Here is a 121,896-nt window from a genome sequence, read left to right on the forward strand (position 1 = left end):
TATTACCCCTCTTGTTGTTGTTATTATAGCTATTTTGCTGCAAAAGTCAAATGTGCTTCTGTTTAGTGTCGGGACCGAGTATGGACCTGAGCGATGGAGAAGATTCCCCCATTTACTCTCCTGTGAGTGCTGATGTAGAGCCCTTCTCAAATGACACGGATGAGAATTATGACTATGATGACTATGATGATGTTATTAACTACTCACAGTCACCATTGATGTGAGCTGGACCTACTGATGTAATGGCCTTGTCAAAAAAAAAAAAAAATAATAATTCTGAATTAGCTAGTTAATTAAAAATACCTGAGAATCCTATTTTCCTGTACATTCTACAACTATGTTTTACTTGTTGATGACTTTATGATGAGTGTCTTGAAAATTTAAAGACAGAGATCATGTATTTAGGGTGCTGGTCTAGAATTAGTTGTCTGTCTCTCTCTCTCTCTCTCTCTCTCTCTGTGCGTGTGTGTGTGTGTGTGTGTGTGTGTGTGTGTGTGTGTGTGTGTGTTATATTTGCACTGAAACCCCCCCCCCCCCCCCCCCCCCAGCACTTTCACCCTGAGCAGGTTTATATGTATATGAACGGGAGCTATTATGGTAAGAAAAATAACGGATTCTTGTTCTGTCCAAGACTCTAAAAAAATAAATGTTTAAACTGACGATGATTAAACTCAGAGAGCGGCTGAAACCTGACAAAGAAAGGAACCTCTTACTTTAAAAGAACATTTTATCTATAAATGTAAAAAGGTGGAAAAGGATTAATGTCTAAAATGCATTTTGTATTGTTACATTTAGCATGTTACTGTAAATACAATTGTTTTCATACTATTTGTAAATAATTATGAAATGCAGTTTTTTAAATTGACCACACTGTGTCGCCATATACATTTAAGAACGGTAAGTGTTTGTTCTGGGCTTTACTTTCAGCGTTTGGTTGATTTATACGTTTATATCAGTGATACTGTAAAAAAAATGACCATGATAGTTGGAATTCTTGTAAAAACAATAATTATAATTATTAGGGGTCCAAACACCAAGGTAATGGATCCTTATACTGACTTTGTGTTCTTCTTTTTGGTCCACATACTACATTCATTTAGTACGAGTTCACATTTTAAACCATGTAGCACCACCAGCTGAATAAATACCCTTATTACTCTTTACAGTTTCCTATTTTTCCTCACATTTCCTCCTCACTTTGGTCACCCGCCAATTCCCAACCACCAGCCAGCTCTTTCCTATCATCTGAGACACTTCAAACCAGCCAAACAAATCGTTGTCAACTGCTGCTCACACGGAAGCATAACACACTCAGAGGAAAGCGCTATTTACCCTCTTCTGCAGACATCAACTCACAGGTGACCATGATTTTGGCACAAAGTTTCTGGCAAAAAAAAAAAAAAAAAAAAAAAAAAAGAATAAAAAACAGAATGAAAATTTATCTTCACTGGAACTAAGTGGCCAAACATATTCTAGCATGACAATGCCCCTGTGCACAAAGTGAGTTCCACGAAGACATGGTTTGATAAGGTTGGAATGGAAGAACTGAGGCCTGAACCTGATCTCAACTCCACTGAACACATTTGGAATGATATTGCAACTGCAGCTGACTTATATGTTCTTTGATCACTGCAACTAGAAACAGGAAATGAAGTCATTGAAGTGCATTAGCATTATTTATTATGCATGAAGCCTCCATGCATAGTAAAATGCATGAAAATATCTTCCTCACAAGAGGAAAATGTTAAGCACACAATTTCCACAATGGAACCAACCAAAAATATAAATAAATCATTAAAATAAATAAGTAAGTAAAGTCTTTATTTCCATATTGTCACCATCCAGTGCCTAAAGACTGGACCCCTTAATTGCTGTTTGGACCTATATTTAATATTATTAATGTGTATTACTGAAATTCAGCAGCTGAAATTCAGAAATGATGTTTTTTTTTATTTTTTATTTTTTTTATAAGTATTTTTATTTAAAAAAAAATGTTTTATAGGCAGTCTTAGTTAATATTCTTCAGTGCACAGTCATCAATATGTCAGTTCTTGGCCTTCAGAATGTCTGGGTATTTATGCTTGAAATTACGACTGCCTGTAATGTGTTCTTAATTGACATGATCTAATGGTTGACATTCCTTCTCATGCTGGAAAATGCCCTTGTCCACCTGGAAGGCTGATTTATTCCACCAATGTTTATTCCATGTCACATGGATATATTAAAGTTCTGTGCAAATTTAAATCATTAGAAACTGTATATTAAACATTATTTTGTATTCATATATTGATCATCACTGACCATCTGTACACACAGCAGTTCCCCTTAGTCACAGCAGTGAGGATGTTTGTATTTGAGTCACTTGGGGTCAGCAATATTTACGTTAGACATTTTTGTGTAATATTTGGCAACATTTCCTTCACATTTCAGCTGCTGTGAATAAAATTTCTACTCAGATGAAAAACTTGACCATGAGTTCATGTAAACAGAGGATTAGTAAATGGTATGGACCACTAACATTTAAGGTGTCTCTATATGCCTGTCAATCATCCATCCATCTATACATCCATCCATTTTCAGTACTGCTTATCCTTACTGGCTCACAGTGAACCTGGAGCCTATCCCAGGGGTATGGGGCACAAGGTGGGGGACACCCCGGACAGGATGCCAATTCATCGCAGCCCACAATGTGCACAAACACATATATTCACACACCCGTTCATTCACTATGGACACATCTTTTGGACATGCCAGTCAGCCTACAATGCATGTCTTTGGACTGGGGGAGGAAACCGAAGTACCCGGAGGAAACCCCTGAAGCACATGGAGAACATACAAATTGTGTGCATACTAAGCCATCATGCCCCTGCCAGACAATCATGTTGCATGTAAATTTAAAAAAGCCTTGGCTGCACACATGTATTTGGGTTTGGGGCGTGGCTTTGGAAAACTGAGGGGAGGGGCTTCAAAACAGAATGCTCAGAGATTTCTGCCAAAATAGCTTACAATTCCTTTATTGCAAAGCTTTTGTTAGAGGTGCTTTAGATGGAGAATTGGCACAAGTCATAGAGAAGCACCATAAATCAAGAAAAATGCTTGTCATTCCACATGCACAACCAGAGTGTCCAAGAACCTGGTGTTTTTTCCCTTAAGAAACAGATGAAATGTTTAAAATAACACACATATTTAATCATTCACAATCAAGAGATAAGTCTTCTGCTTTATCTAACACTGTTTGACTAACCGGGTTATTATCTTATTCTTCAGGAATGTTCGGTGAGGTGATCACACAGGATTTTTCAATTAGCTTGGACAAATGTTTGAAGAAAAAATTCCATTTGCTCACGAGATCTTTGTACAGTGTCATTTGTCTTGATAATGTGCCTTGGTATGCTACTGGATATACTATGAGTGTGAAGTTAAGTGGGTTTTATTGTCATCCCTCCAACTTGAAGTACAGAATGAAGTACAGACATACAGGACTACATAAAGTGCAGATACATGGTGGTGTGAGATGAGTGCAAAATATACAATAAGTACATGGAACAATAAATACACAAGATAGTGCATACTAAATAGATAGGAAAACAGAACATTACTGGATGAATTTGTAGTAGTAAGAAATGTCCCATATCAGCATAATAACATTTTCTCTGAGGAATAATACAGTCCATGAAATATTGCTCAAATTTCAAAGTGCAGGCATGTAGTGATGGTTGTAGTAGGTAGTTGTAGGGAAGGGATTTGCTTAGTCCAGATAGGTTTTGGGGCTCTGTGATGAGAGGTCTGACTGCCTTAGGGAAGAATCTATTATGGTGACTGGTGGAGGTGGCACAATGTTCTGGTACCTGAGGTTATAAATGCAATTTGGAGTAATTCACTGCACCATGGCACCAGAAAGCATTAACCCATAGCCACTATAGCTAAATGCTATATGCTACAAATGCTATAAAAGTATTTCTATTTTTGTTTGAGTAATTGCTTTGAAAATCCCAATAAGCTTTAATGGATATATATATTGTATGGAATATTACATTAGCAAGGCAATGAGTTAACTTTTTAGAAACATTTCTATCTAAAGGACAAGCAGATGTGGGTTGTGTAAGCATTCTTGCGTTACTAATCTATTACAAAGTTTATAAATGCATTTGAAGTTGGACCAATGAACAAAATGAGGAAAGAATGTCTGTTTAGTAAATGTGGAGCAGGAATATGCTCATATAATCATTATAACAATCATTAAACAATGAAAAGAGCAAGCTCAAGAAATCAGCGATTTCTGCTTTATTTATATATATGATCAAATAGATTTTTTCTTAAGTTTTGTCCTTTATTCTTATTTGTCCTTTTTTGTTCCTGTGCTGGTGTTATGGCTGCTCAACAACCAACAAACCTCTAAAGTTTGTACTGACGTAATGCCGCAGGTTTCAAAGAGGCTTTGCCAGCCAGCTCTGAGGCTGCCTGTTGTTCTTCATATGCTCATTCCAGCTTCTCTCTTTACACCACCCAGGCTGAGACACTACTGAAATAATGCCACCAGGTTTCTGGAGACTCTGTGCATTGAGAGGTGTTATCTGTGATAGCAGGGCACCTTTCCTAGCGAAACTCAATCTTGGGATTTCATGCCTGATGAAAAGCCATGCCCATGATGCCTGTTGTCATCAGCTCCTGTGTGCCACTTTGATGTGCTCTCAGGTTCAGGCCCGAGCAGGCTGAATAACACAATAGTGCATTATTACCCAAGAGCAGGTTAAGCACACAATAAAAGAACAGTTCACATCAGTTGTCTGTTCTGGAGCCGCACTGGCCCAGGAGGAGGGGAATCTGTGAAAAACAAAAGAGCAAGCCTCTGTCAATCGCTGATAAATGCAAGTAATATATAATGAGTTTAAAAAGTATGGCCACAGTTGATCCTTTTTATTGGTTGTATATCAGTTTGTCCATTCAAATGAAGATTTTTATGTATAAATGTTTTGCTTTAGTTGCATTTCTGAGAGTGGTTGCATGCTGGTGTAATAGCTCTGCTGCCTCACAGCTCCAGGGTTTGATCATAAGCTCAGGTTACTGTCTGTGGAGTTTCACATGTTCTACCCATGTCTGTGTGGATTTCCTCCCACCTCCCATAAATATGCCAGTAGGTGGATTGGCTACTCTAAATTGCCCCTAGGTGTGAATGAGTGTGTGAATCTATGTGTGTGCATGGCGCCCTGCGAAGCACTGGCATCCCATCCCAGTGTGTTTCCACCTTATGTCCAGTTTTCACAGCAACCCTGATCAGGATAAACTGAAGCTGAATGAATGAATGAATAATTTTCATAATAAAAGTCAGATGCCAGTTTGTAACTTCAGTTTTAATCCCATTCAACTTCTCATATTTGGGTAAATCTTCTATGGTACACTGTCAGAAAAAACCCCCAAAACATTTCTTAACATTATGTGATTAGACCTTAAGGACCACTGCTGTACTTTAACTTTTCAAACTCCCAAGACCTACCTGGGTCCAGAATTGAATTGCTCTCTTGTAAAAGACATACCTTGACATACATGCTAAGTTATTGAATAATAGGCTTTATGAATAATATGCTTCCCAGATGAAAGATAGTTATGAGAGTGTCAGAAGGGTGTACCCTTCCTTGTACCACTCCATTGACAAATATGGAACATTATAATAAGCATAAGGCTGTCTACAAGTTGTTTATTCTTACTGTGTTGAATTTTTGACCCCTTTGTGCTGTTCTTATGCATCGCTCTGAGAGATGTATCTGCTTGAAGAACTGATAGCTCTAAGATGGTGGTTATGTTTTTTTTCAGTTTCTCTGCTTACTCCATTAATACTGGAAACTATTTTTGTAGTCTGCCTTGTTGTTTCACAGGAAATTATCTGAAGCTCTATTTTATATAAGCATTAGAAAAGCTGGTAGAGAATTTTAGCAGATGTTATATTTTGATAGAATTCACTCCTGCACTGTTTCAGCTGGATGTCTGGGACGTTCATGCCTTTGAACAGTCATATACACTCTAAGAGTAATGCTTTCATGAGAATGTCTACATTTTCGGCTACTCACACCCTTTTTACCCCTCAGTGCCCGGTTCAGTGTAGAGACAAGGACCGGGGCTTGTTAGTGTAAAGATCGTATATCGACATTTTCAGTGTCTGACAGATTAGGTGCCACGACTTGACCTGAGACACACCGGCGCATAGCCTATCCCTGCTATGATATTCGCAGAGTGAGGGCTCGGCTGGGAACAGATCTCAGTTATTTCCCATTCACAGTCCATTTGTAATTCTAGGTATATAAACATTTAACACGTGAGTTATTAGACCTGGATACTGGCAAGAGTCAGCTCTTGGTTGTGCAGCCTCATTTAAAATGACATACTGAAGCTGTCCAGTTCTTGTGCCTGACGTGCCTCATTGGGAACAGTACGTGATATTTGCCGTATAGGAGCTGAGCTGACACCTCATCCTCAAAATAGTCTGTAAAGGCTCATACTATAATAATTTAAACATGCTGCTTGGAGTCCATTGTGTTTTGATGTTAAGAGACTTGAAAGCATAATCCTGCATGGACCTTATGGCTATGTTATTTCCTAAATGAAAAACAACAAAGTATGTTATGGTTGCAAAAACCAGAGCACAGGCTTATGATTGTGTATTTGCACTGACCATGTTTTATCTGAATAATTCTCCACTGAAGGCCAAGAGGGTCTGGTTTGATACTAAATGCTTTCCTCTGCTTGTTAATTCCCCAAGGAAGTTCAAGGGGTAAAAATGAAATCAGCATGTCCAGCTAAAGTAAATAATCAGTCCCCTCTCAATGGATGTCCAAGGGTGGATTGATGTCATTTATTCCTAAGAGCTAATTGTGCCCAATCAGGCCTCGATGCCAATGGAGTGGATCGAGTGATTGACAGGTTTTGCTGAGTGTTGATTTTGGACTCAGGGTAGGGGTTACATCATTCAGTTTGCTCTTAGAAGAAATAACTTGTTGGCAATGATATCAGACCAGGTAAGCTCTAGGAGACCAGCTTGCAGATGATAATCATAGAATATCCAATAAATGTGTTTTGAATACACAATAGCAGAAGTTTGTGTAACAAATTATACTGTAGATATCTTGTATATTTGGATATGGATATCAACTAAAATATTTAACAGAAATACACGACAGTGTAAATAATTAAATAATGAATCAGCTCACAGTGCAAATGTTAATGCGGATTTTCCATCCCAATCTAGTGAATGGTGTAGGAAGTACTGCACTTTTTACATGTGATCTCCCCTTATTTTTTTAGGGAACAAAAGTAATTGGACAAAGTAACATAATCATAAATTAAATTGTCATTTTTTAAATAAATGGTTGTAAATCAACTTTAATTCAGGACTCTTTCAAGAATTCACAAAAGGTTTTCCATGCTAAGTGGTTTTCAGCTCTTTCAAAGTCTCCCCTTCTCATTGTTAACTTTGTACACAGCCATGACTTTTTGTAAACACAGCCATGACTAAATATCATTCAGTAAATAAATTTTGCAGGTGTAGTCAGAAAAAAAAGGCTCTTGAATTTTAACTAATTGTGTTAACACAGTCTGCTGCCACTGTCAGGTGAAAGGAGAAAGGAGAAATTGCAGCTATCATACTGTACATTCTAATAGAGAAGCTACGAGCAACTTAACATCTGTCCGCAGGCCGCATTTGGCCCTGGGGCCGAACCTTTGACACCCCTGGCTTAGGAAGATGTATTAATTAAAAATAGGCTATTTAATTAAAACATTGTATTCATAATTTATAAAGTAAACTAGTTCCTGCTAAGATATTAGGCCAATGATCATCCAATTTTTTGTAGATTTAGAGTTGAGATCATTTCAGATCTATGAGTCTATTAAGGTTTTCATGGTCTATATGAGAAATTATTCTCAGATTTTTAAAGACGCTATGTGAAGATTATTCCTCCTTTTCTGATGAAATTGCAGCAATCATGGGCAGCAAATCAATCAAACAATGCCAATGTGATTGTGACTGGCTGGAGTAGAGTAGTTCATGCTGAAAACACTGCTGCTACAACTGGACCTCTGTTCTTTGCCAATCTCAGGCATTTACAATGTAATCTCATTAACAGAATGGAGTTGTGACATTAATTTGTTGCTGGCCTTCAGGAAAAATATTCCCTGTTTTTATGCATATCAATCACAAACAATGATTAATATCCTTCACAGTTAATACTTAACGTCGTATCATATCATATCATCTCAGGGAGTTTTCCTTGCCACCGTCACCTCTGGCTTGCTCATTAGTGACAACATGTATCAATTTAAAAATTATATATTTCTGTAAAGCTGCTTTGTGATAATGCCAAATGTGAAAAGCGCTATACAAATAAAACTGAACTGAATACTTAAGGTTTTTATTACTCTAGAATTAATAAATTTACAGTTTACAAGTTTCTCTTTAAATTCTGATTACAATGACAGTAATCAAAACCTGGACCACTTTATGATATGTGCAATGTTGGATGCAGTGTTTATTTCTTCTTTCTCTTATTCTTCCTCTGCTTATTGTTGTTCTTATTGTAGAACATCTTCAGTGTTTCCCAACAGAGTAATGTAGAGTGGTTTTGGACGTACAGAGCATGTGTGTGTGTGTGTGTGTGTGTGTGTGTGTGTGTGTGTGTGTGTGTGTGTGTGTGTATGTGTGTGTTCTGTGTTTTGTTCCTGCTATTGTCCCTTTGTCCTGCTACACTTCACTCACAGATGCCATAGATGTAGAAGGCGCTCATCTGTATCTTAAGCTTGAGTTGGAGCTGGAAACTCATCCACAACTGGAACAGTATCTGCAGCTCGAACAGTGTCTGCAGCTGGGACACTTTCTACTGATGGATATTTAACTACAACTAGTACTGACTTTGCTAGTGGAACAGCATCTGCAGATGTTGTTGTGGTCATGTTTGTACACTCTTCACTTCTTCACTTCTTTGCACATGTGCAGGTTGAACCACATTGGGCAATTTCTCAACATTTGCATACAGAAAAAAAAGCAACAGGCTGCACACTTTATGTATGCTAGCATTCAGTTTGGGTTGTAGCCACACAGGCAGGGTTCATTCAGAGTGACTTCCTCAGAAGACAAAAAGTGCACGAAGCCAGTTCATACAGTATCTCGCGGAGTTTTTTGTGATTTTTTTTGTTGCGGCCAAAAATACTTGATTCTACTGATATTTTTTTTTCTAAATTTGTGATGCCACTTTTGGAGTTTTTTGTGCTTTTTTTGTTGCAAAAAACTACTTGAATTGATGTTTTGAATTGCAATTGCATGATATTGTTTTGCAGGGTTTTTCGCAGTGATTTTTGTTGGTAAATGAGACCTTTTAGCTGTACTCATTTTCGATGTACGTGAATCAAAGGGGTCTTTGGCTGAACGTACGTTGTGATGATGTCACATGGCGCATTGTGATGACATCACATGACATATCTTGGCCCAAATCTGCAGAAAATTCTGCAGTAATGTTGAAAAATTGCAAGCTTCTGTGAAAATTGTGGAATTTCCTTGATTTTGCGTTAATATCTGCACTGCACAAAGCCAAAACTCCCTGGAGCTAGATACACACTCTATTGGGAAAGGAATAAAATGTTGGGATTATTAGTTACCTCTGCACTGGCGATGGTTCCAAATTCTGAGAACTTGCGCATACTTATTTACACTGTCATCAAAGTTCTTCATGTAGAGGTAAAGACCCTATAGCAGAGAGGACAGAGTCAGTATCCTTGAGGGATCCTTGCTTGCGGAGCCGTGGGACAGTTAACATCTGTTCACTGACCACATTTGGCACTGGGGCCAGACTTTAGACATCCCTGCTATAGTAACTGCTCATTCACAAGGGCTTGTATTCCAGGTACTCCACATAATCTAAGGCAAATCTTATTTAAAATTAGATTTAAAAAGTGTTCTTGTTTAACAAAGAAAACCATATAATTATTGATATGGTGAAGCTTTCTGTAAGGAGACGCTTATGTACTGTAACATTTATGGAAGGTGTCTCCACTGTCAGTGCTTTGTAACAGTCAGTAAGTTTCCTGACACGGGAGATTCTTCAGGACAGGGCAGTTTGTAGCTTAAGTTCATGTAACTTATTCAGAGGACTTGATGAATGAACTGAAAACCATGTGTTGTTTCTACAGTTGTATTACCCCTTTAGAAATGTTGAAATGATGGAAATAATTTGAGGTAAAGTTACTAAGTGTCAGTTTTATTGTCTCACACATAGCCCTTGACCCATGCCGTTAAAAAGTGGTGCATAGTTTATCATAATAATAGCTGTCCAGGGAAATCTTATCAACTAGTTATCTAATGTTTGCTTAACCCTTGTCATAAGTGGTAAAATAAATGTTTCTACAGCTTTCTCTTTCTCACAAAGTCAAAATCCTTATAGCCACAGTAATGATTATGTGATGAAAAGGTTTTTCACTAATGGTGACTGACACTAAGAGATGACACAGTCTACAACTTTAAGAACCCCACGACGGTGTCTACAACCTCACAGCACCACTTTAACCCTGAGAATTCCTCAGATTCCTTTGAACGTGGGTCGCGAGCCCCACTGTGTGCATGATTAAGATGACTGATGATATTTACTACCATTAGACACTACAAGGCAATTGACCTTCTGACTCCTACAAGTGACCTGTTAGAGAGGCTTTTAGATGCATGTTTAAATCTCCATGTGAATGTGCTCACAAATCCAGGATCAGATCCCAGCGCAATCAACACCTAGAGGTTAGAAAGGTTAGCTGAAAGGTTGCATGCTAAATACCTTCTGTCTGTGTGCAGGTGGTGTGTGTAATCAATGTAATCTACAATTACATGATGAGTTTCGCCTTTTGGGGGAATAGTTTCATATATACGGTGTTATTAATCCGAATAGAATCTATTACAGAGACTAGCATTTTAAATTAGGATAAGGATAATGTGCAACTGTACTGGACAGAATATGGAGCTTTCAAGCTGGCAAAAGGTTTTGAATATGAATTTTGTATTTTTTAAACAAAATTCTTTCTTTGTATTGTGTATTTAATAAATGGATGTTTTTTTTCTTTGTTTTTAACCTGCTAGGGGTAATATTGACATGAATTTTTTTTTAATCAAAATGTCAGATTACAGTTTTGAGATTTAAAAAAATCAGAACTTTAAGTACAAATCTAAAAAAAAATCACTGGGTATCCTGAATCTTCTGCTTTGGTCTAATTTACATAAAACCTATATTTGGATTTCTATTTAAATTTTTTAAAATTGTGTATTTAGGGTTCTTTTTTTTTAAAGTCTTAAAACAATAACCCATAATTTAGAATTATGTGGTTTCTTTTTAAAATCCAATCATACCCAAGTTAAAAAAAATAATTAAACAATGTAAAATAGTTATTAAATACACCAGAAGAAAGAAAATATTAAATGTGACACATATGTAATTCAAACATACAAATTTCATCTTCCAATACATTTATCAGGTTCCAAGCTCCAAAATAGGAAGAGATATTTGGAAATTTTAAAGAACTGAAATAAAATAAATGTGAGATGTTAAATTGCAATAAAGAAGGTTTATAAATTTGTTGCATGTATCACTAATCAATATGTAACAATAGTTCATGGTGTATTAGTTTTCAAGTCAACTTTGCTAACACTCAAGCAAAAAAGTTACATCAAATTCATTAAAATGAGACAACATGGTGTTTTTTTTATTAACAATAATACACAACAGCAAAACTAGAAAATCTATGTTTGCTTATTTTCCATCTAAACACTACTTCACGCAAAATGCTCACATTTTCTATAATTAATGTAAGTGTTTTGCCTGAAACTATCTTGAGCTGATATGAAGATTTTGTCTTATTAAACCTTACATTTAATAAACATTTATCAACTTTTTGGATCCAAAAAAAAGAGAAGATTTGTGGACCTTTAGAATAACATATCATAAATTCATAATTACATATTTTTTCAATTGTATCAGGTTGAGCAATATCATGCTTAGGGTTATGAAAATATATACGTATATATGTATTTTAAACACGGTGGAAACTTATCCATGAATCCATGAATTTAATGGGGCCTTTTGAAAATGGGGGAGGTGGGAACTGATATTGCCTGCAGTAAATATGACTCCAATAATTATATTCCCAACCTCCCATCTCATCTTTAACTTAGCTGGAGAAACTTCCTTTTCCAGCCTGTTAGTGTCAAAGCACATTTCCGTCTTTCGCATGTGGGATTCAAATGAGGCCTGTCTCTCAAGAGCAAAACAGGTTTTGGATTTCCCTCAGAAGACCAGGGGCTTCACAATCAATAAACACTTTGCTGATTTTTATTGACCATAAAGCCCTATTTCACCTCTGCCACAGGTTATATATATATTACACCTAAAAAAGAGTTTTAACAATGAGCAGAGCATGCTGCAGGGAGGTAGTGTTCGTGAGCACATTTGGGACTGATCTTAAAAGCATAGTACTGTTAAGACGCAAAGAACCATGCAACCTTGGGAAATAGTTGGAACATGAATTTTTAATGGTCCTTGAAAAGGGTTCAATGACTGTATTTATTTGATTGCATATAATTCATACTTTGGGTTTTCAGATGTGGTCTTTTCAAAAGCCGACCCATTAAGATCATGATATGTTGGCAGAATAATGGTGTGTTAGTAAAATGTTCTCAGCCATTTTAATGCTTAAAATCTGTTTTTGGACTTTCCATCCTAATAATAAATATTAGAAATACTATAGGGCTGATAGTATGCTCTTGCTGCTTCATGAGGAATTTGTAATGTAAAGATTATCACAGAATTGTGCAAATATTAAATTAAACACTGTTTATAATATTAAAGGAACACACTGGTCAATAAAGTAGTCTCCAGAGTGGGAAAGTATCTTTTGAAGGACTATAACCGATACTGATGTACTGATGTACTTTTTATGATATACATCAAGAACTAGCAGCTTGCATTAGTCATTACCAGTGGTTGTGTGACATATTTACACAGGCTTTCCCAGCTAACTTTATAAAATTTGCAAAAATATTTTCAAGAGCAGCACGGTGGTGCACAAAATTAGCATTACCACCTCATAGCTCCTGGTTCAGTCATTATCTTGGGTTACAGTCTGTGTGGAGTTTCTCATATTCTCCCACATAGGTTTACTCTAGGTTGTCTGGTTTCCTACTGACCAAAAAACACTGGATTGGCTACAGTAAATTGTCTTACTGAACTGTGAATGAGTATGTGTGTGTCTGGTGCCGTGTATTCCTGCGTCACAGCCAGTGTTCTTGAGGCTCTGGACCAACCCTGACTAGGATGAAACGGTAACTGAAGATGAATGAATGAATGAATGCTTTCTGAATATAATAGTTCCTTCAAATTGTCTGGGTGTTCTGCGAACATTCCCATATAGTTTGTAAATGTTGCTGCTACATTTTTATTTGGAATGGTACCTAACCTTTCCATAATGTTAGTTCTTGTGTAAGTGGATATGTTGTAAAAGCAAACGATTGTTATCCATTCATTCATTCATTCATTCATTCATTCATTCATTCATTCATTAATCTTTAGTCACTGCTTTATCCTTGTCATGGTGGATCTGTATCTTTGGTGGATTGTACATGAATCTATCACATGGCACAAACCATTATCTTTAATGCTATTAAAAAATTAAAAACTTCCTTAGAACCTGTTGAATACTTACTGAATGTTCTAATGACATTATCTGTGAGCTGGGTTGATGGACCAAATGCCAACAACAATATAAAATGGTGAATTCTGTCAACATGTTGAAAATGAGAGATACAATGCTGTGCTACAGAATGTCACTCCCATGACAAAAACCATATTGCAGGAATGCCTTTTCATGGTGATTTTATCCCATTTCTTGGGGAAACAAACATGCTCCAAATACTTGGGCTTAGTTTTTCTGGGTTAAAACATATGGACAGTGAATGCTTGGCCAAGATTTTGCCTTTTTAAAGGTGCATGAACTTGTTTGACATTTACAGAGTAGTGGATCCTGATAGAATGCTGGCTGTGTGTATGTGTTTGTGTGTTTGTGAGGATTGGCTAACCTGCAAGCAGACGAGCAACCTGTATGTCGCTAATACTAAATCAAAATCTGTGATCTGTGAAAAAAATTGGCTACTGAGTTATCTACTAACATTGCCTTTTGATGTACAAATACCCTATCGAAAGTGATGTAACCTATCAAAAGGTTCTTTCCATGCACTTATAATTACAGAAAAAGAACATACTCAAGCTAGACCCTCCCCATATGTTTCACATTTCCACCGCCAACTGACTATAAAGCAAGACTGTGGCTGCTGTCATCCAAACTTCACCTCTAATGTACAAAAGAAGTCCAGAACTCTTATTATCATTCAGTCAAAACTCATGCAAAGAGGTCAGCCCTGTCTCACAGCAGCTTTCAGTCCTCTACTAAGGAACCTAACCTACAGTTAGTTAAACCCAGAACAAGCAGAGCTGCTCATGCCACAACCGAAGCCATATGTTCCGAAGCGCTAACTATCACAAACATCTGCGTACCACCACATCGCTTTATCCCTTGACAGACAGTGCAAAGCTTCTGGAATGGCTGTGACCTGAACAGCTTTGCATCAGAGCACCTTCTCTGTCTCTTTGATTCGAGATTTTGAAGATTGAAGATTAAGATCAGCAAGCAACCAGGTCTTTGGTTCTCTGAATGAGCAGCAACAGTTCAGATGTGTTCTATGCAGCATGGTACAGAGATTCAGTAAGATCTACAAGAATCTTTTTTCCTTGATAAGTAAAGCATCGTTAAAAAAGATTAAAATTCAGGTGTTGGGATTTTTAAAAAAAAATCCATTGTTTTGTTTATAACAATTCTTCTAAATTTACAGTGGTTTCTTTGAAAAATAACAGTGAAATCAAATCAAACTCCAAAAAGCTTATTTTTCTCATATGTATGTTTCCCATTCTGGTTCCTCTTCTTGAAGACACAGGAGTCACTATTCTTAATATTGATGTACACAATGCAGTGAGCTTGTTATACACTATCTTGAATGTTTGCTCCTGTACACTAGAGAACAGTGCTAGAGTATAATAGATTTTACAATTCTTCTATCATTTTAAATCAATTCAAGTCACAGTAGGTTCATTCAGCTACTGTCGCACAAATTGCAGAAAATGTTAATGATAGAAAGGTGTCAGAACACCTAGTGCATGGGAGCTTGCTGTGTATAGTGATGCTGACCCCTGTCCACTTCCGAAAGCACTTACAATGGGCACATGAGCAACGGAACTGAACCATGGCGCAATGGAAGAAGGTAGCCTAGTCTGATGAATCATGTTTTCTTTTACATCATGTGGAAGGCTGGGTGCGTGCACGTTGCTTACCTGGAGAAGAGATGGCACCAGGATGCACTATGAAGAAGAAGGCAAGCTGGTGGAGGGAGTGTGGTGCTCTGGGCAATGCTCTGTGGGTTAACCTTGGGTTCTGGCATTCATGTGGAAGTTACATTGACAAACATCACCTACCTAAACATTTGTTGCAGACCAAGTACACCCCTTCATGGCAACGGTTTTCCCTAATGGCAGTGGCCTCTTTCAGCAGGATAATGTGTCCAGCCACACTGCAAAAATTGTTCAGGAATGGTTTGAAGAACATGACAGAGTTCAAGGTGTTGGCTTGACCTCCAAATTCCCCAAATGTCAATCCAATCGAGCTTCTGTGGGATGTGCTGGACAAACAAATCTGATGCATGGAGGCTGCACCTCGCTACTTACAGGACTTAAAGGATCTGCTGCTAATGCCTTGGTGCCAGATACCACAGCACACCTTCAGAGGTCTTGTGGAGTCCATGCTTTGATGGATCAGAGCTGTTTCGATGGCACAATACCTACACAATATTAGGCATGTGGTTTTAATGTTATGGCTGATTGGTGTAAATCAACAGGTGTAGAAGAGTAAAGGTAAAGAGTACTAAAAAGGATGTTCAGTATAAGCATTCATACACACATTCACAGCAGGGAAAATTTAGCACAGAAAGTCAACCTCCTGGTATGTTTTTTTGTGAGATGGAAAAAAAAACAGAGAACCCAGAGGAAACCCATGCAAACAAAGGGAGAACATGTGAAAATCCACACAGAGAGTAACCCAAGCTCAAAATCGAACCAGTGACCCTTTTTGAACAGTAATTACATTGTATTATAGGTATACAGTATATACACTGTTTGAAAGTGTTCATACATGCAGCATACATGCGCAAAAGCCACAATGTAATTTCGCAGGTTTAAATGCAGGTTCTGTATTTAATTGAAAAGAGTAGTCATGGAGAGTATATACCAGTTATTACTGCATGCGTACAGTACAACTGCCACAAAGTTGGAGCAGACTATCAAGGATATTCTGTATAGTAGAGACAAAATGAAAACCAGGCACTAGCAGGTTCATTAGCTATTTCAAGTCCAATGTACAATTAACGACTATATAAAAAAACTGACTGAGACAGAACAATTTCATTTCCATGTCTGAAGGCAATAGTAGAGTCATTCGCTTTGTTGTTAATGTAGCCCCTGCCAGCTGGCACAGGATCAATTCGGTATCATTTATAACAGTTTCATTTATACAGTGCACTTGCAGCTGGACTTCAATCAGTATTTAGTGTGCAGGAGTTAAGTGGGGCAGATTAACCTGCTGCCCTCTGTTCTACTGTGGGCTACAGCTATCTAAACACACCAGTGCACTTTCCTCTCATGAGTTGACTCTGCAAACCTCCTTTCACCCCTCTATTTTATCAGTTGTTTTCTGGGTTACTAATGTTTGACTCTCTGACTAAAAAAAGACATCTTCGGGGCAGCAAACAAAAGAGGTGAAATCAGAGCAAACAGCTCATTCAGACTGTTCAGACTGTTGCCTTTTTTCTGTCACTGTCATTTAGGAAACATATGAATCCAGGAGATTAAAATTAAAAGTATTCAAAGTTATATTCTTGAAATATCTTTTGTCATGTCTGCTGATGATGTGGCTAACACTATTTAGTAACCATTTTGAACTAGGAAATGGAATTTTTCAATTCAATTCCATTTTATTTGTATTGCACTTTTAACAATGAACATTGTCACAAAGCAGCTTTACAGAATTATACAAACACAAACAACTGGAGTGATACCTAAATGAGAGTGACAGAAAAAAGGTTTAAGTGAAACGACCCAGTGCAGTTATAGGATATATAAGCACTCTTGGAACACCACTTGACGAATCAAATTAGTGGACTGGAACTAACTGTTGTATAATCTGACACAGAAAACACATTATCATGCAGTCTGTTCTACAATTCAGCTAATATTTTATTGGGATGATCTCATAAAATATGACAAGTAATCTTAAAAGAATGCTGCTATAATTGAACATTATACAATAAACATTTTCTAACAATAGACCTGCAATTAAAAAAATTATTAAATTCAGTACTACGTCACCAATCAGCACGATTTGGGCTCTTTCATGAGGTCACATAAAGAGAAACATTCTTCAAAGTGAGCTTGAGGTAATAAAGATATTTCTATTGTTCATTAGCATGCTTCATTGACTTTTTGCAATTTCCATTACCATATTTGTAGCTGTCCCATGACCTTTGCATAATCCTATCAGTGACTTTCCGACGCTTGTTATAGCAGTGGTTACACTCTGAAAATGTAAGAATTCTTTTACAATGTACATGTACAGCTTTAGAGAAAGTGATGCTAACTTGACCATTTAATGCTGATTTGGGAAAGCCCAGGTTAGTTACTTAATGTCAAGTCCAGTCAGTTCTGTGATTAGAATCTTTTTTCCATTATTATTTTTACCAAAATTCAAACTATGTCCAGATATCCCATAGAGCCAAACTCCTATCTATTGTTGTGAATCACCTTTTTGCACAGTTGCTCGTATTTGCGCCTTCTTTCTTATCTTCTTATGTAGTCCATGGAGTGACAGTGTGTCAGAAAGACAGAGGGCCAATCCAGTAATGCTGCACACATTCCTTTCCCTTGTTCTCTGACTGTGTTGATTGCTTCCTCTTTCTTTACTGCATGTGTACCTTTGAAATCCTCACAGAGGCCATAGACAAAGGGACACTCGACCTCTGACCCTAGGAAAATGGCAAGCCTAATCTGAAAGTAGCATCGTTGCCTTGCTTTGTCTTATCAAAGACAGAGAATGAATGAAACGTTGGGCACTGGGGGTCAACTTCTGTGCATCTGTCCGCTCTTTGCCAATCTGTGCAAAACACACACACACATAGAAAGAGAGAGAGAGAGAGAGATAGAGAGAGAGAGAGAGGGAGAGAGAGAGAGAGAGAGAGAGAGAGAGAATCTACACACCCTTGGCCATTCACACACCCAGGCCACCCAAGGAACATGGCACTAAGTATCTGTTGACCCCTCTTTCACCTCTGCTAAACACTGAAACTTGCCTTTCAACTTACATGCATAAAAGTACATAAATGACCAGGGTACCCTTTTATCCTAGTACAACAAGAAGTTAACTGACTTTCTGCTTAAAATTGACAGTTTCCTCATCCTTCATCCAACTAGCCAGTTGACCTAGATGTTATTTCATTAGTAATGAGCTGTATATCTAAGTATTGATCTTAAGACAGTGGAGCACCACTTAGGCATGTAATCAACGAATCAACTCATCTTTAGGAACAGTCAGACTACAGCATCAGATATTAGTCATTGATTGTGGAATAGATAGACAAAAATAGCTTCTCAGGAGTTCTTTGGATGGTCATTGGTTCTAGCTGTAGAAAAACGAAAGAGGGAGCAAGATGGAACCATTAGTTCTAAGAGTGTAATCTACTGTTCTCACCACCAATAACACTGTTTACACCACAGCAATGTTGAATTCTCAAATTCTGATTGGTCAGAAGTTCATTCATTCATGTTAAGTTGATTAACAGCAGCTCTGGCAATTGTGCAGGCTATTATTCAAGTCACAGGTTTATATTAATGTGTTTATTATGGTTTTTATTGGAACGACTCATTCACAGGGACTTGTATGGTTGACAGTCTACATAACCTTAGGATGAAAATAAACTGAAAATAAATTGTGCTGTTTAACACGGAAAAAAACCATGCAATTGTAGTTGTGGTAAAGTTTTCTGCAAGGACACTTTTATTTAACATTTGTAGAAGGAGTCTCCAGTGTCAGCACTTTGGACTAAAGACTTTGCGCTTTCCAATTTCTTGGTAACATAACAAGCTGCATTTCCCCCCATCTTATTAACTTCAAGGGAAATAAAAAAGAAATCAGCTTCTTTTTATTTTATTTTTATTTTATAGCTGATATAACGTAAGTGATAACAGGAATAAACTTATATTGTCAAGCGTTCTACAACATTATAGGTAACTATAAACAGATAAATATCATGACATGTTCATTAATAAATTAAATATTGTAATTGTTCGCAGATTGCTGTTTTATAAGAGGAACAAAACACTTTGAGATGTGTAGTTATAGACAAATATACCACTTCAGCATGGTAACGCATCACACCTCTCTGTCCTGTTATATAACAGCACAATCAATTGTGTTGTATCATTATCATTATGTTAGTTTACTTGTCAGTTCTTCTATTTAACACCACTTCCTATTAAAAAAAGCTGGCTGAATTATTAACACATTTATTTTTAAATAGCATTTTATTATGAGAATAAAGCTTCCACATTTGGCTACAGTATTTACAGGGATGTTGAAATAAATCTTCCTCACATTCATATATCTAGGAACATTTAAAAAGCTGTTCAATGAGGTAGATACACAACTCCAATCTATAAAATACAGGTTTTACAAACAAAGTTATACCAATATAAATGGTTAAAATAATTTAATAGAATACAGTATAAATTAAAATGAAAAATTGTAAATTGACCATGAAATCAATAACTGTACAAGTTATTTACAAAATGATGGATACTATATTTGAGGCATTTTAATTAATATCTTATAGCGTGAGACTAAATGTATGAGGAAGTGGAATTACCTTGAAAATGATCTCTCTTTATCCATATTTGTCTTTTGTAAAGACTAATATTCAACCCAAAATATGATACAATAATGGCTTCAGATTGAATCAAACAGTTTCATTATTGAATCCCATAGCTACTGATGACTGGTCTACAAAATCTTTCTCTTGCTCTAATGTTTAACTCTCCACTCATTTATCTTAGAGGCATGACTAAGTATTTGGACTCTTAATTTTGAGGAACACCATCAGTCACCTGCATCCACATGACTCCACCACCATGTCCTCATACTGTTTGTATACTACATTATTCCCAGCATCAATGTACAAGATGCTGATTGGGCTAAGTTTGGAAGGCACACAGCAGCTGGGTGGCATGTTGCTGGGGTTCATAGAGTTCATCAAAGTCTGTATGATGGCATGATTAGTGGGCTCCAAATGAGACCTAAGTGGAAAGTCACAGATCCCCTCACAATGGTATGCCTCATAATCCAAAGGAGCGATAATCCAGTCATCCCAGCCCAGTTCTTTGAAATTGACATGCAGTGGCTTCTTGCTGCATCTAGACTTGGACTTTCTGCCCTGCCGTTTGCCGTGACGGTTGGTTAATGCTGTCCGACGCTTCCGCTGAGGTTTTACGCGAGGGACTTTCTCCTTTCCAGCCTGGTCAGGGTCCAATTTAATTGTCCCTTTTTTCTCATAGTACAAGCTCTGCCTCTTCTTTGACTTGGTGTACACCACTAATATGGCTTTCTTCCGTTGTGGGCGCCCGTATCTGTGAAATCCAAGATACCGTAAGTCGATTTCCCTCTCAGGCTTGTCGAGGGAAACCTTGAGCTCCAGACAGAAGAAGTTCCTTTGTGTGTGCAAATGCCGTTCTGCAAAGATTTCCCACACATCTAGGACTTCCCATCTTGCTGTGTGAGAGTCGTGCAAGTCTAAGATTTTGGAATCCAGAAGTTTGTGAGTCTGGCAGGAAAGAAGCTGAATCTCCATGGGACCTGCCTCAGATGTTGGGAAGTGTCCAGAGACTTTTGTGTAGACTCTTAGTTCGGCACCCAGCAGCTCGACTTTATCAGAAAGTGTTGAGATATCAAAAAGATACTTCTGTGTCCATAGTGCAGAGTTTGGAGAGTCATCTATAAGAGAAAGCAGAGATACATAACTCTATTCAATTCCATTTAATTTCATTTTAACAGTAGACCTGGTCACTAAACAGGTTTACAGAAATCCAGGTCTACAGTTTTAGAAAAAAATTCCTTCTTCACATTTCTTCCACAGGTTCTGTCCATATTAGAGAGTTTTTAGCTTCTTACAAAGGTTTAGATTGGAAAGCATTTGATAGAAAAACACTTTATTTATAGGATTTATATGGTTCCAAAGAAGATTTTTTTTTTTTCTAAGAGTGTTCATATACATTCATTATGAGATGCGACACTGGTGAGGAAAAAAAACCCCACTGATATGGAATAAGGGAAAAAAAATCCTTGAGAGAACCTTGATTTTAGACATAGTGCTTTCACAATTATGCACTGATGGAAATGATTTAAATATATATATATATATATATATATATATATATATATATATATATATATATATATATATATATATATATATATATATACACAGTGGTGCTTGAAAGTTTTTGAACCCTTTAGAATTTTCTATATGTCTATATTGCAGCACAAGGGGGTCGCAACAGATACTGAAAGCAAAGGTTCACATACTTTTGCCATTCACAGATATGTAATATTGGATCATTTCCCTCAGTAAATAAATGACTAAGTACAATATGTTTGTCTCATTTTTTAACAGGCTTCTCTTTGTCTACACTGAGGACTTTTGTGAAAATCAAATGATGCTTTAGTTCATATTTATGCAGATATATAGAAAATTCCAAGCACCACTGTTGTATAAGAGACCAACAAATAAACAAACCAACACCTTACTGTATTATAAACGATTATAGATGTTATTATATTATATTATATTATAATGTTATTATAAATGTATTGAAATTGACGTTTCCATCTTACACTGATGTGCACCTGTACACTCTTAGGTTTATTCTAGATTGCCAAGGGGTTCTCTGGCTTGTTCCTATGTGAGAACCCTTAAAGATCTCTAGTTATAGAATATATATCCAAAGAACCCTTGAGGAACCATTTCCCCTCTAAGAATGTATAGATAGGCTATGCGTCTGATCCCTGATAAAACCAGATACTATCTTGCTATTTTTAAAAAGATGATCAAAGATAAAACGTTTCAGCCAGACAGACTTACCTTGTCCGTTATCCACAAAACTTGTGATGATGTTTGCGGCTTTAGATGAACGGAAAAGGCTCGCGTTCAGTCCAAGTTTCTCAGCAGCCGAAAAAGTCTTATAGATGGAAAGCATGTACTCGTGAGGCTCTACGGAGTCCTTGCTTGCTCTTGGGAAGCGCTTGGTGCTGGATGAGGCGAAGGTGTGTGATAGCGAGGCCGGTGATGTGGGATGACTGGCACCGGGGCGCAACTCCACAGCCTCCGTGTGAACACACGCACAGTACTGCACGAGGACAAGCAGGGCCGAGAATAAACCCGCTGAAGTGCGCGCGTGCATGGTGGAAACGCAGACTAGTTAGATCAAAAAAATGGCTAACTTTTATAAGAGCGACTGGAGGAAGTGTGCACAACTGAGAGAGAGAGAGAGAGAGAGAGAGAGAGAGAGAGAGAATAGCGGCTCCGTCCCATTACGCACCAAAGCCTGCATGCAACAGACACACAGCCTCATTAATGCCCTAAGTTTCCACTTTTTTTTTTTTTTTTTTTTTTTTAAATATGTTCGAGTGCCTGATACATTTAATGTGATAATATCTATCTATCTATCTATCTATCTATCTATCTATCTATCTATCTATCTATCTATCTATCTATCTATCTGTCACAAATATTTTAGTTTCTACATACACATGCCAAGACAACAACAATAATAATTAGCCATTGGCCATTCACGAAAAAGTAGCCTAATAAATATAACCAACAATGGCAATTAAACAATAACCAATTATCAAACTGGTTCGATTATTTTGTAACTTTTTATAGTTATAGTCCAAATCATAGCAAACTAATTCAGACGATGTCAAAGTAGATATGTAACGCTATATGAAGATAATCTATTATGAATAAATACAGTCTGTTGCTAAAAATATAACTTTCTACCGAACAATTTCAAGTTGTTAATAGAAGGCATAAGATAACCAATGCACAACATATTTTATATTTAGATTTTAACCACAATACTATAATTAAAAAAAAAAAAAAAAAAAAAAAAAGGATGTCAGGGCACCAGCATCCAACCAGGACAATGTTGGACAATGTTCTCACTATGTCAGTGTGGGTTGCCTCCGGGTTTACCAGTTTCTTCTCACGTTTCAAAACAGGCTGATTTAAATTGCCCCTAAGTGTGAATAAGGCTCCAAATGAGTGTGTATCATGTCCTGCAGTGAACTGGAATATCATCTCAGGTATATTCCTGCATCATGCCCAGGACAAAGTGATCATTCATTCAGCTTCAGTAACCACTTTATCCTGCTCAGAATTGCTGTGGATCCACAGCCTGTGCCAGGAAAACTAGGTGCGTGGTGGGAATACACCCAGGATAGGATCTATACAAATCATGCTAAACCTAAAGCTACCCCAGGGCCTCAGGACTGAGGTTCTGAGGACCTCTAGTGGTCAACTGGTGTAAATTCAGCAAGCCCATTAGAACTGTTCAAGGTTAAAGGGGTTCAGATATTTCCTTGTGGATATTTCCAATATTTCCACATTGTTTAGACTCTAGATTTACTCTTATGCAGGCTCTTATTCTGTTACAGGCACAAATTCAGACTGAATATCTCTTCATGATTTTAAGCTATGCAATTTTATTGGTAGTGCTAATTCTAAATGAAGTTCCCTAATACAATGAATAAGAAAAGAAAAAAACAGGAATATACATGTGTAGTAATTATAATATAAGATAATTATATGCAATCAAATGTTTAATACATAGGAAAACCAACAGAATATCCCTATTTATGTTTAATAAAAATGTCATAAAATGTCACAAAATGTGTATATATATATATATATATATATATATATATATATATATATATATATATATATATATATACATACATACATACACACACATACACACACACACACACACACACACACACACACACACACACACACACACACACACACACTGTGACAGAGTTCTATGGAAATTAAATGATACATTAATGAGTTAAGTGTAGTGTAGCCACAGGACTTGATCATGGTTATCTATGAATGTTTTATGGCAACATATGAATGAAATTTCAGTGTATGTAGCAATGCATGAAAAGGATGAAAAGGAAATAAATGCCTTGAATTTTGTTAAAGAATAGTTGTCATCAAGACATTTATCACAGAGGTAACTATTTGTATCATTTGTTCTCTTAAACCACTAAGTAGATTAGATGCAGAACACTCAGTAGCATTATTATATACACTGTGTGTGTTGTGAAGGCATGACTGGAGTCAAAGATGCTGTTATGGTTCTGAGCGGTGGCCATCACTGTGGTGGATTTTGTGGTGAAATCCGCCACCACTGTGGTGGATTTTGTGGTGAAATCTGTGGCTGGTGGAGAATTAGTAGACACATTAAATGATGTGACAGTACATGCACTTGAAGTTAGAGCAGATGATTATATAGCAATATATGATAAGAACATTTGCAGCATTTGTAGAAAAATGAGCAATGTCAGCATTAAGGAAAACAAATGTACCTAGAGAGTTGACAGTGAAGGATCTTGACTGTGTTTTCCATTCATTCAGAGTGAAAAACAGTGTCATGTTCATCCCTGTGGAAAAAAAGAGAAAAACTTTCAGAACAGATTTGCATGTGGTAGCTGAAACCGTATTTCTTGAAGGAGTACTCCAGTGTTCTGAGAGATAGTCTTGCCAAAGCTGTTCTTCTGTAAGTTTATTTATCTTTCGAAGATGGAAAGATGGCAAAAACCAAAACAAAAGAACAAGCAAGAAAACCCCATAAACAATAATGTATAATTTACCTTAATATTTTATGAGGTGTTATGATTATGATGTATTTTGACTTGTAGTATACTTTGGGTATTTTAGTTAGTATTTTCTCAGTAGAGGGAAATGTCACATTAATGTCACATTAGTTTCTGTGGTAAAAATGCTACAAACATTAAGTTGAAACACACTGAAATATTACTATAAGATGATATTAAAGAAATTACAATTCATGAGTGAAATCATATTAATCAATTGTGAGCAATGAATAGCAAACACAAAGATTTGAAAAAAATCTACATTTATCCTGAAAAGCTTGTATTTGAACAATAAAGGCAAATTTTAAGCTCCCCCACCGGTGGAATTGATGGCCAGGTCAGTGTAGTTTGCCCAGCAGCTTTGAAAGGGGATGGTTGTGTTTCCATACAAACCACCTGCTGGGTTTCCCTGAGCATCTTTAAGCATGGCTGAAATCGTTAGAGATGTCACCCCAACTGATACACAATCACCCTGGAGACAAAGACGATACCAGAGATGATGCAGTCTATAGACTTTTAATGTTGGCATAATCAGAGCAGTCATATAGCTAATTATAAAGTGCTTCATGAGTTAAATCAAGTGTCCATGCTGTCAAAATGATATGCAAACTTAAAATGCTTGAATAACCCTATAAGCAGTAAAGTGACTGAATGTTTATCGTCCATATACAATACACATGTGCACATGTATACAAATATAACATGTTACATTCATAGCTGTAGCTTATAATATTTAAAATGAAAAATAATCAAACCTAGAACTATCACGCATTTACGAAGACCTTAGAAAAACGATGACTAGCAACATAGCTAAACAATATATTTGACTAATTTCAATCAGGAATGCAGACTTGCTATGTTGCGTTTTAGCCACCAGAGGTCCCCATTGTTCCCCATGTTGTTTCCCCGCCGTCTGTTAATTGTTTTATCACTGCCACTTGGGTCGCATTTCCCAGTATCTAATTAAGTTGCCCTGTTGCTTAGCTTCCTTGCATGAGGTTCAATGTTGCCAGACCAGGCCTTGGTGCTACATAAAAGTTTTTCTTGTTTTCTTGCCTGTGGTACTAGTTAAACCTTTTGTGATTTTTGTTGTTTTCTCTTGTGATATTTCATTTCATTTAAGAATACTCCTTTGAGGAGATATTTTGCATTGCTTTTAACTTTGGTTTTCTTTGGAGCATCCTACTGAACATGGTGGATAACCTTTTTTTGTTTCTCTTTTTTTGTTGTTGCCTTTTTCCTATGTTTGCATTTTTTTGGACTTTATTAAAATCTCTGAATACTTTGATAGGTTCATTGATAGACCATTTGACTCTCACAGTGCTGACTTGAGTTCGTGTCCCAGCCCTGACGGATTTTCTATTTCTTTTCTATTTTATTTTCTATTAAGTTTTTCTGGCTAGGCAATGAGCTCTTCCAAGTCAGAACACATTTTGTTTCAGCAGAAGAACTGGAGTCAGTTGCAATTTGCCTTGCAGGCATCAGAAAGCACTTAAAAATTACTGCCCCCTCTAAGTAAATATCTTAGATATGTCCCTTTATCTGATATACCTTGAAGTAAACAAATGCATTCTTCTTCTTGCTGTTAGTATGTTTCTCACCTGCTGGTCCAGGGCCATGATTACAGGCTGTACACTGAGGGCTCCAGGGTAAAGCCCTGCCACTGGCTCCACCACCACCTTCAAAGTAGACACACTGCTCACGCTCTGCACTGATGGATCCTCACGTGTCACCTCCTGATTCGCCACCTGTCCACGGAGAGAATATCTCTGGTTTCTGTGTTATTCGACTGATTGACTGGCTGTAAACACTTAGTAGTGCTGTGATTGGTTATGATATTAAATAAGACTGCTAAAATCTAATATTTATAAATAGCTTGACAATGCATCATCATATCAGTTCATAATAAAAATTTCTATTACAAACTAAAATGTTCATTATACTCGAGACTGTATTTGTTTTTCAGATGTGACAACAAAGTGGGCAGAGAAATATCAGCCCAAACAGAGATTAAAATCAAGGGAATGTTTCATTCGACAATGTAATCACTTGAGAAGACTCTCACAGATGCGTGAATCTACAGTCTGGGCTAGTCTGAGCTGCAGTAGCCCTGGGCCCAAGACATTTAACTGTGGCTCTGCTGGCAAAAACAAACCCTTATACTGACCCTTATACTACTATTTTTGAAAAACAGAGGAGGGTGGGTGCAGTTCATGCCTCTGATCTTTCTTAAAACAACCCTTGCCTGATTTTCGGATGGTGAGCTAAAATTGCTCGTCACCAAGATCTGCAGGAAACATGCAATATCATTTAATACTGAATGCCAGAAAGTTATGCTTGTGGAAGAGATACTATTTAAAAACAAAACTGTGCTGCGTCGCTGTTTCCCCCAAAATGGCATTATATAATTTTACATGGATTTCATGCTGAATTAGGCCAATAGTTTGCTTCAGCAGTCATATGAACTGTAGATTAAAAAAAAAAACATTCATATTTAATCGTAATAAAAATAAAAGAAATCACAATAAAATAAATGATTGATATAGCTTGTTCCTATCTTACCTGGCTCCAGGATGGGTCACTAGCTGGTGGAGATGGAAGAACGATACCCACTGAGCTCACGTTGAAGCCGATGGACTGGCTCAGATTGCCAGATATAGCAGCCTGACCCAGAGTGTCAGCAGCCGTCTTCAACACCGTGAACAAATCTGAGTCTGCAGGAGATATATACCACAATATGGTCAGTCTTGAGCACAGAGCAAAAAGCTCTGTTTTTGTCTAACGGTCTAAAATACAAGGCATTGTCGATGACTAATTTTGCAATACCATGATTTATTAAGGTTGAAAGTAACTTCAGGAACAGTGACTGTGTGCAAAACCAATTTTTTTATCCTCCCCTACTGGTAGTTGTTGAGGTGGCTGCTCACCACTTGTGCTATTGGCAGACATCTGGTTGGTGGGAGGTTGTTTGATCTCCACCTCCACTGTTAACCCAGTGGCGCTTCTCCGCCTTCGTGCCCCACCACCCTCCCGCACAATTTTGGTGATGCGGATCATGCTGGGAGGAACCTTCAAGAACAAAGCCAGGTTGTTGACTAGTTGGTCCCCAAAGAACTCTTTCTCTGTCATGGCTGGGAGGTTGAAGGAGATGAACAGCACTGAAGCCGTGTTGATCTGGACAGGGGTAGAGCCTCGCAGGAGGACGTGCAGCATTTTGTAATCAGGGTCGAAGAAATTGGAGCCGTGTGTACCGTTAAGTGTGGGGATGTATTGTTCTGAAGAATGAAAAGTGGAGTAGTAGAGGATGGCATTAGAATACTGGAAGGAACTGCAGAAAGTAGCTACCTTCTTCATTCACTGGGCATGATTTATGAATCTTTTTTTTTGTAACATTGTATGTAAACCAAACTAAATACTCCCATCATATTTATGCAAATATTTGATTTATTGTTGATTTTCTTTGTGCTAAAATACTACAGTACAGATGATTTATATTTAGTGTCCAAAAAACTAGTAGAGCTGAAATCAAGAAGACTAAACAGAAAAAGAGCATCCATTAAGCATAGCATATACTAAACCTTCCAATAATGCAGATAAGCCATTGCAGAGCATTGGTTACCATTCACAAAGACATAAACTTTTCCTCCAGCGGCATTTCTTTTCTTATAATTGAATTGTAAATCTTATTTGTCATAAATTATTGGTTTGTTCTGGGTCACATTCATTGAAATGAAATGACATTGTTTCAAAGAATTTTCATAAATCTCAACCTAACTGGATTTTCATGAATACCACATTTCTTGTCTGCTTCCGCCAGTGATTTGTGAATAACTTTGTTTATATAGAGCTTGTTAAATGAAATGAAATGTTAGCAATATTAACATTTTTGGCTTTTGGATATTACAATACCAGGATAGGCAGGTTTAAGCAAGGTGTAGTCGTTTTTGTTTGTATTCCACTGAGCGTTGTTTGGAGCAACCAGTTGAGCATTCACATAGACATCCAAACGCTGAGGTTTTGAGTAAAATACAGCCACTTTTACGGTCTGCAAAAAGAGAAAAAAGACCCTAAGTTCCAAACTTGCTAGCTTGCTATTGACCAGTAAACTGTATCACAATCAGATATTTGCAACACCTAAAAAACAGTGCTTGTGTGCTTGTACCTCAGTGGGTGCAGCATTGAGCATCATGAGCCTTAGTTTTTGGGGGGACACACCAGTGAAAAATATGTCAAAGGATTTGTTTGTGGCTACAATGCTGTGGAAGAGAGACACTCTCTTTTGACATGTATAGCCAGCACACCAGCCATGGTCCTGTGGGCCTGTTAAAAAAGACAGGATGACACATACTGTTAAAAATGTTTAATGATAAGCAACAAGTATTAGACTATCTACATAGTATTAACATTTTTCTTCTAAATGACTAACAAATACTGTAAAAATACAATAAGTGTAACAATGGAAGATAATTTACACAAAGTGAAAATACACAACATGGGGATCTATCTGGAGTAGTAGCACAGATTAAGGATCTAATGCTATGGAATTATCTCTATCTGTATCTGTTTACATTTACAGCATTTAGTGGACACCCTTATCCAGTGCAGTGTTGGTTTAGTGGCCAAGACTCTGTGTTACTGGTCAGAATGCACTATATCATGGCTGACCCTCCATAACAAGCTGGGATATGCGAAAAATTTCACAGTTAGTGCTTTTTAAATGAAATATGACTAATACATCATTCCCCTGGAAACACTGGAAAAAATTTACAGGTAGAAATACGACCTCTGTCAACATGATCCTCAACCTCGTCTACATCATGTAAGCTCATATTTGATCTCAACTAGAGATGTGTGGGAATGTTTTTTTAAATCCTGGACAAAGGGTTTTTTTTTTTTGGTTTACATCTAACCATAATATTTTCTAACAAATTTAGTTAATTCTATTTCCCCAAAATATAACATATCTAGTAGCATACTTTAACCTAAGGATGAATGAATGAATGAGTTCATTATAATACATTTGTATTTGGTTACATCCCTAGCACTCATGTATTTACCATTCAACAGGTCTACATAGCCATCTCCCAGAACAGCTACAGGGGACAGACGTCTGGTTTCAGTGTCTGAATCCAGACTCTCGATCACCAGCATCCTGTAGTTCATTCCAAAGCACTTGTAGGCCTGCCAGGTGCTCATAAATGTGCAGGTCGAGTCCCGAATCACACCTGTATGCATAACATTATGCATTATTTCAGTCTACACCTAGCTCTACAGCTTCTAAGAAGTGTACTATATAAAAACCCGATGAATCACCCTCTTTCAGACTCACCTTTGTATGGGGCTATGTTACGCACAGGGATACGGCTGCCATTGAGGTAAGTGAGCATGACTTTGGGGATGCGATAGTCTCCCAACCCATGTCGGGGATCCCCATTCCACTCATACTCAGACAAAGGAATCACCGAGCCCACTGCTCCCAGGAAACTACCATCCAGGTCCTTCAGCATGCTCTTCTTCTTGGCATCACAGTCCATATCCACACAGTCAGATGGGTTAACTTTGCTGCAATGAATTCAAGAGAATCACAGATTGGAAAAACAACAGAACAACAGCAAAAACATATGCACTGTGAAACGGCTGTTATCGTAGTAGTAGTTCAAAAAATGTGGATCAAAAAGTGGGAAAAGGATTTTAAGCTAATAGTGCAGGCTATGTGTAGCAGTCTGGGAAAACATGTCTGTTATAGCAAAGTAGTAATCTGTTCACATCCAGCTTGATAAATTCGGCTTATTATTAGTATTTTGTGTGGGTGTGGGAGGTGAAGGCCACTTTAGTGTCTGAAAGCACATTTCATCCACAAAAAATAAACAACTGCCATCTGACTTATTATTTATGCTATTTAAATTATTTTGCACCATAAAACATAAAAATTAAATCAAATATTAAATATTAGCACATGTATAGCAGCAACGCAACTCACCCCAGATTTGGATGATGAATGAACAATAGAGCCCCCTCTGTGCTGTTACTCTTAGTGATACTCTGAACATTGATAGGGTGTTGCAAGTCCTCATTGTTTGGAATTGTGATAAACATGTAATTCGTTTCACTTGAGCATACATTCCTAAACCCAACAAATGTAGTATCTGAAAGAAATGAACGTAGGTTCAAACCCTGCATGCAGGACTGCATGCAACACTTAACTACATTTACATACAACTTGGACATGATAAATGTTTAAATGTATCTTGTTACTTGTGACAGTCATTAGTCCACTAATCGCGTTGTAGCTCATGAGTCCATCATGGGGTTTCATTGGAGCACTATTGTGACCAGATTCAAATGTTGGCCAAGATATTCCAGTCCTGCCACCTGCCAGGTACATAATACAATGCCAGGTTATCATTCGGCTTGTACTAAATGTAGTCTAGTTTTATATTGATCAAGTCAACATACAGATTCTCTCAGATATGATAGTCAATCTTCCTAACATTAAGGCATGAACATAATGTTCACAGTAGGCCAAAGAGCAAGAAAATAAAGAAAACTTTATTCTCAGATATACAATGTACAAGTACAGTGAAATTCTTTTCTTCACAAGTCTCAGCTTGCACTGCAAAAATAACATCTGGGCAAATGAAAATATTAGTATGAGTATTGCAAGATGAGTATTTCCTATTAAAAGCTTACAATAATCCAAATATAAGATAATTTTTCAAATTAATTTCAAGCATTATATTAATTTCAATGTTACATTTCAAGCTTGAAATGAATAAAATGTCTAAAAGAAATAGGTTTAATAATCTAATATTTGGCTTATTGTAATCATTAAAAAAAATGGTGGTTGACCAGGTGGTTAGTATGGACCACTGCATGTTCCGGTTAATAAATGTGCATGTTCATGTTAATTTCATGAATGAAACCTCACACTCGAAGAACATTTCTGTTACATCCCACGGGATTCAGTTCCTGATTTACGCTAGTCTGAAATAGATGCAACTTCTGGCAAGCTTTCTTAAAATAAAAAAACAAAACAAACAAACAAAACAAAGAATCCCAGAATAGTGAATCTCATAGTCATATCAAACCTAATAATGATTTTTTTTTTTTTTGGTTATATCCCATGGAGCAGATAGAATGAAGAGCCTTGTTCAGGGGCACAATCTTGGCAGCTTAGTGGTGCTATTGTGCAGACCCACAACCTTCTGATCAGTAGCTCAGTGCCTTAACCACTGAGGCACCAAATATGGAATATGGAATGTAGAATATGAAAATGCAGCATAATATTAAGACTGAGATTATAATTGAAAAAGTGGGAATGTACCATTAAGAGGCCGGGGTGCCCTGTGTCCTGCACTGAGAGCGATGTTGCGATCCTTTCTAGACAGAGTGTCAGTGCAGTTGAAGTTGGGGCTACTGCCAACAATTAAGGAATTCTAAAAAAAATAACATTAAGATTATGAGATACACCTACAATTGCAATGGTATACATTGGAAATCCATTTTAACATGATATTAAATATGTCCATAAAATATGTTCAGCTTCTTACCTTAATTAGGACAGTTTTATTTGAGTATTCATGACTGACTGACGGAGGCTCATAGATTAATGGCATGATGCCCATACCATTGTCAACAAGGGTCACATTCGAAACAATGACACTCATGTACACCTTAACAAAAGCAGACAAGAGAGCTGGATAAGGCAAACTAAAACTACTGCACACATGTGAGCTGCAATAGCTGTATGTACACAGAGCCCCACTCATGACAACCCTGCTTAATAAAAATAACGAGTGGCCACAATTTAACGCTTGAGAATGAGATCTTAATGTGTGGCCATGACAGAAAAACATAAGAATGATATTATTAAGTTGTGGGAACCAGATCATTAATTCATATCCACAGCTTAATGTGTGATCATTGTGTTGTGCCCATTGACTGGTGCTTATACATAGGGTTTTAGGAAAACCACACACTCTTGGGAAAAAAGCCACTCTTCTGTTTTGGTTAAGATGTAGACACTAGAAAAGTTGTTTTTTTTTATTAGGTAGTGTATATAAAATATTTTTGCTAGAATAAAATGTTCATTTTGCACAAGTTTGATCAATTACAACAATCTAATTTTATATAAATAAAACAAACCCAGTTCTATGATTTCCCATAGCTAGATCAAATAGATGATGTAGTAATGGTCTCTACTCTTTTGCTCTTTAATACTTTTAATCATATTGAAATAATATTGTAATATACTGTAGCTTTTTTTCACCTCAAAATGAAAGACAGATCTTTACTGAAGACTGTATTTTTCCTCACAGAATCTTCAGTTTTTTCATATTATAATTGATTTCATATTGAATAACAAAAAGTAAAAATATTCCCATTAACACATCACCCATTTTATCTAATTATTGTAAATTGTAGAAATGAGATGCAGTAGTACATAATAGTACAGGTAAACATTTCTGCTGTCTACATTTGAACTTAAACAGACCACTTTCCCCAAAGTGTCTGGTGGTTACTGTAAAACCATAAATATATTCCCATATTCCTGTATGTGGGCACAACACAATGATCACATCTTATTAATTACCTAATTATCTCTTCCCCACGTGTTACCTGCACATTGCCATGGTTTTATGTCTTGTTAAGTCATGGCCATAAATTATTTTTATAGTAGGGATGCCATTGTTGAGGCTCTGTATGTAGTATGCAATATTTACTGTAGTAAATGAAGAAAGAAAAATAAAACAAGCAAAACATTTACTCAGATCCTTATTGCCATTTATTATACTAACCAAGTGGTTGGTTTGAACCTATTATAGAACAGTATCATGAAGCAAAGGTTGGAAGAAGCTGAAGATTGCAGTGTCATTAATTATACCTGGAAGTAAATGCCATAATCGAAACTTTTCCAAACGGCAAATCCCTGGATTTGAGAACAGCCAGCGAGTCCATCTTTATTCATATAGACTCCAAAGAGACCGCCGTGAGCCTCGTTCTGCTGCCATTGAGCCACTAGATTCAAAGATCCTATTGACATATGAAATCACTTCATTCAGCTGGACAGCAGACTACAGTACGTATGAGACAAGATATTCAGTTTTGTAACACTTTGTCCTAAATATTATCACATTCATCGATGATTACATATACTGTATTTTGAATAAAATAAAGGTTGTCTAATATTTCACATTATATGATTATTATATAAGGAATATAAGCCATTAAGGCTATTTCTAAACATAACTCCAATTTTAAATCGGTCTTATTTTATTGGCATATAATTTTGCTTCTTTCTATAAAGAAATGCTTGAAATAAGCAAAATTATTAAAATTATCTGCCAACATAGAAAGGCAATTTCGAGGTAGAAATGAATAAAAATATCAACAAATCTAGATATCTAGAGAAAAACCCTTATGAATGCATACTTTTTAAAAAATAAATAACCTAATACAGAGACATATTGCATTTGCCTATATTCAAAATATTTTTACTTGCCTAGATATGATTTTTAGAGTTGATATGAAGTACTTAGCATTCTAAGGGCTCTTTACAGCAATTATGAGAATGTTTCTCAGTTTTTACCTGGACATGGTTCTCCATTGATTCGAAATCCCACTCTTTCATAACCAGCAACAATGTTCCCCTGAAGAACTACATTAGTGCCAGTGTTTGCCTTGAAATAGAAATATGAACTGTTAAACACTTGATATAGAGCATCTATAGTATTTTTGTTTAAGAAGGATGTTTTGGAAACGTTCCATGTGGCATTGTACAACGCACCTCAATAGCTGCAGGCCAGTTTATATTCATGGTCTCTTGTCTTCCATTGTATGCTCCTGGCCAGAGTGTCAGTGTAACCAGATTCCTCCTAACTGTGATGTTATTGCCCCACACCCTGATTCCTATAAGAACAAAGATGTTTAAAGTACATTTTACAGTGTAATTACAGCCTCATTTGGTTTTAGAGAAGCCCTGGTCAGACTGGTTTTGGATAATAACTCTTTCTTCTACATAGAATTACTCTTCTAAGCCTAAGTCTGCAATTCAGATATAAACATGCAAGCTTGAAGCTCAAACTGAGGCTCTGAGCGAAAAGATGTAAAAAAAAAAAAAAAGTGTAACTTGAACTTGAAATTTTAGGAAACTCTTTCTTTTTCATTTTTCATGACTAATCTTAGCAAGTCTGTTACCCTACACATGTAAGACTCTATATGCTTTTCTTAAGGCTGTAATGGTGACTGAAGTGTGATACCTTCTCCTACAGTGTGATGAATGACATTGTCATCAACAGTCAGTCCATCTGTTCCAAAGATGCCGATAGCAGGAGAAAAGCCGTGGTGAAATGCACATCCTTTAATGTAAGAATCATTCTGACTCACCTGTGAAAATATGATATGTAAGAAATAAAACAACAATGACAACAATAATGTGCCATGTTGTTTTGTAAAAATAATCAATGACCAAGTGGAGGCAAAATTATTGCTCTTATATCACAGTGTCAGTGATTATGACAAATCATACCTTTAATCCATTTATGGTTACCTTTATGTTGTGGCACATTGGCAAAACAAATTCACTTAGATGTGTAAGTTATCACTTAGATTATATCAGCTATAAACAGTCATCACCTGCCTCTATTTTTTCTTAACAAAAAAACAAACAAACAAACAAACATACAAATCACTGCTTGTCATGAAAGTGAGAATGTCCTCTGTCCTGAAGACTCTCCTGTGGCAGAAAACTTACTAACTGTTCCAAAGGGCTGACATTGGAGACTCCTCCCATAAATGTCAAACAAACATCTCCTTACAGAAAGCTTCACCATATCAACGATGAGACGTTTTTTTTTCTAACTCCAAAGGGATCACATACTTTTTCTTGCAACTGTATCTCCAAATTCTAAATCTCTCTCACTTTTCTTTATATATGACCTGTGAGAAGTAGAATTTTATGGTTCTCACCACTCCCAGGTTGAGAAAAGCCACAGAGTAGCGAGGATCGGTGTTGTCTGTCCATCCTTCCTGACCTGTGTGGTAAAACTCCACATCCCTAATCTGGGCCTTTCCTATAAGAATCATACAGTCACAGAAATAAAAGGTCCTAAAATTAGTGTTAATATGTGTATAAAAACAGTTTTTTTGTACATGTCCTGAAATCAATAGACTAACAAAAGTCCAGTTTCGTTCACTGGCTGTATACCTGTGTAGTCGATTCCTCCGACGGAGAAGGATCCCACTAACACACTGGCGCCAAATGACTCAGTGTAAAGGTCTGGGTAATCTCCCCCAATGATCTTAATGTTCCTGCTCAGCAGACCCACGTCACCAGCCAGTCTGTAGGTCTGGGATGTTCCTGGCACCGTGTAGTTCTCCGCTGCAGCAGTTGAACAAATAATTAGGTTGCTTTGAATGTACATCTTCGTAATATTTTGCATTTTCTGGCAAGTTATTTTTTTTATATATATATAATATGCTGTACTGTACACTGTATTGGACTAACCAATGTGTGTGTACGTGAGTGGCTGATCCACGGTCAATGTAAGGCCATTGTTGGAGACTGCTGATATAGTGCGAGTCTCTGTCTGCCATGGATCATAACTGGTGGTGGACAGCACGATTTCATCCCCTACCTGGTTAAAAAGGTGAGTAACAAACATAGCATTTTATATCAGAATATCAGTGAAACATTTTAGTAATGCCACAAGAGCTGCTGTTTATGTATTTAAGAACACTGGAGATGTACAGATGATTGTAAATTTTGCAATGAAGAAGACTAAGACATATTTTAAACAAGATGAGTTTTTTTTAAATGAGAGTTTGTTTCATACATTTTCTTTTATCATCCCAAAGGATGATCCACTATTTTGTGTTAAAATATTAATATTGGCAAAAATGAAATTATATAAACTGAAAGGTTTTCATTTTTTTTTCTGAATAGGATAGGACTATTCTCTAATATACCTCAGCATTGTTGAATATTATGATTGGTCAGAAGGTGTTGATTAATTTTCTATAACAGCAGCTGTGCTGGCTGCACTTAAAATCACAGGTTTATATTAATCGTTCTAATATATTATTGTTTCTATAGTAACCACTTACATGGTGACCTTTGCATTTGTCTGAGACTAAAAATAAATAGATTAACCAAAATGTGCTCTAAGATGTATAATCACTGATATGGTGACATTTTATGTAAGGAGACATTTATTTATTTATAAATACAAAATCTAAAGTATTGGCAATTTGTTGTGGTATAAAAGGAATAAAACACTTTGGGATGTGTTGTTATTGGAAAATACTCAGTGTGGGGGTATAACAGTAACAGTTACTCCACATCGCATCAGAGTGCATCACAGCACTGCATTGTTAATTATTTTATTATAACATTTGGATTTTGAATTGTTGTGTTGTTGCAGGATACACTCCAAGTTAAAGATTTTTTAACTTCTTAGAATAAATTATATATAAAAAAAATAAATAAAAAACTAGGGGTGCAAACTTTTTTGCACTGTATGTATTTGAAAATAAACTATAATACACTTATTTATTTTTTCATGTTGTAATGTACTCACTTGCCAGTCTACAGGCTCCTGAAGTGATAGAGAGTTGGATCCAGCCATAGCAGTGCTGCCAAGTTTAGTGTGATAAACTCTGTGTGGCATTCCATAGAGGTCAAGAGCACCAAACACACCTGAACAACAGTATCAGAATTGTGTTTAATACCATTGCTTACAAAGAGGTTTCATCACAAAAGCTATGTGATAGGAGAGCATATATGTGCTAATACCAAAATTGTACTCAAACACATCACATAAAAGCCAACTCTCAATTCACACCATTAAATAAGCGCCAAGGGCTGGGTGAAATGTCACCTTAAACCCTCCCTCCATCCATAGCAGCTTCACAGTAGATGCATTTCTGCACAAGCTGAGTAGGCGAATTTACATTCCAGCTTTTTTTGTTTTCCGAGCAATATTAACTATTTAAAGTGCAACAATTATTGTAATAATCATAGTTTGAGAACTACCAGAATTCCCTCACAAAAACCACACCCCCTCTCAACTACACTACTAAAACTCCCCTGTTTAATAATTACACTCAGCTGTTGCTCTTAACCTTCTTATTTGTCACTGTAAATGTCAGTTCATAACTCACTGTCACACCTGCCAGAACAGTTCAAAACTGTACCACCAGAGAGCACTTTCCCCTAAATTTTAGCAACTACTCATTGGTCAAACAAACATTTCTGTTCCATATAGAAAGCATACTGTATGTTCACAGTCGCACAATGCAAAGCCTTGCCAAATCTTTGCCTGTCATATGAGTTCTAAACCATTGTTTGTATTTGGTTTTCTGTATGACCCTTGCCTGTTTATCTGTTCTCCCAATTAGGATATTGTCCAATGTCTTGGATTATCACTAATAGTAAAACCCATCGAGCCTTCTTCCATAGAGCTGATCCTACACAGGGTTGTGGGGAAGACTGGAGCCTATCCCAGGGAATTCTAGGCACAAGGTGGGGGACACCCTGGATGGGGTGCCAACCCATCACGAAACACAATCACACACACATTCACACACCATGGACAATTTAGAAATGCCAATCAGGCTACAACACATGTCTTTGGACTGTGTGATTATTCCTTTACCCAGAACTTTAGCTCCTTGGGTTTGTCCATCAGGCAGACGCAATTCAGGCGTGTGATGGTTTCCCCTCAGAATGATTTGCAGTTGTCCACTGAAGGGCTTGTCAGGCCCTCCAGCAATCAAACAGCCTCCCTGTGTGAGAACACAAATAATAATGCATTTTAAACATTACCCAGATGCAATACAGTGACCTCCTTGAGGCTTTAATTTATTTATCTTACACTCTCAGAAATAAAAGTATCAAACTGAGGTGTTACCAACAAGTGTGCTTATTTTGTACCTTTAGTATGTATATTTCACCTGGGGAGTTGCATATGGTATAATTTAATTAGCATTTTCAGCAAAGATTTAAAGGTAGTGGTCTGGCTGAATAATAATTGTAGAATATATTCAGGTTTCCAGGTAAAATATATATTCTAAAGACATAAAAAGCCTTGATGGTACCATGCCAACGATAAGGAAAAGCACAGTTTGGTACCTTTAATTCTCAGTATTTGCTTTTAACAGAAGATTTTAGAGCTAGTATTAGTAATAGGTTTTGGTGTAATGGTGTAATTGGTTAAATATAATAATAATTGAAACCCCTAAATCTGGTGGAGCTGATGATTTATGGAAACACTGACCAGGATGGAGATGTAAGTAGCATTAATGACAATGCTGCTATTCTGTGGAAGACTGCTGCTAGTGCGGTTGGACATGATGGTTATGTTGTCTGGAATTTCCAGGACTCCCATCACCGTGAGCTTATTTAAGGGTGGAATAGGGATGTCTAAAACAACCCAACTGTCTGTGGATTCAGAATAGAGCAGTCTATGATCAACCTTTGTATTGCTGGTGTTTGATAAACATGGTAATTGCATAGTATATTATCCTAACAGCTATAAGTTTTGGAAATGTATTAAAAATGCTTGAGAAGTTATTTTGTAATTGAAATACAATACGATTTCTTTCAGCAGTTTAGGAAATGAATATAATACCTGAGGGGATGACTACATTGGCACCTTCTTGTGGTACGATGAAGTTGTTCTCTGCAGATGACCGCCAAAATGACTGATTGGACCAAGCACTGCAAATCATAAGACTCATATACTGTAGCATATTCTTTACATACATAACATTTACAAATATTCTTTTCATGAAAGGGCCAGTATAAAACATTCTAGTGGTTGAATTGTTTAAAAAACAAAACAAAACACATATAAGCTTAATTACTGTGACATACAATAATACAATTTTATAACAAAACTGGTTAAAGTTTAATAAAATCCAGAAATCTTTCACTGGCTATCTTATTATCATACCTGCTTTTATTTTATTTTTTATTTTATTTTATTTTTTTTAAATGTAAATGATCACAATTAAAATTAATTCAATATGCTTGAGGGCCAAACTGCCTCTTTAACTTTAGACATTCAGTGCAATGTGTAAATCTAAAACCTTAAACTTGATTAGGTAAAAACAGATGGAAATTGTTGATTTGCAGCTGGTCATCTCACCATAATATTTAATAGAAAATGTCAATAACATACTAAAAAGACATGGTGGATTAATAGAAAACCATATTTTGCACTGACACTCCATTTCATGACAACTTTGAAATACTGGAGCTATAAATTGCCATTAGGTAAAGTCACAGGTAAAATTTACTGCCACGCGGTAATGTTTCCATGCCTTGCTCTGGTTTTCATGTTTCACGCCTCGGTTCTAGTTCTATGAGTAAATGTTTACATGAGATGAATGTCTAATTGTGCTTAACGGTTTCCCGTTTTCTTTGACATTGATTTTAGTTGGAAATAAAAGCTTTGTCCTGCACTTACTTCTTGTTCCAGGCTCGTTTCATAACACACCCCGAAAACCTGAAAGTGAAAAAAAAATCCAACTTTGAAGTTGTCCAAGGTAAAGTTATCAATAACTACTGTTTGTTTAACCCAAATAAATCTGTCCCACAATCTGACTATGATGAAACGCTTTTTCAATAATGGTGATTAATACTAAAGCGTCCAGAGCCCTATGTTGGCATCTGCCACCTCAACACTTTTTTTTTTTTTTTTTTTAAATAAACTCCACAGTTATATAGTTTAATAGTTACAATAATAGTTACAGTATAATAGTCACATTGTCCTTTTGAATGTTGAACCACAGCACAGTTCTCCACTGCTTTAAATGAATTTTTTTCTTAAGCAGCTACATTTGAGCTTTGTGCTGATCCTAACTGTATTTGGTTTGAATGAAGAATTTACATAAAATTACTTGGTGTGGATATCTAAGGAATAGATATTAGTGGCAGTGTTACAAGCTGGGGATAGGGCTTCAGACCACAGCTTCAACTTAGAGTAGTATCGAGACTGTCTGTGGAACTGTAATTAGAATGGAGAACTCTGAAAATTTATATTGGATTGGAGCTTTTCAGTGAGTTCTCCTGATTATATGCTAGAAGTTTACAGTACATTTACATTTATACTGAATGTATGTATCATACGTGAAGTTGGTAGGTTGGCCGCTGCCGCTGGGCAGTGGCATGATGGTGACTGGCGGTGGTGGGGTACAGTTAGGGAAGAAGCATTTATAAACTCTGAATGCCACTGAAATGTCTTTGGTTGATCTGTCCACGCTGTTCCTCCGCTTTCTGTTAGCAGCAGTTGTTTTGCTAGACACTGAAGGAACAACAACATGGTTGAGATCAGAGTAGAATCCAGGAAAGCAGAGCTATTTCTTTCTTTCCAGGTTAAACATCTAAAATAATATGCATCTCATGAGGATATGCACAACAGCAGTTTTACCAATGTAGTAGATGTTGTTGGATGATTTGTTCATGTACCAGTCTCCATTTATATTCACACTAGGATTCAGGGGATTAGCTGAACCGTTTCTACTGTCCACCACAGACACCTGGTCAGGATTCTGAGTCAGATTGTGATTTATAATCACATAATCCTGAGACTATTTAGAGAGAAAGAAGAGAAAACACAGCACACAATTAAATGAATCGATTTACTGTATGTACTAGTACAATGTAATGGAATGTTTCATTAATTAATTAACTTAAAAAAGTAAAATGTATATCTGGATTTCTGGAAAGCTGCTTTGTGACAATGACCATTGTTAAAAGCACTATATGAATAAAATTGAATTGAATTCATTATTAAGCACATTGGGTGACCATAATCATGACTTTACCTTGAAGCCATAGAACACTGCACTATACGAGATGTTGCTCAACTGTAGAGCATTGCGAAAGTAACAGTTGTAGGTTTTGTCAGTTGGAAGCAGAGCCATCCAACCAGACTGATGGGTAATCAGTTTATCAGCAAAGGGAACAACGCTTGACCCTAGAATAATATGATGGTGTTATAGAATATAAATCATGTTGCATGTTCTGTAAAAAATATACATGAAACATACATGATTCATGCAGTAATGGTTAATTGTATAAGTTGACACTGAAACTTTCTAATATTTCTAAATGCAGTCATGTGTACTGTATATGATAAGGAGAAGCTAAACTCACAATAGCACACTGTCTTGCCACCATGTAACACAATTCTTGTGAATGCAAGCTAATTCTTTTCCATACCATAATTATTGGTGAGTATGAGATCCTTAAACCAGAGCGAGGAGGGTAATGAGGAATAAATGCCCAGTCGGTGGAAGCTTATGGTGTTGTCACACACTGTACCAGGGAAGCCGAAGCTCCATGAAGCATTGTCAGAACAGTGGACTGGATCCAGCAAGTTACTCTTTGGCACTACCTTGTAGTCAGGATTACCTTTTGACATGAAGAGGAAGGGAAGAAAACAAGCTCAGGGAAAAAGGCTAACCAGCTTAAGTGTCAAGAATTTTTTTAATGTCATTAAATTGCTCTGGATATTCACGAAACATATTTTTCAAGAAGAAGGCAAGTCATTCCCTGGCAAGCCTTATAAATGTAGCAGAACACAGAAAAACACATTATCTTGCTAGTCAGCTAGCTAACAAATTCAGGTCAACAAATTTTCACTATGCCAATTTAAAGCTTATTGATATTACAAAATAACATTAACTTACAGAGGACGGAAATGGGTGTGGTAGTTTGACAGGGCAAATGATCTTTTGTTAAAAAAGTTGCTTGTACATTTATAGTAGATGCAGAGTTAGCATCAGCAGCACTCAGCTGGATAACGTTTTGCCACTTTGAACTGTTTTTCTTTTTTCCATCTAAGTATCTTTTACAATGCACTCTATGAAAGTGTGTTAAATGTAGGTCTATAAAGCATTCTTTGGGTTGTTCCTCTGGAAGAACCCTATGTAGACTCATAGAAGAAGAAGCCTTTATTTGTCACATATGCATTACAACACAGTGACATTCTTTTTTCGCATATCCCAGCTTGTCAGGAAGTTGGGGTCAGAACGCAGGGTCAGCCATGAAACAGCGCCCCTGGAGCAGAGAGGGTTAAGGGCCTTGCTCAAGGGACCAACAGTGGCAGCTTGGTAGTACTGGGGCTTGAACCCCTGACCTTCCAATCAGTAACCCAGAGTGACCACTGCCCCATAAGCTCATATGTCCCGCCCTGACTTCCTGTTTCAGTGGAAATTACGTCAACACATCGAATAACGCTGCGCATTTCAAAGCATTTCAAGAACCTTTCTGCCTGAAACATGCAAATGCATTGAACTACATGATACATTGCAAGAACAATACCATTTACTGTGTGCATAAAAATTATGTTTTGTTTGTATACATATTCTATTTCTTGTAGGTTGTTTCCTCCCACTGCCCAAAAACATGCAGGAAGGCAGATTTGCTGCACTAAACTGCCCCAAGGTGTGAGTGAATGTTTGGTGCTCTGCAATTGTCTGACATGTATTCCAGCTTGGCAGCACTGGGGCTTGAACCCCTGACCTTCTGATCAGTAACCCCAAGCCTTAACCATTGAGCCACCACTACCCACACAACAGAGTATTTCTGTATCAGTGAGGTCTACTTTAGGAAACAAAAAACTATCCAAAGAAACCTTGAGGAACCCTAATAACTGCCTTTGTCAGAATGCTCAACAGAGAAAATAAATATTATATCTTGCCATGGTTCATATAATGTTTTGTACTGTCTAGAGATATACTATAATGAATACCTGTCAGTGATCCATCAACATCCACCAGAACAATTTCATGTTCCCATCTAAAGCTAGCCTTGTTGGGTGACTGATAATATTTGATTCCACTGAATTTGACAGTAAAGCCCCCAGAGAAGGTGCCACTGGTTCCTTGTATAGTGGTCACACCAACTGCAGCACATCTTGGCCGGTCAAAGTTAATAAATTTGGTGTTAAGGACACTCATGCCATCATCCAGGGGCAAGACAATCCCACGAGTGGTACAGTAGTCTTCACCCAGGCCAAGCTCGTCTGCATGACCTACTAACGTGCTGTTGACCAGTCCAGCACCGCTGGCTAGCCCCCATCCGCTCACGTGTTGCTGGAAGATGCGCTTGGTCTCCACTCCTGCCACCTCATTGTTCACCATGAGAAAGTCGTTGAATTGCACAGCTCCTACGTTCACCCACTCTGCTCCTTTCTCGTTGTTCCAGGATGTGAGTTTGCGGAACACGGCTGGCTCAGGTATAGTAGAGCTGCACTTTCCTCCCTTCTTGGGAAAGAACTCCTGGAATATCCACAGGCCAAACCAGCCTTGTGAGTGGGCTGTATTGTTATAAAACTCACCCAGAGGCACCATCTTCTGGCAGATGTTACTGTCGTAGGATGCGCCATCTGGATGGTCATGCATTCGGTACCAGAAGCCGAAGTGCGTTCCTCCAGCGGCTGCGTTGTGCCTGATGATATTGTTAGGGTTGGTGACCCAGTAGCCAGCTGGTGTCACGTCATCATTCAATAAGCTGGTGCTCTGACGAACAAACACGGCCAGGTTGTACTGCAAGATATTGCCAGTCTCAATGCCATCCTCAATGAAGAAGGCTCCTCCCATGATGTTGTAGATGACATTATGTTCCACCAGCAGCCTGTGCGTGTTGTGGATGGTGACTGCACGGTTGTAGGTCTGGTGGATGCCACAGCCACGAACGTAAGACTTGAAGTTAATGTCTCCCATCAGGTGCCAGTGGATGGGGTAGCGACCCAGTCGATAGGCCTGGCCAGCATTGAATATCTGCCAAAGGACACAAAATGATAACACAGTCAAAAAATACAGGGCTTTAAGAGGTTATAATTCCAATAGTCCCAGATGTGTGTTAGATCTATTTATATTTATAAACACATTATTAATGCAGCCTGGTACCTCGACATATTCAATTCTTCCTATAGCCAGGTTTTCACCAGGCCGAGGTGCATGGAACATAATGCAGCCACCAAACTCATCACTTCCAGTTTCTTCCCCAAATTTCCCTTGGAAACAAGTCTGGGTGGCAAACTCCCCTAAAATAAAATATTTTCACTTAACACAAAAAAAATGGCATCTAAATGCACTCTCTCAATAAAGATACCAAACTGTACTTATTATATACGTACAGTTTTGTACCTTTTTATTCTGACAGTGTACTGTAAAGTTAGTATGAACCACAATAATCATAAATTTCATGGTAAGTTTGCAATGTATGACCTCATATAACATGTGCATTTTTGCATTTATTAACATTCTGTCTGTGAGAATATTAAGAATAATAAATCTATAATGAAATACCCACCTGTATTAAACCCATCTGGACAGGCTGGGATAGTATCGCTCCATTCTGCATTAATGGATCCACGAACAACAATGTTCCTGGTGAGCACGCCAATCTCAGCCCTTGCCTCGAATACAGTGCCATCAGGTAATGTGATGGCTAGCCCAAGGTGGGTGTAATTCAGAGGACTGTTCAGTGTTAAGGTTCGACCATCAGGTGACACTAATGCAATTTTCCTCACTTCATTCTGCTTCTGGCTGTGCCTGCAAACATACCCACAGTCCACATTTAGAGTGTGGTGGAACGCTATTTATGTAGTCAGCTGAAGATTTAAATATTCTCTAATATTACATATAGTGTATATTATTATATAAGCAGAGCATCAGCAAGAAGTTGCCTGATGCTCTGATGACAATGAAGGCAAAAATAAATGCCTATACCTGCCACCTGTTGAGGCAATGACAACTTCGTCTCCTTCTTTCCAGGTAACTGCGTCCATCAAAGTGAGAGTAATGGAACCATTGTTAGCAGTTTGGGCAAGGCGAGTCCAGGTGATAGGGATAGGGATACCTGAAGAAATGGATTTGAAATTGATTCTATAGACCAGGGGTATTTAAATAAAATTTGTAAAGCTCAAGTTACATAAAATTGCATGCTTACAAAGGTTCGGATTAGCAACTAACATGACTAACTGGTGACACCTGTCTACTTTTTAATGCTGAACTATTAGTGATTAATTCATGCCTATAAATAAGACAATTCAGAGTGGTTATGTTTTGTTTCTTAGTGCTGGTTCACGTTACCATTTTTGACTAGCAGTACAGACTCTGAACATATGAGACAATGTGTGAGGAAAATAAATGCATAATTCTTTGTCCAATAAACAATCGTCAAGCAAGCTACATCCTAATCAGACTAGAGAGTGTAAATGAGATGAAAAATCTATGAGAAAACTCAGCCTCGTATCTGGTATAATGACCTGCCTTCAGCAAAATAATTTACATACATGCATGTGATTGGCCACAACTGAGTATCTGTTACAGAATTTGAGATGGTTCATGTTTAGCAAATGTTGAAAACTGGAGTCTGAACTATGACCATGTTAAAAAAAGGTATATTGGCTCTGATATAGTATTTTTCAATTACTCAGTTTGGTTCCCTGAAATTCTGGGTCCAACAGTTGTGAACCCCTGCTGTAAACTAAACACAGTGGATTCTTGGACTTAAATCTGAGATTCTTTAATTCATGAAAGTGGATTATAATCTCAGATGATGAGTTCCTGCTCTCCACAGTTTAGTGTTTTTAGCAGTCTAAAATACTTAATTGAGCCCACAGCCAAATAATCTGCATTAGTGCATACATAACAGTTTGTTTATTGAGTCATTTTAGTGTGGCATGTGCCAAGTAGTGCTTACAGAAAGCAGCCATTGGCTATATTTGTCCTATCTCACAGCTGGTTTGGGAATTTCTGGGGATCCTCCAGGAAAACTGGAAGGAAATTAATGAATGAATATATTTCTTTTTATGGCCAAATAAATCTTTAGTTTAGATTCTGAAGAATCTGTCACTATAGTCTATTACTGTCACATATTTTCTTCATTTTTTTATGATGATGGCCTTCAATTTTTACCAGACACTGTATTATCAGAATGATATAAAAATTGACTGGTGTACCATGCAAGTCCAGTACTCCCTCTCTGACCCCCAGGGTTTTAGCCCCATAGACAGGTAGTTCTGGAGAACGAAGGTGGCCATGCAGGGTGATGATGGCCTTGTGCTGGAACGGATTGTCCTCTGTTCCAATCTGAAGAGCTCCACCATCTGTGATGAGAATGTTCTCTGCCTGCAGCTCGATATCTGCTTCATCAAAGATCAACTTTCCACCTGAGCATAAGAAGAAGTTACAAACATTTACAAAGTGAATTTTAAAACATTTAAAACATTTATAAAGTGAATTTGGGAAAGATAAAGCTTAACAGGATGGTGTGCTGACAGAGCTGGTAGGAGCCTAACCCAGGGAGCATCGGGCACAGGGCAGGGTACACCCTGGACAGGGTGCCAATCCATTGCAGGGCACACAATCACATATATATTCACACACTATGGTGTCTTTGGACTGGGGGAGGAAACCAGAGTACCTGGAGGAAACCTCTGCAGCACAGGGAGCACATGCAAACTCCGCACACACAGGGCCACAGTGCGAATCAAACCCCAAACCCTGGAGGTGTGAGGCAAATGTGCTAACCACTAACCCACCGTTCACCCCCCATTTAGATCCTGATGGGCTGATATGTTTAATCTAGTACAATTGTTTGTCCACAGTTTTGGTTCCTCCTCACAGTACCTTGGATAAGAAGCATCTTCAATACTGGTGTACTGACATCCAGGAGAATCGTCTGTCCTTTAGTGATCACAGCAAATGTGCCTGCTTCAGGGGGTGACTCTCCTCCCCACGTGTAACGAGATGACCACACATCAATGTAAAAGAAGTCAGCATGATCCTGGAATGAGAAGTGGACATCATAATATTTACACGGTAAAAATGTTTGTAAATATCACTTATATATTTCTACTTTGTTATCTGCTGCAACAAGCTGGCCAGCTAATGGTAACTGAATCAATAGAAAAACATATATTTATAATCAAAATTGCACTATTACACTGACAATGTATTTAATCTATTCAGTTTAAGGGCACTTCCTATGACCACCTAAATCATGTCAAACTCAAATAATGTCAAGACCACATAAGCATTTTTAAACATTTTTTTTTTTTTTTTAACTCTTGAGGGGCCATAAAATAAAGCTATTCATTTTGCTGTACTATCTATTCTATTGAATAACTCCAATAACATGAATGTAGAATAGAACATTTCAAAGAAACATACATTTTATTAAATTAAATGTAATTACATTTTTTAATTGTATGCACTATTTGGGGATACTTCTGTTATACAGTATATATTTCCAAATATATAAAATGTATAATTTAATTTCTTTGGATTTTTATCATTGGAAAGTAGTCATATGACCAATAAGTCATATTTCTGTGAGTGGACATACTTTGTTAATGAAAGAGGTCAAAGGAGAATAGACAGACTTGTTCAAACCGACAGGAAGGAAACAACAACTCAAAAAAATCTCCAAAAGCACAGTGTTAACCAGTTTTAGAATTGGGTTCCTAATAATTTGATCACTGAGTGAGAGGTTTACCATCTTGGCGATTCCTCTGTTTCCAACATACAGTAGGACCTTGGTCTGCTGGGACCTAGGCTGGGCATTGGTCACACAGATGACCTGTGTTTCACTGGCTGACTGGACATCACACACCGACCCTGCGATTGTCACAATAACATTCCCTCCACTGTGTGAACAAAAGCAGGGAAGAGACAATAATACAATTTGTAACAGAATCTGTTCATTTGTATCACATAATTTGTAAGACATTTAGAAATTCTTGTTAATTGTCGTAGTGTATTGACAGAACAGTAGAAAAAATGTATAGTGTGAACAATACAACAATATTACACTGCTCTAGCACATTTGCTACCCTAGGTAAGCTCCAACCTGTCCTATTTTCTAATTCTATTTTTAAATTTTAATACATGTTGACAGCATAATTCCAGACCTGAAACCATAGCCAGTGACTGTAAGCAGAGTGCCTCCAGCTGTTCCTCCTCTGCGAGGCGACACATCCGTAATTACAGGTGTCAGGCTAGTTTTGTATGTGTAGCCATTTGTAATGTTGACTGATCCATAGCTATTCAGCACTACCACTGTGCATGACAGCTCTGCTTGTGTTCCTGTGAAAACCATGCAAAAACTCTTTATCGCTACATTTTTTCACTTGTCACTTACTTTTTTTCTTTTTTTTTCTTTGATCAAATGTTGTGTGCTGTTTAAGACGTTCTTAGCATATTTTACCGCCACGGAAATATCATTTTACGGTGATAAACATAAAAGGGTCAGTAGATATGCAATGACGTATAGACATTCTAGCCACATACCATTGTTGGCTGGAATGCTGCAGTACAGATTTGTAGAACTTGATGCATTTTGGTTGATACTGCATTCTGTATTGCAGATCAGAACTCTAGAGGAGTTAGGGTCAAACCCAGAGCCTTGGACTACTACTACTGCTCCTCCACCATAGCTTCCTGTAGCAGCACCAAGCAAGGAAAAGGGGTTTGTTACTGTAAAATACTGTCTTACAATATCTACAGTCATGTGAAAAAATAAGTACACTGCATGGAAATTGTTGGCTTTTTTGATATATTTGGACAAGCAAACATTTGATCATCTTTGAAACAGTGCCTATTATTGAAGATGATATACTTGAAAAAAAAAAACACAAGGAAAATTATATTTTCCAATCATTTATTCAACAAAAATATCAATAGATGTGATATTCTTCTGTGGAAAAGTAAGTACACCCTTGGCCTCATAAGCTAATTTTATGGATTGGAAGGTGTGATAAATGTAGGGGTATACTTACATTTTCCATGAGACTGATCTTTTTATTATCCATTTAAATTGTGGAAATTATGTGTCATTTGATAGAGTGCATCAACTTTATTAATAGGCACTGTTTCAAAGAGGATCAAATGTTTGCTTGTCCAAATATGTAAAAAAAAAACAAAACAACAATTTCCACTTATTTAGTGGATAACTTGTTTTTTCCAAATGACTGTATTAGTCTAGTTAGAAATAAGTGCAATGATATTTGTAATCTAAGATCACCTTCATTAGGCACGACTTGCGTCAGTTGCAGCGCATAGCTGAAGTTAGCCTGGGTCAGAGCATAACCTTTGACCTGATGATACAGTGTAACTGGGAATGTTCCTCCTGCATGTTCACCCACGGTGCACTCTATCATTGTGTCCATAATGGATAATATATTACATGCCACACCATCTACTAGCACAGAAACAAGACCAGCGACCGAGCCAAAACCAGAACCTGAGACTGTGATCGCCGTTCCATTGGGACCTGTATTGTATAAAAGAAAGCTATACACTTACACTCAAATGGAGATGATTGTTTGATATTGTATTATCTTACTGTATTATCTTGTGCATTTTATTTGTACATCTGTATTATTATGGAGGACAGTGAAATAAATATAATCAAATGTTTTCAATATGCAGACATGCGGAAACAGACAGGTGACAAATTAAAGAGAAAAAATGGTGGCTTTGTTATGCTGTGGGTGAGCAGGTTTTGAGTACATGTGTCCCCTTAGGCCTGGTTTATACTTGACATGTAACTCTGCATGCGGGCACAGAAGCAGTGGCAACAAAAGCAGTATTGTTCACATGCTCAGGCAAGTATAAAACAGGCTTCAGAATCACTGCATATTAACAAAGTTACTAACTCAAAGAAAACTCTTCTTCCAAAGATGTGCCAAAATATGTTATGGCAGCTTGTGTTGGGCCACCACCTTACTAAGTTATTTTACCTTGTTTTTTCCTTCAATTTGTCACCTTCAAATCACATTAGTCAAATCATTTGATTTTAATATTCAAATAAACAATGCCACTGAATGGCATTTATTTATTCTTCGTACCTGTTGTAGGGCTAACCGTGGTGATGTTTGGAGTTTGACTGCGAGTATAATTGAAGCTTAGCGGTGGGTAGTTCACTCCAAACACTTTAATAGTGACCTGTACTTCTGTTTCATTAAAGGCATGCGTCAAACAATTCACCATGGCAGGAGTTAGAGTCATTATGGGGCATGAGTATGGTCCCAGCATCACACTGGTGTTTCCTGCTGCAAATCCATTGCCTGTGATTGTTAGCAGTGTTCCTCCTGCTAGACTGCCTGAGCTGGGTTGTAGACTGGCTTGTGCCTGGCTTGTAAGTGTGGGATTTCCAGATGCTAACCCTTTACTCATGACGATCACTTTCAGGGTATGAGGTCCCGCAGGCAGAGGGCCAACCAGCAGTCTGAGCTGGCTGTCTGTGACTTTGTTAACCTTCAACACGATGTTGCCTGCATACACCCTGAGATCTTCAAGTTGGCTGCCAAAGCCACTTCCGGATACAAAGACAGTTGTTTGGTTTCCACTAATAGAGTTGGGGGCGATTGAAGAGACCGTTGGAACCAGGGAGGAGGAATATTGAAAGGAACAGTCACTGCTGCAGAGTGAAGTGATTCCACCCACTTTAACAACAACATTTCCCTTTTGAGGTGGGGATGGAGTTGTGTCGCATATGATGTGAGTGTAATTTCTGGACACTATGTTACATGGATAGCCAGCCACTGTGACTGTGCCTGCAATGAGACCAGAGCCAGAGAGAAGGAGGCGTGTGTAACTGGTCGTGCTGCCCATTGATGGTGAGACTGAGTCCAACACAGGCATAACTGCGAAATGTCGTGCGGATTCACTCGGCATTGCGAGCAGTGCAATGCCCAGGTTGTTGACCTTGACTTGCACAGGCAAAAGGATGCCCACAGGTGCCCCACTGTCAGGGCTGAGGTGGCACTGAATCAAAGTGAAGGTGCTGTTGGTGACTTGACATGAGGTGCTTCCAATCAGGACCTGTAACAATGCATGAGATGATAATCAGATCAGTGATTCCAAAAAGCTGTTAATGTGCATAAAAGATGTGGATGGAAGAGGCTCCTTCCAAAGATCTGCAATCATTCATTTTAGTCAGACCAAGTAACACACATACACATGCTTAAAACTCTACACAGACAGTAAATGGAGCTTCAAATCAAACACCAATTCAAACCTAGACAAAACCTGTAGCTGGCAAATAAGTGAAAACATCTCACCTACTGCATAGTGGTGTAACACAATGTCACAATGTCATTTTCTGTATCTGTTTAGTTCTTTAAAGTATCCATGTTTTTCTTTAATCTGTATTCCCCCTGAATCTTTACCTCAATGGCGCAGGTGATGCTGCTAAAGCCAAAGCCTTGGATGATGATGGGGTCATGATATGTGCCCTGATTGGGTGAGATGGAGATAACAATGGGGCTGGAACATGGCAAGAAACTGAAGGATTGGCTGCTATAGACAGAGCACTCAGGAGAGGCCACGCAGTTAGATGCTGATCTGCTCAGACGTGTTGAACCTACAGGGCCAGATTTCAGTATGCAAATATAAAACCTAGCTCTTGACTTGAGTTTTACACTTATCTGAGATTCTATCATATTATTGATTCTTCATGAAACAAAAAATATACAATTTAAATAATTTGTCTACAAATATTGCCTACAAATGTCATCCATAATTGTTTTAGTAGTATTTCGCATTTAAACTACAATCATCAAAGGATTAAGGATTGCTTGAAGCATTCACAAATGCAGTTTTAAGGAACGAAACCCACTTAGGTAGTCAGATCTGCAAACGCATTTGTACCTTGATACTGTAGGGCCTGAAACCCTGCTACAGTGAGGTTTAGCTCAGTACTTCTCTCCTCTAATGGTCTTACGTTCACCACGCCCTGCATGCTAATTTGGTTTGCCGAGTTGACATAGCCACTGCTGTAATAGTACACCCCAGGAGCTGTGAAACAATAACTGTAGAATCCTGTGGGCAAAAAGGACAAAAGACACTCACACACAATTTCCAGTGACGGTAGAGCTTTTTTTTAAAAATCCTTTTTAAAGGCAGGACATGTTACCTAAAAGCATTTTCATTGTTCTCCTCTGTGTCACTAGTGGTAATTAGGGATGGACTGTCATTAGAGGGGTTTAGTAGCTAAGGAACGCATTCAACATGAGTACCATTTAAATAAGATTAAATAAGGCCTTATTCTTCTAGAAGAGTATTTGTGAACTCTTTCACATTAACTAGAAGAGAAGCAGAAGAACTTGGAATAAAAAAACATCAACTTAATCCTGTTCGTGAGATCCTAAACTATTGACAGTACTGCTTTATAGATTGGTGCCTTCCATGGTCATATTATTCCTGACTTTCCATAGATAATCACTAAGGTTTTACATTAGATGAGAAATTCTCCTTGAAATCTGTGGAAGAGAATGTACATAAGATGTTATAGTCTGTGTACCATTGGCTGTTTTGGAATTTCCACTGTTGAAGGTCACTCCATCAAACTTGGTGCTGCTGGGACTGTCCACGCTGAACACACTGTAACCCAGGCCTTGAACAAAGGCTGGAGCCTGCCATCTCCAGACCACTGTGTCCCCTACAGACGCCATCACCGTAGCTGGGCTCCATGAATACCCCCGACCATAGGCTGAACATATACACACACACAAACCACACACAGGCACATGTGTGATTGATTGTCAGAGTAGGGTCTGGATAAATTTTTGCCTCTTACATAGATTTACCATTAATAACAAAAAAAAAAGTATTACATGCTCAAAAACCTCAAATATCTCCTTAAATAAGTATTAACTAGTAAAGAAATAGTGGTAAATGTCTAAGGATTTGCAACATGAATAGATTGGATCAAATTATGACAACAGCTATATATGAGAGGATGATTTCACCTGTATTCACACACAAGCACAAATGGTTCAACATCTCCTAGCCCCAACAAAACAATCTTTAAAAGCTAAATCTAGAACCTTTAAAGGTTCCTAGGCATTAGGATTTACAGATGACAACAACGCGTTTTCCTAAAATAGCTTTTTAAAAACATACATATATATTCCTACAGAATGTTGAGTGTAAACCTACTTGGGTCAATGCCTTGGTTTGTGACAGTATATGTTTGCTTCTCCATTTGGGTCACACACTCCAGCTGATTGTTTGAAGCAGCAGTCACATTGCAGAGTGTGTCACCTGTGAAAAACACACAAGACTTACTCCGCTAAATTGCCAAACTAAGACTCATATACCATAGCATTTTTAAATTCTGGAATCTGATTGGTCAGACAGTATTATATAACCATAGCTCTGACAGTAATGCTGGTTGTAATTGAAATGACAAGTTTATATTAATGTGCCTGTTTTAATGCATTATAATTTCTATAGCAGCAGCTAATTTGGATGGACTTGTATGGTGGACACTCCACAAAAGGGCTAAAAAGAAACAGATTATAAATATGTTTTTATTTAGCCAAGAAAAGTATATTGATATGGTGAAGCTTTTTGTAAGGAGATGTTTCTCTAAGATTTATGGAAGGAATGTCCAGCGTCAGAGATTTATAACAGTTAGAAGTTTTCAGACATGGGAGAGTCTTCCTGAAAGAATAGAGGTCTTTCCGGATTCTCAGTAACATGACAAACTGCATTTTTTTGTGAAGGAATGACATAGCTGTTGTTTTGTGGACATTCCACAACTATATAAAAATTGCAGTGTGTTGTTCATTAATAACTTATTTATTTGTAACCGCTGACAAATTGCTATGGTATAAGCATATAAATATGCTTTATCTGAAATAAAACACTCCAGGATGTACTGATTTGTCAAGGCGGAAAGAGTAGCTCCACTTTGCATCAGGCCACATTTCCGCACCTTCTCCTTGATTGTTTTCCTATAACAGCACACTCTGTCTTGTTATATTCCTTATTAATTATATTATTATAATATTTATTCCTTATACAATTGATTTTCAATTGCTGTTATGACCAGGTACTGTACCTAGTGTAACTTGATTGTCTTGCAGAAGAGGGCTGAATCCAGAACCTGTGATGGTTACTGTGGTTCCTCCATACAGAGAGCCGTACTGTGGGGAGACGCCTGTCACACGTAAGATGTACTCTACAGTGGCGTTCACACCAGAACTGTGTTCCAGGTAAACATGGAGATTAAAAGAAAAGAATAATTCATCTGAATAAGGAATCAAGTGAGTATCAACAATTGATTATTTTACCTGTTTGATACTGCATTAATATTCAATTTCATAGCTTTAGATAAATGTTTGAAGACTGGTACCGGATTAAGGGAGATCCCTGGTTCCCCACTATAACTTTGATGTCATACAGCCCAGGGGGAAGTGTGGGTAACAGGCAGGTGATCTTAGTACTTGCCCACTGCTGCCCCTCACATGCTGCACTGCCAATGAGGACTGAGCTGCCATTGATCTGTTCACCAAAGTTTGTCCCCACAATGGTGAGAACCCTGTGTCCTTTACCATATAACATACAGTGAAGTGGTTATCACTTAGTTCCATCAACTAAGCCTCCTTGAAATGACATAAATGCACCCTAACTGTTGAATGATACTTTAAATTATGCTTGAGTAAGTTTTGCTCTTAAGAAAAGTACAGTTTGCACAACTCAGGTTGTGCAAGGTGTAATAATGACAACTAACATCCTGTCTAGATTTGGAGATTGAAATGCCAGCATGGAATTTTAAAAACTCATCCATCAGTAGTGGTATTAGAGGTAGAAAAGTATGTCTGGTGAGGGATTAGTAGGTAACGAGAATACAATAGTGTCTAGACAGAAATCAATACTGCATGATATGGTCCTATTTAATATGCTGAAGTCACATTTAAAAACAATTTTTTTTAGGAGATCTTACCAAACACTGTTGTTGTTTGTGGGCTCACTTCAGTAATTGTGGCTGTCAGGTTGGTGTCATATGTGAAAGAGTTCGGAGAGGTGACCTGAATGTTTCCCATTTGCAGAGTCACTGCTTTTTCTCCTTCTGATCCCTAAAAAAAGAGGCAGCTCTCAACCAATAGAAGACAACCAAACAAACCAATAGAAGAAACAAACCAGCAGAGAAAAGTCTGTTCATTCTGTTGACCATTTAGAGCACAACCATTTTGCTTAATAAAACACCAGAGGACAGTTATTAGTAAAAGAGAATTTTTCATGAACCAATTAAGAGAAGCAGCAAATGCTCAAGCAATTTGCCTATATATATATATATATATATATATATATATATATATATATATATATATATATATATATATATATATATATATATATATATATATTGCAAGACTTCTTAGAAGCCATAGTGTATAGCATATTAAAAATAGAAGCAATTAATTCACTTACAGCAGGAGCCCTGCACAAGAGCTGGTAGAGGTTCACATCAATTACATCACACTGAACACTCCCAATAGTGGCTGTGGTGTCCTGGCTGAATCCATAGCCAGAAACAGTTATGATTGTGCCTCCTATGGAGCAAGATAGCAGACGAAGCTATATTAAAATCCTGAGATACCCAAGTAAGACTTTTTTGCAGTAGTAGTGTACAATTGTTTAAAACTGGTTGAATGTCTGCAAGCAGCATAAACAGAACTGCAGAGGAAAATGGTTAATCCTTAAACTTTTTGATGTTTCTTTTCCGACTCCTTTAATAATATGTAAGATCATAACGTTAAAGAACTACACTGAAATACATATTTGTGCTTTTATACTCTAAAAGCGTGTGGTGAGTATTTTCTGTGTCGTTTTTACCAGTAACACTGCCTGCAGTGGGTGCGATGTAGGTCACCCCCAGTTGGTAGGTGAAGTTGAAGATGTTGTCACCATTATAGCGAGCGTTACCCAATGTAGGGAAACTCACAGTGATTGGGTACAATCCAGCACTCGCAGGGCCTACGCCACAGGTTAGTGATGTATCTGAAACACAAATGGATTGTTGATTAAACCCCTGTCTTGGTTATTAACAACATTGTCTTGTGTCTTAGCTACAGTATATTTCAACTCACTTGTAACCTGGATAACTGAGCACCGGACATTTCCGATCTGTACTGTAGCATTTTCGTCAACAAATCCTGATCCTGAGATGGTGAGAACAGTTCCTAAAGCACTGGCCCCTAAAATCCATTGAAAAAGAAGAAAATGTGATCACTGATATATACAGGGAGTTTTGAATGTTTTATAAGTCTGTGAACCCTTTAGAATTTTCTATATAGCTGCATAAATATTACCTAAAACATCATCAAATTTTCACACAAGTCCTAAAAGTAAATAAAGAGAACCCAATTAAACAAATGAGATTCAAATATTATACTTAGTCATTTATTTATTGCAGAAAATTAGCCAACATTACATATCTGTGAGTTGCAAAAGTGTGTGAAACTCTAGGATTAGCAGTTAATTGGAAGGTGAAATTAGAGTCAGGTGATTTCAATCAATGGGATAAGTATAATATTCGTATCTCATTTGTCAAGTATAATATTTGTATAATCAAGTATAATATTTTTTTATCTCATTTGTTTAATTGGATTGTCTTTATCTACTTTTAGGACTTTTAGAAATTTTTTTATCATGTTTTATGTCATATTTATGCAGATATATAAAAAATTCTAAAGGGTTTACAAACTTTCAAGCACTACCGTCCATATGTAACTAAAGTGACAATCATCACAAAAATAGATCACAAATTCTACCTTGCGTTGGGGAGATTCCTGTTACAATCGGGGTCTTGGATTCATTCCATGAAAAACCACAGTCACCTGAACACACTGACGGGACGCCATTGATAAAAACTTGTACCTGAAAAGACATTAGATATTTGTTTAGCTCTGTTGTGTAACTGGGCTCTGATCAGTGCTAACTGGTACTGTAAAAATGGGCTAGCAGACATATAGACTTATTTGGTTAAAATATCTTATCATACAACCAAGAACAACAGCACCAACAAGCCCAGACTGTATATTCACACAGCCTATCATTGACCGTCATTTCAGTTGATTACATTTGGTGAAATCCCCCTTAGATTGTGCATGCATTGCTAATTCATTTAATTATTTAACATGTCATCACCAGTGATTTATAGAAGGTGCATATAAAATACAATGAAATAAAAATGACTTGTGAGAAACTAGAAGTAAACGGACTATGCAATCTTTGTCTAACCAAAGTATACAAATTACACAAAGGGATGACAGAACCTTACATTTTGTGTGGTTTGAACAAAAGAAAAGATTTTCTGTTGAAGAAGAGCCATGGCATAATTACCAATTTAAAACACTCGACTTAAAAAAAATAGCAATCAGAGATGGTTTTTCTTATCTGCTACTCAGTGAGTTATTAATCAATGTTCCTAAAAGTTATGAAACCTATTTGGTTGAGCCTTATAGCACAGGTACTCATTATATGCCTATGATGAGAACCTGTGCTATAAGGCTCAACAAACTAGGTTTCATAAGAGTAACACTGATTTATTAATTAATAGTAAAAAAAAATTCAGCCCTTCCATTCTGCCACATTGACTACTATTGATATATTTTTTAAAGATCTTTGAAAACACTTACATGACAGGCCTGCTAAAAGGACAAGTACAAACACACTTGCTTGAACAGCTTTTAAATTTCAATAAAGCTACATCTTATCTTATCAGTTGTTGAAAGAAAATCATCTTAAGGAGTTCACTCAGCATCCCTCACATACCACAAATTGTGCACATACTACAAACAGTACAAGTTACACAAATCAACATCCTCTACGCTGTCTAAATATTAAACACTCCACTCAGAATCATACACAGTGTGAAGGCAACAAAGCTAAAGCCACCACAACATAAACACCATTGACCTTATCTGACATTAAAATTCTGAATAATCCTAACACACAATTTTGCTGGATTTCATATGAATGACTTAAAAAAACCTAAAAACTCTAAACTTACTTGCCTTGCAATTCTATATACTGGTTGCCCTGGGCAAATTTTTAAGGTACTGAAATATGAGAAAAAAAACTGTAACAAGATGCACCTGTGTTTTATTTGTAGGCACGCGCAGAAAGTCTCCCATGATGCTTTGCTTCATAAGGCCTCCTTGCTGCTTAACCTGTGCTTTTACAGAGGGGTTCACACCTACTACACCAGAGTCATTGATCTAGTCAAGAAAAAATACAACATAAAACACTCATTAAATCCGCTAACATTTTATATTCTAGGAACATCCTTAAATAAACACATTTTCAGAATGGAACAATGGAAAAAGCAACTTAGTTATGTCTTTCAATGTTGCTACATATTTTCATATAAATTTTCACTGTACATGAATTACTGCTTGTAACGTAATTTCAACAGTTATGTTGAGATTTCTGCATCCACTGACTGTTCCATTAAAAAAATAAATAAATAAACATAAACATTATATAACAGCCATATAAGTACTTACAGAGGTATTTATAATTAGAATAACAGTCCACAAAAAATATGAAAAGTCATAATGAATGCAGTGAGTAATGAGTAATCATTTTTAAAATTTGCTTTTACCCAAATATTAAAATGTACATTTTATTGCTGTCACATTTACATTAATCTCTTTCTTGTGCACACACCTGCAGGTCAAAGTCTTTTGTATGTCAATAACTATTGCTTATGCTGATATTATACCACACCACTGTTGAATCATTGAATCTGATGGAACAGATTCACAATTGTTAAATAAATCTGATGGACTGTATTAATGTGCTCATTCCACAAGATTAAATGGATAAAACAAATCGATAAAAAGTGTGATGTGCCATTTTTAATAAAGAAAAAAAATGTATTCAATTGCAATTGAATTGTTGTGGTACAAGAGGAAATAAATCACTTGGGGCATACCGTTATAGGAAAATAATCCATGATGTGGTGAGGTTTTTTATCCCTTACATAATTGAAATGACATATACGCATCTGTATTATTATTATTATTATTATTATTATTATTATTATTATTATTATTATTATTATTATTATTATTATTATGTTGCGCTGATGGTGTTTCACCTGCAGTAGGGGCTGGTTTCCTGGTTTGGTGAGCCAATTAATTTCCCAAAGGTAGCCTTTACAGCTCGCTATACTGTTTACACTCAGCAGGCCCATGTCTGGAATTCCTTGCAGAGCATATTTCAGGTCGTCTGCACTGATGTTCACAGACAGATCTACAACACACAGATGGATAAACCAGCACATGGCACATCGCACATGTAATTACACTTAGTGAAAGCCAGGTTAAAAGAATACTATAACATTCATTAAGGGATCAGATCATTACAAGTTTAGTGTGGCTTTGTAAAAAATATACTGAAAGTGCACAAGCAGTGAAAGACAATAAACCAACAATGACAACTCCTTAAAGAAAAATGCAATCAGCATAATCTGACCTTTCACTATCTGGCCGAAGATCCCCACACTGAAGGTACCACTGAGAGGAGGACTGGCTCTTTGCAAGCGTGTCACTGTGACAGTGGCATTGTCCTGGACCAACACTAGCATGTCCTTGCTAGTGTTATTTTTCTTGAAGATTTTAACAAAACAAAAAACGAGAGTTAGCTGAAACACTACACATTGGACATTACACATTTTCTATAGAAAACAACTCACTGCTATTTTTTTTTTTTCTAATGGAAACTTTTTTATTTCAGAATGACTGCTTAGCTGCAGTATTTTGGCAACTACTTCTAGGTGAAGTACTGAGTGATAAGAAATGAGATGAGATAAGAAAAGGAGGGCGTATCAGAAGAAACTGTGTAAGAGGTCTGGGAAATATTTTGTCAATTACAAGAGAACGAATTTAGCTCAAATGCCTGGAGACAATTTTGTTGTCTGGCCCTTCAGAAAAACGACACTGAAATCTGACAGAAATGCAGTGCTCACTACCTTCAGTTTATAACTGTGGTCTAAAATATATGTTGTTTTGCTATTGGTAGTTTTTGGAAAAGGGTATGAGCTGTCATGTAAAATACCACAGTTTCACCTTTACCTGGAATGCCTAAAACTCTTAAATCGCCAACCAAAAACAAATATCTTGACTCACACATACCTGCAGGAAGCCGATCTCTAGCAGAGGGAAATCAAAGGCACAATTGTATGGAGAGGCAGTGATCTTGTAGCTGACATCAGGTGAATTGGTCAGTTTCTGCACTGAGAGACTCTGAATGAAACGACCAGAATCAGCCAGAGCTGGAGGTCTTCTCTTCATGATAACAACTAACAACAACAACAACAACAAAAGATTAAGTTTATAGGTACAAGACAAGTCAGCTTTATTACCATTATGCATTTTGAACAACAAAATGATGTAGTGAGCAATATGAATTTATCTTCACTTGTTCATTTTCCTGTGTGTAATGAGACACTGAATGAGCAAGCGAAAATTAATGAATCTTCACATTTTCAAAAGTGAAATACATGTGAAAAATCTGGAGCGTCTAAAAGCTACAGGTGTAAATTGTGGTCAGTGTGAAATTATGTCATATGACCTTTCTTTTGATAGTTTTCTGTTTGTTTTCAGTTTTTACATTTTCTTTGGTATTCATTTTCTGAAATGAAAATAAGACAGGGAATTTTCACTAACCATTTGTTTCGCTCACAGTGGCTGTTCTCCCCAGCTGAACTGTGTCTATGTAGTAATTCCCTGTGTCTTTATACAGACGTACTTGAAGAAGTTGGTAGTTACTACCCGGGTAGCTTCTCTGCAGACTAGATAAAAGCTCGACACACATGTATTTCCATCTACAAAAAAAGCATGCTGCATTACTATAGACTACAGTGCCTCTAAGAACAAGAGAAATTATTTTGTAATGTCTTAAAGTGCTTGTGAAAGTTTTTTTTTCCACATGAACTGCAGTTTGAACTTACACATCCCCTGGTTCAAACACTACCGAGATCACATTGGTAATTTGGGAGACAAGTCTTGAAGTATCCTGGTATGTAAACACCAATTCCAATACATTCATTGGGTAACCTTTGTATGCAAAGCAAAGCTAAGACAAAAAACATACAAAATTAAAATGACATAAAAGTGTAATTGTAAATTCAAATATCATTTCAAGTGTTTCTTAGAATCTACACAATCTTAAATCAACACATGTCTCACATCTAGAGTTAAGATTAATACATGCTTATTTTAGAGAACTACTGACCACCAAGAGCACAGGTCAGATCTGAACCTGATGTTCTTACATATTAATACAGGTGCTTACTGTGCCATACTGCTGAAGTGACACAGGGCCATATGTTGCTCCAGACACAGTCATGTCATCTGATTTAAACAGAATGTTTGGGTTCATCAGAGACCAGGATCCACAGAAGGCCTCAGTGTCAGAGACCCTCGTCCCTCTCATGCGCACATCACCTGTAAACTGAAATGGTGGGAAATGCCTTTAAAGCTCATTGATTGGCACCGAAAACTGAAACCTGTTTGACTGGTCGCTGTATGATTGCACTTCAAAACAGGGCATGTCCGGTGTAAAGACAGAAGCATACCATACCACATTTTCATGAAATCTATCTTCTCTGTGGCTGATGCTAAACCTACAGAGCTGTAAGGATTTGGGTTTAATTAGTTCAATATTTTCATGTGCTTACCCCTGTAATGCTAGTCTCATAGTCTCTGAAATATTTAACAGCAGAATTTTCCACATTTAACAGCTCCTTGGGACAATCAGCAGATGCCATGGCCAACAGTGCAGCTGTCATCTATAGGTGGAAAAATGATAGATATTTATTGATTAAAAATTTGAATTATTACAAAATTACAATATTGTGAAAGGTCATCAGAGCTTCCGCATTTTACAGAATAAAAAATAATATAATGTGTGATATATAAGGTTTTATCTGGTATTTTAGTAGAGAATAATGAACTTTCCAGTGTAACCTGAGGCTGAATATCAGCTAGCACTGATGTGTTTGTGTTATTACACAGAAACATGTATTCCATGTTCTAATGTATTTGTATATTGTTAAATATTTTACAATAGAATGTCAAGGTAAAATAACTTGTTTTGAAATAATTCCAGATTTAAATGAAATGTGTTATATTTTAGATATATCTTTATATTTTAGATGTATCTTTATATATTATTATATTGTGGTTCAAAAGATCTTTGTCTGCTGAGTATTTTCTTTTAACCATTTATTAGTTATTGATAATAAAAGTATTTGAGCTTACAGAGTAATAAGGTCAATGTCTGTGTTTGGCCATTGTTAAAACATTTACTTACTAATTGTCTCAGAATTTCAATTATGTAAATGTAAAGTAACTTGAAAATGTAGAACTTGTTGAGCTGTAAATGTAAATGTTCTGTTTCTCAGAAAAGCTTTTCATGCAGATAGAAGCTAACACTAACGTCACAAACAGAGATGCAGTTAAGGTATGATGAGGTGCTGCTTTTCGATTCTTAATGTTACAGAACTGCTTAGTCAAGGATTAAATTACTGTCTCTCTATTAGCAGCACAAGAAGCATTAAAGACCTCAGTCACAGATGCATTGTAAGGCAGAGGGCTGGACGAGATTCCTCCCCACACGAGTGTGAAATTATTCAAATCTGCTTTTCCTTTAGTCTTCTCCATAATGGTGATGTTCACACTTGCTCCATTTGTCCAGTACTGAAGATCCTGAAAGTCACCTGACAAGGAGACATGGTGTCATGACTTTGCAGAAATTACAGTGGTTTACAGAATATTACATTTTAGTTCAGAATGTGTAAAATGTTTTTATATTTATGGGCATATCATCAACTATTAAACCTTGTTTATTTTGTGCTTATACTGCAGTTATAAGCAGAAGTTAAATAACAACAATCAATGCAAAAACTGCAAAGTTTACAATCTGAGAGAGTTTTCTGGGTCGGAAAACAGCTTCATCTCTGGCTGTTACAAAGCACTTAAACTGGAGACTCCATCCGTAATTGTTAAATAAATTAAAAAATAATCATTATCAAGCTTAGATTATGTGTTGGATCCATGATACAATTCCCAATGAATTACTTGTTACTATAGACATGATAATGTATTAGAAGTGTGCATTAGGATAAACCTGGTATTTGCTTTGTCAGCACTACTGTCAGAACTGCTGTAATGTAATCTTAAATTTAATTAGCTTCTGAAATTTAATCTTAACAAAAGTAAAACCTTCCGAAATAACACTATTACACAAATAAAACAACACTATTTTAACACATTTTGTGTCATATTCTGTTAAATATTGTACGTGTTAAAATGAAGGGGGCAGCAGACGTTAATCCATCTTCCAGTCACTTTATGAATTGCCATTAACTAACCCTCATACTAACATAACCTTGTTTTTTTTTCTTCTTTTTTTTCTTTTAGTAAATCTAACTGCTGTGTTAAAAACAATGCTCTGGTATGGTATAAATCATGAAAAATGTGAGTGATTTTGAAATGTATACACCATTTATGCAAACTAAAACGTAACTGTTCAAGCATACATAAAGAGACTAATGAATAATCCCATGGTGATATTCAATTTCTTACCTCTGGTTGAATTGAAAGTGATGGTGTACTCTGACTGTTCGTCCAGCTGCTGCATTGTGACAATGACTGTGTCTGGTTTAATGGACCAAAGAGCATTCAGTTCATCCTGTAACACCTGAGCAGGTGCACTGACGGGGATCGGCCCTGTAGCAGGACAGAACCAGGTCAGTCGTGCCAGGATAATGATATGCTGTATGACACGCAATATGACACTACTGAACATAGACATATCAACTAACACATATTGGAATAGGATGCTAGTTCTTTTGAGACATGCCTATATAAAAATGCCAGTTTTACCACAAATTTTTTTACAAAACCTGTTCTGCCTGCTCCGTAGACAAGACCATAAGAGGCATAGTCACAGGTGCCCAGAGAAAAGCAGTTACTGCTTATAGTCACTGTTTGCACCTCCTGGACTGGGGTAACCATGCTCCAGCCATTAAAAGCAATCATCTAAAACCACACAGCAAAAAAAAAATCCAAAAACAATTAAATCAATCAGCAGTAGATCATGTAATTGTTTAATTCCATTTAAATGTTATAGTTCATTTACTGTATTAAAATGAGCTGTAAATAAACAATAAACTATAAAAAAAAAAACCATAATCATATTTACACTATGACCCACCTGAATCTCATCCAGAACATCATAGCTGGCAGTTATAACTTGGATCTCATTGACAGCATCTACAGTCTGCCGAGCAGTAAAAGTGCTTCTCTCTTTGTAAAATCCCACATCTATTGAGGCAACACTTGCATAATCTTGATGCAGGACCTCAATGTAATAGCTGCATGAATATGTTTGAATAAAGCAGTTACAAGGGATAAAAATGGGAAAACATATTTGAGGACACATACAAGGTAGAAACAAGGATCAAGTATATACACAGCTGAACCTGTATGTTAGGCACCATACACCTAGACCCTAGATCAGATACATCAAAATCCCAGCATCACTGATGACAAAACACACTAATATGCCACTAAAGTCTAAAACTGGGTTCATCAAATATTCTTAGGGCACTGATGAGATTTTCGGTTTATAAAGGATCAATTGAAGCCCTCTTTGAAACTCTGAGAAACAATGTACTACATAAAAGCTTAAAGGGGTTTCAATTCAATTTAATTCAATTCAATTTTATTTATATAGCGCTTTTTACAATGGTCATTGTCTCAAAGCATCTTTACAGAAATATATAAACACGAGATACGGATTTTAAATGTGTGAATTTTCCCAATTGAGCAAGCCGGTGGCGACGGTGGCAAAGAAAAACTCCCTAAGATGTTAAGAAGAAAAAACCTTGAGACGAACCAGACTCAGAAGGGAACCCGTCCTCATCTGGGTAACAGCGTAGAGTGCGAAATTAAAGGAAAGTTCATTGTGGTTTTATATGAAGTCTGTTTGTTGAACTAGTCCACTGAGTTTCCTCAGAGGAACAAGCTGAAGAACACTAGTGTCTAGACTGAAGCCATTTCAGTATCACTGCTGTCTTCAGAACCACCCAAACATTTGCTTATCGATGGTGTACCTGATGAAATTAGTATAGCTGGAAGTACAAGTACCTAATAACCTGCCCACCATGTATGTATTCATTGAATTATTTAAATAACTGCTTTATTCTGGTCAAGATCAATGTAGAGTAGGGAATGCCCCCCTACTCCGTCACACCATGCACACACACATTCACACCCCAGTTCAATTTAGCATATCTAATTCACCTATTGACATCGTTATTGATAAGTAGGAGAGAACCAGAGAATACAGGTAACTCCACACGGACAGTAACATGCATATACTGCATATGTTATATACTCATAAACACATAGTCACATATACTCCCAAAAGTAGTAGAGTCACAAGCTTTTAATTAAAGCAGACAATTCCTCACAATATACAGTACACCAAAGTCATTCCATCTACAGACACACTGTACACAGGAATGGTGAGAAGAATACACTGATTCCTACTTACGGCTTTCCCCTCTCCAGCCTCATGACTTCAGACTTCTGTGTTTGACTGGTGGTCCAATATGTACTATATGCAATCATGACCTTGTGGAAGTAATAGGACAGGTTAATTATGAAATTGTATGATGTATGAAACTTGTAATATAAAGAGATTCTTATTTCATATACAGGATGTATTTAAAAAAAAAATGCTTTCCAAACTGTTTATGTAGTACCTTATCTTCTGGCCGGCCAGTTTTACTGAAATACAGCTGAATTCTGTCATCTGCTTTAACTCTGAAATAGTAGTTGTCAGTCTCCATGGGAACAAAAAAGCCGCTGAATCGAGCCACAAAATAGTCCAATTCTAAGGGCCACACATAGGACAAGGAGTCCACCCACTGGACTGAGTACCCCGGCCGACTGGAGTTATAGCTTAGAGCCTCCTCTAAACGCTGTGGTATACTATTATTCCATATCTCCATTTTCAACCCCCTGCCACCTGCAAATATACACATTTTGTGAATAATGTCAGAAATAATGTCAGAAATACAGTAAAACTGGCAGCAATATAACATTTGCATCTGAATGAAAATAGGAACATATACTATTTGCATTTAATTTAGTCACTGCACATTCTTACCCTGTAGCTTGTTCTCCCTATAACTACATGTCACAACCATAAATACAGTAGGTGTATAGTAGTTGGTAGTTACCTAATTACAACTTATAAGCTACACATTTATTTACACCTACACCTACACATTTAGCTACATATTTATAATTCAAACAAAAATTATATTAATATTAAAATTAATATCCCAGGGTTTATTGCCAATTCATCATTAATGGAAGTAGACTTGTATATCTATGCTAGACTTGCCACATGCGTGACACTTTCCAAGGGAACAGAAGTTCACTGATTGTTAACACTTGATTGACAGACTGCTATCAAACTTCAAAGCGTCAGTGCATGAGAGACACAACACAATAACAATGTTGTCACAGAGACAATGACAAAAGCTCTTTTAAACAAAGTACCGCACTTTGTACTGCTTATATAAAGACAGCAACAGGAATGCAATAACAGTGATTAAGCAAAATTTCACCTGGATACACTGTCATGTTGCTCCATTCATATGCTGGCGTTGCACAAACGATCGCTTCATCTCTTACAGTCTTTACAGTACACTCCTGACCTTGAAAAAAAAACAAAAAACGCCATTGTAAAAAAAAAAAAAAAACTTATGCATCTACATTTATATCAAATGAACAATGTAATAAAAAAGGCAGTTAATACCTCCCACTAAAACCATCGCCGGACCATCTGTCTGATCAAAGTATTTCCCCCGAATTGTGAGCAAGGTGCCGCCCAGCATACTACCCTGAGAAGGGTACACTCCAGTAACCTCTGCAAGAAACAGTCCTGGTTACCGAGTGATAGTACAACCTCCTTCATCATACAGTTATATATATATATATACACACATATATATATACACACACACACAGTATACTGGACCAAATGTGTCCTGCTGAAAAATTATGGATCGTTTCAATCAAGCTAAATGGTCATTTGGTTCTTTTGAATAATTTTTTTTTTTGTGTTACAAATTATTTAAAATAATTTTTAATCATTATTATTTATTATTATTATACTTTTTTTTCATGCAATAATGATGATCCAACCAAACTTTGGCCTATCTATGTTTTTGGAAAGACTCGGTTATTTCAGATTACTGTATATTCAATTTGGGAGTGTAAGGTTTCTTCCTCATGTTATTTCAAGGATTTTTCTTGCCACAGTCATACATCCACACCTACATTAAAACTCTATACAACCCCCCCCCCCCCCCCAAACGGGATTGAATCAAGGTGTGGCCAGTTTTTCTTGTTCATTCAGTACACAGTTTCATTCCCCTTTTATACCTCTACATCCTTATTTACCTGCATATGTTTGGAACATTGCAAGCTTATTCAGTGCCGACACAAAGTAGACCCCAAAGTCTGGCAAGCTCCTGAAACAGATTATATTTTGATTAGTCATGTTAATAGTACAATAGATGTTTCTGTCTTTCAGTATTGCAGATATGCAGTAAGCGATTAGTATTTCACTAGCCTTCCATAGTCACTGTCCAGAATGTAGCTGAGGTTGTGATGTCCTAATAGGGACAAAGACCAGCATCGTTTAACTGTTGCAATGGCAATATTTGAGTTTACACTGACACAAAATGAGCAATGTGTTCCCTTACCCACATACGTTCCTGTCACTTTACAGCTCATGTATCCCCAGTCACTGCTGCTATAATCCAAAGTCAAGCCATACCTAAGGAAGAAAGGCAACTGTGTGATCAATTCAATTTAATAATATTATAATTTGATTTAAAACTCAAATGATATGTACTCACAGTGTGTCTGAGTTAGGTATCAAAAGATTACATGGCATTCCACCCATATATGCTCTGCATTCCAGAAAACAGTAAAATACAAAATCTTCAAACAATATGTTACATATCTCAACAGCATATTATATATAAATCAGGTAATATTTCTTTACCTTAGAAATCGCACATTACGCCCATTGGAGCTTGTTGCTGTGTTGCTGCCATAGACATTAGTAAAAATTCTTCCCCGGAGAGTAACTATAGTGCCTGGAATAGCAAAACGCAATTTGTCAAAATCAGTTTTCCCCTTTTATAACATTACAAATAAAGTACAGCATAGCTGAAAATTGCACCTGGAAGACCAGATCGAGGGGTGATATATTGGATGGAAGGTGTATTGTACCAACGAGTCTGTGAATGCACAACAATAATCACAACAATGCAATCACATGTGTAAGGAATAAAATAAAATAATAAGCCACAGTTATACTGGAAACCAAGAATCAAAGAAATTACACGTACATAGAACATACACGAATAACTCCATGGATATCCACTGCACACTCCACTAGTGGGAATGGGAACACCATCCACTTTGACAGTGAGCATGTAGTTATCTTCAGGCATTGGTCTGAAAAAAGACAAGAAAGCTTTCAGAAATTCAAGAAATGCTTTACATTTACATTTTATGGCATTTTGCCAAATGCCCCTGGACGCTTTATTAAAAACTGATGACGCTCAATATTTAAAACCATCACACATTCAGACCAAGTTTCACCAAGCATAACAAATCGACACAAGTGTCAGCAACAGGCTACAGTAGCAAGAAGTCAGCCTCAGCCTTTACTTTATACCATTCTGTATATTTTTTACATATTTTTTTTTAAATAATTATAACTGTTTAATAAATTATCCACTTTAAGACAAACAGCCAATAAGATGATGTGGATGCTCATTTTGATGTACAGTATTATGGGTTATGGTCTTACCTGTGCTAGCCCATTTATATCAGCTGACCCTAGTTGTAATCACTGGTGAGTAGTATTTTTAGTACCTAGTGTAGCATGTGATTTTGGTGGAAAGGGTGGCGTCTTTCTCTACGTCACAGGGGAATGATCTAGTGCTGGACACCAAAGTCACAGTGTTGCCAATGTCTGGGTTGCTGGCATCAAAACTGAACTGACTCTGCTGGGCAAAACCTGAGAGAAATGCATCAGTATTTTGTACAATATTCTTCATTTTATCATATGTAAAAATCATTTAATTTCAGTTTATGTAAAGTTGATATCAGCTAGCCAAAGTATTCCTAATGGCCTTTTAAAGTAAGTGCAACATTGATGTTTGTAGTAATACCCACCATTTCCCTGAATGGTCAGACGTGTCGCTCCATTTGTACTGCCCAGTTTAGGGGTTACACTCAGGACATATTGAGCTCCTAGTGAATGAATTGAAAATTGTTATTTCATCGGCTGATTATGACATGGCATACTGTAGATTTGTTATTTGCACTGAAGATTAAGGTGGGATGCTTGTATATCTTGCCTGAAAAGTTGACCTGTAGAATGCAGATCACAAGGCACAAGTACTTGTGTACTCCTTTGTTTTTCATGTTGACTGATCCAGGTGCGTGCTTCCAGTTCTCTGGTTACAGGCAGAAGGACAATCAGCTTGAAACAGGCAGTCGTTCTGTGTATTTTTGAGATAATATATGATGGTTAGAAAATCAAATGAAAAATCAAATCAAATCCAATATTTATAGAGTTTGCATAGTATTAATATGTAATTTTCTCATTTGTAAGTCACTTTGGATAAAAGTGTCTGCTAAATGAATAAAGGTAAATGTAAATGTAAGTAAATAAGTACAAAAATAATTAAGTCAGCCAGTAACTAAACAAGCAAACCACCAACCTAAGTATTTGCAAGAAGGTAAGAGAGAAATAACAATAAGGAAGGCATAAAGTCTTAAATAGAGTCTTATAATGCAAAACCTTCGTTCACAATAATGGTTAAACTCATCGCATAATATTTAAAAAAAACTTTTTTCATAATAACTTATTTAGCTGCAAGGTTATTATATTTAAATTTAGCCTGAAAGCCTACCAAAAAGCAAGTTACAATTTTTAGCTTGAAAAACATAAGGCTATTGCTCTCTCCATATCCTCTCATGGAGATCCTTATTCATAATCTCTCCTATCATTAGATTATTTTATTTTCCATTTCTTGGAATAATGAAGCTCATTTAAGAAACTTATCAAAGATGTATATGTATATGTTATGTCAAAGTTAATAATTATTTACTGTGATAATTAACAATAAAAACATTATTAAAATATTTTCATACAAACTATTCAGCATGACTTAATATGGGAAATTCATATTTTATTAGACTCAATTCTCCAAGTTAGACTTTTAGTCTCTAAAATTCTACTCTAGAACATGGAAACATTCAAATATTAGTGACTTATTCAGTGTTTATTAAGTTAAGGCCACTCACTAGATAGTACAGTATTAATTCATGCACAATAGTTTGCATAACATGTTTTTTTTACATGTGTATTAGTAGAACTACTAATGCAATAATGACTCATTTTCATGTAACAGACATCTAGATTTTTAGCAATAAAGGTCATAGGGCATAAACCTTTTACAAGTGTTTAATTAGAGCCAAGAAACAGGACGCAAATGAAACCCCTTTGTTCCTTAAAATAGTGTTACCACTGAAGTTACTACATGGTAAAACATTTTCAATAAATAATAATAATAAAAAAATATAAGTCAAATTGCCAAAATATTATTATACAAACTAATATGAAAACGATATAATGAAAGCAGTACTTCTGGAGTATGCAATACTAATAAACACACACACACACACACACACACACACACACACACACACACACACACACACACACACACACACACACACACATATATATATATATATATATATATATATATATATATATATATATATATATATATATATATATATATATATATATATATATATATATATATTCTTATTTTATTAATAATTAAAGATCATAATAATCATAGTAATCCTAATAATAATTGTTTAAAGACACATACCTGCACAAGTTGCTCTCTCTGGCACACAATTCATTCATGCCCAACAACACAGGACCTTTTATATTCCCAAAGCCTAAAAAATGCAAAGCAGAACACTAGCAGCATCGTGTGGGGTTGTTTGTGTACATTTGCCAAGTACACCTGTGTCACGTTTGGTCTGGATATTTTCAGCCTGTCAGACTGCCTAATTAAGGGTAGCCAAGCACAAACACATCATGAAAATGAAAAGGAAAATGATCATTATCAATTTGCACGCTCTCTTAATTGAACTTGTGAGTTTATGTGGGTTTTCTCTCTCTTGAGAACACTATGACCTTTTTCTCATCTTCTTCACAGACTATATCACAGGAATTTGTCTTTCTCGCTCAGTTTCTCTTATTTTGCAAAAACATGCTACCCCTCTTACTTCTTCGTACAGGATGTACCAACAGCCCGCCATTTTTCCTTGACCAATGATCACACTGTTGCTGAGGCACATGACTGTATGATGATTTGTGTCTAACCAATAAGAATTAAAACTATTATGTGATACACTCTTGTTTTTTTGAATAAACTAAGATACTTTACTATCTGACCGTGTGTGTTTGTGTGTGTGTGTGTGTGTGTGTGTGTGTGTGTTATGGCAACTCTCTCGAACTTGAAACAGGATATAGCTGTGGCAGTGTGACAACGCCTTTTATTCTCATTCTCATCCTCATCAATTTCACATTTTATATTTTCTACATCATCAAAAGATTTTCTAACAGAAAACCTGTCACAGGTTCCTTTGCCTGAATTCTGGAAATCTAGAATGCGTCTTTTCTTCACAAAAATTACAAAAAAAAAATGTGGGGTTGACCCAAATTGCGTTCTGACAATTATACACTAATAAAAGGAGTTAAACAGGTAAAATCTGCCTAAAGATGTCCAACACCTTGCTAGATAAGTGTACTTTAATCACACAGTAAATGTCAGGCTTTTTGATGAAGTTGTTGGATAGTTAGATACATGCCATAGCAAAACGGATGTACACCTTATCAGTTTGTAAGCAGAAACCAGCTATCAAAATGTCTGACATGCTCCAGGGTCATCACGTCATCATCAAAACAAAGAAGAGTGCTTTCACACTCTGTACAGATCAACAGCAGATAGCGTTTTAAAAATGTTTTAAAAGTAAAAAGACCAGAAATTTTGCAAATAGAAAAGTAGTGGCTGTGTGATTTTTTTTTCCCACTACAATGTTAGCGTGAATAGAGTCCAGTAAAGTGAAGAGACAACAATGAGGCCTGCGTTTCTATGCCATGACTTTTACACAGACATACTGTATCTGATAATCAAATAACTAATTTCCAGTTGTAAAGTGAGATTTCCTATGTAGATCATTTTAAGCTTGTCACGAGATCCACGTAATGAGGTTAGTACAGATGCAAATGCAGATAAGCGTTTATTTTGAGTGAGACAGGCAGACAAATCCAAAACATGAGACAATAGCGAGGTCAAGAAACAAGCAGTGGGTCAGGGGATTGGCAAATAGGCATAAACTGGACAAGGCAATAATTGAGAATGAGAAACAAGAAGCAAGATCAACGAACATGAAACAAAACGAGGAACAGGGTACAAACGCTTGATGCAGTGATAACACTCAATACTTTGCAAAGTCATGTGTTCAAACAGTATCTTTAACTGTAGTTGTGAGTGCTGTGAATTTGATGCAGGTGTACGTGATTAGAATGAATGTGAGTGTTCTGGGAATTGCATGGCCATGTTTGTAGGCCGCAGTGCAGGGTGGGAAATGTAGTCCCTAGTTTGCCGTGATATGACAGGACCACAACCCCCCCCCCCACCCCCCCACCCCCCCACCCCCCAAGAGTGCTTCTCCCGAACTGCCAAAATACACTCCCTCCCCCAGCGGTCCTGACCCTCTGGGCAAAATGTCTTCTCAGCCCCTCAGGTTCCAATGCAGGCATTGTCCGACAAGTAGCAGGTTCCTCGAGGAATCGAGGAGCAGCCATGAGGCTGCGGCTGGTTGGCTGGGGTCATTAGGCAAGACCCAGAGAAGTTGTGTCGTCATCTAGACAGGTGCTTAACTTGGTGGGCTGTCTTGTCGGCCCTTCTTGAGTGCGGAGTGACATTCTCAGCGGAGCAGGAAGGCAGAGCAATGTCCTCAGTGGAGCAGGAAGGTGGAGCGTTGTCCTCAGCGGACCACCTCGTGGGTCTCATACTGGAGCTCTGTGACAAGATGAATCTTAGTCATTGCTTCTCGTTGGGCTTGGGGTCCGCTAGGCTTGCAAAATAGAACTGGCAGTCAACAAGAAAATATTCAGGGTAGCCAAAAACCCATTATATGGATCTGGGAGTCCTATAACAGTCCACTGGGGTAACTGGATCGAATCCAAAGCTGGGACACAATGAACCCGAGCCACTGCCCTTTGTCTGGCTTGGGGTTCACCAGCATGGCATCTTCTCTGTCTTCCTGCTTCATTCATGGTGAGGAGAAGTATTCAGAGATCAGGTAAAGACAGATGCAAATGCAGATAGGAGTATATTTAGAGAGAGACAGGCAGACAAATCCAAAACATGAGACAATAGCGAGGTCAAGAAACAGGCATGGCTCAGGTATGGGTCAGGCGATTGGAAAACAGGCATAAACTGGGCAAGGCAAGAATCGAGAACGAGAAACAAGAAGCAAGATCAACGAACATGAAACAAAACGAAGAACAGGGTAGAAATGCTTGGAATGGTGATAACACTCAATATTTTGGAATTGCAGTCCATGACGGCCATGTTTGTAGGCCGCAGTGCAGGATGAGAAATGTAATCACTGGTTTGCTGTGACATGACAAAGCTAATGGAGTAATGTCTTTATTACATAATATGATGTGATATATATGATTATATATATCTTTATTTTATGATAGATGTCAGAAATATTGAATCATGTTTTAATTATATGTATTACTAATTTATAAAGTTTAATATAATTTGTAATTGAAAACAAGTACAAGGGGTATTGAATTAACTTTAAATACACAAATGCCTATGGGCACAACAGTAACTGAGCTTCATATGTTATCTATCTATCTATCTGTCTATCTATCTATCTATCGATCTATCTATCTATTTATCTATCTATCTATCATTATAAAAAAATATTATATGTTAACATTTCCTTTGTAGTAAAGTCTTAAAAAGAAATAAAACTAGCTTATTTATTTGGTGTACAGTATATAATACTATGATAGTTTCTTTGTATATTTGTATAAAGTACATTACAATCTTAAAATATTATTAAAACAATGACAGAAAATTCAGAAACATTTTAAAAACCATTCCTCAATTACATTTTTCAAGAAAATACATTTAGTATTTTCCAACTAAATAGAAAGAGCCGTTGTAAAGGTTTTAAATAGTAAAAAACCTTAATGTTGCACACTTTCTGAATATATTCATAGCCTGAGTATCTCCTATATTTGACCAATTAATGTTGTTATTTCATGCTATCACTAGGTGGCGCACACACACTTTATGTTGTCGGTTGAAATCATATACTATTTACCATATAAAACTGACCATTTTGTAGACATACAGTATTAGTTAAAATTTTTAGTTGTTGTTGACTGAACTCTATATTGAGCAGTTTACTTAATTACTAATATTGTTTATAATTGAAATATAAGGTTTTGTACTCTTGCATATCTTGGAAATTATACTAAAGCACAGTTACTATATTAATATATTTAATTTTATTAAAACACTATATATTGACTTATTTTAGTGACTGTCAAAACAGTACAGTGCAGTTCAGTACAGTGCATCTTCATATGTTAACCGGAGAGAAACACTTGATTTCAAAGTTCCGGTTCAGCTCTGAATCATTATGGGAAATCGAGTCAAACTGTGATATAAATTACCCAGATCATTTAAAAGAATGGCAAGTTTGTAATCATTTGCATAATTACTTAATAAAATTATTCATTTTAATTATAAAAACACAAAATGGGTATTGAATTCACTTTAAATACACGAGTTTCGATGGGCACACACAGTAGCGCCACTTCATTTCCCAGCATTCATAGCGCGCGAGCTAGCGGTCCGCCTGGAAAGGTCCCACAGGAAGCATGAGTTTTGGTTGTTAGCTATAGCACTAATTTTGTATTCATTTTTTCCCCATCCCAGCTTAAATAATATTGTTTCTCCATAAGGAACATGGCGTATCCGAATTGTTCTCTGAAAGTGAACAGAGATCTACTGGATCCCAGCTTTGAAAGTTACAGACTCTCCCTGGACTCAGTCCCATGCTATAATGTAGAACTGGATGCAGGTGAGAGCTGAAAATCAGTCTTATTGCTATCTCTCAGTTATCAGAATTTGATGATGTGATCAGTATTAAATGAGCATTGTGTGTGCATTATTTTATTCAAGTTTACACTGTGTAGGTGAATGTGTCCTATCTTTATACAAACTACTTAATTCCACAAAGCAGCTTGGCATAATGTTAAAGCTTGGGCATGTTTTTTTTTTATGATCAGTACTGGATGATAGAGCAAGTCTAAGATTAAACACTGTCTCTCTCTGCTAGTTAAGTTTATAAACCCTTATAGTGGGCCCTGAATTTTTGGCAGTTGGAATAATTGGTGCAACTGTGACATGATATGGTGATGCTTTCTCTAAGGAGATGTTTATTTAATATTCAAGGAAGGAGTCTCCAGTGTCAACTTTGTTTTCTGCCTTTGGAGAGACTTTGGAGAGACAGGCTGTTGTTTGTTTGTTTTTGTCTAATAAAACATACAACAGATTCTGATATCATGGTACACTTTTTCATTATTATTAAATTTTCAATTCAGTTTTATTTGTATAGCTCTTTTTACAGTAGACATTGTCTCAAAGCAGCTTTACAGAAATATCAACATGGTATACAGATATACAGATAAAAGTGTGAATTTATCCCATTTTTAAATTAATCTAATTTATTATTATTATTATTATTATTATTATTATTATTTTGTAGGTATCATCAGTATCAGACAGTACAACACTGGCAATTGGTGTCCCTTTGAACAAGCAGCTATTTAGACAATAAAAACGAAATATAACACTCTCACCCCATTCACAACCCCCCCCCCCCCCCCCCCCCATCCATTTCCCTCCTTTTTCCTGTTACATCATTTGTTTATCGGGATGTGAAAAAATATTTTTTATCAGGCACTGCTGTCATGTAACTACTTTGTTAGAAATGTAAAGTTACTGAACTATCTCGACATATATTGTGCATCATGACAATATCTTTGTGTAGTCTGATATCCTTCTGCCATGAGGTTTATGTTCCCTTGCGCAACCTGCGATTAGCTAAGACCGATGCCTGGTAGTGCTTCATGATATAAATATGTGTAATGGGGATGTCTGGATTAATACTTGATGCTGATGTTTCTTTGGTCCTAATAAAGGAATATTGATACACGCACACGCACATGCACACGCATATGCGCGTACTTGCCTACACCTAAAAGTAAGCCTAACCTTCAGTGAAACATATTAACCCTAGCTTTAATATTGGGAGTTCAGTCATTGTATCCTCATAAATATCATTATAATGTGAAAAAATCTCTCTCTCTTTTTCAGTCGTGGCTGAGGTGAAACTGAAAGACAGTCAGTACACTCTGGACCACATGAAAGCATTTGGAATGTACAATTACCTCCACGCTGACCCCTGGTATGAAGATAGTGTTTACTTTTTTGACTGCAAGGGAAGAGTGCTCAATTTGAAGGTCACATTGGTGAGTCTTTTAAACACCATAATATGACTGTAAAGTTCAGCACTAAGACTGTTCATGAAACATTAATTCCAGGAACCTACTATTGATTTGTGCAGGATTTAACAGGAATTATTCACTACAAGGTACAAGGTTTTTTTTTTTTTAAAGAAGTTTATTAAAAATTCTTCAGATTAAAATACACTTTTGAGTTGAGCAAATAGGCCAGCCATACAAAATTGAGGTTTATATTGATCAATTGGTTGATGGATGGATGGTTGGTTGGATGGATGGATGTTGGGAGGGAGCAAAATGTACTTCATTTTCACTTACATCATTTTTTTTTTCCAGGCAGGCTCTTGTCATGAGAATATAGTACATATATTACAGAATATATTACAGAGAGTATGCAGTACAACCAAGTGAACAATTCGACTGGGAGTCTCTTAACTTTTAACTTGGATACTGAATACAGCAAAGCATTGCTTACCTTCTCTGTCTTATGGTAATGGATAAGTAAATAAATCAATAATTAAAAGCAACATAGTTTGTTCTTTTGTCAAAATTATTTAAAATGAACCAAATACTATTTTTTTTATGTGAGCATCTACCAAACTGTTAAGATGTCTGTTAACAATAATAGCATATATATATATATATGAGAGAGAGAGATAGATAGATAGATATGGTGTGCTTTTTTCAAATTTATGATGAAACTTGCAGAGCTTTTTGCGATTTTTGTGACTGTCTTTCACGGTGATGTTTTTTGGTAAATGAGAGCTCTACTCATGTTTGATGCATGTGAATCGAAGAGGGCTTTGATTGAATGTGCACTCTTATTATGTCAAGTGTCTTGGCCCATATTTGTGGAAAATTTGTGGTAAAAAAAAAATTGCTAGGTCCTCCGAATATTGCAGACTTTGCTTGAGTTTGCGTTCATTTCTGCAATTGAAAAATGGCTAAATCCTGGAGGGACTGATATAGAAGTCTTAAGAAGAAGTAAAACTAGCAGATTTATTTGGTGGTGCAGCAGTACAATAGTTTCTTTGTATATTTGTACACAAGCCCATAAAAAAATACATTTTAAAGAATTTGAAACTGAATCACCTTTATTCATTGGAATATTATTAATTAACATTTCAAAACATTGCTCAAGTTGCCAAAAATAGAAAATTATTGTCTTATTTTTCCTGCTAGCTAGTTAACTGTTTAAACTCATTACACTTTTTAAATTTAGTTTAACTTTCATCTTGTACACTTTCTGAATATTATCATAGCCTGAGCAACTTCTTCACTTATTTGACCGGATAATGTTGGTATTTGTTGCTATCACTAGGTGGCACACACACTTTAGTTGAAATCATATAGACCATTTGCTGTTCAAAACTGACCACTTTATAGACATGCAGTGTTGGTTTAGATTTAGTTGTTGTTTATTGAACTTAATCGAGCAGCCAGATCTTTGTTTAATTGTTTACTTGATTAGTAATGTTGTTTATAATTGAAATCGTATTTTAGATTATGTCCTGTATTCCTGAACAGCATCTCCTGAATAATGCATGTTTTTTTCGGAGTATTTTTCACATCACACAAAACTTCCACTACTCTGAGTCCATTTTATTAGTAATAATCCCTTACATTAAAATACGAATTTCAACGGATAATTTAAGGCAGTTCCAAACTCCAAAATGCAGCCAAGTTCCAAACTGATCTCTATAATATAATAACATTGATTTTCTTGTGCATTTCTCATGCTTTAATGCCCAATGGTCTGAACTTATCCTGTATGTGGAATGAATGCTGTAATTACACACTAATTATCTCTCTGGAGATGAGTTTGTGTTCGCTTTGAATGGATCAGAAGTTCTGACCAGGGTGTAATTTATACCGTGAATATTCTAGAAAACTGAACAAAAAGGTGAAAAGAGAAACATGTGGTGCTTTAGATAATGTAGGGAACTTCATGCTGACTGAAGTTTAGTGCTAGCCTACAGCCACTTTTTCAAATTGTTCCCGTGATCATTGTGAGATTAATGATTATTAGGTGAATTGTGCTCATTTGTCAAGATGATCTTTTTTTTTCTCAAAGAAAAAAAAACATAATAATGCCTCATCCCAGTCACATATCTCTGTAGCTGATGAGGTATAATAATTGCTCTGCCTTCAATATCCATTAATTCTGTTCTTCTAAAGTGTACAGAGCACATACATTTGTATATTTTACACTTGAAATCACAAACCTTTTCCATTCACATCGGATTAAAGTTATGTGATGCTGCCATGGATATTTTGTGAGTTCCCAAGTTTTACATGAAATTCTCTTTCTTGAAGACCAAAACATACAGATATATACGTGTCAACCTTTTTTTTTTTCCCCAGTAAATATATTTCCAATTAGGCTACTCACATGAAATTTTCACTATACTTTGGTATTAACTCCACATATATAAAAAAAATCCAAACATTAAAGTCCATAAATGAAGATATGTAAAATAAAGCAGAATAACACAGTTAAAAAGTATTGAACATGCTAACTGAAATTTATTTAATACTTAGTGGAGAAGCGTTTGTTTGTAATGACAGCTTCAAGAAGCTTTCTGTATGAAGAAATTAATCGACCGCAGTATTCAGGTGTGATTTTGGCCCATTCTTTTAAACATATTGTCTTTTAATCTTGTTCAGTTGGATTCAGTCAGGTGATTGACTGGGTCATTCAAACACCTTGATTTTTTTTTTCCTCTGAAACCACTTGAGAGTTTCCTTTGCTGTATGCTTTGGATCGTTGTCCTGCTGGAAGCTCCACCCACGTCTCATCTTCATCATCCTGGTGGATGGCAGCAGATTCTTCTAAAGAATCTCCCGGTAAAGGGCTTCATTCATTGCCCCTTCAATTATATGAAGTCTGCCAGTACCATGCGATGAAAAACAGCCTCACACCATGATGCTTCCACCCCAAAACTTCACTGTTGGTATAGTGTTTTTAGGGTGATGTGCAGTGCCATTTCTTCTCCAAACATGGTGTGTAGTATGACACCCAAAACGTTCAATTTTGCTGTCGTCTGACCAGACTACACTCTCCCGGTATTTCATAGACTTGTCCAAATGAGTTGTAGAAAACTTTAAACAAGCTTCAATCTTTTCTTTAGTAATGGAGTCTTGAGGATGAGCGTGAACAATGGAGTGCATTACCTATTGTTTTCTCTGTGACGATGGTACCTGCTGTCTCCAAGTGTTTCTGGAGCTCTTTCCGATTGGTCCGTCGCTATTGGGCTACTCTTCTGACTATTCTTCTGATTCCCTGGTCAGAAATCTTGTGAGGAGATCCTGTGCGTTACCCGTTGATGACGGAGTGATGTTGCTTCCACTTGTGGATAATGGCCCCAATGGTGCTTACTGGAGGACTCACAAGTTTTGAAATACGTCTGTATCCGATTCCAAAAATATGTTTTGCAACAATAAGGTTGCGAAGGTCTTGGGAGAGCTCTTTCCTTCTACCCATCATGAGATGTTTCTTGTGTGACACCTTGGTAACGAAAAACATTTTTATAGACCATCAATTTACCAACCCAGCTGATATTAATTTGCGCACATAGGGGGTATAATTACTTACAGATTTCAGCTGGTTCCTTGCCGTACATTGCCTTGGAGAACTGCTTTTTCTTAGCGTGTTCAATACTTTTTTCCTGTGTCATTCCACTTTATTCCACATAACTTTATTTATGGATTTTAATGTTGTGAATTCTTTATATTTAAAGATTTCTTGAGTTAATACTGATGTCTGGTGAAAATTTTGTGTGAATAGCCTCATTGGAAATATATTTACTGAAAAAAAAAAACGTATTTCCCCCAACTGTATCTTGCCTTTATTTTGAATGTATCTGCATTTTGAAATGTCATAGATATTGTATTTGCAGTTAGAGTAATGAGTTACTGTGAAAGCTCTGTGTGGCTCTTCCAATGTTCTGGGATGCTGCGCTTCAAACTGCAGGAGCACACATTTTTTGTAATTTCATACACATCAACACATTGAGCACCACAGTGAGTCATGGAAACTAGAAACATGATTGGCTGTTGTGATGCCTAGCAACAGGACAGAACGTCATGAAACAAAATTTAAGTAACATGAACCAAATAATCTTTGATTTTCTCCAGTTTCAAATCTCCAGGCCTGTGAGGAAGAGCTGGAAGTGTTTGTTATTAGCACCGCTATAATCCCCTCTCTCACTGAGCACCGTAGTAGACAGGGATTAGTGCGGGGTAGGCTCATCCAAGTGTGGTTTAAGAAAGTCTCAGCAAGCATTCAGTTTGAACCTCATGAACGTGAAGAAAGTATGGTAGTATAAATAACTCTCTCCCTAGGACACAGCACTGGGGAAACCTCGAGAGGTGTTTCAGATGACCTCTGACCCCAGCTCATTTGACGGCGAAAGGCTTTGCGCTTCTCTGAATCTGACCTCTGCTACCTGGGCCGCTCTCTCGGATGGGGCCGGAACTCTGACCCTGTTACACACCAGCAACAGAGGAGAGAGCTCTCACCTAAAGTGGGAAGTAAGAGAGAAACCTCTGACGATATATTAATAGATCTGCCCCTCTAGCTTGCTTCCTGTTATTAAAAAAAAAACATTATTAGAGGAGACAAAAGCATCTTAAGATATAATATTTCTAACATCAAAGCTAATTTACACTGAAAATATTTCTGAAGCATTTTTAGAGTATACGCTGTCTCATGTTCATCCTTAAATCAAAGTAAAAACACATTTTACCAGCTTTTATATTACTTATGCTAATTGTTACTTCTATTTTAGAAGTTTTAACACTTGTTATTAACACTTTTTTTATACTGTTATTATTTTCTTCTTTCTCTCACTGCCATCATTAATTCATAATTACTATTTGCCTAATTTACTGTTTTATATTTTACCACCTTTAACTTCTTTATTTCAGTTTTTTACTTCATTAATGTATGAACATAAACAAACTTGATGATGATGATTATAATGATGATGATGATAATAATAGTAATAATAATAATAATAATAATAATAATTATTATTATTATTACTACTACTACTACTGGTGGTACGTTTAGGTGAAGCGTATACTAAGAAACGTATTCAAGTCACACACACATTGACTTTCTGTACGTTTAGCTTTGAGTAGATTATGAAACATATTCATCGTAATAATTTGTGATCATGATCGGTTTTTGGCAGATATCAGACTGTTCAAACTGGTCACCTAAAAAAACCTTACTCTGAAATCTAAATTTGTCTTCAGACTGCTAATGTTAATTAGTGAAAATGTATTACACTGATGTGACCTCTTTCATTTTGAACCAGTATAGAGCCAATTCAAAGAAGGAAAATAAATAAATTGTTGACAGTGAAACGACTCATTAGCAGCGAGTGTTTTTGGCAATGTGTAACGTCAGGCCAAACATACTTCTAACAAACCCACAGGAACCTGATGGATTTATAAAATGCAATTCATTTTATAAATCCATCAGGTTCATGTGGGTTTCCATTAAGAACATGAAAAATAAGGTGATTCAATACTACTACTTTACTGATCATTTGGTAAAAATGTATCTGTGTGCAAGATACTTAATTAAAAAAGTACTGACATTTCTACAATGCTAATATAAACTAATAGCATCACTACTTGTTATAACTGACTGTTTTATCTTAATCGAAAAATAGTTTAATAAAATGTAACCGAATAAAAGTGGGATTTCATAGGTACTTTGTGTTGTGCAATATAAAATACTTGTGTAACTGTGCAAATATTACCCTATGTTTATCTCTCCCAGAGAGTCTTATGAGTTTTATGTTTCACTTGAGCAAAGCCTCATGAGGTGTGTTAAACATGTGTACTATTTCCAGGGCAATTTCTGTTATTTCTATAAATCATTCTTTAAATGTGGATAAATTCTGATTCTGATCGTCTGATGATTTTACTTTTCCTGAAACAAGCCCATGTTCAGCGAGTCTCTCGGGGAGCCTTTCATTATCCTGAACAGCGTTTCCCACATCCCGGCAGGGGTTCATTCAATCGAGCTTCTGCTGCTACGTATCCAAAAAGATCCAGATGACGCCAAAGGCAGCGGCTTTTCCACCACGCTGGAGTGGGTTACTGTCGAGAACTCTGTTGGTGAGCATGATAGTGTTTCAGAGTGGATTATGGACTTACAAGTGCATCTCAAAAAATTTGAATATCGTGGTAATTTTTTCCCGTAAATTAGTTCAACAAGTGGAACTTTCATATATTCTAGATTCATTACACATAGAGAGAAATATTTCAAGCCTTTTTTTTTGTTTTTGTTTTTGTTTTTGTTTTAATCTTAATGATTACAGCTTACAGTTCGTGGAAATCAAAAATCCAAATCCAAAAGGCCTTCGATTGGATTTGTTTTTAAATATTAACAGAATACTAAAAAAAACTGCATGTGTTTATCAGACTTTCACACTTCACTTTATTTCACAGAGATGCCCATAAGGTCAGAATTGTCCCCAGCATTTACCTGATAATCAGTGTGTTTATCAAGACAGGATTCAACCTAATTTGTGCAGGTCAAGAAAAAAGGTATGAAGTGCGGAAAAGGAGATTGATGAAGGGCAAGTCAGTGCCTCACTATGCTGCTGTGGAGCCTCAAGGGAAAGGGGTGATGGTGGCATCAGAAAAACCCTTCACCTTTATACAGGTGGATGGCGTTCCTCTGGAGGACAAACCACCTGAAAACATGGATGTGGGAAACGCTGGTCAGTAAAAAAAAAACAACAACAACAGTATATTTATTCAATTATCTGACAGTACTGTGTGAGTCAATGTATAAAATCATGCAAATGTAGGTCAAGAGCTTCGGTTAATGTTCACATTAAATGTCAGAATTCAGAATGGGGAAAACTGTGACCTGTGTGACTTTAAATGTGGTATGGTTGTTGGTGCCAGATGGGCTGGATTGAGTATTTAAGAAACAGCTGTTCTCCTGGGATTTGCACACACAACACTCTCTAGTTTACGCAGAATTATGCTAAAAAAAACGTGAGCGACAGTTCCATATGAATAGAGGTTTAATATTAAACAAAAACGCACCACAGGATCACCATTTCGCCATATCAGGGGAAAATGATTGATTGAAACATGAGCTCCATAGCAGAGCCTGAGGTGTCATTTAAACCAGGAGTAGAGCTCCAAAGTCGGCTAAAATGCCAGACCTCGGGCACTGTAGATTGCAACAGTGTGGGGTTGGTGTCATTTTTTAATGGTGAAAACTTGGTTGTGTAACCGTATAACCTAGAATGTCTTATAGGACCTATAAGTCACTTAATAATTTATTTATACATCATCAGAATTATTTGAAAAGAAAACATCTAAGTATAAATTGCAAAATACACCCCCAAGTGTAAAATGTCCTTTTGCAGCAATTGCAAATTTGAGTTGTCTTGGATGTGTCTCTATGAGCTTTGCATTTTGATTTAGCTATTTCTTCCACTTCTCAATGCAGATTTTCTCCAACTCTACCAAATTAGATGGAGAATGCTAAGGTTATGGTCATTCTACAGATTTAGATCTGGGCTTTGACTCGCCCATTCCAAAACACAAACCATCTTTTTTCCAAGTCGTTCCTTTGTAGTTTTTGCCCGGTCTTTTGGCTCATTATCTTGTTAGAACATGTATTTTCTCTGTAAATGCAGATATCAGGCTGACTGGAACAGGTTCATTGAATGGAACAGTCAATTTTGTTTATATTTTCAGCAAAGTTCCTCCTGCTGAAATTGACCCTAGAGAATGATGCTGCCTCCATCGTGTAGTATTTGATTTTGCAATACAGGAAAAAAAGACAGAAATAGTCGGGGGGTGTAAATGCTTTTTGGGGGAAGTTATTACATTTTTATTTTTATATATATAATTATTTTTTTAACACTTTCCCCAACTATACAGAACTACAATTGTGTACATTGCTGGAAATGAGAGTCTTAGTAAAAATTTAATTGACCATATCTTAGCTAATATTTGGAGACCAAGTACAGTATTGGTATCGATGAAAAGCCAAGATTTATCTCTTTGCAGAACAAAGCCTGCAATCGGCATCAGGACCGTCTTCACACTTAACATTAATTACTCCTCATGCACTACTACAGCCGGGCACTCATTCCCCGAAAGGCTTTAATTAAGGTTAGAGAAAATGCAAAGCTGCTCTCAAATCAGTTTGTAATATCCTCTCAACCATTAAGAATCCACTCTTTGATCAGGCAGCCCGTTTCTGAGTGGACAGTCAAGTTCAGCTCGAAATTGCATTAGCATTTCCAAATCTGTTTATTTGGGCACACCAAATGATTACTTGAGACTAAACTTCAGTATCCCTATATATTTTAAAAGTTGAGCAAGCCATTAAGCTTAGTTCCTCATTTTTACGAGACAAAGATTGAACTTGCAGAAACATAGATGTGTGCAGTGTCCTTGAGTTGGTCTCCATAGAAACTAGAGAAGAAATCATAGACATGATTCAAAACAAACCACTACAGAAATGGAGAAAAATACGCAAGTGAGAGAACCATGTGGTTTTCTTTTGTTAAGCTTTATTTAACTTTTGTTCTTCCATGAAGTCTCTATAAATATCACTCTTTATATATTCATTATAGACCTGCCTATGTAAAAACAAAAAAGCATTTCTAGGTACATTTCCTTGCTTATACTTGGGATTCTGTGTAAAACATCCCTCTGTATCAAGCATAACCATGAGGTATGAGGGTGTTCAAGTTAAGGTGGATAGGCAGTATGTCAGGTAATAATTAAAAGTATATATCCCAGATGAGCAGCAGAGAATTATTAGACAGATAAGTTATCCCTGCAAGCAAGATAACTCCCCAGAGTAAAATTAACACCCATAATGTTGAATTAACACCTACAGTATTTATCTAGGCCCATCTGGATATAAGTGGAAGCAGTAACAGTTCATTCGGCTCTGGGGATGTTTTTGTATATGTACGTGTTAAAAGAAAATGTGAAAACACATACATTCTATGAAACATCAAAACTCTTTTTGCTTGAAGATAACAATGACCAGACTGAACATAGCACAATATGATTGGGTTTGGCTGTGGTGTACTTTGTACAGTAGATCCATTCTGGTAACTGCGTCTTTTAAAGTTTCGGATTCATGGGACCGTATCAGTTGTTGAAGAAACACATGCAGCCACAAACATTAAGGTTGGTCAAATTTATTAGATATTTATATTTCAAGCAGCAATTTCTTTGTATATGTGCTGTGTAAGAAGTTCAGTGTATAGATGGTCTTTATGAGTGGCCACTATATAGTTGTGCATAATACTGCAGAAAAGAGTGCTGTTTATAAATCTTAGAGATATAGTTCGAATATAAAGTCAGAGCGTGGCAGGACTACTACCGAAAAACAGTTGATAAAACATTTTATACCACAGCATGGTTGAATTCTCAATTCAGAAGGTATGCATTCATTTTCTATAAAAGCACTCTGACAGTAGTTCTGGCTGTAACATAAATGACAGGATTATAATAATTTGTTTGTTATTATTAGTACATTATTTGTTACATTATTATTTCTAGAGTAACAGCTCATACGTGGGTGTTGTATGCCAGACACACCACATAATCTAAGGGTAATAATAAATGGATTAAAAAACGGTTAACTATAAACATTATAAAAATACTTTGTGAGAATTTGATTTTTAATTGTAATTGATTTTTTAAAATGTTGAATTCTTGAATCATATTTGTCAGTATATTTTGTTTGCTTTTCTGTAACATCAGCTCTGATCGCAGTTCTGGCTGCAGGGCAAATCACAGGTTTATATGATTGCACCCGTATTTTGTAACAGTCAGAGTAAAACCTTTGGTTAAGTTTGGGTCTAAGGACAGAGAACGTTGTTCTTTGCAGTTTCTCTGTAAAAAGAGGAGAAAGTGACATAATGACTGTTTGTATCTGCTATAACATAAGTGATAACAGGAACTTTTTTTTTTTTTTCAGCTGTTCCCCAATATTAACTATAAATAGAAAAATGATGAAATGTCACTCTTAAATAAATAAACAGTTATTAGAATTTGCAAATTGCTAAGAGAAATAAAACACTTTGGCACTTGCTGTTATAAGAAAATGAACTAAGTTACACCATTACACCACCCTGTCATTGATTATTTTCCTATTACAGCACACCCTGTCCTATTTTATTCCTTCTTTACCACTGTTTTTATCGTTAACTGAAATCTATAATTTATACAACTTTGCTTTAATTTTATATTTTAGTTACATTGTAGCTGATATCAAGCATCAGATTTACCAAATTTTTAGATCCAACTGACTGATATTTTATGCCGTTAATGAGATCACTGAGTTGTTTTAAAGCTTATTGCCAAGAGAGCATCAGTATCAGAATGGTATTAGATACTTGGAGCGCTGTTTTTGGTTTTGTCTGGAAATCGGAAAAAAGTGGGATAGGTGTATCCCTAATTTATATAGCACTTTTTTTACTCAGTTGAGTATTCAGAGCACTGTAGTTAATGCCTCACATCTTACTATGTATAGAAATAGCACTCGTGCAAGGTGCTAATTTGCTCAGCAGAAGCAGTCAGAGGTTCAGTCAGTCTAACCCCTAATTAATTTATGTATATTCATGCACATATTTTCCTGCCTGGGCCTTGCTTCGTAGTCCATATTGAAACCCGAGAACACTGAAATGTGAATAAACAGCAGGGGACACGTCCATGGAACACTACACGAAGGAGAAATTGTATAGGTACACGCTGGGTAAGAACAATGAGACAAAATGTGTTGCAGATCAAGTCAGGACCAATGTTATGTTAGTACACCTAATGAATTAACATGACATGGGTTAATTCCAAATGCTAAGTTTTGGAGCAAAAAGTGCATGGAATGTAGTATTTTTAGATAAGCAATAAAAAAAATCAAACACAAAGTCTGAAGCTGCATACAACATAAGTTAATACAGAATAAATTAGAATTAGAATAAAAAAAAGTCACCCTTCTCCCAAGGATTTCCCTGGTGAGAGGTCCTCGACACTACACTTCAGTTGATGTAACCTGCATGTTCATGGCCATGGAATGTCATTGAAATAGTGCATCTAGATATACCAGAGGTGACTCCCAGACTGAAACTGTTGTGCTAGTCCAGAAAGAGGTTCCTAATCCTGCTTGGAACATGGTACCATCAAGTGATGTTTCCACCAGCCTGTGTGGGATCGATTCATAATCATTGGCGAGGTACTGTAATGCCACAGCACAGCTAGATCTCCTCTACGGTCCCATGCTTCTCTGATCAGCTAGATGACAACTCCGATGTCTTCTATGCATCCTGGTACTTTTGGAGCCCCCCTTTCTGCACTAAGTGATTTTATATATATATATATATATATATATATATATATATCAGTGTTATGTCATCCGTATAACTTTGAAGAGCTACTGTAGTCAGTGCAGGAACGTAGGGCACTTCTTGTAAACCTTGTGAGGTTCCCCAGTAGGGCCTGTTGCTGAGCTTTTTCTGGCAGCTTTGATGATCCAGGACTTCTCTCAGGATGGGATTCTTGATATTGAACTCACTAGTGGGTTCTGGGGGAGATATCAGGGCCTTGCAGTCTTCCAGTTCTTGTTCCCTTGCCCATTGCTGTAGGAGTCTTTGAGGGGCTGGTTGACCACTTCCTTGAAATGCAGAAGGTGGCAGCAGGGTTTTTGGTTCCTGCCTTTGCTGGCCAATCCTTGTCTCGTGTTGGTTTGGCGCTCCAGTGTTCTGGAGCTTGTAATCTAGTCCCCCTTGACTGTGTACTCCAGGATTTCATCCATATCTTCATCAAAGTGGAGCCGATCTTTAAGCTGTTAGCTGCAGGCCACATGACCCTTTGCTGTTCTGGATGGTTGCTTTCATGTGGAACTTGTGTTCCCTGAAGGTTTGGGTACTATGGGTTGATGCTGCACCTGACTTCCATGCACCCCCACTCAAGAATCTCATCTTGGCTTAGTGGATTTTCAGACCTGTATATGCATTTGGTTGCTGTGCTCATCCTCGCCCCCTCTTGGGCACCACTGGGAATAATGTTGAAGGCTTTCCATAGCTACTTTTGATACTCCCTCATGTTGCAACTCAGGGTGCTAACCCTTGCTGCCATGTTGCCATTTTTCTGGGCTGTCTACTGTCTTTCTAGTTATCACTAGTCTATTTATAGAGGCCATCCAGTGTTTTCCTGAATGTCATTGGCTGGGAGAGTTAGAGTTGGTTCTATCAAATAGCTTGCAATATATTTTAGTAGACACATCAGTGATATATTTCTTACTCTGCAGTTTACTACTGTTGGTTAGATGCCAAGCTGCATTTCTTTGTAGTAGTAGTATTTGTACTCTGTCCAAAGACAAAGTTTAATCCAGGCTAATGGACTGGATTTTCTTTAAAGAGAAATCTTTAGTGGAATTGTGCCTCTGGGAGTTTTTGTCATCTTGTTATACTTTCCTTCAGAGAAATTTTTTTTTTTTTTTTTAGATTCCCCCCGCTTCCCCCCCATTGTTTTGTTTCCCAAGGTATTACTCATGAAAAGGTTTGCTAGATCATCAACATGAAAGAAAGGGTCACTGATGATGCATGCTTATCAAAGCTATCTTTAATAAATTTAGGACTAGAAAAGCTGTTATGATGCAGACATTCTCTGCATGACATAACACTTTCCTTTCGGTCATCTTCCATTGGTCAGTCCAAACCTGTTGCATGCTGAATAGAAACCCATCTAAGACCAGACTCTGTGTTCTGCTGTTGAACATGTAAACATTTTCTTTGATGTGCTGAGGCTAATGGATCATTCAAAATTCACAGCACGAGTTTGTTTAGCACGAGTAGCTTTATGAAAAGAATTGGGAGTCTCTGAGAACGCCTCCAAGATGCATTAGGCAACTTGTGTCAGCGTAGCCAGCCATAGTAACAAAAGACTGCTTATTTTCATATGCACACACACATGAGAGGGGATGCTCATTTACAGAACATGGAGAGAGAACAAGAGATTGGGAGAGAAGCACTGTGTTGTTCTGGACACACACACACACACACACACGCACGCACATTACACCCACACAACCTAATGTACAGGTAGCACATTAGCCTTTCTGTTTCTTAATCACCTTATTCGAGCTGAAACAGAGATCAGGCCTCGGTTAATTAGGTAATCAACAAAAGAGCATAATGAAGCCCTTGCTATTTCTGTGGAAAGCCAGATCCTCATGTTCAGTGTGGGGAAAAATCATTCTAATTTCAGTATTATGGTTTTGTCTGAAATTATGAGGCTATGTGTGTGTGTGTGTGTGTGTGTGTGTGTGTGTGTCTGTGTGTGTCTGTGTGTGTCTGTGTGTGTCTGTGTGTGTCTGTGTGTGTCTGTGTGTGTGTGTGTTAGCCAACCTTCAACGGCTCTCTGTTGCTCAACTCTTTATCTCTCGTGTCCTTTTTTTCTGTAATATTACACAGATTATCAGGGATTTTGGGGCAGAAATGAAAGAAACAATCTTTTCTGAAAGGAAATAATGATTAGATCCCAAAAGATGTGTCATTACTGTACCTGGTCCATTTCAAATAATCCTCATAAACATATAGATTTCTGTAGCACTGAATGATGTTGCTGTATTTTTGTGTTGTGGTACAAAATGACTGCACAGTGTAACTTGGCAGTGAATGCCCATTTGTAATTTGTAAATGAATGAAACAGATGTGAGATCATGGATCTGCCAGGGCCACTCTGGAGCCATGAAAATGAAAAGGAAGTATGTGCTTGAGTGAATAATGAGTAACATGCAAAGATGTGTTCATTGTTTTTTTCCCTCTTTTTTTTTTTAAATGAATTATTTTTAAATAAATGAATATCAGTAGGACACGGCAATGGATAATATGCGTCCTCAAGGTAAAGCTTCATAATGAAATCTTTTGTTCATTCACTTCTTCTGATTCGTTATCCTGGAGCACTCTGTTAAGACTATGACCCTGTTATTGTTTAGCAAACTGAGTGGAAATAAAAAAGGACAATTTGTGTTCTGATGCACAGGTTTCATAAGCCTTTTTTTTGTTTGCTCGTAGAGCCCATCTACTTTTGGCAGCAGACGGAAGAAGACATCACCGTGTGCATCCGTTTACCCGAGGGTACGACGAAAGATGACATATGCTTCAAGCTGTCAGTGGACAGTATCTGTGTGGGTGTGAGAGACTATAGACCTTTGTTGCAAGGTCAGCTTTTTGCTCCTGTGGACCCTGAGGCCAGTGTCTGGACCACTGAAGATGATAAGAGGTGGGATATTCTCTGCTGGAGATAAGAGATCTGATAAACACAGCTGTTGAGTCTGGCTGTCAGGCCCATTTGTGCTAATTTTGTCACGTCTGCTATGTAATGTTAATTCAATTTACACTATCCAATAATATACGTAAGGATAAAAACAGGATGGGGCATGCTTTTATAGGAAAATCAAATGTTTTATTCCTCTTCTACCACAGCAACTACTATATATAGCAAATACTATAGCAAATACTAACATTTTTATTTATTTATTAAACAATGACATATTGTACTTATTATCCATTCATCATTACATTAAATGTTGTGGAACATTTGCAAACACAGAAGTTCCTGTTATCACATTATAACAGTGATGAACATTTATTCCCTCTCCAGCTTCTCTTTTTTTTCTTTTCTTTTATAGTTAGTAAGGCAAAAATGCAGCTTATTTTACATCATTCTTGAAGACCTTCCTGTGTTGGAAAACTTACTAACTGCTACAAAGCTCTGACTCTGGAAAATGCTAAGCACCTCACAGAAAACACCTTATCAAAAATGGCACGTTTAAAATCCATTTAAGTGGAGTGTCCACTATTCCAGTCCCTATGCAAGCTGTTACTATAGAAACGGTATCATATTAATATAAACGAGTGTGTTAATAGCTATAATCCTTGGAGGCTGAGCTAATGTCTAAGGCTTAGACATTCGAGAGTGCTGTGGTGTAAAGATATACTAACTATATCTATAAATTATCCCCTAAAACATCATTCAGAATTCCGGTGTCTATGGGACGACTACGTTAAGAGGTGGATTTGTATTTGTCCTGTGTTTTTATGTTTTTAAAAATTAGGGGATGTGATATGGAAGAGATTTATTTGCTTTATAAACAAATGACAGAAAGGAAGTCTTGTGTCTGAAGTTAGTCATGATGAGGTTTTTAAGGTTTCACCATAGCTAACTTAAAAGCATTTGGAATCAGTGGATCAGTGGAGCCAAAACATCCTCCAAAACAAAGCTGGACATAAATTAAAAAATGCTGCTGCGACAAATAAAAAATTTCAGTTTTCAAATATCAAATTCAAGTGTCTTTTACTATTTAAAAAAAATATATATATTACTTAAAAAAATCTATTATTAGACATGAAACGTTTGAAGCCTCATTCATGAAAATATGAATTAAGCTTAAATTGAAGAGAGAGCTATCATAAGAAATGAGAAAATGAGGGGAAAAAAAAGCAAAGCACACTGAGGAAATGTTCAGTAAATGATCACAACTCCATTCTAATCAGTCTGTTGGACTACCGATGGGAAGGTTGTGAGTTCAAATCCCAGCACTGCTAAGCTGCCACTGCCGGGCCCTTGAGCAAGGCCCTTAACCCTCAACTGCTCAGTTGTATAAATGAAATAAATGTAAGTTGCTCTAGATAAGGGCATCTGCCAAATGCCATAAAAGGGAAAAAAAAGAAAAGGTAAATATACAGTAGACATTGCAGTGAATGTGTGTGCTTATGTGTGTATGTACTGTGTGTTTACAGCTTGGAGGTAAATCTGCAGAAGCGCAGTGAAGGGCCGCTCTGGTCTGAGCTAGTTCTGGGTGATAAGAGAGGACAGTACATCGTGGATGAGGAACAGGCTGCACAGCTCCATCAGAGACTGGCTTACCTCACTGCTGAAGAACTGGTGTGTCATGTTCTCTTTCTTTCTTCCTCTCTTTCTTTATATTTTCACTGTCACTCTCTGTGTATTGTCCTTCATTTGCGTATATCTCATTTTATTTCTTTATATTTACATGCCATTCTTCTCCTCTTATATTCCATACTGTCTTTTCAGAATGCTAACCCGGAGAAAGATAATCCTCCATGTAATGCTCAGGAACTGGAGGACTGTGATGGCTTCCCAGACGATAGTTCGACACTAATGCGGTTTGATGGTGCCACCTTGAATCCCACCCATGTGGTAAGTCAGCACATGGACTTCACACACAACTGATCAATAAACTGAGCTTTATGAGGTTCATCCAAAGTACTTTGTATAATTAACTTATTGAAAACAACAGTAAGAAACCCTGATAAATATGGATCCAGTTTTAGCAGAACAAAAACTTTCTCTTGTGTCACGGGTTACGTAAGTGTTCCCTGTTGTCTTGGCTGCCAAGTAGTCTTATAAGACTGGAAAAAATACAGTCTCAAGAGGGACCTTTTGTAATTGTAAATCTCAGGTAATGGTAGGGCTGGTTGTCTGAAGGTTGAGACTTGATTAGTCTTCCTGATGTTTTTACCAGAGAGTACCTTTCTTTTGTTCAAACAAGTGTAGCAAGCAGAGGCAATACTTTATCCTCAATTCGGAAACTACATTATATTGTTAACCCTGTGCATCTCTTAGAGATATCTACATCAGTATTAATATTCAGCACCACTTCATGTTAGAAAACAAATTATACCATTATACCTGTTGAATTGGATTGGAGATCATGCGAACTCAGAAGTGGTTTTCGGCCTTGCCCTTTCCTCACCGAGATTTGACTGGATTCCTTGAATCTTTTAATTATATTGTGCACTGTAGAAGGTGAAATGGCCAAAATCCTACCGATTTGTCTTTGGGGAATGTTGTTCTCAAAGTGTTGGATTATTCACTGATGCATCTGTTAGAGGATTGTTGAGCTTCGAGCCATCCTTGCTATTTAAGGACTAGACCTTTTTTGGAGGCTCCTTATATACTATGATTAGATGATTGTTTCACATCAACTTCTTATTTCAACTTGCTACATTGCTATTAGTTAAAAATTGCCCCTGTCCCAACTTTTTTGGAACGTGTTGCATGCATCAATTTCAAAATAAACGTCCGTCTTCAAGAAACTATGTAGTTGATTAGGTAAAACATCAAATACCTTGTCTTTATTCCTTTTTTGTTTAAATGCAAGTCAAAGTACATTTACAAATCACTCCTCTTTGTTTTTATTAGCATTTTCCATACTGTCCCAACTTTTTCTGAATTGGTTCAGATTTATCCACTGGCTGTCAGTGTCTCGAAAGCCGCATCACATCACTGGCAACATCACAGCAATTTGTGCTTCAGTGCTTTTTCCATATACCAGGAGTTGTGGTAAACAAAAGATTGCACTAACTTTTACAAAGCGATGCGTTCTGATTTTTAACTGCTATGACTCATTTACACTTAAAACACAATCATACCCATTACATCAAATCATACACAACGGCATGCCTGGGTATGTGAAGAATTCAAGACTTCATCGGTAATGGATTGCAGTGAATGTTGGACAATCTTCAGTTTTCAGCATTATAAGAGTAAACAAATCAGCACATAGAGGTACATCTGATGTACTAAGATCCCACATGACTACTAACACTAATTTGTGTGTGTAGTCAGATGAATTGTGCAAGCTGTTAATAGGCATGTGGTGTAGGTGATTTAAAACAAAGAATTGCATGAATGACAGCACATGTAAAATTAGAAGGAAACAATAACAACAAGCTTTCATGCTGTCAAAGTTTTTGAATGTTATCAAGTTTGTAAAAATTTTTTACTCGGGTCAGAATGATCTAGGTCTCAGGAAGCTTTCAGTAATGTTTAGTTTAAGGGTCTGAACAATTACAGCCAGTGGTTTCCTCAAACGACTTTTTCTCAGCGTCATGAGACTTCCATTAGTGGAAATTCCATTAGTGGTTCCTGTCTGAAATGAAATTCAAGTACATGTGCGAACTCATATGGATGGGAAGCAGAAGAGCACTTTGGACTGAAAGCTACTTCTGTTGCACATACTGATTTTACTGTGACTGTAGAGTGGGAGTCTGGATGTACGGAAAATATGGAAAACTTCCAGGATTGAGGAAAAAAAGGGAATAAATGTGGTAGTGAAGTATGGAGAAAATATTTTTGTTTGCAGACTTTTACTTCTATTTATACTGCAACATTGTTGAATTCTCAATTCTGATTGGTCAAACGGTATTGATTACTTTTCTATAACAGCCGCTCTGACAGTAGTTCCAAGGGAAATCACAGGTTTATGGTAATGTGCTTGTTGTAATACGTTACCGTTTCTATAGTCAGTCCCTCCAGGAGTTTGCGATTTTGCGATATTAGAAATGAATGCAAACTGGCATGGGAAAGTCTTCAGAATGGGAGACTGAACTTTCTCAGTAGCATGACGAGCTTAACGTAGCATAGCATAATGTAGACAGTAGCATGACGATCTTACTAGTGTCGAGAGGGTCGTTTTTGAAGATGTTCCATTCTATACATGGTTAAAAGTATGACATACAGTTATTTCAATAAGAATGTAATCATTGGCAAATTGCTGTGGTATAAGAGGAATTGAATACATTGGGGTGAACTTTTATAGGGAAAAAAATCAAAACATCACACCATCCCATAAGTGATTATTCTACTATAACATAGTAGTAACTATTAATTAGATGCAGTCATTTTGTACACCGATAATTGTGCTTCCTGTAAAGACTAAGTAACATAGTAAATAAAAAAAACTTTACTATTACCTCACGTTTTGACATAAATGCTTCAATATTACTTTATGAAAGATGCATACATTATTTATAAATGTATTATAAAGGTACATGTGTAGGCACCGTTCGAATCAGGGTTTCTTATTGGTTATAAAATATTGTTGCTTTCTGTGCTGCACTCTGTTGACATGTCTTTCAGAACCTCTTACACATTTCCTGTGGAAGAAATAGTTATTTCGTTTCTGTTCACTAAAAACATCCTTCCAACCTACTAAATTGATAGCTTTGATGCATGATTGAAACATGCTGACCTTTTCATGAGTGCATTCGCTCACGTATTAAGCCGTAACACCATCCTTGGTGGCAGCAGAAAATCTGCCCTTGGGGCTTTTCCTGGAGCGCTCCAATTGCAGATTTGTATCAAGAACAGAGGTCTAAGGTCTTCAGGTTCTCCATTTGAACAACTCTCAAGTACAGTGTGTCACCTTTTATGACTCACATCTGGCCTCTTGAACGGTGCTAAGACAGCTCCTAGTTGGGTAAAAGGCTTGACATTTAGCATCAATCTTTGTGAAATCAGGTATTAAAAGTTTTTTGTCTGCTTTTTGGTAAAGGTGAAGGATGTCTTGTTAAATGCTGATTGCGTATGTGTTAGCAAGAGGAATGACCTATCCTACTTCTCTTAATGAGCATTTAGTGAAGTGGTTGGGTTATTATCTAGGACAGAACAAACTCGGTTTATGAAGGAAGTAGGTGGCATGTGGATTATAACAAAAGGGAAGGTTGAAAGATGTTAGAAAGAACCTATGGAAATGATGATCAAAGGCTCTTTATTTATATAGGGAGGTGTTTTATTTTTGCTCTATTGTTCTTGGTCCATGGTGCAACCGACACCATGGATACCGGCTTTCAGAAGAGTCAGTCGCATCCACACCTCCATCTGATCTACTTAATTAAAACATGCCCTTCTGTTCTCATTTGAAACTGCAGTGTGTTTTTATATCACAACATAGCATAGATCTCTGTGCTCACTACATTTCAACAGTAAATTTGTTTTTTACTGACTGTTACTGACATCCAAACCTGATGACAAACATCCAGAACTGCACCTTTAAAAGTGTGACTGTTGAATAAGAAATCCAGCATGAAGAGAATGTAATACACATTTGAAACTCCTTCCATGCATAGGCATTGTAATGTGGTAAGAAGTGCTGACAGTGGAATACACGTGTGAAAGAATTTTCATCAAATGTACACTTTAAAATAATTTGAAATTATTGTAAGATTCTTGTTTTTGTTTCATTAGGTAAACCTTGGTAGCCACCAGTACCTTTTCACCGTAGACATAAATCCATCTGAAATGCCGGCTTTCTGTCTGCGGCACGATGTTGACGCCTTGCTGTGGCAGCCACGTCCTGAGCAGCCAGATGCCTTGTGGGAGCACATCGCCACCTTCAACGCACTGGGTGAGTCCCGTCATGAACATTCTTTCTTTCCCCTTCTCCTACTCCATTATCTGCTGCATGGTCTAAAATGATAATTCCATGATTGTGTGTGTGTGTGTGTGTGTATATACACACAGACATATACATACATACATACATACATACATACATACATACATACACACACACACATACATATATATATATATATATATATATATATATATATATATATATATATATATATATATATATATATATATATATATATATATATATATATATATATATATATATATATATATGTATGTATATATATATATATATATATATATATGTATATGTATGTATATATATATATATATATATATATATATATATATATATATATATATATGTATGTGTATATATATATATATATATATATATATATATATATATATGTATATGTATGTGTGTGTGTGTGTGTATGTATGTATGTATGTATGTATGTATATGTAAGTAAAGTTAAAAGACATGTTAAATGCACATAAAATGTCTTTCACAGCAGCCTGTGATGTGTATGTTTCAGATAAATAACTTTAAACATAAACAGCATTTTTGCCTGTCCCTCCCTACAATAATTACACTTTACCTTGAAATATAATCAAGGACATAAAATCATATTATTTTTGCATTAATCTGTAAATCCAATACACATCTCATACTTGAAACATGTTTTTCCATAAATCATCCATTATAGGTTATGAAAAAATAATACTCCGTATAATGCAGTCACCCAAAAGTGTTTGATTTGAAGTTGATATGATGTGTATATTATGATGTCCTCATTGCAGGAATTGTATTACTATTGGGTTGTGCAACAGTGAAAGCTGGCACTTTCCTACATCCTGCATGGACCAGTCTGTGAGACATTGCATGCCAGTTTGACGCTCAGGCAACATAATGCATCCTATTTTTATCTCTTTTTGAGTATTCTACATTTTATAAACTTATTATAGACATCAACAAATCTCTTCAGCGATATGTACAGCCTAAACCAATTATATAATTCTCTTTTCCCCTGTTCTTCTTTGGGTTACACAACAGTAATACAGTGTGTGTAAAATGCAAATGAAACATAGAAGGTCGAGTGTAGACGTTTGCATACCCTTAGCCAAAGCGAAGAAGACAAAGAGAAGATTTTGAGCTGGTGGCACATCAGCCCATTCACCCTGGTGTCTCTATTCTAACTCTGTATAAACTATGTTTCAGTTCACATTTTTTGTCATGTTTTGGAATGCTGTCTCCTCTTTTTACACACACACACACACACACAATATTACACACAATAATTCTCTCATTATGTACTATATCTAAGCATCCTACAGTTATTTTGTTAATGACAGTAATTATTTTAAGCATCAACTTCAGGCTTGTCGAAAATGACCATGGTTAAGCTCAGTAAATTACACTCCAATTGTAAGCATAATTTACTGATGTGTATTTTTAGCCACTTTTGTCTATAACTCCTTTGTTCTGCTCTGTCTCAGGTTATGTGCAAGCTTCAAAGAGGGATAAAAAGTTCGCGACATGCGCCCCCAATTTCTCGTATGCGGCTCTTGCTGAGTGTCTAAGGCGAGTTTTCATCTACCGGCAGCCATCAGCTGTGGACACGGTGCTTTTCAATCGCAAACAAGGCCGCCAGATTGGCCAGATTGCCAAGCAACAGGTAGCCAGTCTGGAGTCTAACGATCCTGTTCTGGGCTTCAGGGCTACTAATGAGAGACTGTTCATTTTAACATCCAAAAATATGTTCATCCTCAAGGTGAATAACTAAAGAAATGGGTCTATGAGATGTTTGAATGAATCGAGTGTACCCGTTTTCCACTTAACCTCAATAAGCGAATGGTGTCTAAATGTTGCGTTTGCACTGGAGCTACTTGTAAGGTAATGTAATAGCCACTTGTGAACTATAATTATCATCATGCAAATGTTTAAGTACATCAAATATAAACTGTTCTTTCTGCACGGATCCAACTTCAGTAATTCAATGTTTAACCTCACTTAAATGGGTTTGATGATTTATTTGCTATAAAAGAAAATGATTTCTCACGTTCAAAATGGCTATTTTGTATTTTGTTCAACAGTGTGATATACCTTTATTCATTTGTACATAACACAATATCAGACTCGTGCAGTGTCCAGAAGCACAGATGGGTGTAGGCCAACTGGTGGGCTGTGGTGCAAGGTATTTCAATGGATCAAAATATACTGTGGAAGGAATGATCTATGTATGAAAAAACTATCTGTTGCTCAGCAACTACATGAGCCTTCATGGATTGTGTTGTGGCTTGTTGCAAAAAATTATGTGCATTTATTTAGTTTATTAACCTGTAGGCAAGGCAAATCTGTGAAAATGTGTTTTTATTTTCCATAGATTTATTTCTTTTTTTTTTTCCATTTCATTACCCTCTGAATGTTTAAAGATGACTGGACAGAGAAGTATGTTTTTAGAAGTGTATGTTATTTGCTGTGTATCTCATCTGTTCAAAGTCTGGGGCGCTATAGTCAGAAATGCTCACATAGAAAGTGAGCATTTCTTTTTTAGAAAGTGAGCATAACATTTGGTCATGTTATTTACTGATCCGGACTTTTGTGCGCAATGAATTTTACCCTTGATCGACAGAGTTTCAGGGAACTGTGTTTCTATTGGCATGTAGGTTGCATAACTGTTGCTAATTGGTGGTAATATTTTATTTATAGTATAATTCTTGTTAGTGACATTACCCTCGTAACTCCAGTGCAAATCTTAGGCACCATATATTAGCTGATTAGCAGAATTGACATAAGTGGAAAACTTGATATCTACCCAAGCCATTCCTTTAAACCTGTTTTAATCAGGATGTGTTTCAGTCGACTGTCATTTATCAAATTTCATGTACAACTCAAGGATTGCTCAGTTTAAATGATATATTTGTCATTTTGTTAAAACAAAAATTGCACCTACAGCAATAAAAAGAAAGACATGAGTATCACCTTCTAAAATGGCAAATGCATCTTATTTAAAAAATATCAGATTTTTTCCTGAGCTTTGTTTGACATCGGTGATGGTAAGCGCAAGCTTGCCATTTCTATTAGCACTCTGGGCACCCATAAGAGTTTCACATGTTCCAAGTGTTGAATTGCTCATCTGGTGTAATGACACTGAACACCTGAGGTTACGCTGTGCACGTCTTGGTGACACTTTAAAATGGCACACCAGATGACTTGAAGACTGAGTGGTAGGCATGAATAAGTCATGGTAAGATGTTCACACTGAATTGCTCTCATTATGCAAACAAGAGCGTGCTGTTTGACTCAGCTGAAATCAGAGGAACCTTTGCTATATGGGTGTTACATTTGTCACACTGTGATGGTGGGATATTTAACAGTTCCCTAGCATCACCCTACAGTCAGCTCTAGCTCCATAACAGACTCTACTACACCTGATAGAACAACATCCATCCATCCATCCATTAAATGATGTGTGTTTTGTTTAGGTAAGAACACAAATTGTCCAAAATATATACAATTTGTATTAGTTTATTCATTCCAAATTTCAAATATCAAACTAAGAGCACTAAAAAAATGTGATCATGTATTATGATTTTGGATTCTTTATTTAAACTTTCCTTGCACACTATTTAATACATTTTATTTAGTACACCCACTCACCTAAAAATTCCAGAGCTTCTTACTATTTGTTTGCCAATTGTTGATGTGCTGATCATGGTTTAGAGTCTTTCTGTCGCCTCTTTCCTGTCAACACAATGCATGCAGTTAATTCTCAATCCTGCTGTTTTAATTGAACTTTCTTGTGATATTAATAATTATCGACATCAAAAGAATGAACCCATTTTACATTATTGTGATTAGTGGTGATCTAGCAGATGTCACGCAACATTTCTGCCACAGTGGCATTGAATTCTTGACTCTGATTGGTCAGAAAGTGCTGATTAATTTACTACAATAGTGGCTCTGACAAAAGTCTAGGCTGCACACTAAATTACAGGGATGTATTGATGCCTTTGGCATATTTACTGCGTTGGTGAATCACTTTTTTTAGTCTACCTATATATAGTGAGAGAAGATATCATACCTATCATGCCATAAGCTAGAATAAATCAGCAGCACTACTTTAGTAAAGCCATCAAGTGCAAATAGCGTTCCAGTCAGAAATGGGCATTTACCTAGAGCTTTCTCTGAGATGGAAGAGGCTCAAGTAGCAAAGTACATTCAACAGCTCCCCATAACCCTGTGTAAGATAAGTGGTATAGACATTGGATGGATGTAATAATTGGCAAATTGTGTGGTATAAGAGGAATAAAACACTTAGGATGTAATTACAGGAACAATTATCAAATTATCATTTCACTATAAAAGAATAACCTGAACTTCTATTGCTTAGATGGAGAACAGAACCCTGAGTGATTATGCCAGAAACGTGTTACGTTTTTAATACAATCCATAACACTAATTGCATTTTTAAGTACAGTGCATCTGGTGTTGAAGAAGTGATGCTGCTTGTTGATCCTTTGCACTGACACAAGGACTTTGGAAATCTAATTTCTTATCCACAGATGAAAAGGATAATGACTGTATCTTATGCCCTGCATTTTGCTGTGAAAGACTTATTTTGTTTACAGGAGATTTAATCACTGATTGCAGTAGTTAAATTGAATTAGTCTATTAACAGTTCAGTAGACAACCCCAATTTAATTCTTTTTACCAGCCCTTGGTTTTAACAGCTGCACCATGATTACTGAATAACTAAGAAAGTTATTTTTGCATTAGTTTATCTGCAGATCTGTATGTCAGGAGCAACTTAGGGTTCATGTGGGCTGGGAATCGAACTGCCCGCCAACCCTATGATTAGTAGACAACCCGCTCTACCACCTGAGCCACAGCTACCCTATTTTTATTTATTTTGTTACTGGCTCCCCAACCCTAGACGGATAGTTACGTAAAAACACTATTGTCTGAAACCATTTCTGGCTAATCTAGAGCAGACACTATTAAGTCTAACCTACTTTGAGACATGAGATGTACACTATTTCAGCCAAACACATATTACTCATTACAGAGTCTATGACACTGGAGGAGCCTTGATGGAGATTATCTTTTTAAATGCATGAATGTGCATGTAAGTCTCGCCCGGGTTTGGAGAGTTCAGTTGATTGTGATCTTTGGGCTGGTTTGTATGCATAGAAATTGTCATTAACATCTTGTTGGCATTTTAATGTGTTTCACTGTAATATTTGTCTAGTGGGGTTAATTACATTCAAGAGTACATCTATGTGACCTATATTAACATGACCAAATGTGCCATTTTTATCTTATCGAATAAAATGTTAAGTCCTTTTTCTCCCCTGTTGTCTCTCACAGTGATTGTGCTCATCAGAATGCATACAGAAAATATCAAATTGGTTTAAAGGCTCTACAGATTTTGCTTGTGAAATAAATGGTGCAAATTTGCTATGGTGAACCATTGTGTATGATGAATTGAGTATATCATCAGTATCATATTGTTATGATTTGCCCTCTTTTCATTCATTATCATGTTCAGTTTCTTTCTAATTTGGAAAAGAAGCCTCCCATATGCACTGAAAAATAATTAGTAAAACTAACTTTTTAGTTACATATTTTTAGCATGAACTAATTTAATACAGAACTTAAAGCTCATGTAATTCTCATTTCCTTTTTTTGTGTTAAAGATCACAAATTAGTTTTTGACACACACTATATATCCACAAGTATGTGGACAGCTGTCAGACATCCCATTCCAAAACCATGATCTTTAACATGGAGTTAGCTCTGCCTTTGCAGCTGTAACAGCTCCCTTTTTTTTTTTTTTTATAAGGCCTTCTACAAGATGTTGGAGTGTGTCTGAGGGAAATGGTGCTCATTCAGTTAAAAGAGCATTTGTGAGGTCAGGCACTGATGTTGGATGTGAAAGCCTGACTTGCAATTGACGTTCCAGTTCATCACAATGGGGCTAAGGTCAAGGTTATGTGCAGGCCACTGGAGTTTGTTCATACCAAACTCGTTAATCCATGTCCTTATAGACCTTGTTTTGTGATACTGGAAGCGAAACAGGCCTACCCCAAAACTGTCTAAAATGTCTTGGTATGCTGTAGCATAAACACTGCCCTAGCCTGGAACTAAGAGGCTGAACCCAAGCCCTAAAAAACAGCTATTATCCCTCCTCCACCAAACTTTACCAGTAGGTAAACTTTACTTTTACAGTAGGTAGCGTCCGCTTGTTATCAAACCTAGATTAGACTACCAGAGAGTGAAGCTTGATTTGTCAGGAAATTTCAGGAACTGACTTGTGGCAAAGGTGGCATCCTATGACAGTGCCACATTTACAGTCACTGAGCTCTTCAGTACTACCCATTCTACTGCCAATGGTTGTTATGGAGATTGCATGGCTATGTGTTTAATTGTATGCACCTGTAAGCAATGGGTGTGCCTGAAACTCCTTAACAAAATAATTAGTTGAGATGTCCACATACTTTTATCCACAAAACATGTGTTTAAACCAGCAACACACTAGTCAAGCCTTTATGTGCAAATAGTGTTCCAAACAGAGATGGACATTTACCAAAAGCTTTCTCTGAGATAGAAGAGGCTAAAATTGCATTCAATATTAAAGTGCATTCAACAGCTGTTACCCTCTTTAGATTCACCATCCTTTTAAAAACTCCAGAAATATCTTGAAGGCCAGTGAGCATGTTCCTTGATAATGTCCTTCATATGGCAATTTAAAAAACATTTTTATGGGCTGTTGCTTATTGATACATCTATGCTGTTCAGTATTTAAATATCTATAATGAGCAATTAGTGTAATTAAGGAATGCCATCCATATCTAAGCTCCATCAAACTGCATTGTGTAAATCAATAGACATAAATAGCCAAAAATAGAGCTAATTTTTTTTGCATAGCAATAAATGGGTAATTAGCTCTTTTTCCGTTATATTGAAATCCAGATGGTAGTCCATAACTTCTAATATGGTCATTTATGATCAGACTTGCAGTCACCAAATTGCATTTTTAGATGTTCTCCCTTATGCCCACCCATTAGCTAGTTTTCTTTTATTGAAATGACCAGTCTGGGAGGTTGGACTGAAAACTCCTACAGCCACAGAGAACTCTGTTTCCCAGAACACACAGTAGCTTACGAGTGGCCTTCCCAACAATGGACTCTGTCACGTTCACATTCACCTGATTACTAATCACTCACACCTAAGAACAATCACACCTCACAGTATTTAGGGAACTACTGTTCACATTCTTATTGTGAAGTAACATGCAGTGTGTTTGTACTTGACTTACCAAGCTGTTGATTGTTTATTGCTATTCTTTTTATGATCTTTGCTCACTCCGTGGTTTTGGTTTTGGTTTTGCCCTGACTGTTTGGTTTGCACATTGCATGAACTGTCCTGTTTTTGGATTACGACCTTGCCTACCAATTTAGATTTGTTTGCATGTGTATCTTTAACATACTCTCTCTGCATTTGCATCTGTACCTGCTTACCTGTTGTGATGCATACCGTAGTTGCCTGGTGAACATGTAGATTTAACAACAACAAAAATCCCCATCCTCTTTACAGATTTCTTATGAAAAAAAAAAAGTTTTTAGTTGATATTGAGTCTGTGTTTAAACATAATGCACTTCATGCTACTGAATTCTGTCACCTGCAGCACTGTACACATTGGCTGAATTGTGATATGGCTCACAGTCAAGGTCATACCTACAACTATAAAGACACAGAGGTCTGGACCTTGGTAGTTTTGGAAGTTTTTGTGTTTTTGCCTCTCACACAGCATCAATTTGTCAAATTCAACATGAAAACAGCGACCCCCTGATAACATGGTGGCATAATGTAGTCTTCTGAGTGTAAAAACATGAATGAACATGAGCTCTCAAACACAAAAAAAGAGATAAATATGTGAATCAAAATATTTAACTCTGTAAAATTAAAGAATGGAAGTATAACGTAACAGGAATGCCATTGTGGTATATTGTTAATGATAACTGCAGCGCAATTTTGATCCTGGTTACGGCTCTGATTTTTTAGTAGGATTAATTATTACAGATGACAGATGATCTTTTCAAAATAAGTTCAGTGTAAAGCTGTAATATAACAGTTCTGCTTATTACACACAAATATAGTGTATAGAAAGAAAAAAAAACATGCTAGTCAAATTTAAATAATATTATTTAAATGCAATGCAAATCCCACTTTTTAGCCTTGTTAGTTAGGTTTCCGGCAGCCAAAACATGACACTGGGCAGCACATTGGAGTTTTTATTTGTCTGGTGGGCTAGCTAATAAATTTGTAACAGGTCCAAGCTTACACATGCGACCTCTGAGACTAGTGAAGCCATTGCATCTTTTCAAATGGCTTCTCATGCAAGCTGATCAGAGCTCTTGGAACAAAACGCTAACTACCCTCTTCCATTTGAGCTCACAGATGCCTGTGATGGGCTAATGTTACTCTGATTGTTAGAGAATATTGTCATATTTCCCCACACAGTGATCAGGGGCAATTATGCTGTCTGGGGCATGTGGAATGGCAGATTTGAATTTGCAATTTCATGACAATAGGCTTTACTGTTGTGCAACTCAAAATTCCCATTTCTGTCTTTTCTACAAAAAATAATGAGCCTCTCTACATAAAAAAGGTGATGGCTTCACTTGTGTTAATGGAAGTACATGTTAGCCATGAACCTCCAGGATCCATAGCTAATGGATGAGGAACCTGACAGAAATTTGGAAGAAAAATTGCATATTAATTAAACTTACACAAACAAATCTGATCAGTGTCATTATTCTATCTGATGTTTTAGCTGTCTCTTTATCCTGCTTTGGACTTTAATAATAATATTAATATTATAATACTATAATATTATATAATATATAATATTATAAAACTTTTATAATATTTCAGCTATTCTCTGCCAGCAGTCGCTTGACTTCACACATATTCTTCTGAGAGATAATTATTCACAAACGCTAAAAATGATCTACTGTTGTGCTAATAATTAATGTACACTTGCTTTTGCTGTCCTTTAGCCCTCTGATTGTAATACATGATACCCTCCTGTTATCACTCGTTCATTAGGCTGCATTGCTTTTCTTCCAAACTAAATAGACTGGAAAATTAATGATCCTCTCTGGTGATTATTCAACCCCTCTTAGCCCTAATTATCTTCTGTTTATCACTTTATTACTCTCTCACTGATATCATTAGTCAGTGCACATGCAGTCTCTTCTTTTGTATTCCAGAAAGCTCAGTCTACTACAGCGTGAAAGCAAAGTACTAACACTGAATAATGTGCTATGCTTGTTTATAGCCCTGAGCCCAGATGGCCAAGTCACTTTGTTCTGAACATGGTGGTGTCTGAATGTTCTTTATCAGCTTTTGGATGCCAAAAACGTATGCTTTACAGATAGCAGTGAATGTAGCTGTTCTGAGCTTCTTTATTCAACCCATTTCCTTTTTTATGTTATTTGTGATTATTTTTTTAAATCTGTCGATGTCCTGGTATCTGTTTAGTTTTCCTATCTTGTAATGAAATGCATGATCATTATAGCAACTTAACTGAATCACCGTTGGTTTATGAGACATGCCAGCAAATGGAGCTGAGCTCTGGTAATGGTAATGAAATTATATGGTAATGAAATCATAAAATTATAATTAGTAATTATAGCATAGCATAGCATGATGCTGCTAATAATAATGACAAAGTTTGCACTGTTTTATTAAGAAATGCCTTTACGCCTTTATTTCAGATTAGTATTCCTTCAGTCTGCTTTGTATAACCTACACACTGCCAAAGTTTTTTTTTTTTTTTTTTTTTTAATATTTATCAGTTCACTTTTACCTTCTTCTAATTTCACTCAAACCAGTTTCTTGAAAAATGTTTATACAGGTTTTTTTTTTTTTTTTTTTTTTTTTTTTTTAAGAAATGTTACATCATTTAGTAACTTAAAGCAAAATGTGTTCATGTTGGGGCATGGTGGCTTAGTGGTTAGCATATTTGCCTTGCACCTCCAGAATTGTGGGTTTTTTGCCCCATCTCTGCCCATGTGTGTGGCATTTGCATGTTCTCCTTGTGCTTTGGGGGTTTCCTCCCCCAGTCCAAAGACATGTTGTAAGCTGATTGGTATTTCCAAATTGTCCGTAGTGTGTCAATGGCTGTGTGAATGTGTGTGTGATTATGCCCTGTGATGGATTGGCACCCCATCTATGGTGTCCCCTGCCTTGTGCCCTGAGTCCCCTGGCACAGTGCAGAATAAGTGGTATGGAAAATGAATGTATGGATGTGATCATGTTGCACAAGGAATGATGAGAACCTAAGGACAACTCCGTATAATAAAACTTTCTTTTACCCATTAAACTTCTTTTCTATTTCAGATTTACATTCCACACTCTCATAATGCCATACATTAATTTTACTGTAGTTACTAAATAATTAATTGAGGAATCAAACATGACAGTGTGCGCTATTACAGGAACATATGTCTCCATTACACGTAATGTCTCCATAACGATAACTGTATATCAGGTGTATCAACAATTATGAGCATTTTAAAAATCTGTTTATGTCATACCTGTGTTGTTATCATAGAAACGATAATGTATTATAATGAGCACATTAATATAAACATGTGATTTGCATTGTGCTGTTATAGAAACTTAATATAATATTTAGCAGTTACTGAGAACTGCAAAAAATAATAACTGAATAATAAACTTTCGCTAAATTCCAGATCAGATATGCAATGTAAGATTCTATCCAGTAAATAACAGAACTATAATATCATTTTTCAAATGACCAAACTCAAATTGAAGTGATTTTGTCATATTTTCGGATGAATAAAATACTAAAAAGGTGCTCAGTGGTTCTGAATTTTAAACAGATGATCTTAATCTTAAACAAGCCCAACTGCAATATATTCTTTCACGCTGAAAGAAATTAGTATTTGTGCCTTTGCAGTTTTAAATGCAGATGTGTCTTCTGATTTCCATTTTTTCTGTCTAGTGTCTAGACATGAAATTCAAACTACATATACATTGATCAGCCATAACATTAAAACCACCTGCCTAATATTGTGTAGGCCCCCCTTGTGTTGCCAAAACGGCTCGGACCCATCGAAGCATGGACTGCACAAGATCTCTGAAGGTGTGTTGTGGTATCTGGCACCAAGATAGCAGCAGTTCCACAAACCACTCCTGAACAATTTTTGCAGTGTGTCAGGACACATTATCCTTCTGAAAGAGGCCACTGCCATTAGGGAATACTGTTGCCATGAAGGGGTGCACTTGATCTGCAACAATGTTTGGGTAGGTGGTACGTGTCAAAGTAACATCCACATGAATGCCATGACCCAAGGTTTCCCAGCAGAACATTGCCCAGAGCATCACACTGCCTCTACTGGCTTATTTCCATAGTGCATCCTGGTACCATCTCTTCCGTGGGTACTCTGTCTGTTCTGTGGCTATGCAGCCCCATACGCAGCAAGCTGTAATGCAGCGTGTTTTAGTATTTTGTGCTACTGAAGCTCGTCTGTGGGATAGGATCAGATGGGATAGCCTTCGTTCACTGGTTGTTCTTCCTTGGACTACTTTTGGTAGGTACTAAACACTGCATCTAGCCATCACAATTTGGCCCTTGTCAAAGTCACTCAGATCCTTCCTCTTGCCCATTTTCCTGCTTCCAACAGTTTTAACGTTATGGCTGATCGGTATACATTGCACATAGGTTTAGTTTTACTGTATTCTTTCAGAGACATTTATTGTCATGACTGCGGAATCATTAGTCATTGTCATTATAATTTCTGTGTAGTCATATAATGTTCATTGGAATGCTAAACACTTCCTATAAATCATGTGTGAAATGATTATATGCCCATTATCCTGGTGCACAATCAGATTTCCAGCCCACTGTGACCTACTGTATCAGTCAGGCAAAGATTTAATATGAGTCAAAGATTGCTCTGAGAGAAGAGTAACTAGAAAGGTCCTTTTTAAACAGAAGAAGAAAGGAGATAATAAAGGTGTATAATAAGAGCACGGAGAAGGTCATAGTGACAGTGTGAGCTGATTTCACCCGAGTCCTTAAGATTATCTGAAGAACAGTGAGATGTCCTGGATTCAGAAGCGTCATATGGGCGCCACTTTATCTTATTAGTATAATCGAACCTCTGCACTTTAGCCTGTATGTGTTAAGTCTCATTCTTTGTCATGAATATTTCTAACCGAAATGTTCCACTCTTAATTTACTGTATGTTGCTTTTTGTATTCAGATATTTTAAGAGTTTACACACACTGGCCACTTTATTAGGAACATTACTACAATTTTCCAATTAGCCAATCATGCAAATACAGTACAAGATCTTGAGTTAATATTCACACCAAACATCACAATAGGGAAAAATCATAGTGCTTTCAGTCACTGTGACACTGACATGGTTGTTGGTGTCAGCTGGGCTGGTTTGAATATTTCTGAAAATGCTAATCTCCTAGGATTTTCACAACCAGCAATCTCTAGAATTTACACAAATAAACATCCGGTGAGTGCAGTTTTGTGGAGGAAAGGCCTTGTTGATGAGAGAAGTCAGAGGAGAATGCCCAGACTGGTTCTAGCTGACAGGAATGCTACTGTAACTTTAATAATCACTCTTTACAACCATGGTGAGTAGAAAAGCATCTCGGAATGCACATGCCAAACCTTGAGGCAGAAGACCACATCGGGTTCCAGTCCTGTCAGCCAAGAACCGGAATTTGAATCTATAGTGATGCACATGTTCAGCAAAACTGGAAATTTAAAGATTGAAAAAAGACCATGTTTGATATTTCTGGGTAAACTCTGGGTAGAGTTTAGTTTCCGAAATACTCAACCAGCCTGTCTGTCCCCAACATCCATGTCATGGTCAAAGTCACTGAGATCACATTTTTTCCCCATTCTGATATGTGATATAAGCATTAACTGAAGCTCTTGGCCTGTATCTGCATGATTTTATGTGTTGTACTGCTGCCACATGATTACCTGAGCTTAATCTTTATCATTAAAAGACCACTTCATGTTTTCATTTTGAATCGCACAAACATTTAGCTTTATTCCCAAGTTTTATTCCATGTCATTTAAAAGTCTCATGTATTTGTTTTTTTTGTGGTTTTTTTGGGGTGGGGGGGGGGGGGGGGGGGGGGATTCAGGATGTTTGTAGTGCAACCACATTACACAAATTACAGAAACACCTGCACAATGTCCACGTTGTCATTTCATATTAACACTAATTACATTCCTTCAATGACCCAATAATTTAACACATTTTACAAAGCTCAGTAAAAGCAACATGCACTATAGACGTCAGCATTTTTCTTGAGCAGCAAATGGCAAAATCACTTACAAACACAAAACATTTATAAACACACAAATGTTAGTTCAAAGGAAAAGAAAAGAAAATTTTTTTCTACAAATGTTACACAGTGGTTCCATGTTCGTAAATTTGCTTCTTAATCATAGTGACTAATGTTTGGGTGTCATTTACATTTCTGCCTTTTGGTAAAGTCTTCTGAAGCTCTTAACCGATGCTTAACATAACTCATTATATGTCTATTATTAATCAGGGCATGTTGATGCATAGCTGCAAACACTGTACTGCAGACTTCATACAAACACATATTTCAAACAACAAGACAGCGCCACTATGAACAGTAACTCCATTGCTCCATTACTGTCATTAAGAATAAAGCACGACTGCACTGAATAGGAGCGTACATAAAAGCAGATGATGGAAATACAATTTATTGGAAATTTTTATACACTCTCAGATAGGGATGTAACTGAATACATTATTTGAATTGTACATAAATACAAATAAATACAAATAGGAAATGCTCTATCATTCTTTTTTTTTTTTTTGAAAGCTTGTCAGAAGAGTACACAGGGCATCTGATTGAGACTACAGTTGTGCATCAGAACTGGAATCCTGCAGAATGCAACAAAAAAGTTGCACAAGTAGGTAGTTTTTACTTTCATGCAGCCTCAAGCGAGTTGTCCGATACGAGGCTCAAATAAAGACCACATTCATTAACATGAAGAAGAAGAAAAAAGTAAATGTGTTCCAAAGTATCACGGGCAGGTACAAAAAATAAAATCTGCGTGACTGGGATTAAAAACTGTCCAGTGCGCATCTTCAGTTGAGGCCAATTATAAACGCTAGTGATGAGGTGAGGAGATTTCTCCAGTTTTCCAGTTCCTTCCAGAAGATCGTTCTAGTGTTTACAGTGTTTCAGGAGGCATAGTGATAGGTTTCATATTTCATAAAAATAAAAAAATAAACAAACAAAAATAAATGAAATAAAAAAACCCCACAGGTTTAGGTCCAGTATTTGTTTCAATCAAAATACTGATAAAATATTTGGAACAATAAACAGATACATATACAGACAGCAGCCTTGTGTTACACACCTACTCTCAGGAAAACGGGTACTGAACTGTACCCGTCACTGGGGTGGTATACTCCTGTTACCTGGATCAGTGTATGTAGTATAGTTTTAAAAGTTACACAATATCCAGTTTTCCATGTGAAATATACAAATATAAAGGTACTAAATATGTATCCTTGAGAGTACCACCCCAGTGACAAGGAAAGGTACAGTTTAGTATTATTGTTTTCTGAGACTGTATCTTATTCAGAAAGGGAGATGAAAACTCATCCTGATGTCAATCGGTGCGTTTCAGTGGTTTTGGAAAACGTTTTGATTCTCCTTAGACAGCTTTTAATAAATCAGGTCTGCCTTTTCTGATGTAAACTCTTACTCACAAATACGAACCATAAAATGTGTCCTGCCACCCCACATCATATTAATGTCAACATTTTGCAAAAAAACAAAAAAAAAACAAATGCAGTTTCACTCAAATTTTTGACATTAAAGTGTTGTGGTTATGGTTCAGGAATTAAGTAAACATTTATGGACTGTACATATACATGTGACATTATCCGAATATACACTCACAGTCCACTTTATTAGGAACATCTATACACCTGCACACTCATGAAATCATCAAATCAGCCAATCATGTGGCACAGTGCAATGCATAAATTCATGCAGATACAGGTCAAGATCTTCAGTTAATTTTCACATCAAACATCAGAATCAGGAGAAGATGTGATTTCGGTGACTTTGACCTAGCCCAGACGTGTCAGTTTAAATATTTCAGAGATTGCTGATCTCCTGGTATTTTCATACACAGCATTCTATAGTGTTTACACAGAATGGTGCAAAAGGCATCCACTGACCGGTGTTTTTGTGAGTGGAAATGCCTTGTTGAGGAGAGAGATCAGAGAAGACTAGCCATACTTGTTTGACCTCACAGGTATGCTACGGTAACTCAAATAACAACTCTTTACAACTGTGATGAGCAGAAAAGCATCTCAGAATGCACAACATGTTGAACCTTGAGGTGGATGGACAGAACAGCAAAAGAACTGCATGAATGAGCAGGTGTACAGGTGGATAATGAGTGTATTATACATATTTTATATGTAAATATTTGATTCTATTGTTTGTAAATATTCCCTGATTAAATATCACTCAGCCAGCTACAGTATTTCAGTCATGAAACTTCTAGTTTGGTGCCAGTTCATCTCTTAGATCATTTGGCTCTTCTGTGAGATCATCCAACTCTGTTGAAAAATGCTCTGTGTTCTCGATCATGGATGTTTCTTTAGCAGTACTTAAGGTCAGGGCCACACTGTAGGCTGTCTGCTTTGCCTGTGCAGACCTGCATCTGCAAAGCCTCTTAAATGCAGTGCGGAACTTCTGGGACATGGCATTGTAGATAACAGGATTGATGGCGCTGTTCAGATACACACAAGTGCGACAGAAAAGCAGGAACCAGGTGTCCAAGTAAGCCTCCTGGCAGAAAGAGTTGACTACCACCAAGGTGCGGTAAGGCATCCAGAGCACTGCGAAGAGAACCACGACCACTGCCAACATCTTTATCACCTGACACAGGGGGAAACAACATGACTGTCTTATAGCATGCAAATGAGACAGACTACTGGCTACACATATGAAAATGTTTGAGTTCCTCAATGTTTTTGGAGAGTTATAGGCTCTTTGCTTCCTTAAGGGGTTCTACTTGGAACCCTCTCTGATAGGAAAACACTGTTATAAGATTCTACATCTGTTCTCCCAGAGACACAAACCGTAGATTTAACCTTTAAAAAAAATATACACTGTAAAACCGGATAAGTTCATTTAACTTAAAAAAATTTGAGGAGACTAATTACCTCAAAACTTTTAAGTTGATAAATCAATTTCTTTAAGCCAAATACACTTAAATATAACAAGTTTGAGTTAAATTTATGTTTTACAGTGTGTGTGTGTGTGTGTGTGTGTGTGTGTGTGTGTGTGTATATATATATATATATATATATATATATATATATATATATATATATATATATATATATATATATATATATATATAAGAGTGCATAGCCTATGGGTCAGTACCAAAGAAACTTTATGGGTTCTGGATGTACCCTTCCTTTAAAAAGAAAAAAAAAATGTAATGAATTATTCATATATTAACAATGTGATTTTTGTGCCAGAAATCTAATAAAATTAATGTAAATGCTGTTCTATAGTATGTACTACAGTTGTTTTTCTTAAACATTAAAAAAAAAAAAATTACAACAATTAAAAAACATAGTAAAGTAGGCTCATCAGTGTTTAATCTACAGTGTCATCTTACATGAACACTGTATGTGATAATAAATTATAATCACAGACGTTAACCATTTCATGCACACGCATCATGAGGAATGAGACCATTACTCCAATATAACATACAGTACATGGTTATTCTGATTTATTTTTGTTGATCCGTGGGTATTACCCCTCATTGTTACATTAGAATAAAGAACACTGTTTTTATTTTTAATTTCCCAAATCAGTGTTTAATTATTCTGTTCTTGGGGACCCACAGCTGTGGGGTCTTTCAGTTTTTTAACACACCTGAAACTCACCAACAGCATTTACATCAACACTGGCTTAGAGAAGAAAAAGTTTACTGACTCATATTGATTTCTCTAACCAGAGACACAGTGGGCCATCACCAACACATTACAAAAATCTATTTATTTGTTTGTTTGTTCGTTTGGTCATTCATTGATTCATTCATTCTTTCATTCATTCAGTCTGATACACACTTAGATAAAATAACCAAAAATTTTTTAGAAGCTTAAATAAAGTTTTCTATAATTTGTTCTATATTAAAGAAGAATCTGTGTCTCTTATAGACCTAAAAGTGCTATAAACCCAACTGGTTTGAATGATATAGATTTTTATAGTTTATATAAATGCTGCATTTCCCCCCACCATATTTATGCATTCAATGCATCCTCATAGCCTAGTAACGTAAATAATTACAAAATAATTCTCAATTTTATATTATTATATATTTTAAAATTTTATATACCTAAATTCTTTTCTAAATATGAGCTAAATATGAGCATGTCTTCCTTTACAGTTTAGTATTGTAGGTGATAATTCAACTATGTAAAGTTTAACTCAACTATTAACTCTACTAACTATACTATAATATTTAACTTTATACCAGTTGTGCCAAACCTGTAAGAGCTCATTCCTCACTGTGAAGTCATTTAGTCTCTGCACCAGTTATATGGATTATTAGCTGGCTACTAAAACAAAGTAAGCTCTTAGAGAAACAAGGGTTCTTTGGAAAGTTAAGGGTTCTTAGCTTGATAAAAGTATTTAAAAACTATTTAAAACTATCTCAGAAAGGGAAAACCTCTGCTGTAGGATTCTGTTTAGAAACTTCAAGGGTTCACCCCAATGAACAAACTACGGAACATTTCAGGGTTCTTAACCTAATCTTTTTTTTTTTTTTTTTTCGAAATCTCTGAAAATGTTTTGACAAATGGTTCCACTTCATGTGTTATTTATTATACAATTCTATATGTTGTATACACTTTTTCACATGTACGGCACCTGTTTTTCACATTTTTACACGTGCTTCATTTATTTTCATATGTGATTTATAGATATGATTCATTTATTTTCATGTGATGTTTACATACTGTAATTATAACCACATGTTTTTGTTTTTTTACACTCACACAGACTGTGATATAATTTTTATACGTGATTTCTCACATGATGAATTTATTTTCAAGGTTCACATGCAGGATATGTGGATTCATTTTTCAGATGTGACACAAGTCAGTGATCACGTTGTTTTAAAAATCAGTCTGAGGGCATGACAGTGTGTAAATGCAACTTCAAATGTTTTTTGTTTTTTTTCCCCCGCACGTGATCACATGTTACTCATATAATGCCATGTGAAAAGCTTATGATCATCATGAGGGCTGTTCTATACCTGGTGCGTGTCTGAGACTCACCTGTCTGCGCGAGGCCGCTGTGGTGCTCGAGCACTGAACAGAGTGTTTGATACCGGAACCATACTGCCCGTTCTTCACCTTCTGTTTCGGTAACATGTTCAGGAACAGAATTCTCGCGATGAGTCCGTACAGGACGATCGCGAGCGCGAGCGGCAGCACGAAAAACACGCCGAAGTCGAAGAAGTATATGGGTAAGTAAAGTTCCCGGGACACTCTGTACTCGCAGGTCACGACGGTCACGTCGTCATACACGAGCTCTTTCGTATTGCTCAGGTAAAACCACATGACGCAGTAGAGCGACGTGAAAAGCCACACGGCCAGGATGATCCTTTTGGCGCGCGCGTACGTGCACAGCGACTGCGCCTTGATCGGGTGGCAGATGGCGATGTACCTCTCCACCGTGAACGCGGTGATGGAGCACGACGACGCATTGATGCCCAAGTACTGGAAGTAGGTGATGCCGAGGCAGCCGGCGTGGCCGAACACCCACGAGCCGTACACGCTGTCCGCGATGTTCGGCAGCCCGGCGGCCGTCAGCACCGTCAGGTCCGCCACGGCTAAACTCACCAGGTAGCAGTTGGTTGGAGTGCGCATGTGCTTCGTAGTGAGCACCACCAAGATGACCATCACGTTCCCAACCATCCCCAATACGCAAATGGTGAGCACCAGAAGAGCGCTGATTACCTTGTATTCTAAACTGTAGTCCGTCCAGGGGCCCAGCGTGTGGTTGGTTGAAGTGAAGTTCTCCATTTATTTACGCAAAAAGGACATGGAACTAGGGCTATACTTGCATCGTCTTACTTGCAAACTCCTGACTCCGGCTCAGACTTATCTCAGCTGAAGCAAACTTCTTTCTCGTGTTTTATCGTGTAAAATTAATTCTAACTATAGGCTAAGATTTCGATGTTTTAGGCTTGTTGTACCGCTAATTGATTTGTTTTCTAAGTAACAAGGCCTACATAAATAAGTTGGAAAACATGATCCCAGCGAAGAGGTTCTTAGGCATGTGAGTGTTTCATCAGAGGGCGGCAGTGGAGAACTCCTCTCTCTCTCTCTCTCTCTCTCTCACACACACACACACACACACACACACAGAAACAAGCACTGTCTCCGGCGGTCAGCACTTGTGGTGCTGAATTCCGTCTCCCCATAGGCTGGATTATTCATGCGCAATACCGGCGTTGTGCGCTCTAGGACGCATTGCAATTCAAATCAACTGTTATTTTTAAGGACGTTCATTTTGATTCATTTTAGCAGCTTCCGGAGCGCTGTGAGTTCTCTTGCATCACAAAACTTATTGCAGCCAAAACCAAATTATGCGCAATCGATGAAAACAATCCTTTGGATGGGCGCAAAATAATCAATACACTTCCTGTTGAATCGAGTGCCTTCCTTCCTCAATTAGTTTTCAACGATCTCAGTTCATTGTACTGGTTAATTTGTCTTTGACCAAGACTAAAGCGTTCTTCGCATTTACTGGTCAAAAACTAGACCCGATAAATATACTGTAATAGCTTTGGCTGGTTCTTGGCTTCTTTACCTGAGTTGCTTACTAGTGTAACAACAACAACAACATACATGTGGATGTTATTTGTCACTTGGCAGACCTTTTTTATAACAAGAAGGGGACTCGTTCCTCCTCCATTACGCAAAACTGGTTGTTGTTTTGCATCCATTAAACAGCAGATTTAGCCCGCGTGCAACTATATGAAGCTTACAATTTATTAGTTAGCTGTTGTCAGAAAAAAGAAGAAGAAATACTAGCCAGTTATGATAATAGGGCAGTAAATCACAAGAAACTGAGGGGGGGGGGGGGGGGGGTACAGTAAATACACTCAGCAATTCCCATCTTCCATCCCCGAGTTGCACTAGTTTGTGCACACTTGACTATGACACCCATATATACTTTGTGAAGATCACATTCCAGATTTATTCCCCCTTTCCTGTTATAATAACCTCTACTCTTCATGAGAAGGCTTTCCATAGATTTTGGAGCACATCTCTGGGGATTTGTGTTCATACAGCCACAAGAGCATTAATGAGGTCAGGCACTGATATTGGGTGTGGAGACCTGGGGTGCAGTCAGCATCCCAATGGTGTTCAGTGGGTTTGAGGTCAGGGCTCTGTGTAGGTCACTTGAGTTCCTCCACTCAAACCTTGGCAAATTATGTCTTCATGGATCTCACTTATGCACAGGGGGATTGTCATGCTGGAAAATGTTTGGGCCTCTTATTTCAAATGATGGGAAATTGTAATGTTACAGCATACAAAGACATTTTATACAAGTGTGTGCTTCTACTTTATGGCAGCAGTTTGGAGAAAAACACATATTGATGTGATAGTTAGGTGTCAACAAACATCAAAATTCTTAATTTGCACATTCCTACTGATGTTGCAGTAGATTTCAAATAAAAGGCAAATAATAAATAAAATAGCAACAAAGTTAAATACAACAACATTAAAGGTCAGTAAGTAAGTAACTAATAGTTACTAATAATTACTAGCAAAACTCTGCCTCATGTATCCAACTCTTTGATTACTATGTGATTCCTAATTCCACTCTCCCAGAGTGGAAAAGCTCTGACACTGGAGACTCCTCCTTCCATAAACATTAAACACCTCAGAAAACTTCACCATATCAATGATTACAATGTTTTCTTTGCACTCTTTTCAATAACATATGAATGGATTAATACAATACATAAAAAGCTGTTAGTTGAATTGCAATCAACCCTACTGTCAGAGCTGCTGTTATAGAACTTTAATCAACACCTTCTGACCAATCAGATTTCAACAGAATTCCACAGCGCTGTGGTATAAATAACGTTAAAATACTGTCTAATTTTGTTGCATTATAAAACAGGGAAGGAAGTGAATCACTGTAATTACTACATGCACTTTATTTGAATGTATGAGCATTGTGGTTATTAAATAAGATCCTAAACAGGTAAAAATAATAATAATGGTGTGTGATATTTACTGATGTTTAAACCATAAACAATTAGACACTGACAATTTTGGCTCTAGAAGTAAAATTGCGGAATGCTATGTAATTTAGGTCTATTTACTTGTAAACCTGACAGAAACCATGGCTATTTTATTCCCTTAATCTCCAGGAACCAGCAGTAAGTCCATACTCATATCCCTTACTATTGAAACTGAATTTCCTGTTAGGCTTATTTACTGAATAATTCATCCACACACATTAAAAAGTGTTCCTCAAGGTTTAAGGTCTCTTGGCTTCCTAATGATTTGAACTCTATAAAGAACCTTTAAAGATTTTCCCTGGGGAACAAGCCAAATCACCATTCAGGGTTTCTTTTTTTCTTAAAATGTAGTAATTACTCAATAATTAGCTTCAACAAGCATTTAAGAAAATTAGTCTTTGAGTTTACGGGGGTAAATGTCACAGAAGTGACGAAGGGTAAATCAGATTCAAATAAGTTTTTTAACAAACCTGGGTGAAGTGACTGATTGCTTGTTTTCTTTCTTTCCCTTCTTACATAATGTATTGTGGCAATTGCTCAGTTGTGCGAAATTTCTTCTCATGTTATCCAAATGGTTTAGCAACATTTGGCAGAAATCTTCACTATCGTTTATAGAGCTGCTTTCTAAGTATAATTGACTCATCTGGGATGACATAGTTGTTCTGTTCATCCAGCATTGTAGATGTGAGAAAAGCTCTCCTCCTCACCAACTGTGACAATGGCACGGAGACAGCTCTGATAATGGCGGCATTTCTGTCAAATCTCTAGACATTTAAATGAGACATTAATGGAGTAAGAGGTTCTACTCTAGCAATAAGTGGTTTAAATCAGTTGGGGGCATTAGCAGGATTGGGTCATTTTTTTGATGACTAATCAGTATTTTCTTTTAAACTCCTTATGGAAGGATTTTACAGAGACATAAAGAATTAAACAGTGCTTCTGTTCATGAATATAAATACATTTTTTCCCCTCTTTCAGCTGCTCCCGTTTGGGGTCATCACAGCAGATCACCTGTCCGCATATTTGATTCTGTGAATTAAGTCTTACACCAGATGTCCTTCCTGACAAACCCTCCGCAGTTTCCAGGCTTGGAACCAGCACTGAGAGTGCACTGACTTGTGCAACACTTCAGTGAATGTGGTTTGTTCTCTGCCCGGGACCCGAACACGGGCTGCGGTGGTGAGAGCACCACATGTTAGCCACTAGTCTATATTTTAAAGGTTCAATCCTTTTAAGGTTTAAGAGTGCTTCAGTTTGTCCCTTTGTATGAACCCTTAAAGGTTCCATATAGAAACCTACAAGGGAGCATTTTCCAACCAGAAAGTAGGAAATTAACAACAAAACCATTAACTATCCAAAAACCCCTTTAAGAACCACTAGAAAAAAAGAAAAGGTTGCATTTTAAAAAGTTAAATCTAGAACCATAAAGCATTCTTCAAGGGTTGTTAATCTGAGGAAATTTTATCCCTGTCAGAAAGATGTACAAGTTGAACTAATTTAGGAAGCTAACTATCCAAAGAACCCTTAATAATCAGTGCCAGGCCCTTTTTTTCTAAGTGTATACACTCCTTGAAAAAAAAAAAGAGGGATACATTTTAAAAGGTTTAATCTAGGACCTTAACACACTCTTCACATTTGAGTCTCTGGGGAAATCCTTAAGTGTTTTGTGTAGAATGCTAGAACAGAATGTTTCCCCCATCATAAAGCTGTACAAGTTGAAGCTATCTAGGAAGCTAAGAACCATTAACTATACAAATAACTCTTAGAAAACTACTGAAATGCCCTTTTCTATGTGTTTACATTCTCATGAAGAAAGGTTAAATTTGAAAAAGTTAAATATAGAACCTTGAGGCATTCTTTGGGTTTCTCAGTCTGGGGACAAGCCTTAAACTGTACAATGTTTTCGTTATTAGAAAGCTGTAGAACCCATTTGGAATGCAAAGATCCCTTGACTTTCTAAAGAATCTTTGCAGAACCATTTACTATGCAGAATGCTAGAACAGAGGCTTTCCTTATCAGAAACCTGTACAAATAGAACCCTTTTAGGCAATCCTTAATTATCGAAAGAACACTTACAGAACCCCGAATATTTTTTATTTATTTATTTTTTAAAAATTATTATTATATTCTATAGGGGGAAAAAAGGGTTCAATCTAGATCTCTAAATGGTTTTGTGATTTCTGTATCTGGAGGATCCATTTTTCAAGTTTCTGTAGAGAATCCTAAAACACAGTGACAAATCCTACAACACAGATCAAAACAAAACCCCAAACTGTCCAATGAACCAAGGATGTGTGTCTTGGCTATATATACAGTAGCATAAATTAACTGAGTATTTTGATGTATAATGATGAATAAACTACATGAATGATTTTTTATTTTTTTAAAAATGCTTTGCTACCATCTTGTGTTGCAATAGGAAAATTACTCCTATGAGGAAATTTACATATCCAATCAGCAAGCAGGAACACACTGGAGGTGAGTTTGCTAATACAGGACAGAGAACATTATTTGAAATGATTAGGCTGATTTCCCCCATACTTTCTTT

The 121,896-nt window shown here is 36.9% G+C and overlaps 5 protein-coding genes across 6 annotated transcripts in view; 2 read left to right on the forward strand and 3 right to left on the reverse strand.

Moving 5' to 3' along the window:
- Positions 1-529, forward strand: part of LOC108257489 (antigen WC1.1) — a 20,361-nt gene extending 19,832 nt beyond the window's left edge. The window contains exon 16 of the mRNA XM_017455298.3: positions 67-529. Within this exon, the coding sequence (XP_017310787.1) occupies positions 67-224 (158 nt within the window). The 3' untranslated portion in view covers positions 225-529. The remainder of the gene's footprint in view (positions 1-66) is intronic.
- Positions 530-19,604: 19,075 nt separating this feature from the next.
- On the reverse strand, positions 19,605-22,693 carry gdf6b (growth differentiation factor 6b). The gene is made up of 2 exons (XM_017454075.3): positions 22,301-22,693; positions 19,605-21,153 (listed from the first exon to the last, which is right to left on the reverse strand). Exons 1-2 carry the CDS (start codon positions 22,617-22,619, stop codon positions 20,267-20,269), a joined length of 1,206 nt encoding a protein of 401 aa, XP_017309564.1. The 5' UTR covers positions 22,620-22,693; the 3' UTR covers positions 19,605-20,266.
- Positions 22,694-24,178: 1,485 nt separating this feature from the next.
- Positions 24,179-71,998, reverse strand: pkhd1l1.1 (PKHD1 like 1, tandem duplicate 1). Of its 2 annotated transcripts, none has more exons than XM_017454899.3 (79): positions 71,945-71,998; positions 70,394-70,537; positions 70,209-70,286; positions 69,906-70,050; positions 69,374-69,482; positions 69,205-69,262; positions 69,025-69,118; positions 68,876-68,929; positions 68,720-68,793; positions 68,587-68,629; positions 68,415-68,485; positions 67,768-67,878; positions 67,577-67,666; positions 66,704-66,969; positions 66,493-66,572; positions 65,149-65,308; positions 64,838-64,973; positions 64,518-64,661; positions 63,495-63,649; positions 62,609-62,719; positions 62,224-62,382; positions 61,880-62,004; positions 61,596-61,753; positions 61,062-61,228; positions 60,403-60,535; positions 60,026-60,180; positions 59,019-59,141; positions 57,693-57,798; positions 57,009-57,116; positions 56,755-56,919; positions 56,350-56,471; positions 55,862-55,994; positions 55,271-55,463; positions 54,977-55,119; positions 54,070-54,174; positions 53,432-53,620; positions 52,780-52,950; positions 52,299-52,492; positions 50,976-51,951; positions 50,150-50,398; positions 49,417-49,566; positions 49,038-49,212; positions 48,623-48,773; positions 47,755-47,911; positions 47,085-47,294; positions 45,850-45,979; positions 45,431-45,672; positions 45,025-45,161; positions 43,866-44,895; positions 42,332-42,523; positions 41,935-42,086; positions 41,538-41,697; positions 41,237-41,411; positions 40,575-40,613; positions 39,735-39,823; positions 39,381-39,544; positions 38,760-38,889; positions 37,683-37,801; positions 36,611-36,740; positions 36,311-36,484; positions 36,073-36,176; positions 35,364-35,490; positions 34,892-35,013; positions 34,694-34,784; positions 33,989-34,137; positions 32,655-32,777; positions 32,429-32,540; positions 31,360-31,476; positions 31,085-31,250; positions 30,434-30,666; positions 30,162-30,329; positions 29,267-29,424; positions 29,014-29,149; positions 28,032-28,379; positions 27,667-27,818; positions 26,706-26,852; positions 25,423-25,576; positions 24,817-24,891; positions 24,179-24,668 (listed from the first exon to the last, which is right to left on the reverse strand). In XM_017454899.3, the coding sequence occupies exons 2-79, from the start codon at positions 70,458-70,460 to the stop codon at positions 24,487-24,489; spliced, it is 12,690 nt and encodes a 4,229-aa protein (XP_017310388.1). In that variant the 5' UTR covers positions 70,461-70,537; positions 71,945-71,998; the 3' UTR covers positions 24,179-24,486. The 2 variants fall into 2 exon arrangements, with proteins under 2 accessions (XP_017310388.1, XP_017310386.1); XM_017454897.3 differs by having other exon boundaries at positions 61,056-61,228.
- Positions 71,999-75,994: 3,996 nt separating this feature from the next.
- nudcd1 (NudC domain containing 1) lies at positions 75,995-100,918 on the forward strand. The gene is made up of 10 exons (XM_017455059.3): positions 75,995-76,244; positions 77,543-77,697; positions 82,033-82,221; positions 83,646-83,823; positions 84,243-84,431; positions 91,773-91,980; positions 93,501-93,645; positions 93,796-93,921; positions 97,753-97,912; positions 99,424-100,918. The coding sequence occupies exons 1-10, from the start codon at positions 76,130-76,132 to the stop codon at positions 99,708-99,710; spliced, it is 1,752 nt and encodes a 583-aa protein (XP_017310548.1). The 5' UTR covers positions 75,995-76,129; the 3' UTR covers positions 99,711-100,918.
- Positions 100,919-111,115: 10,197 nt separating this feature from the next.
- Positions 111,116-117,600, reverse strand: trhrb (thyrotropin-releasing hormone receptor b). The gene is made up of 2 exons (XM_017454081.3): positions 116,362-117,600; positions 111,116-113,938 (listed from the first exon to the last, which is right to left on the reverse strand). Exons 1-2 carry the CDS (start codon positions 117,109-117,111, stop codon positions 113,558-113,560), a joined length of 1,131 nt encoding a protein of 376 aa, XP_017309570.1. The 5' UTR covers positions 117,112-117,600; the 3' UTR covers positions 111,116-113,557.
- Between the last annotated feature and the right edge of the window lie 4,296 nt (positions 117,601-121,896).

The sequence above is a fragment of the Ictalurus punctatus genome, chromosome 24 (assembly GCF_001660625.3).
Source record: "Ictalurus punctatus breed USDA103 chromosome 24, Coco_2.0, whole genome shotgun sequence".
Lineage (NCBI taxonomy): Eukaryota > Metazoa > Chordata > Actinopteri > Siluriformes > Ictaluridae > Ictalurus > Ictalurus punctatus.

What these genes read in the sequence shown, in the direction of transcription:
- gdf6b (XM_017454075.3), bottom strand. Translation starts at nt 22,619, where the DNA reads ATGCACGCGCGCACTTCAGCGGGTTTATTCTCGGCCCTGCTTGTCCTC. An exon ending in TTTTGTGGATAACGGACAAG is followed by an intron (nt 21,154 to 22,300) that starts GTAAGTCTGTCT and finishes TTTCTCTTATAG; the next exon opens with ATGACTCTCCAAACTCTGCA.
- pkhd1l1.1 (XM_017454897.3), bottom strand. Translation starts at nt 70,460, where the DNA reads ATGAAAAACAAAGGAGTACACAAGTACTTGTGCCTTGTGATCTGCATT. An exon ending in AGGCTGGAGAGGGGAAAGCC is followed by an intron (nt 65,309 to 66,492) that starts GTAAGTAGGAAT and finishes ATATTCATGCAG; the next exon opens with CTATTACATTGAGGTCCTGC. An exon ending in ATTGCCTCAACAGGTGGCAG is followed by an intron (nt 45,673 to 45,849) that starts GTATAGGCATTT and finishes GTATGTTTGCAG; the next exon opens with GCACAGCCAGAAGCAGAATG.
- nudcd1 (XM_017455059.3), top strand. Translation starts at nt 76,130, where the DNA reads ATGGCGTATCCGAATTGTTCTCTGAAAGTGAACAGAGATCTACTGGAT. An exon ending in TAATGTAGAACTGGATGCAG is followed by an intron (nt 76,245 to 77,542) that starts GTGAGAGCTGAA and finishes TCTCTTTTTCAG; the next exon opens with TCGTGGCTGAGGTGAAACTG. An exon ending in CCTTGAATCCCACCCATGTG is followed by an intron (nt 93,922 to 97,752) that starts GTAAGTCAGCAC and finishes TTGTTTCATTAG; the next exon opens with GTAAACCTTGGTAGCCACCA.
- trhrb (XM_017454081.3), bottom strand. Translation starts at nt 117,111, where the DNA reads ATGGAGAACTTCACTTCAACCAACCACACGCTGGGCCCCTGGACGGAC. An exon ending in CAGCGGCCTCGCGCAGACAG is followed by an intron (nt 113,939 to 116,361) that starts GTGAGTCTCAGA and finishes CCCCTGTGTCAG; the next exon opens with GTGATAAAGATGTTGGCAGT.